The sequence below is a fragment of the Camellia sinensis genome, chromosome 7 (genome assembly GCF_055761805.1).
Source record: "Camellia sinensis isolate YWXY chromosome 7, ASM5576180v1, whole genome shotgun sequence".
In the NCBI taxonomy this organism is placed as follows: domain Eukaryota; kingdom Viridiplantae; phylum Streptophyta; class Magnoliopsida; order Ericales; family Theaceae; genus Camellia; species Camellia sinensis.
Window position 1 is genome coordinate 122,406,035 of NC_138967.1, and position 144,179 is coordinate 122,550,213.

Here is a 144,179-nt window from a genome sequence, read left to right on the forward strand (position 1 = left end):
AATTGGATGAGATGATCCAAAAATTAAAAAATCCAAAACCTCAATTGGATGAGATGATCCGGAACTTCAATTGGATAAAAAATCCAAAAATTTAAAAATTCAAAACCTCTTCAATTTTATAACCGTTGGATTAGATTATCTAACCGCTCAATTGGAGCTCTCAATTGGAGGACACCAACGACTCTTTAAGTATAACTTTTGTATGCATAATACATTCATTTGTAGGGCCTTTTTTTATTTTAAAAAAAAATGCTATGCCTTCCATTTATTTGACACGTAACCAGTAATACGACTTGAATTATACAAGTGATTAAATATTATTGGATATTTAAATATTGGAAAACCTTGGTGCATATTATATGCACCCTATCACAAGTTGACATAATTTTATCATAAATTTTTTTAACATCAACCACAAAATGCACAACCTTATCCCAAATCGGTTATTGCCACAAAATTCTTTTTTTTTAGCAGTGTATTCATAAAAAATGTCACTAATTGTTAATTTTAGTAACAGTTTAAAAAATTCGTCATAGAAAAATATCATTCCTTGTCATTTTTAGTGACAGATTTAGAAAACTGTCACTGTTTGTTATCTTTTAGTGACATTTAAAAAATATTAGTAATTGTTATTTTTTAGCAAAAGATTCATAAAATCGTCACAAGGTTTTTAAAGTCCAAATATTAGAACTTTTTGGTTATGTTTGATTCACAAGATTAATAGTAAAATATTAATAATCCTATCAAATTAGTGTGGTATTCACTATCCAATTGGATTAACAGGATAAATTATCCATTAAATTAATAATCTCACACTACCCCATTACTAATAATCCTATAAATTTGTTAGATTAATTATCCATTGGATTAATAATCCTAAACCAAAATGTTAAAACAAACATAGGATAATTGGGCCCACAGATTAATAATCCAAATCTCATGATGTAATCCATCCAATCAAACATGTCCTTTGATCTATACAAACACTTATGATATTTAATTAATAGTGCACAGATTCTTATAACTGGACCCGTGAGTAATTAACAAAAAATGGTTTATGAAAGGTGTGCCATTGTGTAAAAGGATAGTGTTCGGTGCTCCGAACCTGCAAATAATATTTTCTTTGATAAAGTTTGCGACTATGGGCCCAGTAGCATTCTTCAAAGGGATTGCCTCAACCCGTTTTGGGCTCACCTCCGTAGCCGTAAGGATTCATTTATACCCTTTGGATGGTGAAGAGATAGGCCTTATAAGGTCAAAAGCTCAAGTCTGAAATGGCCACGGTGTTTGGATGCTGCTCCGATCTACGATCTGCGCGTGGATCAAGTTTCCATGTTTCTGGCAATCTTATCTCAAAGCCACATGAAGACAAAATATTCCCGAGGGCGTGATGCGAAACATGGCCAAAGAAGTGAAAACATGCATGTCCGAGAAATTCAAAATTTCCCATATATGCAAAGGGAAAAATGTAAGAAGGGTTAGCTTGAGCCCACTAATTAATTGGGCTCAATCGAAGCCTAATCGAAAAGCCCGAAAATTGGTGAGCTTTGAGAAATTATTGCTAAATGGGTCAAGTGAATTCTATTGAACGAGCCCACAAGAAAATCAACAAATTGGGCCGAGGAGGATACATTTCAAGCATATGTCTCTAAGAAAATCCAACAAGTCCATTCGAGGAAGTCCAAATCATACGAGTGTCCGAGGAGGTTAACTAGTGCTTTCAGAAGAGATGAAACCCTTGGAGAAGATTCATTCTTCGAGGTATTTGCTTAGTCTTGAAAGGGTTCGGAACCACAAACCTAGAAATCTATTTGAGCTCGGACTTGAAAGGGTTCAGATCCACGAACCTAAAAATCCGAAATGCTTGGCTTCAAAGGGATTCGGACGCAATCTAGAAGTTGCTCAATTAATGAGTCCTAGAACACTTGCACAGAAAATAGTTTACCTTCCATGATATTAAATGGCCCATGCAGTATGTCACTAATTGAGGCTAAGTCAGCTTAACTCACAAGTTTGCAAGAAAGAAAAGTAAGAATACAAAGAGAGCTTGAGAAAATGCATTTCTATTCACTCAAGAGAATTTGTACAACTCTTGGATTGTGAATTGTAGTAAATGAACCCCTCTCCTATTTATAGGCAACTTAGACCTTCTCTAGAATATTTTTCATGGAAACTTTCCTTATTCCTACAAGAGGGTTCTATAATTCTCTATACAAATATCTACCTTGTTCTAGAATTATGTACAAGAGGACTCTATTACCTCCTCAAAATTTTCAGGAGCTTTTACAAGTTTCTAATGCTTTCATCCTTCCCATCTTCATTTAAATGCTCTAAAACCAAATCTAGATCCTTTTAGGTACATTATAGAATTATGTATCATATTCTCACATTCACTGCTAAAAATTAGACTTTTAGTGACTTTTAAAAAACGCCGCTAATTTTTTTTGTGATGTTTAGTACCCAACACCACAGATGCAGCCGTCGTGTAGCTTTACGACGCGTTAAAATTGTCGCTATATTAGTATAATGTGACATCATATTAACTGTCGCTAAATGTACTGCATAACAGTAAAATAACGTCACATCATATTTAACGACGTTTTAAAAACATCGTGATAGCTCTTTTTTGTTTTATAAATATAACCATTACACTACTATAGTGGCGTTTGAAAAAAACAAAGAAAAAATAGGAATAATATGGATAAAAGTTTGCTACTATTTCAATATATTGAGTAAATTTAGGCAAGCATTATATAATTATTCTAAACCAAAATAACAAACTCAACAAGACAAGCGAAAAAATATAGTTTGAACAGAAGTTCCACATCAATTTTCTACAATCTTGGTTAGCACAATAATAAGCAAATAAAAATTTAACAATAAGAATGATGAAATGCTTGGGAGTTCACAAAGAAAATATCATCCAACAGGCCCAACTTCACAAAGGCAATATCTTGCTTGGGAGTTCTATGAGCGCTCCTCCACAGCTGATAATAAAGAAACAAAGAAAAAAGTCAACAGGTAGTTACATTCTGCATCATTGGCATTAATAAACAGAAAACTGGAAAATAAATTCTTCATCAATCAAAAGAGAAACAATACAAACATGCCAAAATGAGAGTTGTATTCATTGCTTCTTACCTTTCCACCCAAAACGAGCAGAGCAGATTCTTGCTTAGCCTACTAATGCAATCAATTAAACCACTTCTGCACCATATTAACTGTAAAAGAACATATAATAATAAAAGTGAAGGTAAGACGACAGCATAAGCAAAAGCTGTTTTCCATCAGTGGTATATTCCAATAACATCCAAAATCCCAAAACATACTTTCATAAGAAAGTCGATAAGAAATTTTTTTACCAATCCCAACAAAAAGCTCCTCCAAATCAAGAGAATAAATATGCAAATATGTCAAGATGCTTGGAAAAGAAAAATAGAAGAAACTATACACACGAGAGAGAGAGAGAGAGAGAGAGAGAGAGAGAGAGAGAGAGAATGACAGTGGAAGGACCTAAGTATCCATCCAAAGTCATTAATTAATATCCAAAAACAAATCTCTCTGTGGAACTACTTATTGAGAGCTCATTTTTTCAAACGCGACCCAAACAAAAACTTCAAAAGCATGATATCATCATGAAGGCTTGAGAGCAAGGGCCAAATCACATAATGTCTTAATAGATTTAGAAAAGAAATTAAAAACTAGCGATGTAGTTAGTTCTTCTTGTTCTTCTTCTTCTCTTTCTTTGAAAGGTAAACCTACATTTAATAAGAACAAGTATTTTAATTAATAAGGTCTTGTGTTGTCAAAAAGGCTTTGATAAAATGATTGCTCACCTCTTGGGATGAAAATGTATGAAATTGTTGTTGATGTGGCATTGGCTGGGATGACTACTAAGGCCTCGTTTGGGAACAGGCTAATTTAGTAACTTTTTGGCTATTTGGCTAAAAAGGTAGGTAAAAAAAACTTGTATGTTTGGGATGACTTTTTGGCTAATTACGAAAAGATGTGCAAAAAGTAGAGAGAAAAGAGAATCTTTGACTTTTTGGTATGGGTTATTGGCTTTTTGGCTAATTTAGTAACTTTTTGGCTAATTGGCTAAAATAGCCTCTTGCCAAACGAGGCCTAAGTGATAAGTGGCATACATTCATAAGATTGTTGTTTGTGGTTGTGCTTTCACTACTATTATTAAAGAAGCTGCCATAGATTATTAGGTATGCTCTCTTCTTGGGGGAATGAAGAAGATCAGCAAGATTGTTGCAAATGGAGAGGAGTCCGTTGCAAATGGAGAGGAGTCCATTGCAACAACCACAGAGGTAAGATTAGTCCCTCATTGCTTAAATTGCAGCATTTAAAGTATTTAGATTTTATCTCTCTTATTTCAAATTAAAGATTTTAAAGAAAAGTTCGAGCAAATTCAAAGAAAGCAATTGGGGGTGAGCAAGACAAAAAGGATAAAGAGGCAGAAGCTGTTTTAACCTGCTATCAGCTTTATGAAAGATGGAATATCAATTCAGAATACCATTAACAACTTGGAAAAACAAATTATCCAAATAAAATATTTGCCAATTACAGGCCTAAATTTGGATTTAATTACTCGACACATCAGAACAAGGAAACAAAGTGAATATATATGAGAATCTTAAAATTCTGGTATCCTTTGCTATAACCACACATTATGCTTTTAATTATCCAAACTCAAATGTATATATTTGTGTTCATCTATATACATTTGATTCTACTGACCCTCTACCATCCACAGGAATAAAAGTAGAAACCAGAAAAAGAACTCAACCAAAGCAAGATACAACAAATTATGCACCGTTGCATGATTACTTCAAACAAAAATCTATTGCCAGCCAAGTGGTTCATTTTTACTGACAGTGTGTTTCATCAGTCATCAATTAGTTCACTCTTGCATTTTGAATTCATTGCTTTCCAATTACTCCTATCATTCCACATTATTATTTATAACAGATATGGAATGTCGCTTTCTTATTCCAAGTGTATTCTACACGATGAAAGGACCCCATCTCTAGTAACAAAGAATGTGTAGAATACTAAAATCCTATTTTGAAAAGACCAAAAAAAAAAAAAACACAATATAGTACCTGATCTTGCAAAACATGGTATTATGATCAAAGTTCACAAATAATAATTCAAATGGAAATGGCAACAAAACATAGTATTATGAACAAAGTTCACAATTAAGAACTTCTATGTGTACGTACAGCTAAACCATTTTAATACCTGTCATACAAACGAGCTGCAGCTTCTTGAGATCGAGCAGTCCCCAAGTGAATTTGTTTCTTGTCAACTTTTATGGCTGCCTGCCATTTCATATTCTTAAATTAGACACCTCTCATCAAACATGGTTCTTGGTTCTCAAAATGCTTTCTCCGATGTCGCTTTCTGCGTTTGACCTCTGGTACTGCAAAAAAAAAAAACAAGCATTAGTTTAAAGGTTAAAAGGCATTGCTGACACAAGAAACCAGGTCCGCCCAGGAGAGGGATATATATGAGGATTGGCAATAGATAAATTTTGAGTTCAGTAACAAAATTTTGTAAAATGTGTATATAAAAGGAAAAACCTGGATATTGTTGATTATGCTGCTCTTTTGATGAGCTAGAACCAGATGCATTTGATGACCCAGGACTTACTTTGAAATGGTTTTCTGGGAAGCAAAAGCAGTACGTACAATATGAATACAAAGCTTGAAGTACAGGATAAAACATGTAAACAATCTCTAACTATCTATTTAGATAAAATCAATAAATAAAAAGTAATCAATTTGTGCTACTAATTTTATATCTCAAATGAACAGAGTATATACACTTATCAGCATGACATCAAAATATTGAAAAGCACAATATAATGGTTTAGAAATTTTGAATTCATCTCTCTCTCTCTCTCTCTCTCTCTCTCTCTCTCTCTCACATCCAGTTTCACCACTTGAGGTTTCTATTTAGAACACCCTCCACAAATTCGATTCTCTCAAGGATTCCTTGAAGATTATCTACACAATAATTGGCCAATTAAAAATCTGAATGGCATATAACAAAATTTGTGCGCGCGTGCGCGTGCGTGAGAGAGAGAGAGAAATTTTATACAAATTTGCAAAAGGAGCAAGAACTTACCCCCAATTGTACAATACATGGGGTGACATTTATGCATGTTCTTGGATCCACCATGCAATCAATAAAACTTGTCATAGTCAGATTTTTGAAAAGAATAATAATAATAATAATAATAATAATAATAATAATAATAATAATAATAATAATAATAATGGAAAGAAGAAGCCAAAAAATAAAAATAAAAATATTCTTTAAGGTGCATATACAAGCCATTGGGCCATAAAGGTTCATCCATGTTAGAAGAGATAAAAGAAATAGGAATACCTCCAATGTGGTCAATAAGAGAAACAGGGGTACCTATAGGGTTCATCTAAGATGCACCTTCGAACAAACCTTGAAATAGAACACTATTTCATTAATGTAACACTATTTCAACCTTGAAACATGGGTACCTCCAATGTAACACTATTTCTTTTCCTACACATAATGTAACACTATTTCATTAACCACTGTAAGTAAACCTTAAAATCAGGCCATCATATTAGATCGTGGAGGATGGTGGAATTTACAAGTGCTCCCAAACTTGCATTGCCCAGTTCTCAAATAATATGCCCACCAATTTCATTCAGCTCAGAAAGCAGAGATGCAGGGGAGAATTCCTTTCCACTGACTGAAATAGGAAGCCCGGAAACCATCCCAATTTGTACATATCTACATGGGGGGAGGGGAAGAAGTAAATGCATAAATCAAGATTTGACTAAATTAAAGGAATTGAAATGCACATCAAACAAGCAAACTTACTCAGGTTGGTTGGGTGCATCTTCTGGCTCAATAGTCATCATGTACATATCCTTGTTTGGCTCCTTTGTTGGATCTTCCAGGATGTCTCCCTTCATTGCCACACCACGACCTGCACACACATGTAAGAGAGAGAGAGAGAGAGAGAGAGAGAGAGAGAGAGAGAGAGAGAGAAATTAATTTATGAAGAGTTACAACAATATGTAGGATCTTAAATTCATCTTCTAAGGGAACAATTCTAAAAAGCTCAAATTAACTAGTCCCAGAAGTTTGACTGGGAAACGCATAGTCGACATCAAGCACTTGTATTACAGAACCCAACCAAGCAGGTGAAAATTAAGAATTTAATTCCAGATTATAAAAGACGCCGTTGATCATACTGACACATCAATTTGAATACCTTTTTATATTTTTAATTTAAAATAAGACTAGATAGACTCCAATTTGTTTCCCTTCATTTACAATTCCAAATGAAGCCGTTTTAAAGGTTATAAACTGCACACTATTGACAATAGAAAATTAAGAGATTCATAGTGACAATCAAGAAGCATAAAGCCACAATCAGTCTTAGCACATGTCCTTATAAAGCAACTTGCAGACTTTACTCCAAATAATCACGAGTCACAAAACTATGTGCCTAAATGCAAGATAAACTGTAACTGAGTACAACAAAAATAAAAAATGAGAAGTTTCAATCTGTAGCATCCATCAAATTATAGGAAAACTACCAAACATTTTTTTTTTTTAGTTTCAATCTTTCAAAATGAGAAGTTGCAAAAAGGTCAATTTATAGTATCAGCTAAATCATAATAATGAGAAGGTCAACTTCCAAGACTACTAGTACCGACCAATATCTAATTGCCATTTTTGTTGGATAGCAAAAGAACAACTTTTGTCTATTGCAGTCGAGTCGAGTGCAAGTGTTTCTCGTAACATGATGTCTTTACATATATCATATGTTCCACTTAGTTATATATATATATATATATATATATAAAATACAGTGTAATGCCTTACTCTAATTTGCTTGTGTCACTAAAAAAAGGTCTAGTAAAATGCCAAGGGGACATTAATGGGATTAACTATACAGAGTAATGAAACCCATCTCCTTCAGGTAATGCCTCTCTGTTCACCAAATAATATTAGGGCTGGAAACAAAGTACAAAATATGCAGATCAATTTAACTATGTGGCAACAGTCACTATAGCAGCCATCAAAATATGTTCTCAATTGGCCCGGTACAAACACAATCTTCTGGAAATTGTAATGGAAGTTGGAGAAGCATACCAAATCGACAACATTGCCAACACATTCTCCCTTCGCAGTAACATCCCCAATGTTTTCACCTTTGGCAAAGGCTTTGTATATTGGAGTGCGAGTTGAGGTTGATGTGACAGCACCAACATTCTGCAAGTGAAACAATATGAAAGTAAAGCAATAAAGCTAATTCATTACATAGATTACCCGGAATTTATAAAATGGGAAGAAAATGAGAGACAGAGAAGGGTTGAACCTTGGCCACATTGGTAGCACAAGCTAAAGACCAAAAAAGGTGTGGCACAGCTGTAGTTGCCAACTCTACCCCAGCACCCAACTCCATTAGAAGATCACCTGCAAAACGAAGTTGAAGGGAGTCATGATTTTGAGCAAAGATTACTTGTTAGAAATCAGAACTAAGTCAAGTGAAAATCAACCACAAGAATAACTATGATCTATATCTCTTCATCATTGAGCTTCTACTCACTGTTTCCAACGATCCACATCCAACGCCAATTGCTTGAGCCCTACTCAATGTAGCAAATCCATATCAGAAAACCCTAACCTTGAGCCCTAGACCGATTTAGATCATATGGATTCGAACTATCTGGAAGATATACGCTCCTGAAAACGCTAACTTAAGCCCTAGATCCATTTAGATCATAGGGATTCGAACAATCTGGAAGATATACGCTCAAATCAAGAGCAGAACAAGATTTTTCAGATCAAACAACCGAAGAAATGATGGAGATCGAAGGTCTGATTTCTTAAAGATCCAAGACTCGATTTCTCTCTCTTCCTGAAGCCACGCATCTGTTTGATCAGAGTAGAAAATTTTTTGTTTTTATTTTTAAAAGAAATAACAAATAATTTAATAATCTTATTTCAGCAATGGTAGGTATCATAAAAATTTTGTCATGAAAATAATCATAAAAGTTTTGTGACCTTTGAATTACACTTAGAATAAAGCACCACACACTAATCAAGATAATCCAAAGATCATAAATTTTTCATGATTATTTTCGTAACAAAATTTTCATGATCCCTAATTTTTCTCATCTTATTTTAACGGCACAGTGTTAACTCACTTTTTTCTTACAACTGGCCCACAAACAAGATGGTTTAGTTTACTTTTTTTGGAATTTGAAAAATCGAGGCAGATTTCTACAACGTTTTTGAAAAACGCTGTAGAAAAAACGTCGCTATACTCTGTTTTTCTTGTAGTGATTCTCTTCTCTCAATTCTTTCATGAGCTTTCGGAATATTTCATTAGCATCTATTCTTTGAGATTTTCTCTTGATAAGTGATTTTATCTAAGTAATTTGGAGAGACATGAGTTTACAAAATTATTTTAAAAGGATCCATCTAGTTGTCTAATTTTATTTTATTTTTTTGAAATATGAATTAAATTGAATACAATTGTTTTGACAATTTACTTTGTCTAAATAAATTCAAACCAAAACACAAATCAAGTGTCAAAATAACAACTATGACTGACTTGATTTTGGTTAGTCCGATTTCATTTAGACTGTTTGACATGGATATGTAGGGCAACTCATTCCATTGGGTGTAGTCACAAAATCAAATAATTTCCAAATCAAATTTCAAAATTAAGAATTACGATTGACTTCGATTCCGACATAGATAGGGTAGGGTAGTGTTATTGTTAGTCATTTGTGTCGCTTACACACATCCCCAATCCATTGGGTCCCTAAGATTTTTTTTAATCTTTTTTTCCCAATCTTCCTGGGTTGTAAATGTTAGTAATGGGCGCCCATGTGGCATGACCATTAAATTTGATTTTGAATCCTTATCCAAATAGGTTTTGATTTTGAAATCAAACCTATTTAGGATAACCACTCTTGAAACAGACGTTATCAGTTTGAACTGATATAGATAGATATAATATATATTAGATATTATCTGTATCTTAACTGATATGGATAGATATTATAATATATTAAATATTTGTTATATGGTTATGGGTAATCTAAGAGAAAAACAACGTTGAGTCTGTTTCAACCCATACACTGACTCTCTCCCAAAAACACAACGATCAAGTCTTTGACACTGTGGTTAGTGTGGGTGATATTCAATCTGTGATATCACTCCACTGCTGGGTTGGTTCATCAAGAAGTTTCCTGGAAGCACGTGATTTATCCAAGAAGGTTCTATCATCAAGAAGGTATGATCTGATCATTTTAATCCGCTGCATATTCTGTGTTTTTTGTTTTGATTTACATTGGTATCAGAGCCAATAATGGATATTTTCGTGCTTTCTTTTATCATGTGTATATTTATAAAAGATGTGGAGATCCAAAATATTTTATTTTTATGATCATTAATGTCATTTTTAAGAGCATAAATGATTTTATTTTGGAAAAAGGAGTCCGGCAGTACAAAAATCGGAACAGTCAGCACACTGGAAGGCGGCGCGTGGCTTTCACGCGCCACCACGCCGAAGACACGCGCGCCCACGCGCTTCCACGCGCCTACACGCGCCGGATGCCATGCTGACGCGCCTGCACGCGCTATCACGCGCGCGTCGGCGGTGCTGTCCACGCACGCGCGCCGTCCGCGCCCGCACGCGCGCCGCGTGCTGGAGCCGCGCGCCGAGCCGAGGCTGAGCCGCGCGCCGAGCCGAGGCTGAGCCGCGCGCCGAGCCGATCCTTGAGCCGGCTTGCGCTGAGCGGCGCCGAGCCGAGCCGAGCCGTTTTTCCGCGCTGGCTTGGCTCTAAGGCTCTGTTTGTTTGTTTTTTAATTCTGAATTGCGTTAATTGGCCATAATTTATTCGTTATAGCTTTGTTTTAAGCATAGTTGGTACCCTTAGACTCAGAATTAATTTTTCTATATTATGTAAAATTTTGAAAATTTTACAAAAATATGTAATATTTTTCCTGTGTTAATAATGCATTTTTTTTGCTTTAAAATGCATCTGGTGTTGCATGATTAATTTTCTGGGGTTGAAATTTTTATTGTGGACTTCTGAAATGTTTTAATATCTACTGGTAATATTGTCTCATTTTATCAGTTTCTGGATTTTTTATTTCTAATTTTATGTGTATTTATTAGTCATTTAAAATTCCAGAATATTTCAGAAAAATTTCAGAATATTTCAGAACAATGTACATTTTAATTATGGCATAATCTGAATATTGTTTCTGTTTACTAGTTTCTGGATTTTTTATTTCTAATTTTATGTGTGTTTAATTAGTTATTTAAAATTCCAGAAAATACCAGAAAATTCCAGAAAATTTCAGGATGATGTACTTTCTGTTATGGCATAATTTAAATATTGAATACAGCATATTTTTTTTTTGGGTTTGTAATATGTTGTAATTAGAAGAGCATGATTATTTATTTATTTATTAGAATTCCATTATTAAATAAATATAGCATGAGTTATTTGTAGATTTACATTAAAATGCTATTGTATGGAATTTATCATGCTTTGTATATGCCATAGTCAGTGGGAGGTTATTCGGTTGAGAGAAATCTTTGTAGATTAACTCCCGAAAACCAATATTTTGCGCATAAATTAAACTAAATTTTGGATAATTGTCACTTGTGGCGCAAGAGATGATTACGAGCATAGCGAATTTTCGATCTTGCGACTTGTGTAATATTGTCACTATTTAATTTAGATTTTTGCGGCAAAATTATATTATGCTAATCAAATTAATCCCAATGCGAATTTCTCTCTAAATTGATTTAGCTTATGGAAGTTAATTTGGTTGACCTAGACTTAGTAGAGATGTTCAAATGTGAACAAACTAATCCCATTCTTTAGATGAGAAAAAGTCTTGGAGACTTTAGGTCAAACCTTAATTGAGCCAAAGTAAGGAAACATGACTCAAAGTCGCCGTGTTTTTGTTGCCTTGTTTGGCACAATAAAAACTAATGTGTGCGCTATAGTTAGCGGCACGCTACATAGTTTTGGTTGGCGAGTTTTGGAGTTATGAAATTAGTAAGCCCTCAATAGATCTGTATATGATCTTGACTAATGAGCTGCGCGGATTGACTTTGTAATTTGACTTGTAAATAATGTTACATCATTGGATGAAGTAACATTCAAGAGTCACGTCATCCAAGAAATGCGAGCTTAAATAAATTAGTCATTAAGTGTAAGACGAGTAGCCAGTACGAGCAGTGTTTTGCTCTCTACCCAATTATTGGGAGTGGATTGAGCGAAATTTCATGCACTATAATAGTGTGCGTTGAAATATCACGTGAAGTTAAAAGATTAGCGCTTAGAAGCTGCAAAATCTATTAACACTGAGTGAAAAGATTAGCGCTTAGTGGCTGCAAAATCTATTAGCATTGCCAACTTGTCTAAGTGTGGACACTTACTGTTTCCACACTTGAGTGTGAAACATGGATGAGGTGCTTCTTTGTGTGATTCCTTTACTAGGCTAACGTTTTGAATAACATTTACCACTAAGCGCAAACGTTGCAGCATAGTAATGAAAAGGTTAAGGCAGACAAGGTTGTTATGACTCTAAGAATTTAACGCATCGCTTGTAAGAGCATTGTGTTGAATTAGACTCTTTAGCCTAATTCGCGCTTAAGTTACTTCAGGAGCTATCATAGTTGATAGCTTATTCTCTCCTTCTTGTGGATAGTAGAATTAATTGCAAGTAACTATGAAGCGAGAAATAGAGATGGCAACAGGAGTATCGTCATCTTTCAACTAGATGTATTAAAGTGTATGGAGAATAAAATTGACTTGAAGGTGCAGGGGATTAGCACTTACTAGTTAAATTTGCGACTTAGGCGCAGTTGATATCTCCATGACATCCTTTTTATGATCTAGTGAATATGACTTAGTCGTGAGTCATTACCTAGTTGGGCCTAAACCTTTAAAACTTGTCTTCGAGAACTCACACATTAAGATGATTGGAATTAGTTTATGACATTGGTCATGAACCAGTGGCTTATTATACTTAATCACATTAATGAGATGATGACACGATGGTTTGAGTAGGCCTTCTCGGGCCCACTCGCTTATGACATCCTGCTCTCATGTGAATGTGTAACTTTGTTCGCAATGGGTGCGCACAAGTAAGTAGGAAAGCCGCAGAAGGTCATTTGTTTTGGCGCATTTAGTCCACTATGATATTTTGTGACTAGATATGTGTGAGGGTACAATAGCTAAGCCTCAATCTCGACACATTTATAGATTACGATACGCATCTGAGTCAAGACTATTTGATCTCCCATAAGTCAAAAGTTTTGAGATGATTTTTGACATTGCACATATGAGGTCGAGATCAATTAGATAAGAGTTTTTTGTGCTTTTAGTTTTGACCAAGGTGGCGAGTATCTATTTGAGTTATTTTTTCAGAAAAACTCTGTGAAGAGAGATGGATGCTTAGAACATTGATTATTCCTAGTACTCAACAACACACTGGTGTAGTAGAGATAAGGAATTAAATATTGTTAATGTTAGGTAGATAATGGCGCAAAATGTTTCCCAATTGGGAATTGCACTAGTTTGTTGCCTATATCCCTAACTAAGTGCCCTCCATATCAGATTTTACACTCCATTTTTGAGTAATGGGTTAGCAGAGAGCCATCTATGGGCGATCCATTAAGCAGCTTATCTTTATTCTACTTCTCATAAGATTGCGAAGTTAAGACCTAGGGTTCTATAGCGCATTATTGTATGCTGTCTTGTAAACACAAAGGGTCGTGTGGCGCATTATTGTATGCGGTCATGCAAACCCTCCGGGTCATGTGCATATAGGTAAGCAGCTTTGTGGTAGTGTAACTAAGTCACATAAAGTTTTATTAGTAAAGGTGACGTGAATAGAGTTTTCGGAACTCTATAAGATGGAGAATTCCAAGCATAGCGCTCTATGTAGCCTAGTTGAGAATGGAAAGAAATTTCCAATATCCTAGGGACAGTGGGAGCGATGTGTCTACTAATGGATTACTCCATTAGAGCAGAATACTCTACATTCTTAGTTGCGTGGTAGCAAATGTGAAAATTTTCCACGTCATCACTGGGTGATTGAGAGGGAAACATTCATGATTGCTCCGCAAGATGATAAAGAGCCTAGGATAATGCCAAAGGCTCTAGTCCCCTGTTTTTAGAAAGTGGATCAATGTTGCGCAGTTTAAGACAAAGTCTTTGAGGATTAACCATTTTTATAATTTGGTTGACTTTCCATTATGACGCAAAACTGTTATAAAGTTATGCGTAATTTGGATAGTCATTGTTGAGGCATAAGGCTCGCTAGATACCGAATGGTCGCATCATTGAGGAAAGTGTTGACCATGAGAAGACTTCCTCCTGGGGAGTGAGGTTATTTTGACTTAGGCTATGATTGACATAAGTTCGGAACATTGATTTGTGGACATTGTGACCCGTTTTTTCATTAGAGAATTGGATAAGTAGATCCGTAAGAATTTACCTTCTGCTTTTATGGTGAAAAGTTAGGAGCGCAAAAAGGTTGCTGGTTCCAATAAATCTTTTACAGCCTAAAACAGTTATCCAAACAGTGGTTCTTAGATTTCGTCAAGCCATGATAGGGCAACGATGATCGATGAAGACCACTGAGGCATGATCAATGGTCCAAAAGAAGTTTTTTCTTACTTAGTCATTATGAGCCAGGAATTTATAAGGTAGTCGCCATCTAGGGTGGGCAGTCCTCTATTTTAGATATGATGGACATGGGTGATGTAATTTATATGCTCGGATGTACGATCCTTAGGGATTGTTTTAGGAAAATTCTCGGTTTGTCTTCGATGACTTACATAGAGAATATCCTAGAATGATTCTAGATGCAAAATTGCAAATCCATTGACTTACCTATCGGTAAAAGCCAGAGCCTTAGCTATTGAGTGAATCCTCGGATTGTCTTTGGGAGGACCTATATTCCTTGATTTTCTTTGTAATGGGAGCCTAAAGTACGCTATGTGGGCGTATTCGGCATGATAAGTGTTATCTTTGGTAAATGGTCAACTGAGTTGTTTAGACATTGACCTTGCTCATTAGACTGTGGATAAAATGCTATATTAGAAGCATTTTAATTTGCTCCTTGTAAAATTCAATGCGCTAGTTGGGCGCATCTGCGCTAGTTGGGCGCATTAAGAATAAACGCAAATTGGTCACCAAAAATATCTTTAGAGAGGTTATTGCGCAAGAGGTAGTGATCTTAAATCATTTCATGTGAGGCGCACATGGTGGATTCCGTTGTGTATACTTATCGCAAGAGGTGCTGATAAGGCTTATGTTTGAAATCCATAATTGCGCAAGCTGTGGTCAATTTTTTTTTAAAATCGATCACTTATTTTGAGATGATGGGATGTTGACACTATTATGGTTTGTGTCATAATGATTAGCAAATGATGATGTCAGCAGGCAAGATTGGCTCACTCACACGAGCAATCGCCCTTGGCGCTTGGGAGCGAGCAAGGATGAGACTGGTGGTTTATTTTTATTTGGAGCCAAGAGAGGCTTAAATCATCCACTATGTATGTCGCCTTGGTTATAACCAAGATGAGGTCGTGTTAAGGACCAAACATGGATGTTAGTACCCACTTTCCATGTTGTGCCTGTTATGATTAGCCAGATGCGAGATCTCATTTGGCGCCTAGAAGGCGAGCAAATAGAGAATTCGGGTTAGACGCTAGAAAGCGACTAGACTAATATCTGTACGGTGTATCGAGTATGACGTCACTCTTTATGGAAGAGTTACTCCACCGTAGCATGTATTCATACTATATGTGCTTGGCGACCGAGTAATGAGGTGAGAGAATGGATCCCTGCTTCCTCACCGTGTGAGTCTTACGTGTCATTATTGATATGACTTTCATTTATGTACCCTTTTGTGACTTTTGACTATGTCATAAGGTAAGGGGTTGATGTTCTGCTACTTTGGTATGTTGCCTGCGGTCATGCATGATTCGGCCTTAAGGGACATCACTGGGAAAGCGGTCAATTCTAAACTAAATGGCATGAGTGCAAAGGGAAGATCATCTAGTATTACACCACTGTTGTATATTCACTGCCGGCAACTCATATCGCTCTGTATGAGAGACGAATTGAGTGTGAATATATTGCAAGAATTGAGAGGGTCAAACATGCTCTTTTTGAGGGATTAGAGATGTTTTTTGGACCGGTGTAATTAGATGGGTCTGGGGTATATGAGACACTATTTCTTTTCTTTTTTGGGTTGATGTCTCTATGCTGGCTCATTTTGAGTTTCTAGTATAGAGCTCCCACATGCAGGTGTTCTCAGCGGTCGCACGGTGCATTGGCTAGTATGAGATTGTTCGTTTTTGGGGAGATTGAGATAGAGATGTGGCAGTGTCATGCCAACTCATGTGCGAGTGGGAGATGTTAGTAATGGGCGCCCATGTGGCATGACCATTAAATTTGATTTTGAATCCTTATCCAAATAGGTTTTGATTTTGAAATCAAACCTATTTAGGATAACCACTCTTGAAACAGACGTTATCAGTTTGAACTGATATAGATAGATATAATATATATTAGATATTATCTGTATCTTAACTGATATGGATAGATATTATAATATATTAAATATTTGTTATATGGTTATGGGTAATCTAAGAGAAAAACAACGTTGAGTCTGTTTCAACCCATACACTGACTCTCTCCCAAAAACACAACGATCAAGTCTTTGACACTGTGGTTAGTGTGGGTGATATTCAATCTGTGATATCACTCCACTGCTGGGTTGGTTCATCAAGAAGTTTTCTGGAAGCACGTGATTTATGCAAGAAGGTTCTATCATCAAGAAGGTATGATCTGATCATTTTAATCCGCTGCATATTCTGTGTTTTTTGTTTTGATTTACAGTAAATTCAGTTGATGTATTTGCTATGATCATCTAGACAATCATTTCCCTTGAGAATGACACAATTTTATCCACTTGAGACTAGTGCAAACATAAGATTTATTGTTATGGGGAGCAGGCGTTAGAATTTGAATATCATCGACTATAAAAAGGAAAAAAATTATTGTGTTGTCTTAAACATGCTGTAAAAATTAATTGACTGGTAACTAAAAAGCTACGGTTTGTCTTCGTTAGAACGGGGTGTGGGGTGTGTGCTGTCAATGCCACCGTTTCATTGCTTGTTAAAAAAAAAAAAAAAAAAAATTTGAAATGAAACAAAATGCATGCAATTATGCTTCATTGGGTGTGTCCTGAGCCTATTTTAATGATTCGAATTGTTCATATTTGAACAAGGAGTGAAACGGTGACGATGCTGATGCTGTCGCACCCTGCATCTGTTAGAACGTTGGACAAGTTTTGATGCCAATGTTGGATTTTTTATATCCTTTCAACTATATTTAATTTATGGCTAAATTTTTCTTAGAACAACCTGAGTTTTTCACTCTAAGCCTTTATTGAGGATGGTCTTTCTTCCAGATTGGGATCCAACAAGGTATCTATTAATTTATTCACCACTAACAATTACATAATTTATGTATTTATTTTTGTAGGTGAAAATTAATAAGATCTTGTGATGATAAATGCATGGTAAAAAAAAAAAAAAAAAATCATCTTTATTGAAGGTAAGATCCGTGCAGATCAATACAATATACAGAAACCGATCAGGGAACTAGATATAGAACACTCACACTCATGGTAATGCCACAAATTTTGCAAAACCAACATATACATTCACACAAAACAAATACAAATACAAATCTGCTGCAGAGTTTATCACCATTTGGACAAAAATACTAAAAATGAAAAAAGAAAAATAGAAAACTTAGCTATTAGTTGATGCGATTACATTGTTTCCTGATTTCACCTGATTTGCCAGTAAGGACACCAATCTGACCCATCTTCACCATAGACTCTCCAAAGTCTTTCATGAAAGTAGATCCCTTTGAGGCTGCCTGAAGTTGGATATAAGCTTTTGTAGTGCTGTCAGTGAGAAGAGCTGCGTCGGATTGGAATAGTCCTCTTCTTTTACCCACAAGAGTGTAGTAATTTGGCTCAAATTTGTGCGTACTTCTCGGGGAGAGATTAACAAATGTAGTTGTATCTGTTGGTTTGCATTTACTCTTCAAATGAGCTATGTAGTTCTGGTCCATTGTTGGGTCCGTGTCGCCTTTGCCAGTGAAATTGTATAAGCGATTTACAAAGCTAGGACAGTGAGAAATTCCTATGGTGTGCCCTCCTGTGAGAGAAACAAAAGTGAATAAGTTTAGATTTTGGGGTGATTCTTACAAAATTTGCTATTTCATTTCGTCACTCAATGTTAACTGTTAGCAGCTTCTGCCGATCAAAAAAAAAAAAACTGTTAGCAGCTTCTTCTTCTTTTCTTTTATTAATGTTTGATACTAGAAGTCATCATCACAATTGTATTTTCTTCTAGCATAAGAAATTCTATGAACTCAAAAAAAAAAAAAAAAAAAAAAAAAAAATTATCTAATAAAGTGCACAAAATTTGAATTTCTGGTGCAGATTTAAACTTTATATAGGGTGAGCCACACATTCATATCAAATTTGATCCACGTTTGGAATTCAGTTTTATTCACTATATGTAACATTTTCCTATCGAAAAATTTCTCAGTGCACATAATCTGATCATGAAAGCGGATTGTGATCGAAATTTGTGCACATAAAAGAGTTGTTCTTGTGTGGATCAAGTTCTAAAAATACCTGATAAAACTGCAAGGTCTTTAACACTTAAACCCTTTGAGGCGAATGATTGTTTTAGTTGAGTAATGTTAAAAGCAGGAGATGGTAGATTATTTAAGGCGTCTGTAGCAATTGATATTCTTCCATCTCTTCGTCCTGTGGGGACTAACCAAGAGGGTCCATTGATCTGCAGAAAAAAATGAAATAAATTCATGTAGTAGTGAACCATTTGGCAGTTGATTCAAATGCTTTACGTCCCCAAAAAATTGTTTGTCCTCATGTCTTATCACTTATGACCACACGAACCAATTTTCTTTATTAAAAATTAACTGAAAATCAATTTGTGTGACTGTGACAAGGAGAAAAAAAACATTTTGAGGACTAGATTCATTGTTAGTAGTTTAAGAAAGGACATTTTGTTACCACAGAAACTGCATCTTGAGCTACAAGCGCTAAAATATCTGCACAGGAAACGATTCCAGGACACTTCTTCTCTAGTGCAGTTTTCACAGCATCGATAACTTGGAATCCTCTTAGGCTTAGGTTGGGGAATGCATCTTTCTCAGCTTGGTTTTTCTTGGTAGAGTTCAACAACACAGAACCCTCACATCCCTACAAAATAGAAGTAATTGTTATATCCAAGATCCTTAAATTGTCCATCAACAAAATTGCATTTATAACTGGATAATAATTGTTATGTTTTGTCCATCCTTGACTATATTAAACCATACGACCTTTTAGTAGCAGCATTACTCATGAAGATTGCTAAGTTGGTGGAGGATATTCTATTATGCTAGAATGTAAATAATGATAAAACATATCAAAACTTGTCTAAATTCATGCATGTAATTTTTTTTTTAAAATCGTTTATAATTGAACTGGTAAATATTGCTTAAATTAAAACATAGATGGATATTGCAATTATGACATAAGAAGGAATGAAATTGCCATTCTATCAAAACCATAGATTTCATAATAATTTTAGTCATGAAACTTTTAGTAGAAGTTACAAACACCTCTCCTTCTACCTCATAAGTGGTAAATAGAAACTGTACTAAATATTCTAATACAGATTTATAAAATAAAAAAAGGATATAAACAGCTCCATAAGCTGCACCAAACAGCCCCAACATGAATGGATAAAGGAAAAAGAGAGAAGAAACTGTTTTGTCACGTGCACAGAAAAATACATGGAATAGAGACAAGTTCATTGTGGAGAAAAACAAAAAGGAAAAAAAAAGAAAGAAAGAAGAGGCATGAAGTACATGCCCTAACAAAACAATCATGGAAATGCATTCTCAACAAAGGAGCTGCAAGAGTTGGTGCCCGAGAAATAAATTTTTTTGTTATCTCTTTGACAATATGCTCAGCCGAGGGGCATGATGTTTTGTAGAAGCCAAGTTTCAAGCCTTGTGCATTAGCATCTAAGACAGAAAAAGCAAGCATCAAGTGAAGAAAGAAAGGTATGAGAAGCTTTGTGTTAGCCATTGCCTTTCAGAGAGAGAAGAAACTTGGGTTATGTGGTTTGAAACGCTAGGAAACACATCTCTGGATTTTAAAGGTAAGCTGAGGCCTCGGAATTTTCCATAAAAGAGCTGTCATACGGTTCATTATTTTGAATTGTCATATCCACACATCACAAGAAAGAATCTAATTACGTAGATTAATTTAACAGTCATGCTAGGTATCATGAAAAACCTTTCATGAAAATAATCATGAAAGGTTTGTGATCTTTGGATTACACTTAGAATGAAGCACCACACACTAATCAAGGTAATCCAATGATCATAATTCTTTCATGATCATTTTCATGAAAAAAATTTCATGATTCCTAACTTTTCTCTTAATTTAATAGTGTGGAAAAAAAGAGGGTAGGTTGATTTCTAATCATATTTGCTGAAGCTTTCAATGTGCATGGTTTTATTTATTTGTTTTTTTAATTTTATTTTTAACTTTACAGACTGGATTGCAAAAAATAAAGCTTCAACTAAATAGACCATTTTGTTAGAATAATCCTACATAACAAGTGGCAATTAATACCATTCAAGTTGCTCTTAAGATCATACTGAGTATAGATGTGACTCTTTTTGTTTTGTTTTTTTTTTTTTTTTTCTTTTTTTGGTCTCCTGTAATTTAGTTTTCTTTTTTTTAAATGTATTTTGCTTTGAATTGACTCTTCTATGACAGTAGCTAAGATAGGACAGAAATAGAGAAAAGAAAACTGTATCAATCATCGACCTGCATTGAGAGTTTGTGATATTTTTCATCTTTTTAGTTGTAAAAAGTACCACTCATGATTCATATGATATTTTTCATCTTTTTCCTCACTCATGACTCATATGATATTATCACGTGGGTAACGTAAAAGGTAAGCCTTTGAGAGGGAGATTTTATAATATGGTTTTGGGTCGTGGTTGTAGCCAGGCAGGGATCGGACCAGGCGTGTGTTGGTCAAGCTAGGTTGGACCGTTCTCGAGGAGGTTTGCTCAGATGAAGTCTAAACCCGATCTGGCCGAGATGATACTCTGCTAGCCCGGTTTCCATTGGTCGCTTGTTTAGCACGACGAGTAAAGTTCTCCGCGGATTCGCTCAACCGAGCACGAGCTCGGCCATAGCGGAGGGCTACTGAGCTCGGTCGTAATAGAGCTCGGCGAGGGGCATCGTTTGTCTCGTAAAGTAGTGCGGTCGCAAGAGGCAGGGTTAGTGCCACCGGGCAGCCTGTTCGCGCCCACGCCGTTTGGTGGTTTGATTAGGTGGTGTTTAGCTGAATTTGCGCTGACACGTGGGGGAACGTGATAGGAGAGCAGGTCTACATGTCATCGGGTGAATGGATGCAGAGGTGAGCGCAGAAAGTATATAAACATGACTACGTCCCCCATGCTTGGATGGATCATCAATTGGTGAGAGAAACTCTAGCATTCAGTCTGCTTTTCTCTTTCTCTCTCTCTCTCTCTCTCTCTCTGAGTGTGTGCTAACTTGATCGTCGGAGGGGTTTTTTGGCAACATACCGCCGGGTAGCTCACCGTTGTTGTGTTCGCAGGTTAACCGGATCGAGGCGGAGCTTGGACACGAGGAGTACGGGCGGTATCAAATATCTAGTACTCCCCGTACAATTGGCGTCGTCTGTGGGAATTTGACAGACAAAACCTTGTCCTCCAAGCTTCTCCGGTCATCTTTTATGGCGAACCACGACGACATTCTATTATTCGCCATCGACGGCATCACGCCATAGTCCGTTCGGTGCAGAGATGGCCTGTCCGCCATTCCGACGATGGCTGATTTGGAGACCTCCACATAAGGACTTTCCAAGGATGCCCGAGACAAGCGTGCAAGGAGTTTTGGGCGCTCTATCATTCCAAAAGAGCGTCGCCGACGGTGAGATTCACACACTCAACACTTGGAAAACAAGCTGAGAGACCAAGATACCATCATCAAGAAAATGGCAACGGAGATGGAGGCCATGAAACGCCAGATGAAAGGAAAGGACATCGCTGGAGTGGGAAATCACAGTGAGCACGCCCATTCCCGCCGTTCCGGCAATCTTAATAGACGTCGCACCCATTTACTCTCCGTCACGAGAAGCTTTAGAGCTGGAGACTACGTCGCGACGGCGACGATATCTCGCACGCAGGACAGCAGGTACCACCCTTCACGCCCGACGACGACATTGAGATATTCTAGCTCCGACCGTTCGAAAGACTTGAGGGATGTGTTGGAGGAACGCACCCGCCGGCAGGAGGCGCGAAGGGTGCCTGTACTGCAGCGGCTGGTCCCTAAAGGGCAAGCCAGTGAAAAGGTCACCATGCCACAACCACGCTTGGCGGCACGCGCGCCACCAGGCAGAGAGCTAGCAAGGCTGAGCGCCACCCATTTTTCCGTAAAGATCGAGAACACACCACTCCCCCTCGGGTTCCATCAACCAAAGTTCACACTCTATGATAGAAATACTGATCCATATATGCATGTAAGCCACTTCCGACAGGTTATGGCTGGGCACAAGCGAAACGATGAGCTCACGTGCCTTGTTATTCCATCGACTTTGGGCAAGTTGGGCCTAAAATAGTTCGAGAGACTGTCGAAAGAGAGCATCGAGAGGTGGCAACAGCTGGCAGAGGCATTTGTTACCAGATTTAAGACAAACGCCAAAACACCCAAGGAAATTGACCATCTCTTGAGAGTAAATGTGTATTGATCCACATTTCCTGATTTCCTTATTCAAAAAGAAGGATTAAAAATGTGTATTGATCTTAAACTCAGACACAAAGCTACTAAAGATAAGCATAAGGCTAAATATGAATTAGGTAATTTTTGTGAACAATGTAGTTTACCTCTTGTTGCACCTTCCCGTAGGAAAACACATAAAAAACATAGTAAATCCCATTACAAATATTCAAACAAGTATAAAAAGAATTATTCACCTTTGAAATCAAATGATAAATTTTATACTAAACCTAAAAAGAAATATTACAAGAAATCACATCCAAAAGCTAAATCTAATAAAGATATTACTTGTTACAACTGTGGTAAAAAATGTCATTATTCTAATAAATGTAAAGAAAAACAGAAATTAAAAGATAAAGTTAATCAACTTCAAATTAATGATGAATCAAAAAACCAATTATTTGCAATCTTTCAATTAAATCAATCTGTTAGCAATTCATCTCCTGATAATTCTAATACTTCATCTAATTACAATTCACCTAGTGAAAATTCTGATAATAATATAGAATTAGGATGTAATGATATTTGTTGTAAACCTGTTAAACAAATTACTGTTCTTACTAAACAAATCAAGAAGAAACTGCTCTTATTGAATTAATTAGTAGACTTGAAGATTCTGAATTAAAAAAGAAATATACTGATAAATTAAAATCTTTGTTAATCAATACTAATCTAAAACCTAAGTTTGATAAGCCTATTGTTAGTCTATCTAAAACCTTAGAAAGATTTAAAAATAAACACAAAGAAGTTACCTTACAAGATTTACAACAAAAAATTAATCAGATTAAACAAACCATTAAAGATCAACAAAATAAAGATCAACATTTAGAAGATGAAATTATTACATTAAAACTTAATAAAAATTTAAATAATTTCAAAACCAATAATGTTTCTCCTAATGAATCTGAACATGAGTCTGATGAACCTACTAACCCTGCTAATCTTTTATTTGATAATCGATCACATCAATCTCAATCTCATAATCATGAAGATAATAGATTAAATCTCCTTAATAAAATCCATATTCAAAAATGGTATTCTAAAATTAAAATAGTTATTAATAATTTTGAATTAGATATTATCGCTTTAATTGATACTGGTGCCGATCTTAATTGTATTCAAGAAGGATTACTCCCTACTAAATATTATGAAAAATGTCGTGAAAAATTAACTTCTGCTAATAGTAGTAAAATGCATATTAAATATAAAATACCTAAAGTTCATATATGTAAAAATAATGTTTGCTTTAAAACTTCCTTTGTTTTGGTTAAAAATATGACTGATAAAGTTATTTTAGAAACACCATTTATATTTTTACTATACCCATTTACCACCTCTAGTGAAGGAATAATTACTCATGTTTTAGGGCAATATGTTACTTTTAAATTCTTATCTCCTCTTGAAATATTAGAATTAAATCAATTAAAAGATTGTTCTATTTCTCAAACGATTAATCGATTAACTCGTCATTTAAGATATCTTAAAGAAGAAATTAATTACAACAAAATTGATCAACAGTTAACTAATCCAGTTATTATTTCTCAAATTAATGAATTCAAATTAAAATTAGAAACTACCATTTGTTCTACTACTTACCTACTGCATTTTGGCATAGGAAAAAACATGTAGTCACATTACCATATATTAAGAATTTTCATGAAAGTCAAATTCCTACTAAATCCAGACGTATTCAAATGAATCATGAATTACTTGAAATGTGTAAAAAAGAAATCAATGAACTATTAAAAAATCGAATAATTAGTCCAAGTAAATCACCTTGGTCATGTCCTGCTTTTTATGTAAATAAAAATGCTGAATTAGAACGAGGTGTCCCTCACTTTGTCATCAATTATAAACCATTAAATAAAGTTTTAGAACTATTCCTAATAAAAAAGATTTGATTAAAAGACTTAGTCAAGTTGTTATTTTTAGTAAATTTGATTTAAAAAGTGGTTTTTGGCAAATACAAATTCATCCTCAAGATAGATATAAAACTGCTTTTACTACACCTTTTGGTAACTATGAATGAAATGTCATGCCATTTGGGTTAAAAAATGCTCCTAGTAAATTTCAAAATATAATGAATGATATTTTCAATTCATTTAGTCATTTTCCCATAGTTTATATAGATGATATTCTTATTTTTTCAAAATCAATCAGTGAACACTGGAAACATCTTACTGCATTCTTTTATACCATTAAGAGTCATGGTCTAGTCATTTCTGCTCCTAAGATTAGATTGTTTCAAACCAAAGTCAGATTTTTAGGTTATGGTATTCAGTAGAATACTATTTTACCTATTAGTCGTTCCATTGAATTTGCGTCTAAATTCCCTGATGAAATCTTAGATAAAACTCAGCTACAACGTTTTTTAGGATCGCTGAATTATATTGCTGAATTTTACAAAGACCTTAGAAAAACTTGTCAACCCCTGTTTGATCGGTTAAAAAACAATTCTCCTCCTTGGTCTTCTACTCATACTACTATTGTTAAACAGGTTAAACAATATGTCAAGTCTCTTCTTTGTCTTGGTATTCCTACTGAAAATTCATTCAAAATTATTCAAACTAATGCCTCTTATATCGGTTATGGTGGCATCCTTCTCCAGCAAATTACTCCTCAGTCATCTGAACAAATTGTTCGTTATCATTCTGGTGTCTGGAATAAAACATAAAAGAATTATAGTACTATTAAAAAAGAAATTTTATCTACTGTTTTATGTATCAGTAAATTTCAAGATGATATTTTAAATCAACAATTTTTACTTCGTGTTGATTGCAAATCTGCTAAATACGTTTTAGAAAAAGATGTTCAAAATCTTGCTAGTAAGCAAAATTTTGCCCGTTGGCAATCTATTTTAAGTATTTTCGATTTTACTATTGAATATATACCTGGTTGTCAAAATTTCATTCCTGATTTCCTTACCCGGGAATTTTTACAGGGGGGATATGGATGGCCACTCCATTTATTACTTACCATAAAACCCAAATTATCCATTACCGTGATCTGATTCACCAAACTGCTTATCGCATTGCCTGGTCAAAATTAGCCAAAAAAACTACTAAACGTGCTCAATACATTCAGTACCACCAAATTCAAGCTCGTCGCTATTTACTTGCTGATTGTTACAACTGTTTGGATTTTCATCAAACTTATTTAGATCTCCTTAGTGGTTGCTAATTTTTATTGCTAACCTTCATTTCTTTTCAAACAGATGTCTCGCCCAAGGCCCCCTTCTAAAGCCTTGGTCCCAACTAGTCAACCTTTTATTTGTCCTTTGGAGTTAGTCACCCAATACCATCCTATTGAAATGATTAACCATTACCAAGGTCTTGGTAATATTTCTCGACCCAGTTTCACATCTGCTTTGGCCACTGATTCTTTTGCTTCATCCAGCCAAGATGTTACTCCATACCCTCTTAATCTTATTAAAACTGCTCGATCTGATTATGTTGACTTAACAACTACTAATCTCTTTTTCAAAGAACCTAGTCACCCAAAGAGTCAATCCGTTAATGATCTGGTTAAAACCTATTTCCCTCCTGGATAGCATTTTGTTCCTCTCCATCCAGAGAAAACAATCACCTTCTATAAAGACATCCTGCTCAACCATCAGTCAATTGTGATTAAACCCATTTATGATCGTACTTACACTAGTAAAGTGGTTTACCATTCACTTTATATTTACAATTTTGTTTCCTTAGTTGAATGGGGTTCTCCTTATCAACTTCGAGATTTACCTAATCACTCCCTTCAATATAATTATTATGATTATATTGATGCCTGGTTCAAAGTCCTCCTATATCAAAATGAAATATTTAGTCACTCCTGGTTTCTTTAATTTGATCAAAAGTTTAAGTCAGAATTACCTGCTTGGTTTCTGAGATGGTGGACCCATTATGGTGCCATTCCAGATATCTTCCCATCAGTAATTTTGGATCAAGTCAATTACTTCTCCACTGTTTTCTCATTCACTCCACAGCAAAGAGAATTCCCTCAATTGCTTATTTTTATATCCAAATATAAAATCCCTTGGATATTCAAATGGCAATATGGTATTTTTGGTAAAGTGATTCAGCGGCTACATAAGGTTAAATGGTGGGATAACTTCAAGATTCAACGAATTGTTGAAATTGTTCAAACTGAGTTCCCGATTAACATTCATGCTCTACACCTGCCATGGTTAAAGCTCAACAGATCCCAACTACTCCAGTCACTCAAGGAAGCCAACTTCCTCCAGCCAATCTTGGAAGCCCATCATCCAGTTCTTCCAAGCCCAAGTCATCCAAATCAAAGATTAAATCCAAGTCAGCAAAGCCCAGTTCTGACCGGCCCAAGTCAATAGATAAATCCAAATCAAAGATTAAGCCCAAGTCCAAATCATTCAAAGATGAGCTCCTCCAAATGGCTCGTCTACTCATGGCCCAAGCCAAGTCAGACTCGGATAACTGCAGTTCAGAAGATGGTTCAGACAGTTCAAGCTCTTCTGAAGGTTCAACTACTCAAAATCCATATGGACCCGAGTTCCAAGATGCTCAGGACCCATATGCTTAATTCAGTCATTGGATTCTATATAGCTATAATTATCAGCTTCAATCAATGCTCGTCTTTTGAGAAAAGCTGCTGGTATATATATCTATATTGATTCCCTCAGTCACATGCCTTAAAGTAGTGAATACTAAAAAAGTCAACTTTACTGTTCACTATTCATCAAAAAGTCAACATTACTATTCATCATTCATCATGATTCATCCCACCGACAAATTCAGCACAGTAAAAGTTTTAGTCACTCACCAAAAGCAGCAGACAACTCCCATGTGCTTCTGATGCTCCTTTCAAGTCAAGACTATTCACTCACAAGGCTCATAGTATTCACTCACAAGGCTAACAGTGGTTTATTTTGATTATAAAAGGGCCTCTTCAGTCAAGAATAAGGCAGAGTTAGAAAAAATTGAGAGCATTCCTTCCTCAAGAGAAAAACCTATCTTTGTAATTTTCTTTTCAAGTTCATTTTCAAGTTATGTATTTTGAAGAATTGTTTATTTCACTCCATTAAACAATTGTAAGTTTTATTATTAATGTTTATTTAAACTGTTTTCTTTTAGTATTATATTTCAGGTTTAGTTTAGCTTATTTTTAGTATTATTAGTGCTGTTTCCTTCTTCATGTTCTTTATATTTTTGTTTCCATCCCCTTTTGGTATCAGAGCCATTTATGTTGCTATCTCTTGCTTATTGCTTTGCTACTTCTATTGAGTCAACTCTATTTTCTGTCTGTTAATCTGTTTCCAATCATTTTAATTTGTCAAAATTATATCTGTGTTTTCCACTTTGTTACTAGCCACCCAATCTTCGTCCCTGTCCTTGGTTAGTCCTTTGGTTAGACAGTATAGGATGGATTTTAGGGGTCCTCCGAAATAGGTATGTGTGAAAGCCTAGTATGTGAAAACATGATAAATTTAGACAATGTATTAAGATTCCTGTAAAACAGTTTAATTAAAGAAAAATGAGTTGATTATTTAGAAGTAACTCTTCAGTCAGTTTTAGGTTAACAACTTTGCCCTCAATACCTAATCAAGGATTAGTAATTAATGAAGAAGAATTAGAAATACAAAATGCTAAACTGGATTTAAGTTGGAATATACCAAAATTATCAATTAAAGAGATTTATAAAACTACGTTTTTACAATCTGCTTTTAATGTTAATCTACATGTTAAAACATTAGAACAAGTTTATGCTTTAGAAAAGCCTAGAGAAACCTATCACTTATTTGATGCTAACACTATTAAACGTCATTTAAAAACTGGTCACAATTTTATTAATTTAGGATTAATTCAAGTTGGAATCAAACCATTAACTCCACAAGGTAAAAATACTTATGTTTTATTATGTTTAAGAGATGCTCGTTTTCTTGATTATAATGACAGTTTAATGGGTATGGTGGAAACTGATCTTCATAAAGGACCTATTCATTTTAAATGTTTTCCTGATTTCACACTCAGTCTTAGAGACCCACACATATTAGATGCATTAACTTAAAATATTCAATTAAATGGTTCATTTACTAATATGAAAGAAAAAACTCATAATATTGCTTCAATTTACCGTGTCCATTATAAATATATTAAAACCAATTTAAATGTTCAAGCTTTACATAAAAGTCCTAAGGACAAAACATTACTGATTCAAACTAGTAACAATGATACTAATATAAATATCCCTCAAATGATAGAATGGAAAGATATTACTCTCCCTGATCAATGGATTGAGGTCAATGAAAATTACAAACATAATCAACAACAATCCACTAGTCAAGATATCCAAGATATTCAACAATTTACTGACGGTTGAGTCCGTATTAAATTTAATCGTAGTCAATCTTCTAGACATAGTACTTCTAGTATACCTATTGATCTTGAAACTGAAGATGAAATATTTAATACTCCTTTATTCCAAAAAAATAGTCAAATTAATCTTGGTCAACCCTTCCATAGTAAATTAAAAGGCATTGATAACTCTACTACCTCTCAAATTAGTAAACCTGTTTATTCTACTCATACACATTTCCATGAAGAAGATACTGAATCAAATAATTCTCCTACTCAAACTGATTTCGAAGTAATACCTCCAATCAATCCTCAATTAATGACAATTAGTAAATCTTTTGCTCCTAATCTTGATAAATTACATGTCGAATTAAATCTAAAGAAAATAGGACTAAAAGACATGCTTATCGTGCTAAATATGATTCTACTCAACAATCTAAACTTACTAGAAAATGGTATGATTTTATGATTGAATATAGTATGGAAATTCCTTTCTTTGAATATTTAGACAACTATTACAAAATGGTTAATACAATCACAAAACATAAATGGAAAACTTCTCCAAATACTTCTGTTAGCTCTAGTCATCCTCCTTTATCTAATATTATTATTGAACATCAAGGATCTGAAGTCCCAGCCTCTCCTTTTAAGTTGCCTGGCACTGACCCTGAAATTAAAAAAGTTATTGAACAAAATAATTATACTAATCAATGTTTGACCTTGTTCGTCGACCTTGGAGTTCTCTGCCGAGCTAATCATGCTCGCCGAGAACCAAGTCGCTGAGCTAACCTTGCTCGCCGACCTTGGAGTTCCTTGCCGAGTTGATCTTGCTCGCCAAGAAGCAAGTCGCCGAGCTGACCTAGCTTATCGACCTTGGAGTAAATTGCCGAGCTGATCTTGCTCGCCAAGAAGCAACTCGCTAAGCAGACCTTGCTCGCCGACCTTGGAGTTCCTTGTCGAACTAATCTTGCTCAACAAGAAGCAAGTCGCGGCGCGGACCTTACTTGCCGACATTGGAGTTCCTTGCCAAGCTGATCATGCTGGCCAAGAAACAAGCCGCCGAGCTGACTTTGCTCACCACCTTGGAGTTCCTTGCCGAACTGATCTTGTTTGCCGAGAATTAAGTCGCTGAGATGACCTTGTTCGCTGGCCTTAGAGTTCTTTATCGAGTTGATCTTGCTCGTTAAGAAGCAACTCGCCGAGTTAACCTTGCTCGTCGACCTTAGAGTTCCTTGCTGAGCTGATTTTGCTCGACAAGAAGCAAGTAACGGAGCAGACCTTTCTCGTTGACCTTGGAGTTCCTTGCCGAGCTAATCTTGCTCGCCAAGAAGCAAGCCGCCGAGCAGACCTTGCTTGCCAACCATGGAGTTCCTTGTCGAGCTGATCTTGCTCGCCAAGAAGCAAGTCGCCGAACTGATCTTGCTCGCCAAGAAACAAGTCGCCGAGCGGACCTTGCTCAACAACCTTGGAGTTCCTTGCGCTCGCCAAGAAGCAAGTCGCCGAGCTGACCTTGCTCGCCGACCTTGGACTTCCTTGTCGAGCTGATCTTGCTTGCCAAGAAGCAAGGCTCCGAGCTGACCTTGCTCGCTGACCTTGGACTTCCTTGCTGAACTGATCTTGCTCGACAAGATGTAAGTCGCAGAGTGGACCCTGCTCGTCGACCATAGAGTTCCTTGCCGAGCTGATCTTGCTCACCAAGAAGCAAATCGTCGAGTGGACCTTGCTCGCCGACCTTGGAGTTCTTTGCCGAGCTGATCATGCTCGCCAAGAACCAACTCGCCGAGCTGACCTTGTTCGCCGACCTTGAAGTTCCTTGTCGAGCTAATCTTGCTCGACAAGAAGCAAGTCGCGGCCCAGATCTTGCTCGCTGACCTTGGAGTTCCTTGCCAAGAAGATCTTGCTCTTCAAGAAACAAGTCGCCGAGCTGACTTTGCTCACCGACCTTGGAGTTCCTTACCAAGCTGATCTTGTTCGCCAAGAATTAAGTCGCCGAGCTGGCCTTGCTCGCCGACATTGGAGTTCTTTACCGAGCTAATCTTGCTCGCCAAGAAGCAACTCGCCGAGCTGAGCTTGCTCGCCGACCTTAGAGTTTCTTACCGAGTTGATCTTGCTCGACAAGAAGCAAGTCGCGAAGCTGACCTTTCTCCCTGATCTTGGAGTTCCTTGCCAAGCTGATCTTGCTTGCCAAGAAACAAGTCGCCGAGCGAACCTTGCTTGCCGACTTTGAAGTTGCTTGCCGAGCTGATCTTGCTCGCCAAGAAGCAAGTCGCTGAGCTGATTTTGCTCGCCAAAAAGCAAGTCACCGAACAGACCTTGCTTGCCGACCTTGGAGTTCTTTGCCGAACTGATCTTGCTCGCCAAGAAGCAAGTCGCCGAGCTGATCTTGCTCGCCGACCTTGGAGTTCCTTGTCGAGTTGATCTTGCTCGCCAAGAAGCAAGTCGCCGAGTTGACGTTGCTCGGCGACCTTGGAGTTCCTAGTTGAGCTGTTTTTTCTTGCCAAGAAACAAGTCGCAAAGCGGACCTTGCTCGCCGACCTTAAAGTGCTTTGCCGAGCTGATTTGGTTCGCCATGATGCAAGTTGTCGAGCTGACCTTGCTTGCCAACTTTGGGGTTCCTGGCCGAGCTGATTTTGCTTACCAAGATGCAAGTTGCCGAATTGACTTTCCTCGCTAACTTTGAAGGTCCTTGCCAAGTTGATTTTTCTTGTCAAGGAAGTTGCTGAGCTGATTTTACTCACCATGAAGCAAGTTGTCGAGTTGACTTTGTTTGTCAACTTTGAAATTTTTAAACCGAACAAAACGAACCATTGAGCAAAAAGTCTAGCCCGGCCTTGTAACATAATTCCAGTCTCGCAAATGCAGACGAAATTAAGGGACAATTGAGAGGGAGATTTTATAATCTGGCTTTGGGGCCGTGGTAATGATTGGGCTAACTTAGACCAAACGTTTTTGGGCCGAGCTGGGTTGGGTCAATCCAGAGGCCAGTGTGCTCAGTCGAAGCCCTGGCCCGATTTGCTCGGGGTAATATCGGACCACCAGCTCGGTTCACATTATTTGCTCATTGAGTTAGACAGGTTAGACCCTCCGCAGATCAGTCCAACCGAGCAAGAGCTCGGTCGTAGCGGAGGACGGCTAAGCCACAGTGGGATTCTTTGACAAAGCCGGTAATTAGCGCGGTCGTGGTGTGACGGTTTGGCGCCATGCAAGGCGTAGCTCGGTTCGGAGCATTGCATATCTCAAGGAGTAACGCGGTTGTAAGAAGATGAGGCGGCGCCGTGCTGTCCGTTCGTGCCAACGACGCTTAACGATTTTGTTAGGTGGTGTTTAGTTGTATTTGCGCTCACACGTGGAAAAATGGGATGTGGGAGCAAGTTCACGCGTCAAAAGGTGAATGGACGCAGAGGCACGCGTAGCAAGTATATAAATGTGGTTGCGCCTCCATGCCGAGGCATGGAACATCTTCTGATGAGAGAAACTCTAACACATTGTCTTCTCTCTCTGCTCTCTCTCTCTCTCTCTCTCTCTCTCTCTCTGAGTGTGTGCTGACTTGACCGTTAAAAGGGTTTTCTGGCAACGCACCGCCGGATAGCTCACCTTCTTTGTGTTCGCAGGTCGATCAGAGAAAGGCGCAACTTGGAGGCGAGGAGTGTGGATGATAACGGATATTTGGCTCCCGTACAGCCTTGTACTTTGTACCTCATCGATCTACATTGTAGTTGAGGTGGTAATGAGGTAAAAAGTACCACTTAAGTTCAGATTGTGACTATAGTAGAGTAATTGATGAAAAATATAAAAGATGTTAATGGGAAGTGTTTGAATAAAAATTCAGTTTTAACTCAAGGGAGGAACTAATACAAGCCCAAATTTAAATATAGAGAAATGAGAAAGAAGCAACCGTATGTTCATATGTCAAATAGAAATTGAACAATATTGAAGTGTTGGGATGAGTTGAAGTGTTGGGATGAGTTGACAATTGACTCATGTACTGTACCATGACCACACATGTGTTAGTTTAAGGGAATCCTTATTTCTTAATCCTAATTTAATCAACTTGATTTAAAACCCAACGTACTTTGAACGTATATTCTCTCATGCCATCAATGCACTTAAACCACATCTAACTCCAACCCCTAAGTTAATATTATAAAGGGTTTTGTTAGCAAGTGTCCTTAGGACACTTGTCATGGATGTATTAAAGCATCTCAACTACTTCCATTACTATAGAAGATAGAAAATAGAAAAATATATAAATGTGTCTCACTAGAGGCTAAATTATCATTTTTTCCGATTCTTTCCTTTTCAACATTACGGAATAATCTAAATAAGTATATTTTTTGACTTTTTATTAAATATGAGTTGGATTTGAAGTGATGTGTTAGAGATGTGATGTGACTAAAATAAGATGATGTGACTTAAATAGGATAATAACTTTTTAACTTTTTTAGATCATGCCAAACAAGGCCTACAAACTTTTCAAATAGAGTTTATTTATTTTTTAAATAATTTTTTATTATAAATTAAATGCATTTATTTTTAAATGAAGTTTTGAGGGTTTTTTTTATTTAAAAAATGCCCTTTATTTTTATAACAAATATAAAAAATCATATGCCCTTTATTTTTTTTAGATTCATTTTCCTTTCTTTTTTTTAAAAAAACTTTTAGATTCATTTTCCTTTATTTTATTTTATTTTTAAAATTACTTTTCTTTATTTTTAGATTTATTTTTTATACCATATAATTTAATTATGATTGAAAATAGAGGACATTTAAATTTTAAAAAAAATGAAATTTTGTTTAAAAATAAATGTATTTAGTTTTATGATAAAAAAAATATTTAAAAAATAAATTAACTACATTTGAAAAGTACAAAATGTTGAAATAGAGAGAATTGGAGAAAAGGGTATTTTAGTCTCTAGAAAGACACATTTATAGCTTTTTCTATCTTCTATAATAGTGGAAATAATTGAGATGATTTAATACATCCCGAAGGCCACTTGTTAGCAAAACTCTTTTCTCAAGTTTAAATTTAAATTTGATCGTCATGTATATATGGACTCGTGGGATTTATCATTGGTCTCGTTCGACTTCAAATCATTCATTTTGTATGTATATTATCTATAAAAAAAATTAAATTAATATGATAATTATAATATTTACGTTTTATTGCATTTATTTCCAAAAAAATTAAACAAGTGTATTTTTGTATTTACATTCTAATTAATGAAATGTCATGCTAATTTGTTTTTGGGGCAAAAGCCATAAAATGAAAAGATTACTATTATAGAATTAAACTTAATTTTTTTCGTGAACAATTTATGTGGAGGTTCCTACAAAATGAAACAATTCGGATAATTGAAATATGATTTGTGATAGGCCCTATAAAATTGAAAATAACGGTTAAAGAAGCCCAACCCAAATAAAGGTCCCAATAATATGTACGAAATGTCAAAATATTTACAATTTCAATACAATTTACACATATTGTAAATCAATTTGACATATTTTTATATACATTTTGCACATTTTTTAATATTGGCTGATTATTTAACATTTTTCATTAATAATAGGACAAAAGGTTGATTGTTCAACCGACAAAGTATGTATTTTTTTTTTTTTAAAAAAAAAGAAAAGAAAAAGAAAGGCAGAGACATGCACAATAAAATGGTGCATGCGATTTTATAAATAAAAAAAATGTTTCAAGTATTAATATTTTGATAGTCCCAAGTGGGAATCAAATAAAAACAGATTAACCTGCTACAGCCAATTAAGCAAAGAAATTAAAAATTCAAAACGCAGAGAACAAGGTATAACCTTGACAATAATACGATGAACCTCCACTTTATCCACGTGATAATCGTCTAGTTCGATGTAAACAGAACTTATTTAATTACATGAATCATGAGTGATAATTTTCATCCAACTTTATTAAATTTTATATAGTAGCAAGAACTTGTAATTGCGTCAAGGATCACTCCATCTCCAACTCATTTCATAGTATGCTACTTCTATCTTTCTTTAGTATTTCATCATGAGATAAAATATCTGTTGGACAATCTTCACTGTAATTAATTAATTCTGTTTGTGTACTTAATATACGGGGAGGAAATAATTCTCCTCGTATAATCCTGTTGACCAAGTCCACGCTCCTCTGTACGACGTCGCTTTGTCACCTGAAAACACAAACGTGAGCTAGCCGGCGGGTGTGTGCCGGAAACCTCTCCGATGCCTAAGTCAGAAAACTTGACAAATAGACAAAGTTCTAAGTTCTCAGAAAGATTGTGTTCAATTATCCCCTCCAAGGTGATGCTTGTGAGCTTTTATAAGTTTCATATGGCATAATCCTAGTAGGACTTGTATTTCTCCATGCAGAGTCCTCCTAGGATTCATTCTCCTAAGGATAATGCTTATCCTTTTACACCCTTCCCCACTGCTTAAACCAAGTGGGATGGTTTTCTTTATGGCCGAACTTCCATTTGACCGAAGTAAAATTGGCTATACCGAGCCACAGAGGGCCGAACTATCCTTAGCTCGGTCTTCCCCCCTAACTCCTTACTTCGGCTGTTCTGTTCACCCTTGACGTACTTAGATCAAACTTCCAAGTAACAAGTTCTGACCGTCCTAACCATTGTAAGTCACGACCGGACTAACTCCGAAACCGGCCTTCTCAGAACATACTGTGACCGGACTAACTCTGAGACCGGCCTAACCGTAAGTTGCCTAAAGACCGGAGTAGTTTTACTCTTCCTTGGGCCGAAGTAAATATTTCTTCTTGAGCCGGAGTAATTTCACCTCCTTGGGCCGAAGTAACTTTATCTTCCCAAGGCCGGAGTAACTTTGCCCTTCTGGGCCGGAGTATCTATTGCGGCCTTCTTACTTAGTCCTTCGCGTTTTGGGCCTCAATGCCCAACTCGCGGCTCGGCCCAATTTTTCCCAAAAATTACCCTCTCAATTGCCCCTTAATTCCATCTGCTTAGCATGATTGGGATTACCAGTTCATCAGCCGAGCTGCCGTCGTTTTAAGCTATTCCAGCCGAGCTAAAAACCCTCGAATTTTTCAGCCGAGCTAATTTTACTCCGGGCCCTGGTTTGTCCGGTCCAAAACGTCTCTTCAATCATAGTGTCTGTAACGCTTCCCATTCCCGTGACACGTGGCAGGCTCTGATTGGCTAAGGACGGCTGTCACGCCGTCTTCGTGCTTTGTGATCTTGAAACAGTTCCCGCCCAAATTTTGGGCTCTCTAACAAAAGTAATCCCTGAGGCTAGGGTATTTTCACTTTTACCATTCCTTCATCCTCTCTCTCTGCTTTTTTGCTGCTCGAGTTCTTCTTTCTACTGCAACAGATTTTCAACTTTAGTCCCTTCCTTAACCTGGTAAGCAAATTCTCTTTCCTTCCTGTTCTGTTTTGCTTTCGTATCTGCATAGCTTTGTTTTGTATGTTTTTTGCAAACATTTTTCTTCATTTGTCTGCTTTGCTTTCGTACTTTTATGAAGAAACCAGCATAACCCATGAGTATATGTCATATACCCTAGAGAAAACTCGATTTTGATCCAGAATCACATCCCAACCGAACTAGGATACTGTTTGTGTTATGTATGTAGATAGATTCAGAAAATAACCGAACTAGAACTTGTAGGAATATCAGTAGTTTCTTCTGAACCACTCTAGCCGAGATAAAATCACCGAACAAGCTTGCACATACCGAACTAGGTACTTCGGTCTATAACCGAGCTAAGCTTTCGGGGCCAAGCCGGTTTTCTTCGTTCTTAAACCGAACTCGGAAAGCCGCCCCTAGAGGCTTAACCGAAGTAACTCTATTCACACTACAACCGATTTAGGCCTTGGGGCTAAACCAGCTTTCTTAGTTTTTTTAGACCGAACTCGGAAAGCTGCCCCTAGACGATAAACCGGTCTAATCTGCTCAACACCGAGCTAACAAACCTTCTGATGAACCGAGGTAGAACCAGCCCACTAAGCCGAAGTAGGATTTGTATATCTTGCTTATAATTTGTAGCGCGGTCCAACGATCTGTGCTTAACCCCTTTGTTTTCTACCTTGCAGACTTAGGTTGCCCAGGCATTCCTGCTTGTGCTCAACCGAGCTACTGAGCCTAGTTTTTGTACCGAAATAATTTATTCATAAATTATACGACAAATGGGTAAGTATAGATATTTAGTCGAAACCCCTGGTGGCATGGCCGAATTTAGGCAAGATTACCAGATTCCCAATGACGTCCAACTGGTGTTGGCCAAGAAAGATGCTACTCCCTGGGACAATGAAGGCTTCGTCCCTTTTACCCTTCAATCCATAATAGAAACCGGACTACGGTTTCCTGTCCAACCGCTAATCTGTGAATTTCTTAGACAGACTAGGTTGTGCCCCACCCAACTGTCCACCAATACATATCGTATTATAATGGGAATAGCCGCATTAAACCACCAAACCGGACTAAATCTTGGCCTAGCCGAAATATTCCATCAGTATTCCATCGGCTCAAAGAATGCTGGGTGGGTCTATTACCTTAGAATTCGCCGCCGCCGAGAGAAGATAATTAAACACACTCCGGACAAAGATCTTAACGATGATGATTTCTTTTGGGTCTCTGGGAACTTTGAGGATTTTCAAGCCCAAATTCCTGGCCGACCTATAAATTGGAAAATGGGAGAGCCTGGTAATTTAACTTCGGTCTTCTTCTCTGCATTTTATTTCGGTTCTTCAGTCCATTGACCGAACTAACACTTCTCTTTCTTGCAGATTTTGCCCACCTCCGTTCTCTATATAGTTATCCCAACCTTGCAATTTTGCGAGCCGCACTACGGTGCCAAGAGAGGAGTTGGGCTAAGCTTCTGAATTTCGAACCGACCTACCGGTACAGCGGTCGACGGAAAGCAAAGGTAACCGATTTTCTTCTCGAGGAAGACCCAGAACCGGACCCAACTTTGCCCGAGATAAGACTTGTCCCACTAACAGCTGAAGAAGAAATGGCAAAGAAAAGCAGAGTTAGGGCCCTCCTGACCGCAACAACCAGGGCCGAAGTAACACCAACTACTGAGGTGCAGCCCGCCGTCGTGGCCCTTCCTTCACAACGGCCTTCTTCATCTCGCCCTTCAAAACGCGCCCGATCTATGTCAACCGAACAGCAACTTGTTGATGAAGTCGAATCCGTCCCCCAAAGTCCTCATCCTGCCCCCCAACTAGAGCAAACTGACCGAGCTCGATCTCCGAAGTGGGCTCCGCCGTTGATCTTCAACGACCGAAACATTAAAGCCACTGACTCGGTCGTGGCTGAAAAAGACCACCAACTGGCCTTTAACCTGGCCAAAAGTGTGTGCCTCCCCAAGGACATGGAGCACCACTTGAAGCAGCTGAACACCGAAATGAAATCAATTCGGTCTGCTTCCAAGTCCATGATCTTGGTAAGTAGCTCTGTCTGTTTTTTCTATCTAAATTTTTCCAACTTTTACTTCGGCTGAGATGAGATTTTTGTTTTGCCAGGCCTTGCAAAAGAACAATGTCACTTATAGGAAAGTCCAAGAACTCCGCAAAACCACAAGGCAGGCGATGGCGGAAGCCGAAGCAAAGGCGGCCGAACTACTACAAGCCGAAAAGAAAATGGCCGAGCTAGAAGCGGAGAACGGCCGTCTTGCCGATCTAGTTAATTCGGCGGAAGCGGAGAAGCAGAAGGCTGCCATCGTTATGAAGGACAAGTATTTGCGGGAGTTGTTGAAGCTTGAGAAGAGAAAGGACGCCGAAATAAGCGAACTGAAAAAGAACATGGAGGCGGTCGAAAAGGAAGGGTACAAGCGGGGTTACAAGGAGGCGGAAGATGCCTACGTCAAACAATGCGACGCCGCCAAGGAGCTCTTCTTCAAGTGCGGCTGGAGGGGGGCTGTGGAGAAGCTCGGTCATGATGAGCAGACCGAGGTCTTCGACCCTCCAGCCTACTTTATACCGAAGTCCCTGGCGGCGTATGCAGACGCCTTGCAGCAGGAGTTTCTGGAGGACTCAGACACTGATGACTCCTCTGCTCCTGAGGACCTTCCGGTCGATAATGTGGACCAGCCAGTTCGGTCGGAGCCCGCTGTGGAAGACTTGACAGTTGATCTTCCCAGGGAAACCGTGATTCCAGCCGAAGTGGCTTTCCCGATTGTGAATGAGCTCCCTTCGGAAACCGGTCTGCGAGTTGATGGTGACGCTGAGTTTGACGCCGAGATAAATGAACTTTTCTCTTAATTTTTTCTTCTCTTTGTAACCGAAGTATGCCCATGTAATGACTTCTTGTTGAATGAAAATTATACGCAACTCTTATTCCGGTTTTGATGTGTATGCCTGTATTTTGTAATGTCTTCTAATACTCCAAGTGTTATTTCGGTTTTTGGTTGGTTAAACTATACTTACCAGCCAACCACTCCTTAGCCGACATAATTACTTCGGCTGAGGAGTACTAAGTGTTGGTTTAATCCAGCCAACCACTCTTCAGCCTTACACTTACTTCGGCTGAAGAGTAACAAGAGTTGGTTTATTCCAGCCAACCACTCTTCAGCCATACACTTACTTCGGCTGAAGAGTAACAAGAGTTGGTTTATTCCAGCCAACCACTCCTTAGTCATGCACTTACTTCGGCTAAGGAGTACAAAGTGTTGGTTTATTCCAGTCAACCACTCCTTAGTCATGCACTTACTTCGGCTAAGGAGTACAAAGTGTTGGTTTATTCCAGCCAACCATTCTTCAGCCATACACTTACTTCGGCTGAAGAGTAACAAGAGTTGGTTTATTCCAGCCAACCACTCTTCAGCCTTGCACTTACTTCGGCTGAAGAGTATCAAGAGTTGGTTTATTCCAGCCAACCACTCTTCAGCCTTGCACTTACTTCGGCTGAAGAGTAACGAGGGTTGGTTTATTCCGGCCAACTATTGAAGTTAGTTTTTCCAGCTAACTTCTAGTATTTGGTTATTCCGACCAAATGTCCTGCAGCCTGGATCCTTATCCTGGGCTTATGAAGGGTGTTGGTTTAATCCAGCCAACCTCTAAGTTAGTTTTTCCGGCTAACTTAGAATGGAATGCTTGCAATATACTTAAGTCTTGAAAGCTAACTTTTACAAAGAGTAATCTGTGCTAAAAAGAATCTCATTTTATTGAAGGAAGAGAAAATTACATAATGTTTGAAAAAGAAAAGCTAAAAGTAAAATATCTTGAGATTGGCCGTATTCCATGGCCTAGGGATTGCCTTGCCATCCTTGTCTTCTAGGTGGTATGCCCCTTTGCCGGCTAACCCAACCACCTTATAAGGACCTTCCCAATTTGGGCCTAACTTGCCGTCTCCTGGGACCAAGGTGTTTCCCGTTACTTTGCGCAGTACCCAATCGCCAATTTTGAATTGTCTTGGATGAACTTTTTTGCTGTATTTTCTGATTAACTCTCGTTGGTATGAGGCGATGTGGACCAACGCTCTTTCTCTTCTTTCTTCTGCAAGGTTGAGTTCTAAGGCTATGGCTTCTCCATTTAAGTCTGGATCAAAATTTTCGCTTCGAATTGTGGGGAGGCCAACTTCTAGTGGGATCACTACTTCCATGCCATAGGCTAAGGAAAATGGTGTTTCTCCAGTTGATCGCCGAGGTGTGGTGCGGTAAGCCCATAAGACGTGAGGAAGTTCATCCGCCCACTTGCCTTTTGCTTTCTCTAGCCTTTTCTTTAGTCCATCCAAGACGACTTTATTTGATGCTTCAGCCTGCCCATTTGCTTGAGGATAAGCCGGTGTGGAATTGTAGAACTCTATCTTGTATTCTTCACAAAAGCTTCTGAAGATTCTGCCGTCGAACTGAGTTCCATTGTCTGAGATCAGTGCTTTTGGTATGCCAAACCGAGTGATAATATTTTGCCAAACAAACTTCTTCACATCTTTTTCTTTGATTGACGCCAATGCTTCTGCTTCCACCCACTTTGTGAAGTAGTCTGTTGCTGCGAGAAAGAATTTTCTGCCGCCGGGCGCTGTTGGAAGAGGTCCTACTATGTCCAAGCCCCACATTGCGAAAGGCCATGGGCTAGTTAAGGGTAGGAGTTCTCTTGCTGGTTGATGTATTTGGTGCGCGAATTTCTGGCATTTTTCACACTTCTTCACGTATTTCTCTGAGTCTGCTTGCATATATGGCCACCAATATCCTTGTGAAATAGCCCTGTAAGCGAGCGACCTTCCCCCTTGATGACTTCCACATACCCCTTCATGTATTTCGAACAGGAATGCTTCTACTTTGCTGGGATGAACGCACTTGAGGTAAGGCCCAGAGAACGATTTCTTATATAATGCCAAAGATGGAGATAGCCAAAACCGCTGCGACTTTGCCCTTATTCTGTTGGCTTCTTTTTTCTCTTCTGGTAAGATGCCGTCTTTTAGGAACAGGATGATGGGATCCATCCAAGAAGGGCCTAATTCTGCGCAATACACTTCTTCTGCTTCGGGGTCTTCTATGCTTGGTTTTGGTAAGAAGTCGACGAGTAATGGATGAGGGATTGATGTATCTGCCATTGAGGCAAGGCCTGCTAGCTCGTCCGCTCGGCTGTTTTCCTCCCTGCCAATTTGTTCTATCCTTACCACATCAAACTTTTTGATCTCCGTTCTGACTAGCTCTTGGTACTTGGCCATTCTGTCGTCCTTTGCTTCGTATTCGCCAGAAATTTGGTTTACCACCAGCAGAGAGTCACTGTACACCATTAGTTCGGTTGCTTTCATGAAGTGTGCCGATTTGAGTCCTGCGAGAAGCGCCTCATACTTCGCTTCATTGTTGGATGCTGGGAAGCCAAGGTTGATTGTTTGCTCTATAACCAGGCCGTCTGGAGAGATGAGGACTATGCCAAGCCCTGCACCATGTCGGTTGGATGCTCCATCCACAAAGAGCTTCCACATCTCTCCAACGAATAGTTTCCAGCAGGTGGAAGGGTCAGACGATGCCGTGGGGTCAAGGATGGTGTTTTCCTCAAAGTCCATATTGGCTGTCTGCCCTTCGTCCTCTGTTTGAACTGCTGGTGAGCCTTTGTTTGTCTCTTCCTTGTTGTCCTTAGTATGGTCTGCCTTTGTGCTTGATGGACTACCTTCCACTAGGGGTTGCGCTATTCCGGCGTCAACTTCCGTCCCTGGTTCGGTTGATGGACTACCTTCCACTAGGGGTTGCGCTATTCCGGCGTCAACTTCCGTCCCTAGTTCGGTTGAGTCAGTCAGGTCGACTGGGCAGATATGATGACTTCCAGGAGTAAATTCTGCGACGAAGTCTGCCAAAGATTGGGCTTTTATTGCGGTCTTGGGTTGGAACTTGATGTCGAATTGTCCCAACTCCACTGCCCACTTCAAAATTCGCCCACTAAAGTTCGCCCTTTCAAACAGAGCTTTTAGTGGAAAGGTTGTGAGGACGACTATGGTGTGGGCGTGAAAGTAGTGCGCCAATTTTCTGGACGCCATCATTAATGCTAGTGCTAGTTTCTCCAAGGGCAAGTACCTTGTTTCGGCTCCCAATAATGTCTTGCTGACATAAAAGATGGGCAGGTGTTGTATTCCTTCTGTACGAACCAACACTGCGCTAACTGCGTGCTGAGAAACTGCCAGGTACAAAAAGAGTTCTTCACCAGGAACTGGAGTAACAAGTAGTGGTGGGGAAGACATGTACTCCTTCAAGCTTTCCAGAGCTCGGTCGCATTCTTCATCCCACTCAAACTTGGCCTTTAAAGCTTGGAAGAACGGTCGTAGTCTGTCCGACGATCTGCTTATGAATCGGTTGAGTGCGGCCGCCATTCCAGTGAGATGCTGCACTTCTTTGACTGAGTTTGGTCTCTCCAGCTCTTGGATTGCTTTGATCTGAGAGGGGTCTGCTTCTATACCTCGGTTGGTCACTAGGAAGCCCAATAATTTGCCAGATCCCACTCCGAATGCGCATTTGGACGCGTTGAGGCGCAACTTGTGTTTCTTCAGGATCTGGAACATCTCGCCCAAATCTTTCAGATGGTCATTCTTATCCTTGCTTTTGACCACCATGTCGTCGATGTAAGCCTCCATTGTTCTGCCTAACAATGGTTCAAACATCTTGGTGACCATCCTTTGGAATGTCGCCCCTGCGTTCTTTAGGCCAAAGGGCATGACCTTGTAGCAATATAACCCCCTTGGTGTTGTGAAGGACGTGACCTCCTGGTCTGGTTCATGCATGGCGATCTGGTGGTAGCCTCTGTATGCATCCAGGAAGCTGAGACGGTTATGCCCTGCCGTTAGGTCCACCAGTTGATCTATCCTTGGTAGAGGGAAGCTATCTTTTGGGCACGCCTTGTTGACCGTTTTGTAGTCGACGCAGACACGCCATTTACCATTCTTTTTTGGCACTACGACGGTGTTGGAGATCCATCTTGGGTAGTGCACTTCCCTTATCGCTCCTGCCTCCAGCAGGTTGCCTACCTCTTCTGCCACTATTTCGGCGTGGTGGAGTGCCGATCTGCGTGTGCGTTGAATGACTGGTCTGGCAGATGGGTGGACATTGAGTTGGTGACTGATGAAGTTTGGATCAATGCCTGGCATGTCGTAAGGTGTCCAGGCAAACACTTCGATATTAGAGGTCAAGAATTCCAAGACCTCTAATCTCTCAGCGCTGGACAATGATGAGCCAAGCAAGAAGAACTTATCCGGGTTCTTCTCATCTATTTTTACCTCCACCAAGTCTTCCACCGCTTTCTGATCAGCCTCTTTGCCGACGTCAGCGAATAGTTCATTACTTTCTGGCTCTTCCACCGAATGAACGTATCCTTTGGCAGCTCGGCTTCCATTCGCTGTGGCGAAGCACTGTTTTGACATGATCTGATCGCCATAGACTTCTTCAATTATACCGGCGTCATTGGGGAACCGCATTACCTGATGGTATGATGACGCTACCGAACGCATGGCATGCAGCCATGTTCTGCCCAGGATGATGTTGTAGGTGGAGGGGACCTTCAATACCCAGAACTCCACCTGTTTTGTTACACTTCCTGCTCTGACTGGAAGGATTATTTTGCCGACGGGCCACTCTGGCATGGAGTTGAATCCAATCAGGGGAGAAACTGCAGGTGCCAAGTCTTTGTCTTGCAGTTTCAGTTGCTTGAATGTGTCGTAATACGTGATCTCACATGAACTACCCTGGTCAATCAGAATTCGCTTGACGTCAAAATCCTTGACTCGGAGAGTGACAACCAGGGCATCATTATGGGGGCAGTAAATTCGTTCCAAGTCCTTATCCGAAAAGGACATTACGTTTGTTGCCTCTGTCCTCCCCTTCTTGATGGTAGGTTGGGCACTTAATACTTCCCTAAAGTGCTCAGCCTTCTTGATTGAACCTCTGAGCTCGCATACGCGCTCAGGTTCAAAAACTCCATGAATTACATTGATAATGCCTTGGGGTGGTGCATCGATTGGCATTCTATTGGGATGGTCATTATGATCTTGGGGGGCCGGTTGCGCTCCTCCTTCAATGTATTCGTCCAAGTGGCCTGCTGCCACCAATTCTTCCAAGTGCTGTCTCAGTGGCATGCAATTCTCAGTTCGGTGTCCCTTTTCTTTGTGGAAGGTGCATCGTGATCTGTCATCGTAATTTTTCTGACCTTCCCCTAGCTTGGCTGGCCACTTGACAAAAGGCTTGTCTTTGATTTCGCTCAAAATTCGATATATTGGTTTTTTGAACACCGTGGTTATGGCAGTGCGGATTCTCAACCATCTTTTGTCTGGGTCTTCTCCGTTATCTCGTCTGCCACGCCCGTTTTTGTTACTTCGGTCGACCGTGTTGACCTTGGCAGGGGTTTTCTTTTCTGGTGCTGCGGTCGTACTTGATTTTGCTTTAGCACGCGCGCCATCCTCTTCTACCCTGATGTGCTGATGCACTCTTTCCATCAGGGCCTCCATGGTGAGGGGTGGCGTCATGGTGATCGAGTCCCTTAGTCGGTTCCCTACTGGTAGGCCTCTTTTATATTGCGCAATGGCTAGATTGGTGGGGCAGTCTCCAATCTGGTTGAATGTCTCCCAGTAGCGACTGTTGTAAGATCTGAGGGTCTCTTTTTCACCCATGTCGATGGAGAGTAACTAGTCTATCTCCACCGGTGTCTTAGTATTTGTCCGAAACCTTGTTACGAACGCTTCTGCCAATTGGGCCCAGGAGGCTATGCTGCCCTCTGGGAGCTTTTCGAACCAAGTCAAGCCTAGGTCGCCCAGACTTGATGGGAAAAGTATGCACATTAAGGCCTCGTTTCGCCTGTACACGGCCATGACTTGGCGAAAGTGGCTCAGGTGTGAATACGGGTCCGTCTTCCCTTCATATGTATTGAACTTCGGCTGAAGGAAGCCTGATGGTAGGGGCGCGTTTTCGATCGCTGGGACAAACGGCGAGGTCTGTAGTCTTGCCAATGCCTTGTCCGTTGGTTCGTAGGCCAGTCGCGGTATTGGCATTCCAACCTCGACGCTTCCGTGCGTCCGAGGAGCCAACCGTTGTAAGGCCGAAACTCGGTGTGGATCCCTTGCCCTGGCATCTTCCTTGCATCGTGCTTTTTCTTCTAGCACGGTTCGTAAGTCGGATGACCTGGGTAGCTCGGTTTGTCTGGATCTGGTTTGGTGTGAATGTGAAGGCCAATACGTGCTTCCTTCAGTGTATGATCTTTCGGATCTCGTCCTCTCAGACCTGGAGTGACGAGTCCTTGAAGATAAGGAGTGAGTGTCGCCTGTCCTGAGGCTTCTGCTCTCTCCTTGGGAGGGTGTAGTATTCCTACTACGACTCTCTGAGTGGCGAGGGGGCGTCTTGTGCTTGCGCCCCTCTCCTGTCGCCACATCTTTGGTCTTCATCTGGCGTTTCAAGGCCTCCATGTCCGCCGCCATCCTCCGAATCAGTTCATCCTGTTCCTTTACGCGATCTTCCAGGGCTTGAGGATCAATCCTCCTCCTTTTCCTGTCGGGACTTTGAGAGTGACGAGGGCTGCCATTCCGCCTTCCCCTGCCACTCCTCCTGGAATTATGTTGTTGGGGCTCCAGATCTGCCATAGGAGGGACAGAGGGTAATCCTTCGCGCCTTGCGCCCCCCTCTGGAGTTAGTCCGTCGACGGCGGACTGCGGCAAGTCTTCAATGTGTGCCATTGAATGAGAAAAGGAGAAGCTTAGTCAAGAGGTTTTTGTTCTTGTCTGTTCTTCCCACAGACGGCGCCAATTGTACGAGGAGGAAATAATTCTCCTCGTATAATCCTGTTGACCAAGTCCACGCTCCTCTGTACGACGTCGCTTTGTCACCTGAAAACACAAACGTGAGCTAGCCGGCGGGTGTGTGCCGGAAACCTCTCCGATGCCTAAGTCAGAAAACTTGACAAATAGACAAAGTTCTAAGTTCTCAGAAAGATTGTATTCAATTACCCCCTCCAAGGTGATGCTTGTGAGCTTTTATAAGTTTCATATGGCACAATCCTAGTAGGACTTGTATTTCTCCATGCAGAGTCCTCCTAGGATTCATTCTCCTAAGGATAATGCTTATCCTTTTACACCCTTCCCCACTGCTTAAACCAAGTGTGATGGTTTTCTTTATGGCCGAACTTTCATTTGACCGAAGTAAAATTGGCTATACCGAGCCACAGAGGGCCGAACTATCCTTAGCTCGGTCTTCCCCCCTAACTCCTTACTTCGGCTGTTCTGTTCACCCTTGACGTACTTAGATCAAACTTCCAAGTAACAAGTTCTGACCGTCCTAACCATTGTAAGTCGCGACCGGACTAACTCCGAAACCGGCCTTCTCAGAACATACTGTGACCGGACTAACTCTGAGACCGGCCTAACCATAAGTTGCCTAAAGACCGGAGTAGTTTTACTCTTCCTTGGGCCGAAGTAAATATTTCTTCTTGAGCCGGAGTAATTTCACCTCCTTGGGCCGAAGTAACTTTATCTTCCCAAGGCCGGAGTAACTTTGCCCTTCTGGGCCGGAGTATCTATTGCGGCCTTCTTACTTAGTCCTTCGCGTTTTGGGCCTCAATGCCTAACTCGCGGCTCGGCCCAATTTTTCCCAAAAATTACCCTCTCACTTAACAAGAAACAGAATATACAAGAAATAAAGAAAATGAGAGAAAATTATTTGATTACAAAAATCAAACTAGAAATCAAATCAAATAAAAAAAAATAGATTTTATTTCGTTACAAAATTAAAATTAAAATCTGATTTGAAAAATAAATAAAACAGAATAATAAATTAAACAACTTACTTGATTAATTTCTTCGAATAATAATCTGATCAAATCCAGTGTTTGACATTGTGTCCTTAAGACAGATTCATCCTCTCTACGGTGCTTTCAGAATATGGACGTCTATCTTCCCGGATGAAATGATCAACTACAAATAAATGCAGCACTACAATTTATTTGTTCAACAAACGCACTAAGTGTTTATACTCTTTCTCACAAAAAATTAAATGCAGCAAAATGAAAAATAAATTTGCAGAGGAGAAGTACGAAATTTCTGAATGTAAAACATCAAATGAGGGCTGCCTATTTATAAATGTAGTGGTGGCTATTAATTTTAAATTAAACAGGTGCTAACCTGTTTTGAACAGGTATGAAACCTGTTTGGTTTTGAATTAAACAGATTTAAATCTGTTGGGTTAAAAATTCAAACAGATGAAAACGGAAGGGACCTGTTTGGGTGTAGAGAAAAATCGGAATAGATTAATTCCAGAATTAATTTGAATTCTGGACAGTTGGACAGATTTTATTTAAAAAAATAAAATTAAATCCAAATGTTTCTGGCCCAAAAAGATTGATATTGGCTGAACAAGCCCAACCCAACCTCACACCACGCACCCGTGCCGACCGATCAGACGGACAGCGGTGGCGGCGCGCACGCGTGTGTGGTGATTTTTGGATCCAATGGTTTTAACCCATAACCTCTCATTTCTACAAACTTGGGGTGCCCCTTGGGGCCCTTCCCAAGTTATAATTCCAAACTATATAAACCCATTCAAAATTTCTCACCAAATCTATGTGGGACAAGCCATTTACACAAACCTTAAGAAATTTCCACCAAAACTCCATTTCCATGGAGTGCACTTTGGCTTCCATTTCCCATTCCCTCGATAATGGTTTTGAGCAACCAAATATACCACGTGAATCACAACGCGGCATAGAACGCGTTACCATTTTAACCCATGAAAATCGATGCACGGGTCCCACCTAAATATTATACCAAACTTAGCAGAAAATTTTGGTTTTACCCAGATTTTCTAACCATTTCTAACAATCCCCCACATGAATGGAATTTGATGACAACGGAAATGCAACAATATGTAGACTTTATTGAAAGAGTATAAGTCGAAAATATCTTACATCAGGATAGGTAGCTTTCGGCCTTGAGCCTTCCCTAGTGATAACCTATCGGACTTACTGGCTAACCAATGGAGGCGATGCCTTGAATTGTTCAGCCGTTTGTGTAAGCCAAGACAATAGATTTCACACAAAATATTTTCTAACACATCGTGTTTGTCACTATTGTGCTCATTTTGGCCTTGAACGCTCCTGATTTTCATAAGTGTTTCTAGAGAATTTAACCTCTTCATTCTCATAGAACCGACCCAAATTCGACACTCATATAGGTGATTCTTATTGTAAGCATCTCTTTATACTTGTCTTGATTTTTATATCTAAATCAAGATATAAGTAATCATTAAAAACAAAGCTTATCCTTATACCCCTACAGACAACATATGTTGCAGATATCACTCTCACCATAGGAATGGGTAGAGAATTTTAATCCCTTAGTGATTTCTGGCGAGCTATACATAACTTAGTTGTCCTTTTGAACTTAGTTCTTGAGATCTCCAGTCATATAAGTAGGGTTACCATTATGATGACTTTTATGTAATAAGCTTTAATCCAATCCCCTTTGATGAACTATACACTAGCTCTTTTGTCAAACCTTTTGTTAACGGATCCGCAATATTCTCTTTAGATTTTATATAATCTATTGAGATTATTCCATTTGACAACAATTGCCTTACGATATTATGTCGACGACGAATATGTCATGACTTACCGTTATACATGTGATTTTGTGCCCTGCCTATTGCAGATTGACTATCACAATGAATGCAAATAGCTGGCACAGGTTTAGGCCACATTGGAATGTCTTCTAAGAAGTGATGAAGCCATTCTGCTTCTTCTCCGGCTTTCTCTAAAGCAATGAACTCGGATTCCATTGTGGATAGTACGATGCATGTTTGTTTCGTGGATTTTCAAGAAACCGCAGCGCCTCCCAGAGTAAAGACATATCCACTTGTAGATTTTGAATCTTTAGTATCTGATATCCAATTTGCATCATAATAACCTTCGAGTACTGCTGGATATCAAGTAAAATTTAAACCATGATCACGGGTGAATCTTAGATATCTAAGAACCCGAATGATCGCCTTCCAATGGTCTTCTCCAGGGTTACTAGTGTACCTACTCAATTTACTGATAGCATAAGCTATATCAGGACGAGTACAATTCATTAGGTACATTAGACTTCCAATGATTTGTGAGTATTTTAATTGAGACACTGCATCACCTTTATTTTTTGATAAATAAAGATTGATGTCTACTGGTGTTCTAGCTACATTCAAATCATCATTTATAAATTTATCAAGAATTTTCTTAATATAATGAGATTGAAATAATGCATATCCGTCAGATGTTTTAGTAATTTTCATTCCTAATATAACATCTGCGACCCCCATATCTTTCATATGAAATCTTTTGTTAAGCATTTGCTTAGTTGATTTGATCATGTTTTGACTACTTCCAATGATAAGCATGTCATCCACATAAAGACAAACTATGACATATCCTTGGTCAGTGTTTTTAACATAGACGCATTTGTCACATTCGTTTATCTTAAACCCATTAGTAAGCATTGCATGATCAAATTTTTCATGCCATTGCTTAGGTGTTTGTTTTAATCCATAAAGAGACTTTACAAGCCGACAAACTTTCTTTTCTTGCCCTGGCACTACAAACCCTTCGGGTTGATCCATATAGAGCTCTTCATTTAGATCACCGTTTAAGAAAGCTGTTTTAACACCCATTTGATGTATTTCTAAATTAAACAATGCTGCTATAGCAATAAGCATACGAATGGATGTTATTCTTGTCACAGGAGAATATGTGTCAAAATAATCCAGACCTTCCTTTTGTCTGTAACCTTTAACTACAAGTCTTGCTTTATACTTATCAATTGAACCATCTGCTTTCATTTTTCTCTTGAATATCCATTTATATCCAAGAGGTTTAGAACCTGGTGGAAGATCCACCAATTTCTAAGTATGATTTTGCATAATGGATTCAATTTTATTATTAACAGCCTCTTTCCATAAAGGTGATTTAGGACCTGTCATTACTGCCTTAAAGCTTTGAGGTTCATTTTCTAACAGGTATGTTAGAAAATTTGAACCAAAGGATTTTGATGTTCTCGCTCTCTTACTTCTTCTTGGTTCATCATCCGTTAAATCCTGTTGGTCGAGACCATTAATAGTCTCTTGTGTTTGATTGTCATTAATCTCTTGACTTTGTGTACATTTATAATTTTTTTTCTGTGAACTTAATTCCTATCCTTTCTTGTAAGGAAAGACATGTTCAAAAAACACAACATTCCTTGACTCGATAATAGTGTTCACATTTATATCAGATATTTCTGATTTATAAGTCAGAAACCGATATGCATTACTATTCTGAGCATAACCAATAAATACACAATCTTCTGTTCTTGGTCCAATCTTAGTCTTTTTAGGAACAAGAACTTCAACTTTTGCCAAATACCCCCACACTTTTAAGTATTTGTAGGAAGGCGGTCGACCTTTCCATAATTCATAAAGAGTGCTGTTAGTTTTCTTGTGGGGTATTCTATTAAGAACATAATTAGCAGACAATATTGCTTCCCCCCACAAGTTCTATGGTAAGCCTGAACTTAGTAACATGGCATTCATCATTTCTTTTAGGGTTCTATTCTTTCTTTCAGCAATTCCATTTTGTTGAGGAGAATAGGGTGCTGTAGTTTGGTGAATAATGTCATGCTGTGCACAAAATTCATTTAATGGTGCATCATATTCACTACCCCTATCACTTCTAACAATTTTAATGGTTTTACCAAGTTGAATTTCAACTTCTATTTTATAGAGTTTAAATATTTCTAAAGCTCCATCTTTACTTCTAAGTAAATAAACATAACAATATCTTGTGCAATCATCGATAAATGTTATGAAATACTTTTTACCTTCTCTAGTTTGAACAAATTTAAGATCACATACATCTGTATGAATTAATTCTAGAGGTTCGGTTTTCCTTTCAACCAATTTAAATGGAGCCTTAGTTAGTTTCGCTTCTACACAAACTCCACATTTATGATTAGGATTAATTTCAAACTTTGGTATATAATCCAAACCAATTAATCTACACAAAGCATCATAATTTACATGTCCTAGTCTACCATGCCATAAATTCGACTCAAGAATATAAGCAAAAGATATGTTATTCTCATTACTAGCAACTTTTGGTACAACTGTCATTACATTTAGTTTGAAGAGACCATCACTCATGTATCCTTTACCAACATACATGCCACTCTTTGTTAATACAAATTTATCAGACTCAAAGACAAGCCTAAAACCATTTTTACTTAACAAAGAACCATAAACTAAATTCTTCCGGATGTCAGGTACATGCAGTACGTTGTTGAGGGTCAGTTTTTCCCCTGATGTCATCTTCAAGATCACCTTTCCTTGTCCAGCCACAGTAGAAGTAAAAGAATTTCCCATGAAAAGTTGTTCACCATTTGCAGCCTCATTGTAGGTAGTGAACATCTTCTTGTCCGCACATATGTGACGAGTTGCACCAGTGTCAACCCACCACTCTTTGGGATTTCCAACCAAGTTAGCCTCAAACACCACAGCAGAGAGGTTGATGTCATTCACCTCGTTAGAGATGTAATCTAGTTCAGTTACATTGGCCTGATTGGTAGTCTTCTTACTTGTACTTCCACGATCCTTCTTAGGGCGGCGGCAATCAGAAGCTCGATGTCTAGTCTTGCCACAATTATAGCATTTCCCTTTGAACTTCTTGTTGCCATTATTGTCTCCTTGTTTAGGACCATCTCTAGTAAACTTCCTCTTTTTGTTATGTGGTTTATGAACTTGTTCAACCACGTTAGCCTTGGACTCAATGGGATTTTTTCCATTCCTCTTTTCAACCTTACGGTTATCTTCCTCAATTCTCAGTCTTACAATAAGTTCATCCATGGTCATCTCTTTGCGTTTATGTTTTAAATAATTCTTGAAATCTTTCCAACCCGGTGGTAACTTTTCCACTAAAGCAGCGACTTGGAAAGACTTGCTAAGCGACATACCTTCTGAATGAATATCATGCAAAATTATTTAAAAATTTTGAACTTGAGAAATTACCATTTGGGAGTCCACCATAACGAAGCCCAAAAATTTACCGACAACAAATTTCTTCGTGCCGGCATCCTTTGTCTTGTATTTCTTCTCCAAAGAATCCCATAATTCTTTTGCTGACTTTAGAAGACTGTAAACACTATATAGCATGTTGTCAAGGCCATTAAGGATGTAGTTTCTGCACAGGAAATCTGAATGCTTCCAAGCATCTACAGCGGCAACAACTGATCACTTTCACCATCTTTAAGTGCTGGAGCCTCTTCATGGAGAAACCGGGCCAAATTAAGAGTTGTAAGATAGAACATCATCTTCTGCTGCCATCTCTCAAACTCAGTACCGTTAAATTTTTCTGATTTTTCTCCATGATTGATTGGTACTTGAACATGGTTCTGGATAGGGACCGGTGTTGGTGTAACAACAGGAGTACCACTTCCAGTTGCAGTTTTAGTTGTAGTAGCCATAATCTCTGATTACAAAAATCAGAAAGAATTAAAACACAAATTAATTTTCTAGTTACCAAAACCAGAAAATAAATGATAGCACAAAATAATTTTATTTTCCTTATTACTAAAACTAGAAAAATAAAATACCACAATAATTTTCTGTAACACAAATTAATATTCTGCAATTGTTAATGACACCAGTATATTACTACTAGTTGTCAAAGAAAATAGACAGTATATTACTACTATCTGTCAAATAGCATAAATCACTATTTGTTTTTCCAACCAAAATATGTCTTTATGAAATCACAAAAAATTAAATACAATGAAGATACCAAAATAATCTATCTTAAGATTGTTGGACAATCTTCACTGTAATTAATTAATTCTATTTGTGTACTTAACAAAAAACAGAATATACAAGAAATAAAGGAAATGAGAGAAAATTGTTTGATTACAAAAATCAAACTATGAATAAAATTAAATAAATAAAAACAAATTTTATTTTGTTACAAAAATAAAATTAAAATATGATTTAAAAAACAAATAAAACAGAATAATAAATAAAACAACTTACTTGATTAATTTCTTCGAATAATAATCTGATCAAGTCCAGTGTTTGACACTGTATCCTTAAGACAGATTTGTCCTCTTCACGATACTTTCAGAATATGGACGTCTATCTCCCAAGATGAAATGATCAACTACAAATAAATGCAGCACTACAATTTATTTGTTCAACGAACACACTAAGTGTTTACACTCTTTCTCACAAAAAATTAAATGCAACAAAATGAAAAATAAATTTGCAGAGGAGAAGTATGAAATTTCTGATTGTACAACATCAAATGAGGGCTGGCTATTTATAGATGTAGTGGTGGCTATTAATTTTGAATTAAACATATGCTAACCTTTTTTGAACAGGTATGAAACCTGTTTGGTTTTGAATTAAACAGATTTAAATCTGCTGGGTTAAAAATTGAAACAGATAAAAACGGAAGGGACCTGTTTGGATGTAGAGAAAAATTGGAACAGATTAATTTCGGAATTAATTTGAATTCTGGACAGTTGGACATATTTTATTTTAAAAAATAGAATTAAATCAAAATGTTTCTGGCCCAAAAAGATTAGTATTGGGCCGAACAAGCCCAACCCAACCTCACACCACGCACCCGGGCCAACCTACCGACCGACCGGCGGCGGCAGTGGCGCGCACGTGTGTGGTGATTTTTGGATCCAATGGCTCTAGTCCATAACCTCTCCCTTCTACAAATTTAGGGTGCCTCTTGGGGCCCTCCTCAAGTTATAATTCCAAGCTATATAATCCCATTCAAAACTTCCCACCAAATCTATGTGGGTGTAACAACCCACACCACTTATTAGTGCCAATCTATGATTAAGCATGTTAACTGACTAATTGACTGAAATTCTGAACTGATTGATTATTAGTTTAAATGCATTTTTATTTGTTGACCGTTAAATGATCTGTTCATGTTTTATGTTTTAAACTGCAAATTGAAGGCCTTATCGGAGACCGAATATGAAATTGATTAGTGTTTTATGCTGATTAGAATTTATGTGATTTTATGGCATGTTTAATTGAAATTTGATTTGGAATGATTAAATTAGATTAAATAATGTTGTATTGCATTAGTTGGACTTATTTACCAAAATGCCATGTTAGTGGGCCATCTCATAAAAACATTTGAGGCTTAATTCATAACTTTTCCTTATCCATTCCTTAACCCAAAACCGACTAGAGAGAGTGAGAGAGAGGAAGAGCTTGATTTCATCTTGTTTTGCTTGGAAATTTAGAGAAATTGAAGGAGTCTTGCATATTTGAGCTTCTACACTTGTAATTCAAGGTCTAAGGTAGGAGAACCATCTTCTTGAGCTTGCATTTGAGTTATATCTTGCAGGATTCATAGAAGTTTAGTGAGTTGAGTCTAGAATTGGCTTAAATTGTTGTATTGAGGCTTAAATCATGCATGCATGTGCATATCTTGAAGTTTAGAGTTGTTTTCATGGAAATTATTGCATGCATGTTCATATTTTTTGTCTTGATTCATGAACTCACCATGTTTTGAAGCTAAACATTGCATTTGATCTTGTTTTGTAGCATTGGTGTTCCTAGGAACCCATGCATGTGTTGAATTTGTGTTCAATTGAACTACCTTTGGGCTTTGATTTCTCAAATTGATCTTCAAAACATGTTATACTCTGAGTTTACAAGTGTTTTCTAGAAAATTAGCCCAAAAGGATCGATTTTGGTGCATTTAAAGTTGATTTTGAGCTTGGAGGTTCAATCTGGAAATTCCAGAATTTGGACCCACGCTCGAGCGTACGCTTTGTGTTCATGCAGTCCGCTCGAGTGAGGAAAGTGACGCTCGAGCGTGAAATGCGTGTATCTAGTATATTGCATGAGTTTACAGTTCACTCGAGCGAGGGAATGCACGCTCGAGCGAGGACTTGTGTTTCACGCTCGAGCGAGGTCGAGCGCCCGTCGAGCGTGAATTTCATGCATCCAGTACTTTTGCAGTCCGCTCGAGTGAGGAAAGTTACGCTCGAGCGAAGCTCTTTTGTCTACATGTCCGTTCGAGTGTAGAAAGCCACGCTCGAGCGAGACCTTGTTTTCTGAAAATTTTGAAAAGTGTTTAAAAATGCATCTTTGCATCCTCATTCCATCCTAGACATTCCTAGGCCTAGTTTAAGGCATCTTAATGAGAATAATGCTATAGAACCACGCCGAGTCAAGATAGGGACTAAGTTATTATTTCTCAAACGTGCAACTTAGTGTGTGTTCATCCTGTAACTGTGTAGGGTTGGCATCCGAGGCAGCTCACTAGCCTATCTGTAGCCCAAAACTCTGTGAGTAACAATGTTGTAAAGATATGTTCAATTGAGATTATTTTCTGAACGAATGGCTGTACTGCTTTCCGAAATGATATTTCTTACTGAATGAATGCTTGTCCTAATTGCGAACTGTATTCGTGGCATCCATAACAATTTACTGTTACTGTACTGTACTGCTACTGTCACAAAGATCTCTGTCGGTTTCCATGTTTAGAACCACTACTATTTACTGATATGATGGCCATCAACTGACTGCTCGGTCTGTTAAGACCTACTGTACTGTTTGCTATTGGATGTACCACTTATGACTGCTATGATCAAATAACTGATATACTGTTCAAATGACTATTTTAAATACTGAAAGGACATTCATTCTTAATCCCTTTACGTATATGTTATTCACTGGGTTTTAGCTCACTGTTTATATATATATATATGTAGGTGTCCAGGCACCGGATCGGAGTTAGGGGCGTGGGGTTTAAACTCCCTTTTTATCAAGCCAACCAACATGCCTTACTACGAGGTTGCAAGCGCTGCCAAGGTAAGGCTGCTTCGGGGTGTTTTAGATTTCCCATTTTCTGTCTCTATTTTGTATAGACTGTTACTGTACTGTTATGGTAGAGATTTGGTCCCTAACCTGAATGCTTGTAAATGATTGTATGTGATGTATGTGCATACTGTCTTTTATTTTATGAATGTGTTTATGTATGAAAAGTCTTTTTGCATGCAGACTGTCACAGCTCATTGGACATCTTTGATTACTGTTTTGGCTTCCGTCAGCCCCTGTACTCTGTATTATTGTTATTACTATTAAGCAGGCCTTTGGTAATCACGGATCACTGGCCGGTTACGGTGCTAAGCCCATAGGACCGAGTTTGGGTCGTGACAGAGTGGTATCAGAGCGATACTAAACCACGAGTTATACCGCACATACGTGTCCAAATAAGCTATAGGATGTCCTAGAAAAGTGAATAGGGCATTGCATGAGCATTGATAAGTGTGTGTGGCCTTAACATGAATATACGTGCTAATGTGTTAATATGTTAAGTATGCAACTGTCTATGTTTATAATTGCCATAATTGTCTATAGTGAAATGGAGAATGCAAGAACTACTGTTGAAACTAAATCATCTGAGGCCAGAATGGCAAGGCTAGAAAGAACAGTTGAAATGTTGATGGAGGCCTTGAGGCTACAACAACAGAACCAACAGCCCCCACCTCTTCTAGTTCAACCGGAACAAAATGTTAATGATGATATAATAGCTCTGACATAGAAGTTTAGCAAGATAAAACCGCCATCCTTCCATGGAGGCCTTGAACCCTTAAAGGCCGAAGCATGGGTCCTAGAGACTGAGAAATTGTTTGAAGTCTTTTCGTGTTTTAAAGCACACAAAGTGCTACTGGCTACCTTTACCTTACAAGAAGAGGCTAGAAGGTGGTGGATGTTTGTCCGTGACACCGACACTGTTATGACTTGGGCTCAGTTTAAGGTAGCTTTCTTTGAGAAATACTTTCCACAGTGTGTCAAGGACCGAAAGGTGACTGAATTTGAACAACTGAAACAAGGCACCATGTCGGTAGCAGAGTATGAGTCAAAGTTTACTGAACTCGCCAGATATGCACCGCATATGGTTGACACTGACTACAACAAGGCCAGGAAGTTTGAAGGCGGCCTTAATGTACAAATTCTTGACAGAATCAATGTTTTGAAACTGCTTAAGTATGTGGATGTTCTTGACCGAGCAATAATGGCTGAGTCGAACATCGAGGTACTGAAACAGACTGAAACACCAGGAATTGAGTGGCGTGGTAAGAGGCGAGGCTTCAAGTTTAAGAAAGACAGAAATAATTCATCGAACAAAAAGCAGAGTATAGGGTCAACAACCAGTTCTAATCAAGGAAACCGTTCTATACCGCCCTACTCCGAATGTGGTAAGAATCATAAGGGGGTTTGTTATAAAATCTCTGGTGCTTGTTATAGGTGTGGCAAGGTAGGCCACATGGTGAAAGATTGCCCTTCCATATCTCAAGGCAATAGTAAAGCTGCACCAAGCGCAGCAGCATCACCTGCCCCACCGAAACCCAACCCCAAAGTTACCGGAAAGAGCCTATGAGGCAAGGCCGAGTGTTCGCACTTGTACCGGGAGACGTACAGAATACTAAGACCGTTGTGTCAGGTATACTCTCAATTTGTGCTCAAAATGCGTATGTTTTGATTGATTCGGGGTCTACACATTCATATGTATCGTATGTTTTTTCACGAAAATTGAATAGACCATTAGAACCCATGAACTATCTGTTAGCTGTATCTTCACCTGTTGGAGGATCCATGACTTGTGCTTATATGTACCCTGCATGTGAAATTATTGTTGAAGATGCGCATTTGTATATTGATTTACTGCCATTGAATATTGATCACTTTGATGTGATATTGGGAATGGACTGGTTAACAAAATATCATGCTACCATAGACTGTGTAACAAAACAAGTTGTTTTCCGTCCACCCGGACTGCTTGAATTTATGTTTAACGGAGTTGGAGTAGTACCTCCCCTGTATCTGATTTCATCCATGAAAGCTTTCAAACTGATTAGGAATGGGTGTAAAGGGTATCTATGTTCTGTATTGACTGTACCTACTGATGATAAAACTAATGTGAACAGTATTCCTATAGTCGGAGAATTCCCAGATGTTTTCCAAGATGATCTGCCAGGGGATTTGATTGATAGGGAGATTGAGTTCACCATTGATGTGATTCCGGGTACACAGCCTGTATCTAAAGCTCCGTACAGAATGACATCTACCGAATTGAAAGAGTTGAAAGTTCAGCTGCAAGAACTGTTAGATAAGAAGTTCATCAGGCCCAGTACTTCACCGTGAGGCGCGCCAGTCTTATTTGTGAAAACGAAAGACGGCTCACTGAGACTCTGCATTGACTACCGTGAACTGAACAAGGTAACAGTGAAAAATAAATATCCATTGCCTCGCATTGATGATTTATTTGACCAGTTACAGGGTGCCCAAGTGTTCTCTAAAATTGATCTTAGATCTGGATATCACCAGTTGAAAGTCAAGACAGGGGACATCGAAAAGACTGCCTTTCGAACGAGGTACGGACATTATAAATTTCTTGTTATACCTTTCGGAGTTACCTATGCACCTTCTGCATTTATGAACCTTATGAACAGAATTTTCAAACTATACCTTGATGAATTTATAGTTATTTTCATAGATGACATTTTGATTTATTCCAAAAGCACGGAAGAACATGAACGTCATTTGAACATTGCCTTACAGACCCTAAGAGAACAGAAACTTTATGCAAAACTAACTAAATGTGAATTTTGGCTAGACAGTGTGATGCTTTTGGGACATGTGATCAGTAAAGATGGTATTACAGTTGACCCACAGAAAATTGAAGTAGTAGTGAACTGGCCTAGACCGACAAATGTTACCGAAGTCCGAAGTTTTCTAGGCTTAGCCGGGTATTACAGAAGGTTTGTCAAAGATTTCTCCAAAATTGCCCTACCACTGACACAGTTGACTCAGAAGGGGATATCATTTGACTGGACCGATCAGAGGGAATCAGCTTTTCAAGAATTGAAAACTCGACTAGTGACTGCACCGATTCTCACCTTACCCTCAGGTATGGATGGTTATATTGTATATAGTGATGCTTCTTATAAGGGTTTGGGATATGTTTTAATGCAGAATGGTAAAGTTATTGCATATGCTTCCCAACAACTGAGACCGCATGAAAAGAACTACCCGACCCATGATTTAGAACTTGCTGCAGTAGTGTTTGCACTGAAAATTTGGCGTCACTGCCTTTATGGGGCAACATGTGAGGTGTATACAGACCACAAGAGTTTGAAATACTTCTTCACACAGAAAGAACTGAACATGAGGCAGTGGAGATGGTTAGAACTGATAAAAGACTATGACCTGCAAATTTTGTACCATCCAGGAAAAGCTAACACCATTGCTGATGCACTGAGTTAGAAATCAATCAAAAATTTAGCCTGTTTACTCACCGGGCAGAAAGAATTGCTATGTGACCTTGAAAGACTTGAAGTTGAGATCGTTTTGCGTGAGCAAGGTGGAACCTTAGCTGCTATTTCTGCTTAACCGGCACTTATGGAAGAGATTAAAGAGAAATAGCAACATGATGACTTCTTGAAGAAGATCATCGATGAACAAGAATCTAGACCGAGGCTGGGCATCAAATTTGAAAACAATGTACTGAAATTTCATGGAAGATTATGCGTACTGAATGATTCTAAACTGAGAAGAAGAATTCTGCAAGAGGGCCACAATTCAAAGTTGTCTATCTATCCAGGGAACACGAAAATGTGCAAAGATTTGAAAATGAATTTCTGGTGGCCGAGAATGAAGAAAGAGATTGCTAACTTTGTGTCGAAATGTCTTCATTGCCACCAAGTTAAAGCCGAACATCAACTACCCGCAGGCTTACTGCAACCCTTACCGATACCGGAGTGGAAATGAGAACATACCACTATGGATTTCATTGTTGGTTTACCTCGTTCCAGTAAAGGTATGGATTCAATTTGGGTTATTGTTGATAGACTGACTAAATCTGTTCATTTCCTACCTGTCAAAACAATTTATAATGCGGACAAATTGGCTGTAATCAATATTGATTAGATTGTTAGATTTCATGGAGTGCATGTGTCCATTGTTTCTGATAGGGACTCGAAGTTTATATCGAGATTTTGGCAAAGTTTGCAGACAACATTGGGTACTGAACTGAGACTGAGTAGTGCATACCATCCTCAGACAGATGGCCAGTCAGAAAGAACCATCCACACACTGGAGGATTTACTAAGAATATGTGTCCTTGATTTTCAGGGAAAATTGGGAAAGCCACTTACCGTTGGCTGAATTCGCCTACAACAACAGCTTTCATTCAAGCATTGGTATGGCGCCTTTCAAAGCTTTATATGGCAGAAAATGTCGATCTCCTATCTGCTGGGCAGAAGTTGGAGATGAGCCTTTGCTTGGGCCCGAGATTGTACAAGAAACTACTAAAAAGGTGAAACTGATTCAACAGAGACTGAAAACCTCACAAAGCCGACAGAAAAATTATGCGGATGTCTGAAGGCGAGACAAGGAATATGAAGTAGGTGATCATGTTTTTGTTAAATTGACACCGATGAAAGGCCAAACTCGTTTTGGAGTCAAGGGTAAGCTAGCGTCGAGATATGTCGGACCGTATGAGATTATTGAAAAAATTAATCCGGTGGCGTATCAAGTAGCGCTTCCTCCTAAAATGGAGCATATGTATAACGTGTTCCATATTTCAATGTTGAGGGATTACCTCCGGGATCCTTTCCATGTGATTGAGCCTACCTATGTAGTGCTAAATGATGACTAAACTTACGAAGAACGACCTATTCAGATTGTGAACAGATGGATCAAGAAGTTAAGGAATAAAGAGATTTCGTTAGTGAAAGTTGACTGGCAAAACCATGGTGGCGCGTATGCCACTTGGGAAAGGGAAGACGATATGACCAAGAGATATCCTAAACTATTCCCACTGAATCCTGTTTTCTTCCAGAATGAAGGCAACTCGAGTTTGGAGGACCAAACTCTTTACAAGGAGGGGAGACTGTGACAACCATCACCACATATTAGTGCTAATCTATGATTAAGCATGTTAACTAACTGATTGACTGAAATTCTGAACTGATTGATTTAGTCTATTAGTTTAAATGCATTTTTATCTGTTGACCGTTAAATGATCTGTTCATATTTTATGTTTTAAACTGCAAATTGAAGGCCTTATCGGTGGCCGAATCTGAAATTGATTAGTGTTTTATGCTAATTAGAATTTATGTGATTTTATGGCATGTTTAATTGAAATTTGATTTGGAATGATTAAATTAGATTAAATAATGTTGTATTGCATTAGTTGGACTTATTTACCAAAATGCCATGTTAGTGGGCCATCTCATAAAAACATTTGAGGCTTAATTCATATCTTTTCCTCATCCATTCCTTAACCCAAAACCGACTAGAGAGAGTGAGAGAGAGGAAGAGCTTGATTTCATCTTGTTTTGCTTGGAAATTTAGAGAAATTGAAGGAGTCTTGCATATTTGGGCTTCTATACTTGTAATTCAAGGTCTAAGGTGGGAGAATCATCTTCTTGAGCTTGCATTTGAGTTATATCTTGCATGATTCATAGAAGTTTAGTGAGTTGAGTCTAGAATTGGCTTAAATTGTTGTATTGAGGCTTAAATCATGCATGCATGTGCATATCTTGAAGTTAAGAGTTGTTTTCATGGAAATTATTGCATGCATGTTCATATTTTTGGTCTTGATCCATGAACTCACCATGTTTTGAAGTTAAACATTGCATTTGATCTTGTTTTGTAGCATTGGTGTTCTTAGGAACCCATGCATGTGTTGAATTTGCATTGTTCTTCATGTTCATGAAAACTTCTTTGAATTTGTGTTCAATTGAACTACCTTTGGGCTTTGGTTTCTCAAATTGATCTTCACAACATGTTATACTATGTGTTTACAAGTGTTTTCCAGAAAATTAGCCCAAAAGGATTGATTTTGGTACATTTAAAGTTGATTTTGAGCTTGGAGGTTCAATCTGGAAATTCCAGAATTTGGACCCACGCTCGAGCGAGAAACTTCACGCTTGAGCGTACGCTTTGTGTTCATGCAGTCTGCTCGAGCGAGAAAAGTGACGCTCGAGCGTGAAATGCGTGTATCTAATACATTGCATGAGTTTACAGTCCGCTCGAGCGAGGGAATGCACGCTCGAGCGAGGGTCGAGCGCCCTTCGAGCGTGAATTTCATGCATCTAGTACTTTTGCAGTCCGCTCGAGCAAGGAAAGTTACGCTCGAGCAAAGCTCTTTTGTCTGCATGTCCGCTCGAGCGTAGAAAGCCACGCTCAAGCGAGACCCTATTTTTTAAAAATTTTGAAAAGTGTTTAAAAGTGCATCTTTGCATCCTCATTCCATCATAGGCGTTCCTAGGCCTAGTTTAAGGTATCTTAATGAGGATAATGCTATAGAACCACGCCGAGTCAAGATAAGGACGGAGTTATTATTTTCCAAACGTGCAACTTAGTGTGTGTTCATCCTGTAACTGTGTAGGTTTGGTATCCGAGGACACTCACTAGCCTATCTGTAGCCTAGAACTCTGTAAGTAACAATGTTGTAAAGATATGTTCAATTGAGATTATTTTCTGAACGAATGACTGTACTGCTTTCCGAAATGATATTTCTTACTGAATGAATGCTTGTCCTAATTGCGAACTATATTCGTGGCATCCATAGCAATTTACTGTTACTGTACTGTACTGCTACTGTCACAAAGATCTCTGTCGGTTTCCATGTTTAGAACCACTACTATTTACTGATATGATGGCCATCAACTGACTGCTCGGTCTGCTAAGACCTACTGTACTGTTTGCTATTGGATGTACCACTTATGACTGCTATGATCAAATAACTGATATACTGTTCAAATGACTATTTTAAATACTGAAAGGACATTCATTCTTAATCCCTTTACGCATATGTTATTCACTGGGTTTTAGCTCACTGTTTATATATATATGTAGGTGTCCAGGCACTAGATCGGAGCTAGGGGCGTGGGGTTTAAACTCTCTTTTTGTCAAGCCAACCAACGTGCCTCACTGCGAGGTTCTAAGCGCTGCCAAGCTAAGGTTGCTTCGGGGTGTTTTAGATTTCCCCTTTTCTGTCTCTGTTTTGTATAGAATGTATAGACTGTTACTGTACTATTATGGTAGGGATTTGGTCCATAACCTGAATGCCTGTAAATGTGTAACAACCATCACTCTACTCTAGTCATGCTTGCATATATTACATGATCTTGTCTTGATATGTTGCATTTTTGCCAGACCTTGATTTGTTCGCTTAAGTGTTTCTCGCATGCTTTGTACCTTGCTTGGTGTGAGTCTAGCCGAGATCGTCTTCAGTTTAGAATTAACTTGGAACCACTTTGTTTGACCTCCACCTTCGCCCTGGCATGTTAGTCAAGATGTCATTATCTAGGCCGAGGTGTTCATCACCAAGGCCGAGATGTGTATTATCTAGGCCGAGATGTTACCTTTGCACCTAAGTGATCTTGTCCTAGAGTGGTATGACCTAGACCGAGGTGTGGCACATCTAGGCCAAGGTGTGGCACAGCTTAGTCAAGTGTTGTCCTTCCTAGCCGAGATCATTGTTCCCTTGCTTGCCGATGCCTTGTTATTGGCCGAGATCATTACCTGCCGGAGTGCCTATGCCATCTTGCTTGTAGAACACACTTTGTCATGGTCTTGTCTTTTCACTCAGTCACTTTTTGAGGAGAACCAACCAACCGTTGCCACGTACCCCTGCAGAGGGTTAAGTCAGTTGGCAGAGCTAAAAACTTGTCATTTTTGTATCATATCTTGTCTTTTAGAGAGAGAAGCTCTAGGGAGAAGAGGAAGAAGTTCTTGAGGGAGAAATAGATTTCCAAGCTTGATCCTTAGAATTCAAATCGTTTGATTTGTACTTCGAGGTTAGAATCTTGATCTACTCTTGTTGTTCTCATCATTCATCTAGCTGCATTGCATTGATCGAATCTGTTCTGCATGCCATGCATTGATCGAATCTGTTCTGCATGCCATGCATTGATTTAAAATTCCATGATTGTAGTTGATAACACATTACAATGGCAAGTACTAGATATTAGGTATGCTTCATTTAGTTTGTTCTTGTACTCACAAGTAAGCAACAAGTTCTCACTACTACATGAACACCCACACATACCAATATATCTTAGTAGTTTTCTATTTCATTTGTATAGCACCATTTTTGTGTCCCTATCAAAGCCCAAAAAGAAAACTGTGCAGACGAGGGTAGATTTCAAATTACTTAACAAAAAATTATGATAAACATTAGAAATTCAAAATCATAATGTTACACAAAAAATATAAGCACAAAAAATATAGACCAAGCACACTTGCCAAATAGATAATTAATTGCAAACATCCAACTAATCTCATACATTGTCACTTTGAGATCATGAGACCATCTACATATGTGTGTGTAACATCTTACCATGCTTATAAAGGTCAGCTGATTTGTCCACAAAACTAAATCATGACTGGACAAAAACAAAAAAATTGTACCTGAGATAAGAGCAACAGAGATCGATCTGGTTCGAGAATGATATCGATTTTGGATCTGCGATTTGATGAAGAACAGATCGAGTTTGAGTTCAAGTTCGATGAAGAGACTGATCAAAGCTCTCCAGCGACAGATCAATGAAGAGCAACACCTGCAATTGAGCGAGCGAGAGAGAGAGAGAGTGTGTGTGTGTCTTTGATCTAGTTCGATGAATATCAGTCGAGGGCTTTGGAAGAGAGAGAAAGAGAGGGAGAGAGACCGAGCTATGGAAGATATAGAGAGAAAGTGAGAGATGGAAAGTGAGAGACGGAAAGTGGACGGTGTCAAATGTATACACCCAATACGACGCCGTTCAATTGAGCTCTAAGACAACGTTTTGGAAACGTTGTGTTTCATCCATCTATAATGGCGTTTCCTAAAACGCCATAAAAGAAACGTTGCGGTAGCCCATTTTACAGTTTTGCGTGTTGGAAATTTCCATAAACAAATCATAGACTAGGTGTCTAGGTTAGGTGTATTCAAAGTGTCCAAGTGACTGAAAATGTTATGAGGCAATGAAATGCGTGCTTTGATCCAATCTCAGGCAAAATTGTACGAGTATGTTGCATTAGTCTAGGATGCATTAGTTCAAAATTAAGATGCATTTTGCCATCAAGTTTTTTGCATGTTATGTCCAAGTCCAGTGAGAGTCCAAAAGCCAACTTATGACACTTGGTTTTTGAGAGCTAGGAATCTCTTAGAGTTAAAACACCTAAAGTTGAAGATCTCATACCAATTTTTTTTTTCCATGTTTGTAGTTAGGAGCTAAAAATGGAACCTAAAACATTAATTATAAAAAAATGCCATATTTTGGGGAAATCACTATTTTTAGCCAATTCTAAGAATTTCGGATTTTGTTTTTGATACATAGAGTTAACTTGCTATATAAAATATAATTTTTTAATATTTTCATTGAATTCAAATAGGGGGGTATTTTGTTATTTACATGTAATAGCTTAATTAAATGGGAAGGCAAATGATGTGAAGTGTAAGCATTGTCTACATATAAACAAAGAAAAATCTTATGTTGATGACCTGGATTTTTAAAACACCTACACATTATATGAACTTAGATCATTCTTATTGCATTGGTGCATACTTCATACCAGTAAAAAAAAATGTAAAACCTCTATATTTCCAACTGAATTAAATTGAAGGGCACAATTCCCGACCATTTGAACTAAAGAACATATATATAAACACACATATGCACATGTCTAATTCAATAATAATGCCAATCTATGACAGTCTGTTGTTAAATGAACCAGCATATTATATCTTCCATATGCTTTTAAACTTGTTAACATTTTGAAAACTTCAAATTACTTTTTTCCAGCACAAGTGTCATCTCAAAGCTCTTCAAGGAAAGAAACTAGAAGCAATATTATGATGAGGACGACAGTATGTCATATTCTAATGGTCATCAATTACTTTTTTTTGTTGTCGTCCATCAATATTAGAATAACATTACTCAATGCATTGATCTAAAAACTGATTTGTCCACTCATTCTTAGAATTCTTATGTAAATTAACTCTTCTATACATTTATGGATCAGTTTAAGAGATAATTGGTAAAAATCAAAAGGACCTCAATTCTAATGCATGCTTTATTATGTGTCAACAATGCAAGATTACAGGTAGTTCAAGCACGCGCAGGTTTTTGTATGTTAATCTGCATTACTAATCTTTCTAAGGAAGCAAGGTATAATTGTTCAGAACTAAGTGCAATACATAGAACTTACCCACAGCGCTCAGCGCAGCTTTTAGATATGATTGTTGACTGAGCACCACTATCAACGAACGCCTGAAAGGAAGTGAAGCAAAAAGTCTACAATCAATCAAAGCAACAGGGAAGAGGATTTTAAAATACAAAGTAACAAGCTACACTACTCAACATCACCGACTCAAACTTCTAAACTTGAAATATAAAATGAATGATGCTATAGTAAATGAGTTTCTCGCTACATTTTATTTGTTTATTAATTTTTACCACTACACAAAATCGAGTTCCTGAAAAACCAGGAGCGAGAGGATGAAGAACAGAATGGATTTGAAGAAGAACAGAATGGATTTGATGAAGAACAGAATGAATTTTTACCAGATCGATTTTGGATTTTGGATCTGCGATTTGATGAAGAACAGATCGATTTGATGAAGAACAGAATGGATCGATTTGATGAAGAACAGATCGAGTTTGAGTTCGATGAAGAACAGCTAGAGCAAAGCCCTTGAGTGACAGAGATCGATGAAGAATAGCTAGAGAGTTCGATTGCGAGCGACAGAGATCGAAGAAGCGCAAACCATCGAGGGTTTTGGATCTGCAATCGAGCAAATCGAGGGTTGAGAATGAGAAATTGAGTGAGCAAGCGAGAGAGAGTGAGAGCTTCAAATCGAGGGTTTTGGAAGAGAGGGAAACTGAGTTGTGGTAGACTGAGAAAGAGAGACTGAATTCAAAGAGACGGAGTTTTGACGGTGAATACATTGACCCAATACGGCACCGTTTCACTAAGGTCAGACACAACATTTTTTGAAAACGTTGTGTTTCGTGAATTTATAGTGGCGTTTTCCTAAACGCCACAAAAAAAACGTTGCTATACACCATTTTTCCTGTAGTGACTGTTACTACGACTTCAATTATACATGTAATTAAATATTATTGGATATTTAAATATTAGAAAACCTTGGTGCATATTATATGCACGCTATTACAAGTTGACATAATTTTATCATAAATTTTTTCAACATCAATCACAAAATGCGTAACTTTGTCACAAATCGGTTATTACCACAAAATTTTGTTTTTTTAGCAGTGTATTTATAAAAAAATGTCACTAATTGTTAATTTTAGTGATAGCTTAAAAAATTCGTCATAGAAAAATATCACTGCTTGTCATTTTTAGTGACAGATTTAGAAAACTGTCACTGTTTGTCATCTTTTAGTGACATTTAAGAAATATCAATAATTGTTAATTTTTAGCAAAAGATTCATAAAATCGTCACAAGTTTTTTAAAGTCCAATTATTCAGACTTTATGATCTATACAAACACTTATGAGATTTAATTAATAGTGCACAGATTCTTATAACTGGATATGTGAGTAATTAACAGAAAATAGTTTATGAAATGTGTGCCATCGTTTGAAAGGATAGTGTTCGGTGCTTCGAACCTGCAAATAATATTTTCTTTGATAAAGTTTGCGGCTGTGGGCCTAGTAGCATTCTTCAAAGGGATTGCCTCAACCCATTTTGGGCTCAACTTCGTAGCTGCGAGGATTCATTTATACCCTTTGGATGGTGAAGAGATAGGCCCTATAAGGTCAAAAGCTCAGGTCTGAAATGGCCACGGTGTTCGGATGCTGTGCAGATCTACGACCGGCGTGTGGATCAAGTTTCCATGTTCTGGCAATCTTATTAAAAAATTATGATAAGTCATTAATCTTATCCCAAAGCCACATGAAGACAAAATGTTCTCGAGGGCGTGATGTGAAGCATGGCCAAAGAAGTGAAAATATACATGTTCGAGAAATTCAAAATATCCCATATATGCAAGGGAAAAAATGTAAGAGGGGTTAGCTTGAGCCTATTAATTAATTGGGCCCAATCGAAGCCTAATCGAAAAGTCCAAAAATTGGTGAGCTTGGAGAAATTATTGGCAAATGGGTCAAGTGAATTATATTGAACGGGCCCACAAGAAAATCAACAAATTGGGCCGAGAAGGATACATTTCAAGCATATGTCTTTAAAGAAAACCCAACAAGCTCATTCGAGGAAGTCCAGATCATACGAGTGTCTGAGGAGATTAACTGTTACTTTCAAAAGAGATGAAACCCTTAGAGAAGATCCATTCTCCGAGGTATTTACTTAGTCTTGAAAGGGTTCGGAACCATGAACCTAGAGATCTATTTGAGCTCGGACTTGAAAGGGTTTAGATCCACAAACCCAAAAATCCGAAGCGCTTGGCTTCGAACGGATTCAGGCGTAATCTAGAAGCTGCTCAATTAATGAGTCCCAGAACACTTGCACAGAAAATAGTTTACCTTCCATGATATTAAGGGTTAGTTTGGGATGTCCTAAAAAAGTGCACTTTTTGACTTATTGGTGGGTTTGGGTTGAGTTTGGGTTGGGTTTGATGTGATGTGTTAGAGAGGTGATATGATTTAAATAAGATGATGTGACTTAAATAAGATAGTGACTTTTTGACTTTTTAGCTTATTTAATACATGCCAAACTAGCCCTAAATGGCCCATGCAGTATGCCACGAATTGAGGCTAAGTTAGCTTAACTCACAAGTTTGCAAGAAAGAAAAGTAAGAATACAAAGAGAGCTTGAGAAAATGCGTTTGTATTCACTCAAGAGAATTTGTACAACTCTTGGATTGTGGATTGTAGTAAATGAACTCCTCTCCTATTTATAGACAACTTAGACATTCTCTAGAATATTTTTCATGCAAGCTTTCCTTATCCCTACAAGAGGGTTCTACAATTCTCTATAGAAATATTTTATACAAGTATCTACCTCATTCTAGAATTATGTACAAGAAGACTCTATTACCTTCTCAAAATTTTCAGGAGGTTTTAGAAGTTACTAGTGCTTTCATCCTTCCCGTCTTCATTTAAATGCTCTAAACCCAAATCTAGATCCTTCTAGCTACATTATAGAATTATGTATCATATTCTCATATTCTCTCAATTCTTCTAGGAGCTTCCGGAATATTCTATTAGCCTCTATTCTTTGAGACTTTCTCTTGATAAGTGATTTTATCTAGGTAATTTGGCGAGACGTGAGTCTACAAAATTATTTTAAAGGGATCCATCTAGTTGTCTAATTTTTTTTTTAATATGAATTAAATTGAATACAATTGTTTTGACAATTTACTTTATCTAAATAAATTCAAACCAAAGCAAAAACCAAGTGTCAAAACAACAACTATAACTGACTTGATTTTGGTTAGTCCGATTTCATTTAGACTGGTTGACATGGATATGTAGGGCAACTCATTCCATTGGGTGTAGTCGCAAAAACAAATAATTTCCAAATCAAATTTCAAAATAAGAATTACGATTGACTTCGATTGCGATATAGATAGGACAGGGTAGTGTTATTGTTAGTCATTTGTGTCGCTTACACACATCCCCAATCCATCGGGTCCCTAAGATTTTTTTTTAATCTTTTTTTCCCAATCTTCCTGGGTTGTAAATTCAGTTGATGGATTGAAGTTGCTATGATCATCCAGACAATCATTTCCCTTGAGAATAACACAATTTTATTGACTTGACACTAGTGCAAACATAAGATTTATTGTTATGGGTAGCAGGCGTCAGAATTTGAATATCATCGACCGCAAAAAGGAAAACATTTATTTGTGGTCTTAAACATGCTGTAAACGTTAATTGACTGGTTATTAAAAAGTTACGGTTTGTCTTTGTTAGAACGGGGTGTGGTGTGTGTGCTGTCACTGCACGCTGCTAAGACAATCCACCGTTTCATTACTCGTTAAAAATAAAAAATAAAAAAATAAAAAAATAAAAATAAAAAAAATTAAAACGAAATAAGAATGCATGCAATTATGCTTCATTGGGTGTGTCCTGAGCCTATTTTAATGATTCAAATGGTTCATATTTTAACAAGGAGTGAAACGGTGACGTTGCTGTCGCGCCCCGCATCCGTTAGAACGTTAGACAAGTTTTGATGCCAATGTTGAATTTTTCATATGCTCTCAACTATATTTAATTTATGGCTAAATTTTTCTTAGAACAACCTGATCTTGTGATGATAAATGCATGGTAAAAAAAACCAATCATCATTATTAGAGGTAAGATCCGTGCAGATCAATACAATATGAATACAGAAACATATCCCGGAACTAGATACAGAACACTCACACTCATGGTACTGCCACAAATTTTGCAAAACCAACATATACATTCACACAAAACAAATACAAATACAAATCTGCTGCAGAGTTTATCACCATTTGGACAAAAATACTAAAAATGAAAAAAGAAAAATAGAAAACTTAGCTATTAGTTGATGCGATTACATTGTTTCCTGATTTCACCTGATTTGCCAGTAAGGACACCAATCTGACCCATCTTCACCATAGACTCTCCAAAGTCTTTCATGAAAGTAGATCCCTTTGAGGCTGCCTGAAGTTGGATATAAGCTTTTGTAGTGCTGTCAGTGAGAAGAGCTGCGTCGGATTGGAATAGTCCTCTTCTTTTACCCACAAGAGTGTAGTAATTTGGCTTGAATGTGTGCGTACTTCTCGGGGAGAGATCAACAAATGTAGTTGTATCTGTTGGTTTGCATTTACTCTTCAAATGAGCTATGTAGTTCTGGTCCATTGTTGGGTCCGTGTCGCCTTTGCCAGTGAAATTGTATAAGCGATTTACAAAGCTAGGACAGTGAGAAATTCCTATGGTGTGCCCTCCTGTGAGAGAAACAAAAGTGAATAAGTTTAGATTTTGGGGTGATTATAATAAAATTTGCTATTTCTTTTCGTCACTCAATGTTAAACTGTTCGCAGCTTCTTCTTCTTTTCGTTTTTTAATGTTTGATACAAGAAGTCATCGTCAAAATTGTATTTTCTTCAAAAAAATCTAATAAAGTGCACAAAATTTGAATTTCCGGTGCAGATTTAAACTTTATATAGTGTGAGCCACACATTCATATTAAATTTGATCCACATTTGGAATTCTGTTTTTCTCACAATATGTAACATTTTCCTATCGAAAATTTCTCAGCGCACATAATCTGATCATGAAAGTGGATTGTGATCGAAATTTATGCACATAAAAGAGTTGTTCTTGTAGTGGATCAAGTTCTAAAAATACCTGATAAAACTGCAAGGTCTTTAACACTTAAACCCTTTGAGGCGAATGATTGTTTTAGTTGAGTAATGTTAAAAGCAGGAGATGGTAGATTATTAAAGGCGTCTGTAGCAATTGATATTCTTCCATCTCTTCGTCCTGTGGGGACTAACCAAGAGGGTCCATTGATCTGGAGAAAAAAATGAAATAAATTCATGTAGTAGTGAACCATTTGGCAGTTGATTCAAATGCTTTACGTCCCCAAAAAATTGTTTGTCCTCATATCTTATCACTCATGACCACACGAACCAATTTTCTTTATTAAAAATTTACTGAAAATCAATTTGTGTGACTGTGACAAGGAGAAAAAAACATTTTGAGGACAGATAATCTCTTGGCTTGATTCATAGTTAGTAGTTTAACAAAGGACATTTTGTTACCACAGAAACTGCATCTCGAGCTACAAGTGCTAAAATGTCTGCACAGGAAATGATTCCAGGACACTTCTTCTCTAGTGCAGTTTTCACAGCATCGATAACTTGGAATCCTCTTAGGCTTAGGTTGGGGAATGCGTCTTTCTCAGCTTGGTTTTTCTTGGTAGAGTTCAACAACACAGAACCCTCGCATCCCTACAAAATAGAACTAAATGTTATATCCAAGATCCCTACATTGTCCATCAACAAAATTGCATTCATAACTGGATAGTAATTGTTATTTTTCACCCATCCTTGAAAGTATTAAACCATACAACCTTTTAGTAGCAGCATTACTCATCAAGATTGCTAAGTTGGTGGAGGATATTCTATTATGCTAGAGTGTAAATAATGATAAAACATATCAAAACTTGTTTAAATTCATGCGTGTAAATTTTTTTTTAAAAATCTTTTATAATTCAAGTGGTAAATATTGCTTAAATTAAAATATAGATGGATATTGCAATTATGACATAAGAAAGGATTGAAATAATCATTCTATCAAAACCATAGATCTCTTAATAATTTTAGTCATGAAACTTTTATTAAGGATCTATTTAGTGCAATTTCTAATAAGTTAAAAAAATTTATAATCAAAAAGTAGAAGTTACAAACACTTCTTCTTCTGCCTCATAAGCAGTAAATGGAAGCTGTTCTAAATACTCTAGCACATATTTATAAAATAAAAAAAGGTTATCGGCAACTCCATAAGTTGCACCAAACAGTCCCAACATGTACAAAAAGAGAGAAGAAATTTCTTTGTCACGTGCACAGAAAAATACATGGAATAGAGACAAGTTCATTGTTTAAAAAAAAAAAAAAATAAGGCATGAAGTACATACCCTAACAAAACAATCATGGAAATGCATTCTCAACAAAGGAGCTGCAAGAGTTGGTGCCCGAGAAATAAATTTTTTTGTTATCTCTTTGACGATATGCTCAGCTGAGGGGCATGATGTTTTGTAGAAGCCAAGTTTCAAGCCTTGTGCATTAGCAAGATCTAAGACAGAAAAAGCAAGCATCAAGTGAAGAAAGAAAGCTATGAGAAGCTTTGTGTTAGCCATTGTCTTTCAGAGAGAGAACAAACTTGGGTTATGTGGTTTGAAATGCTAGGAAACCCATCTCTGGATTTTAAAGGTAAGCTGAGGCCTTTGAATTTTGGAAAATGAGTGGGAGTACTAATTAGTGCCACCACTAATGATGTGGCACCGTATTGTTGTGTCTGTTTTTTTCTTTTTTCTAAATGGATGCCACATCATTAGTATTGCTTTAGAGCACCACTTTTAATGGTCTCTATCATTGCTCTTGAATTTTCCATAAAAGAGCTGTCATATGGTTCATTGTCATATCCACACATCACAAGAAAGAATCTAATTATGTAGATTAATTTAATAGTGTGGAAAAACAAGAGGGTGGGTTGATTTCTAATCATATTATACTGAAGCTTGCAACGTGCATGGTTTTATTTATTTATTTATAACTTTACAGAGTAGATTGCAAAAAATAAAGCTTCAACCGCCATGCATTATGATGCAAAAGGCATTATGTAAATAGACCATTTTGTTAGCATAATCCTACATAACAAGTGCCAATTAATACCATTCAAGTTGCTCTTAAAATCATCATTGGCTTTGAAATGGCAATGAGTATGGATGTGACTCTTTATGTTTTTTTTTGTTTTTTTGTTTTTTTTTAAATGTATTTTGCTTGGAATTGACTCTTCCAAGAGAGTAGCTGAGATAGGACAGAAATAGAGATCATCGATCTACATTGAGAGTCGAAAAAAACTAGAGTAGTTGAGGTGGTAATGGGGTAAAAAGTACCACTTAAGTTTAGATTGTGACTATAGCAAAGTAATTGATGAAAAATATAAAAGATGTTAATAGCAAGTGTTTGAATGAAAATTCAGTTTTAACTCGAGGGAGTAACTAAAACAAGCCCAAATTTGAATGTTTAGAGAAATGAGAAAGAAGCAACCATATGTTCATACATCAAATAAAAATTAAACAATATTGAAGTGTTGGGATGAGTTGACAATTGACATCTGTACCATGACCAAACATGTGTTAGTTTAAAGGAATCTTTATTTCTTTGTCCTAATTTTATCGACTTGATAGCCCAACGTTTTTTGAACATATATACTCTCATGGTCATGAATGCACTTTAATTAACCACATCTAACTACAACCCCCACGTTAATATTATAATGGGTTTTGTTAAAGTGTCCTTAGGGCACTTGTTACGGATGCATTAAAGTATTTCAACCACCTCCATTATTATAGAAGATAGAAAAATATATTAACGGTGATACTACATACACTAATTAATTAGTACAGTAATCGGTGCATATAACATTATTCATATATTAATGTGTTTCACTACTAGAGACTAAAGTATCATGTTGTCTAATTCTCAATATTTCAGCATTATAAACTTTTCAAATAGAGTTTATTTATTTTTTAAATATTTTTTATCAAAAATTAATTGCATTTATTTTTCAATGAAATTTTGAGGGGTTTTTTTTTTTTTTTTAATTTTTAAATGCCCTTTATTTTATAACAAATATAAAAAAATTGTATGCCCCTTATTTTTTTAAGAATCATTTTCCTTTTTTTTTTAATTTTTAAAATCACTTTTCTTTATTTTTTATTTTTAGATTTTTTTTACACCATATAATTTAATTATGATTGAAAATAGAGGACATTTAAATTTAAAATAATAAATATGAAATTTCATTTAAAAATATGGAGATTTACCAATAAATCCTATAAGTTATACTTGTAGACCAATTAGTCCCATTTTTTTTTTCTTTCTAATGATCTGTTTGGTCCTTTCGTTTTGTAAATGACATATTTGCCATTTTTTGGACGTTTAACGTATGTGTTGCCTGTGGATTGGTTTGTTTTGGGAAGCATGCGATTGCCACACAGAAGTTATGTACATTAGGGGTGTAGTGTACATATGTTATGCTTGGGTTGGGTTAGGCATGTGGCAAACTGTGGGTGCCACATAATGGGGGAGCGCACTAAAGGTTTTTTGTGTTTGTTGCCTTAGTGGTGCAGATGTGACGTGGCACACAACCCACTCGAAACCATTCACGTACCACACCCTGAAACCCACACCCATGACCCGAACCCCTTTTTTAAGGGGAGGTTTTCAAATTTGTGCGAAGCCCTAAATTACAGATTTGGAAAAAAATTTGAAATGCGATTATGTGCGTGATTTGGGGGGGATGATAGGAATGTACTGAAGCTAAGAGATTATTACTACGACACATTGTAACATTTTGTTGATTTGATCGTCACACTTCAGGCGAGAGGGGAGGACGGGAGTGAATCGAAATCGTCTTAGTTTTAGTGTTCAACCCTGTCGACTGAATTAATGGTGGGTAAAGGTATGTGACAAGACAGTTGTTTTTTTTCCCCATGTTGTTAGACTTATTTATTTTGATGATTTATTTATTTATGTTTTAATTTATTTGAAAGAGAAAAATAGAATTAAAATTTATTTTGTCCCATTATTTCTCACATAAACATTTATCCTAAATGTTGTTAGAATGTATTTAATATTTGACTAAATCAGGAGTTCAAACAGCCCAAAACAGAGGTTCAAACAGCCCAAAACAGAGGTTCAAACAGTCCAGCGCAGCAGCAGTTCAAAAGGTTCAAGTGGAAGGTATTCAAATTTGTAATGATAGAGTGGAAGATATTCAAATTAGTAATGATGGAGTACAACGGCTATAAATTCAAATGAATACAACGGCTATAAACAGGTATAAGTTTCATTATATATACCAAAGCCTCTAATGTAAACAAGTTACAAAAAATCAAAAAATATTCTTTCATCTATAATCACTTACATCTATTTTCTGAAAAATTCTCTGAGGAGTGTTCTTCAATTTTTGTTTACATCCTCTTTCAGAAATTATACACTGAGACGTATAGTTTTAAGCCCATCTTTCCTGTGTGAAGTTTACAGAAAAATCAGAGCTTCATTTTTATATCTATCTTTGAGAGATAATTCTTGTAGCTTTCTGTGAAAGCAAAAATACATTCTTTTCAACCTTGTAAGAGTATAGTACACTCAATGTTCTTGACTTAGAAAGTCTGTGTAAAATCTATAGAGGATTGTTCCATTTGTAAAGAGGTTGCTAGCACCCCCGTGAAGCTAGAGCATAGTAGAAAATCTCAAGTGAAGCTTGAGGAGTGGACGTAGGCCGAGTTGAAGCCGAATCACTATAAATTTATTTGCCTATCTCTCCCTTATCTCTTTATTTTATTTAAATTGCTGTAGCTATATTTCACATTTTCACTGAGCTAAAATCATTAATCGACATAGTTTTTAGAACACTTGTTTTAATTATTTTTATTTCATTAACTATATTTATCTATTGTGCTAGTCATAATTTTTATTAGGGTATTATTAATTTTTAATTGTAAAAACCTAATTCACCCCCCCTCTTAGGTTATTTTTTGGGTAACAATTGGCATCAGAGCCTAGATTCTTGTTTTAGATTTAACCATCTAGGAGTTTCGATCCATGGCAACCTTAGCTGAAGGACAAGCCACAAATAGGCCACCATTGTTTGACGGAAACAACTATAGTCATTGGAAGGATAAGATGACCCTATACGTACAAGCCACTGATTATGCCATGTGGATTATTGTCACTAAAGGTCTAAAAATTCCTACCAAATTAGTAGCCAATATTAGTGTACCTAAAACTGAAGATGAATGTGATGAGAGAGATCGTAAATTATTGCAAGCCAATACAAAAGCCAAACTCACCATTGTTTGTGGATTAGACTCCAAGGAGTATAATAGAATTTCAAGTTGTGATTCGGCAAAAGAAATTTGGGACAAACTTGAGGTAACGTATGAAGGTACAAACCAAGTGAAGGAATCTCGTATTGATATGTTTGTTCATAGTTATGAACTGTTTAAAATGAACTCTGATGAATTTATTTCAAGTATGTTTACTAGATTTACTGAAATTGTAAACTCTTTGAAATCTCTTGGCAAAACTTATACTAACAGTGAGTTGGTAAGAAAAATTCTTAGGTGTTTACCAAAGAATTGGGAAGCAAAGGTCACAGCCATTATAGAAGCCAAAAATCTCTCCACACTTGGATTGGATGAGCTTATGGGTTCCCTTATAACTTATGAGATCACCATGAAAGGACACGAGGATGTTGAAAACAAAAAGAAAGTGGAATTGCATTCAAAGTCTTATCAAATGAAGAAGAACATGAAAACTCCAGTGAGGATGAAAGCTATGCCATGTTTAGTAGAAATCTCAAAAAACACTTCAAGAAAAACAATTATGGAGGAAGAAGACCTTTCAAGAAAGAGTACAACAAAGATAACAAGAAAGAGCCTATAATTTGCTATGAGTGCAAAAATCCTGGATATATGAAGATGGATTGTCCAAAATTGAAAAATCATGAAAAAGACTACAAAAGAAACAAAAAGGCCATGGTAGCAGCTTGGGGAGAAAGTGAAGATGAAAGCTCAAGTGATGAAATTGAAAATGAAATAGCCAACTTATGTCTCATGGCTCTTGAAGATGAAGACTCTACTCAAGATAAGGTAACTACTTTTTATGAAAAACTTGAAAGTGCATTCCATGAACTACAAGATGAATTTAGAAAAGTTTGTACCAAAAATAATGTGTTGAAGAAATCTGTTGCATCTTTATTTATTAATGTAAAAGAATTAAAGAAAGAAATTTTTTTTTGAAAAATGATTTTGAGACCATCTCTAATGAGAAAACTGCTTTACAAAACAATGCTGGCGATTTAACAAAAACGCTTGAAAATTTTGTAAAAGGTAGAGATAATCTTAACATGCTTCTTGGAAATCAAATATGTGTTTTCGATAAGGCGGGCATTGGATATGACCCTATTAAAAAGCAAAAGAATCTCTATACAATTTTTGAAAAAGCACATCTCATGACTCACTCTCATATTACTTGTCATTATTGTAGAAAGAAAGACCATTATATATTCTTTTGTCCATTCAAAAATAATATAAACATGGGAATTAAAAATATTTGGATTGTTAAGGGATCTAACAAAATTAACCAATAAGGACCCAAGAAACTATAGGTACCAAAAACCAACACTTGATTGTCATCTTGTAGGTTTGTTTTAAGTCCAAAGCTAAAGAAGAGAATTGATACCTTGATAGTGGATGTTCCAGACACATGACCGGAGATAAATCATTCTTTACTAAACTATTATCGAAAGATGGAGGATTTCTCCTAACCCTTCTATTGAAAATGTTTTACTTGTTGATGGACTTAAGCATAACCTACTTAGTATTAGTCAATTATGTGATAAGGGTAATTGAGTAATTTTTGATAAATCACATTGCACAATTGAAAGCACAAATGATCGTAAAGCTTTATTCGTTGGTAATCACCAAGATGAACAATAGAGGTAATGTATAGATGAAGCTTCCAAAGAGGTAAATGGAGGTACAACTCCTAACACACCTTTAAGTTTAAAGTTTTATATTTTTTAAGGTGTGATTTGTGTACAATAGATTGTGTCTAACCATTGCTTTCATTTAACCTAATTGTACTAAGTTTGCTAAGTCATGTTCTGCTAGTTTCTTTCAAACATTCATTGAACTCAAAAACGAGAATTATATTATTTTGATGAATGCCTATTAGAATATGAATGATTCATATATTCATTAACATTTTATATCATGTCATCCATTGATATGAAAAAGATATAAGAAGTGATAAATTTTTTTGTGAGCATACTTTTCATATCTTATATATGACTTCATACTAATATGTTGATTCTTTTTTGAGTCATATCTTTGTAGAATCAATTTTGATGTCATAGCATGTTTTTGAGATGTATACTATCTATATTTTGAATTCTACATTTGTGATCGCAAGACTATGCTCAATATGAAAATTTCATGCTTACATGCTTTACATTGGAATATTTGAATGAATTGTGAAATTCCTTGATTATGATCCATCAACAATATCTAAATGAAAAGAAATATCATACGTTTGTAGAGACATTGCATCTATCCTATTGAATATCTTTTGAATATGGATTATATTGGCATACATCTCATGAAATGCTTTTGATTGATAAATTGTTGAATTAATTGTTTATAACATTCATGTTGTGTTCCACATTAAGTAAAATGTTTTATCACACTTGAGTATGTGGATTAAATTGATGAAAATGCCTCTTGATAATGTTATGTGATTAAATGAGATTGTTACATCATTTCTTAATAAAACAAAGAACATAACGCTATTTTTTTATGCATATTATGCTACAACTTGAAAATTCTGAAAAATAGCATTCCAAACTCTTATTTGATCATTGAATTATTTTTCACCTTTTGAGTTTGTGATAAGAAATGGTTTGTGCTGTATTTTTATTGAGTAATAGTGATTGTTCTATGAATGCTATATTTACACAAAATCATATTAGAAAAGGGTAACACCAACTTAGGGGGAGAAATTATTTTGCTAACATACTTGTTAAACCCTTTTGAGATGAACTCTTCATGAAAGAAAATTGAAGATTGAAAAGCTTCTAACTCATGAACCAAAGGTATGCCTTCTACACTCTCTTAAGCTTTTGAGGTAAAAATTCTATCTTATATCCTTTGAGCTAATACTGTTATTACTTTGATATGAATATAATTGATTATGCTTCATATGATTTGTAATATATACTCTTTGATGATGCTCTTACCTAAAAATCATGCATATGCTTAAATGTGTGGTACATATTGAAATTCATGATTTTTCTTGGCATATGGATTGCTATACCTTGAACATGCTTCATTTTTTTTGGAATTACATTAGCTCCATGAGATTATATTGAGTTTAACCTATTATGAGCAATATTTGGTATTCTATATAATGTTTGAGCTATGATTGTTAAATCTTCTAGATTGCATATTAGTATCATTGGTAAATTGCATGTTGGTATCATTTTGGCATCCTATTTAATATCATTGATGAGAACATTTCAGTTATGAGCTTTTATTTATCATATCTCCTATTGATTTTGCCAAATGAAACAAGGGAAAGAATTTGAACTTGATTATTTTTTAAAATCTCTTCAGTTTCTATTCTGTTTTTTATATCAAACTTATGGGCTTACACCTTCACATGTTTTTATTTTTTTTGCCCATTATTGTCAAATGGTATGAGCTTCAATTGTATGATCATTATGTGCTATCATTTTTTTGGTATCATAGAGCTACCTTGATATGGATGATTATTTGTGCTATAATGAGACTTATATTCTTTCATCCTATATGCTGTACCATACTCCCTTCTCGTGCTTGATTTTGTTGAAAATGTCATCGGAGGAGAAAAAGAGACTTGATTGTTTTAGTATCTCTGATTATTTTGGCATCTCTATCCTTTTAGTATCTTAATTCTTACAACATGACCTTTGAGCTGATTAGTTGTTAATAATGTAAGAGGAAGATCGTTTTTCTCAAGGAAGAGTGACTTGAACTTTAGCTCCATATTTATGCTTTTGCTTGGCAACCTTGTTTGATCTATGCACTGTTATGTCTATTATAGTCTTGAGATTGGTATGCTCTTGCTAAGAAATTGAGAATTAGATCATGCTCAAATGCTTCTCATATACTCATTAACAATTTGGTCTCTCATTATTAATTTTTTGTTTGGACTTAATTTTCTTATTTTTTTCTCTGCTTTTTAATTTCATTTTTCAATACTTAAACATAAACACAACAACAAATCAAAATACAAATATTTACATAAAAAAGCTAACAAAAAAAAAACACCCTTCATTTTTTTTACGGCCACACGTCGATCAAAATAAACATAAAAAAAAAAAAACTTCATTTTTTTCGGGCCATATGCCGATCTTATGTACTCGTCTCTTCCATCGTTTTCTTCTTTTTTTTATCACCTTGGGTGACCCTTGACGCCCCTGGCCCGGTCCTTTCGTCGAGAGCGACGACTCCCCGCTGACTATTAAAAGCCAAGAATGACGTTGCCCCAAATCGGGCCATGGAGGTGATCATCCGTTTAAACTCTTTATTTTTGGCCTTCAATGTGCCTATTTTTTCTTGCGCATTCTTGTACATGTGCTGGAGCAGAGGGAGTTGGGCGTTGACCTGATGGAGCTCACTTGTCCTGTTCTACAATCGGTGAGCCAATTTTGTGACAGCCGTCACCGTCTCTATACAGGACGTCAGTGTGAAATGATTGACTTCTATATCAGATTGAGTTGCCATGATTTGCTCAATTGACATCATAGGAAGGTTAGAAAGAGGAATGACAGGAAGAGTAGGAATAGGGGTACTCGGTCCAACAGAGTTTATGGGATCGTTCAGGTCTGAAAATAGAGTGAGGGGACGGGACGAGGAAGCCATGGTTTAGAGGTGAGAGGTGTAAAAGAAATGAGTTGCAAAGAAATAGAAGAGAACAGATTGAGGTTTGGCTCCTCCGTTTAGTGTTTTTTTTGTCTCTCAATGAGGAAGAAGAAACAGACGAGGAAGTTGAAGAAGAGATAGAAGAGAATAGCGAAAAAGAAAATGGAAGAGTGTGTGATTAAGAAGAAGGCAAAAGAGAAGAAGACAAGGAGGGAGAGGTAGCCGAGGCGAGCGACAATCGAGGAGAGCTGCTTTTGTCGACCAATGAAGCAAAAGCCAGGCCGCATGGCAACCGCGTTTTGCGGAAAAAAAAAAAAGAGACGCAGGAGAGTTGTATGTGTATGCATATATGTATATATATTATATATATATATATATATGTGTGTGTGTGTTTTGATTATCTATTTTTTGATTCTATTTATCCCTATCATTTTCCTCATCCTCCTCCTCCCGATTCTGACCCATGATTTCCTTTTGATAATGTCACAGGGGGAGAAAACTTATGATGTTATGTATTATGGTATTATTTTCAAACTAATCTGATGTTATATATTTGTAGTTTGATATCTCAGTCTCATATCATGTCTCTAATTAAAGCTTATTTATTACACATGTGCTAACCTATGTATTTAGAAATGAATTCAGGGAGCATGACTTGAGGGGGAGCTTTTCTTACTCCCAAATCAAATCAAAACATCATTGTATGCTATCATAAAAAAGGGGGAGATTATTAGACTTATTTATTTTGATGATTTATTTATTTATGTTTTAATTTATTTGAAAGAGAAAAATAGAATCAAAATTTATTTTGTCCCATTATTATTCACCTAAACCTTTATCCTAAATGTTGTTAGAATATATTTAATATTTGATTAAATCAGGAGTTCAAACAGCCCAAAACAGAGGTTCAAACAGCCCAGTACAACAGCAGTTCAAAAGGTTCAAGTGGAAGATATTCAAATTTGTAATGATAGAGTGGAAGATATTCAAATTAGTAATGATGGAGTACAACGGCTATAAACGACTATAAATTCAAATGAATACAATGGTTATAAATGGTTATAAACGGTTATAAGTTTCATTATATATACCAAAACCTCTAATGTAAACAAGTTACAAAAAATCATAAAATATTCTTTGATCTATAATCACTCACATCTATTCTCTGAAAAATTCTCTAAGGAGTATTCTTCAATTTTTGTTTGCATTCTCTTTTAGAAATTATACACTGAGACGTATAGTTTTAAGTCCATCTTTCTTGTGTGAGGTTTACAGGAAAATCAGAGCTTCATTTTTATATCTATCTTTGAGAGATAATTCTTGTAGCTTTCTGTGAAAGCAAAAACACATTCTTTTCAACTTTGTAAGAGTGTACCACACTCAGTGTTCTTGACTTTGAAAGTCTATATAAAATCCATGGAGGATTGCTCCATTTGTAAAGAGGTTGCTAGCACCCTTGTGAAGCTAGAGCATAGTGGAAAATCTCAAGTGAAGCTTGAGGAGTGGACGTAGGCCGAGTTGAAGCTGAACCACTATAAATTTGTTTGCCTATCTTTCCCTTATCTCTTTATTTTATTTAAATTATTGTAGCTATATTTCACATTTTCACTATACTAAAATCATTAACTGACATAGTTTTTAGAACACTTGTTTTAATTATTTTTATTTCATTAATTATATTTATCTATTGTGCTAGTCATAATTTTTATTAGGGTATTATTAATTTTTAATTGTAAAAACCTAATTCACCCCCTCTCTTCGGTTGTCTTTTGTGTAACACATGTATTAGATGGATATGTGGTAACCCATTTGCGTAGATTATGTGTTGTCATTTGTTGTTGCAGTTTAGGGTCACGTTAGTGGAGTGTGTGTGATGTCAGTTGCTGCTAATGTTTGGGGTCTCATGTTATGACGTTGTGGGTGTTTGGGAAGTTGCTATTTTAGCAGCCAATTTTAGTTTTTAGCTATTTTAGTAGGCTAAAATTGTTGTGTTTGGGAGGATAATTAGAGTTTTTTGTAGTTGGATGTTTGTGAAAGAAAAAGTGAAATGATTATGGGTTTGATGTGACATTTTGTTTTATTGGCTACTTTAGCCTATTTTGTCTTTTTGTAGATTTTAGTCCAAAAAGCTAAAAAATAGTCTTTGCCAAACACCCCTTTTATTTGTTGCTATAGGGTTTAGATGTGTATGTGTTTTTAGTTGGTTTTCATGTTTGGGGTCCCATTTATTTACTTTATTTTTTGGTAGGTAGTGTGGATTTCTGTAATGTATATTGATTGTTGTGAATGGTTTGGGTTAAATGTTGTTGGGTTGTGTGGGTGAGGTCAGTTGTGAGGTGGTAATGGGTTGGGGTAGTGATTTGGATTTGTTTGAGTTGAAGTATGTGTGTTGTGTGTACGGGTTATAAAATGGAATGGTTTTTGTTTTTTGTGTGAACTTTGTATGTGGGGGGTGGGGTAGTGTGGCACAGTTGTTTTTTTTTTCTTGTATTAAGTGGATATGTGGGGACCCATTTGCATTAATTATGTGTTGTCATTTGTTGTCGCAGTTTGGGGTCATATTTTTGGAGTGTGTGTGACGTCAGTTGCTGCTGATGTTTGGGGTCCAATGTTATGACTTTATTTGTTGATGTTGGGTTTAGATGTGTATGTGTTTTTAGTTGGTTTTCATGTTTGGGGTCCCATTTATTTACTTTATTTGTTAGTAGGTAGTGTGAATTTTTGTAATGTATGTTGATTGTTGTGAATAGTTTGGGTTAAATGGTGTTAGGTTGTGTGAGTGAGGTCAAGTGTGAGGTGGTAATGGGTTGGGGGTAGTGATCTGGATTTGTTTGATTTGAAGTGTGTGTGTTGTGTGTAGGGGTTATAAAGTGGAATGATTTTTGTTTTTTGTGTGAACTTTATATGTGGGGGGTGGGGTAGTGTGACACGTTGGTAGTTAGTGTTACGGTAGAGATGTAGACACTGTACGCACACAGAACTGAGTTTGGTGTGTGGGGTTTACGGGTGGAAATGTGTTATAATTTTGTTTCGTTGTGCCCTGATAATGAACATGCAGAGCATGGACTCACACGAAGATGAAGTTGTTGTTTGGTGACGGTACACGTTTTATTTGCGATTTATGGGGTTTGTGGGTGGTGTTATGAAGACGTGTGCATAGCGTAATTTTTTTGGGTGGTGGCATGTTGAATAATTTGGGGGAGAAACACAGTGTGTGTTTTTGTCTCTGTTTGTGTGGAATGTGTTGATGTGGGTGGGTGGTACATGATGTATGTGTGTCATGTAACGCTGTATGTGTGTTTTGTAATGTTGAAAATTGCAATGAGGCTAAAAATGTTTTTTTTTTTTTTTTTTTTTTTTTCAGGGTCTCCTGAGGTAATGAGTCCATGGACGCGTTCATGTGAAAGAAAGCTAGCTGAGCAGGGTATTGGTTCGAAGTCAAACAAACTTGGGGTGAAAATGCAATGTCGTATACTTTTCAAACAAGCTAAAGTTGTCACACAAGGGGTTGGCCGTAATGTGGGAAAGGCGGCTGCCGGTGTGCAACGTCAGCCTCAAACGAGGCTAAACTTTCGGTCAAATATAGCTGGGATAGTTAAGCTTGTCAACTTGGCAAGTTTGAGGGAGGCACATTTACGGCAATTGAAAAGGACGCCGTTTTGGATCATGGTTGAGGCAATTCATGTAAATAACTTAAATCGTAACGACTTTAGAAAGTGTGACGACCTTATTTTTAAAATTATAAACGCATATAATCCCTGAGAAAATGTGTTCAACATTGGAGGGTCAAGCGTGAAGCTTTGGAGCTGTGACATAAGGCTACTATTTGGATTACAATGCGAGAAAAGGCAAATTGATCTGTCACCCGGGCAGAGGCTAGTGTCAGATTTTGTGCAACGTAGGGCACTTGGCATTTCGTGAGTAACGTCGAAATTGGTGAAGACTTTGTTCTTAGAGAAAGCTAGTGGCCACACAAGACAAGATGCGGAAGACACGATGAAGCTTTTAGCCTTGTACATGTATGGGAAGCTATTTTTTTCCAACATGGGGGAAACAATAAGCTGGGCGTTTGTTTGCTACCTCAACGACCTGACTACAGTTAGAATGTGTGATTGGACTGGCGTGATACTAACAACATTGATGGGATCAGTAAAAGAGTTCCATCGCATGCCTGGCAGGGTGACTGGCTACGTGGTTGTATTACTGATATGATTTGAATGGAAAATTTTGTTATGTTGTTGAGTTTTGTTTTGTTTTGTTTTTTTTTTTTTTTTTTTTGTGGTTAATGTGTTGTTAAATTTTTTCACATGGTTGGAATATCGTATGCAATATGTGTTGTTTGTCACGCAGTTCTGGCTTTGTGAACATTCAGACATAGTGCAGCCAAAAAATGAGAACATGTTTCCCAGGTTTTTGAAGTGGGACATTGGGGAATTGCTTAGTAGTTATCAAGGGGTGGATTTATCCAGGCCTGTCAGTTTTCAGGTATGTTATTATTTGTGCTCAGTTGTGATAACCCTGTCCCCTATTATGCTAATTGGCCCTTAATACGAATATGATTATATGTTTGATATGATTTTGTGTGCTATTATGTGAAAATATATGGTTTTGAATTTCTATCTGTTCACCGTTGGAATATCTGTTTGATTATCTACTTTGAAAATTAAATTGAAGGCCTTATCGGCCACAGAACCCGAAATTGACTACGTCATTGTGATTAGCATAATTTTTAGAGCGTACGGTAAAATTTGATTGAAAATTGATTCAGATAAAAATAATTAGATTCAGAATGATTGATTAAGTGTACAAATACTTTATATTAAAATATTGTGTTGAGTAGGGGTTTATAGTGGGCCACTTTCACTCAAATTCTCTCTTTAATTCTCTTTTGGCTGAGAAGAACTCTAAGAAGGGGGAGAGGGTCGGCTATAGGAGAGAAAGGGGAGAATTGTGCAATTTTAGTTCAAGACTTGAACCTCTTGAAGATTAAACTCAAGATTTTGCTATAGATTGGGAGAATTAAGCCTCCAGGTGAGTAATTTATGGATCCTAGTTTGTAATCTTGTGAATTCAAGCTTGAATAATGGTCAAGAGCATGGATTAAATTGATTATGAGGAAATTGAGTTGATTTTGTTGTATTTGAAGCCAATAGATGCATGCATGTAGGAAATTACTATGAATTTTCATATTTGAACACAATGTGTATAGTCTATATGGAATCTTGTTTGAAATCCATGTATTTGATCATCTCTTCACCAATTAAGTTGATATGAATGAATATTTCTCACATACAAGAGTAGATCATGGAGGTATGAGCTTTGCATGTTTGAATTTGATGCGTTTGTGATGAGTTTGGGTTAATTTGAGGCATGCATGTAAGTAATTCAAGAAATCGAGCTTCATTGTGTTGTAATTTGGTGTTGGTATCATGTTAGTATTTGTATATGTGAAATTGGAGCCATGGCATGCAAGAAATGTTAGTTAGAGTGTTGAATTCGAGCTCAAGAACCATTCTGGAAAACCAAGAATTTTTTATGTCCGCTCGAGTGGGGGAACCGCCGCTCGAGCGGGGATTTCGAGCTCCCAATATTTTCTTGCATGCATGGTGTCTGCTCGAGCGGGGAGCTATGTAGGATGAACTTCCGCTCGAGCGTCTGAGTTCACACTCGAGCGTAATAATGAAGCAACCAACACTTTTGCAGACCTAATGGGTCTGCTCGAGCAGGGAATCCCACGCTTGAGCGGGGACCCTGTTTTCTAAAATTTTAAAAGTGTATTCTGTGTTTCGTTTTCCGTTCTCTTTCACTTGCAAGCACTCTTAGGCATGCATTAAGCATTGTAATTGAGTTAAAGAGATAAGAATGAGGCCTAAAGAGGAATATGTGAATTAAAGAATGGATTGAATCGTTTGTGACCCATATGTGCCATATGATATGTAGGGTCAAGCTCCAGAGCAAATCCATAAGTCGATCACTGTGAGTAATATCTTAATAGAGATATTTGAAATATGTTGTTGTCCAATTGCTTACTTCTATGTAAGTTTTATAAGTTCATTGATTCGATTAGTGGACAATGTTTGCTATACTAAATGAATGGGCCAAAGGCCATTTTGACACAAATGAATGGGCCAAAGGCCGTTTTGATAAGAATGAATGATTGGGCCGAAGGCCGATTGACATGAATGATTGGGCCGAAGGCCTATTGACATAAATGATTGGGCCAAAGGCCGTTTTGACACAAATGGATGGGCCAAAGGCCGTTTTGAAAAGAATGAATGATTGGGCCAAAGGCCGATTGACATAAATGATTGGGCCAAAGGCCGTTTTGACACAAATGAATGGACCAAAGGCCGTTTTAACAAGAATGAATGATTGAGCCGAAGGTCGATTGACATGAATGATTGGACCGAAGCGCGATTGACATAAATGATTGGGCCAAAGGCCGTTTTGACACAAATGAAAGTTTGACATGCATGAATAGGCCAGAGGCCAGTTTGACATGCATGAATGGACCAGAGGCTAGTTTGACATGCATGAATGGGCCAGAGGCTAGCTTGACATGAATGAATGGGCCAGAGGCCAGTTTGACATGCATAAATGGGCTAGAGGCCAGTTTGACATGAATGAAAGTTGAATGGGCCAAAGGCCAGTTTGACAAATAGAAGATAAATGGGCCAAAGGCCAGTACGTTTGGAACCACAGTCACTTGACTTAAATTGTGTATATATATATGTTAAATAGAAATATGAATTGGGCCCAAGGCCGTTTGAAGCATGTTGCTCTATATACCGTTTGAATAACTCTTTCATTTGATATTGTTCAATAGGCTATCGCTCACGCTCATTCATGTGTTTGTAGGTGAGCTAAGAGAAGTCCAAATCCAGCCCCAGTAAAGTCTGTATGGAACAACTAAGGTTTTGAAGAGTCAACCCTTGCGTCTCACGTACGAGACACGTCTTCGCCCTTCTGCCATTCTATGTTATTTTGTTATGTTGGCGAGGACTTTGGTGTACGTCTGTATATAGCTTTGTTTTGGCTGACTTAGATTTGAATGGTCCTGTCTGTATAGGACTTTATGTTACTATACTTTCTGTTGTGAGTTATTAACATATGTATGTATGGAATGTTATGATGTGCATATAAGCACGACTCTATGGACAAAGTTTTAAATTGCTTCTGTTTGACCCCCGTTAACTCTGTTAAAATACGTCTGGTTTGGTTTGAGGCCGTAAGTAATCTTAAGATTACTGGCCGGTTATGTCCTTAACCCACGAGGACGGGTTCGGGTCATGACATCAGTAGTGTGTTATGTGTGCAGTGGATGTTTGTTATTAGTGAAAATAGAAATGTGACATGTAATTTTTGGTTTGATTTGCATAGGTGAAGATTGACAGGTTGAGATCTTTCGAGTATGAACGAGAGGTGCTGAGATTGGACATTGAAGTGGTTAGGGGAGACGTGACTGATGTTGTTGACGGGATTCTGGAAGAGGTAGGTGGTAGTGATAGTTTTGTTGAAGAGGGGAACCGGGAAAATAAAACGGGTGATCGTGTTGTCTCTGGTGTGAAGGATAAAATTGAAAACACGGAAGAGCATGGTGATAACGGTGGGGAAAATGTTCATCGTCCGTGTAATGGTGTGGGTGATGTTCCCAAAAATGTAGTGCGTGGCCCCATTGAAGGGGGAAAGTGTGGCGTTGTGGATGGTGTCATTATTGAAGAAGAACGCAATACAATATCAGCACTGGAAAATGATAACAAAATAAAAGACCGTAAGATTGCAATGCTTGAAGTTGAAGCATCTAGGTTGAAGAAAGAAAATGAGATACAAGCTGTTCATATAGTTGATGGGTTTGGGTGTGTTTTGAAAATGAAGGACACAGCGGTTGAGAAGTTGAAGAAGGAGAACATGGAATTGCGTAAACAAATTGCGGTTCCTGAAGACCAATTGGCAGATCGTGATGTTCATGATGTGACACAAGCGTTTCGTACGGTAGAAGTTGATTGTAAAGTTTGGGGGGATGGTGCAGGTAGTAGCGAGATTGGAGGTGAAGGATTAAGCGATGTGACATCATTACGTGCAGTTGGAATGTGTGTAAATAGTTGTGGGGAAAGTGATTTGAACTTGGGAACGGATGATATGATAGTGCAGGTGCATGGGCTATGCGATTTGAACATGTATGATTCAAAAACAGAAGTGGTACCCCAAGTGTTGCAGGCTCCTCTAGGTTTTGGTATGTAGAAGTCTTATGTGCGTAACATGAAGAATAAACTGAGAAAAGAGTGGAAGATGACTGAGTTCGAGTACCCATTATTAGCTGGCCATGGGATAAGAATGGGCTCGGTTGTAAACAATGTTGGAGGAGAAGACATAGGTGTTGTTGGAGATGATATTATTGATGTGGACGAAGTTGTTTTACATGGAAATAAGTGGTCCGGATTTGGTATAAACAACCGTTTGGGTGCTTAGAAAATGATGAAAGTTGAAGAGAAGGCGAAGATCACAATTGCTTATAAGTGTCACGAAGATGGGTTTGTACTTTATTACATTGTCATTTATGTAAGCATGGGCGGACTAATGTGTGTCAACTGTGTTGTTGTGTAGGGCCGTCATGTGGGGGGATAGTACAAATGGAGTGTCCGTGTATTTCATCGATGTGAAGGCCCTTGTTAGGCAAAGTTCTATCTATGGCAATGTAAGTTTTTTTTTTTTTTTGGTTTTTTTTTGTTTTTTGTTTTTTTATATATTAAATTTTAGATGGTTTCGTTTTGCATATGCGTACATGTTTAAAAATAGTGGCTGTTGGTTACTGTATGTTATATGTTTTGAATACGGTCAAATTGTTTTTAGTGCATGTTAGGTTATTGATGCTTATACAGAGTTGCTTAAAACTGAATAACATATAATGTATGCAAATGATGAGACTGCGAACAAGTCCTACTTTTTTAGTAGCATTTGCCTGGTAAGTTTAGGGTGGACGAATGTTGTTTGTTTAATTTGTGTATGGTTTTATTATGATGTGGCTGGCATATGCATGGCAGGACATGGTGAAAATAACGACATCCGTGCGATGGAGAAGTATGTTACAAGGAATGTCATAGAGGGAAGCACATGCAAATACATTTATTTCCTCATCTGTCATGACGCACATTGGACGCTTTTCGTTTATGATACTGATGATGGTTGTTGAAAGCATTTTAACCCGATGAGGCAATGTTCAGTGCAGACAGACGTGCATTACAGTGAAGCTCTAATTCTGGTAAAAATAAGTACATGTTTTGATGATAAGGTATTGCATGGAGTGGTTGAATAATGATTGGTTTTTGTTTTCTTGATGGTTTCGGTTTCTGGTTTTGTAATATGTATGGTAGAAGGAACGGGTGTCCAATGTGATGAAAAAGACCTTATGTGCGTTTGGAATGGAGGAGGTAGGAAGTGAAGTAGATTTTAGTCAGCCCCTAGAAGTTGTCGCACAGTGCCCGCAGCAGAAATCAGACACGTAAGTGCCAAATGTTTTAGTTGTTGTTGGAATCCGGATTTTGTATAATGTTAATTGCGCAAGCATATGTCTTATTGCATGTAATGCCTTCGTACGCAAGCTTGATTGTGGGGTGATTGTCTGTGCTATAATGCGGCAGTACGTGCACCAGTGTGACGTGAGCCAATCTTTGCAAGGCACTAATTGCAGCGTTTTACGTGCAAACATGGTTAAGGGTTTTGTTAATGATCCAGTGCGTGGAATTAAGAACTGTAATTGAAGTTTTTGTGTTATGGCCGAATGTTGCTTACAAAAAATGATGAACACTATGCCGTAGTTCTTTTTGTTTCGAATTCGAAGGTTGTTTATTTTCGTTTAGGTTTTTGGGTTATTATTGTTGCATCCAGTTATACGTAACAATAAATGTCGAACTATTTTTTGGGCATTATGTACGCACTTTTTGGTATTGTGTAGTTGTCGATGTGTAACAATTACAACTTCATGAAAATGGAATAAGCAATTTTGGACGGAAAAATGTTGTTTGAGTTTGTTGCAGTTGTTTAATGAGTATGTTGTATATATGTATTCACTACAAGAAATTGTACTTTTGGCGACAACATCAATTTTTCGTAGCAAAAAGTATATTTTTAGCGACACAGTGATCAATTTCGTTGGGAAAAGTAGACCTTTACCAACGCAATTTACCATCGTCGCTAAAAAAGCATAACATTGACTAGGCGCCAAAAATATTGGTTGGCGCCAAAATTTCATAAATTTTTGCTACGAGTCTTATTTTTTAGCAACGCAATAAGCGTCGCTATTAATGTGCTTACTTTTGGCGACAACAAGTTGGCATGGGCAAAGAGTTAAACATTTAGCGACGATAATACTATTCGTCGGTAAAAGTTTTGGTAGTGAAATGAGGTGATTTAGTTATTTGTATTTTTATAATAACTTTTAAAAAAGTTTTAAATATTTTAGTTATTGAATTGTAAAATTAAAGTGATCATCAAATTAGATTACAAAATGAACCCATCAAGTCCAAATACACTCTTAAGTTAAGATGGCTAATTTGAGATAATTTAAACTTTTCCAAAGAATGTTAGATTATCAATTTCAATATGTTTGATTTTATTTTCAGAAACTTGTTTCAGATTTTTTTTTTCCTGAAAAACGAAAAAAAAAATTGGTGAAAAAATAAAAAAAAAAATACTTATTATTTTTGTATAATTTTATCTTTTAGAAGATCATAAATAATTTTAAAAATTTTTAAAATATATTTTGAATTTTATAGTTTTCAAATTAGTTTTAATTTAAAAAAAAAAACTAAAAATTGTTTTTATTTTTAATTTTTTTGGTGATCTGCCTCTAAAGGCGGTGAAAAGTTACCTCTTAAAATTTATTCTTTTCTTCTAGGATAGGTAAACTCCTTGTCACTCTCAAAATTTCCTCTATTATTTTTAACAATGCATAATTTATGATAAAATAAAATAATAAATAAATAAAAACAACCACACAAAAAAAAAAACGCCAATGACCAAAAATATATTTAAATATATTTAGGCCTCGCTTGCAAAACATGCTATTTTAATAATTTTTTGACCTTTTAGTTAAAATATGAGGTAAAAAAAATTAGTAGATTTAGGATGACTTTTGACTTTTTACAAAAAGATATAGAAAAAAAAAATCTTTGACCTTTTAATATATACTTTTAATTTTTTAAATAATTTTTTGACTTTTAAACTAAAACAGCCAAATGCCAAACGACACCTTATATTGTTTTTTAATCAAAATATATGCCAACTGTGGCTTCTTAATTGGGTTCTAAAAGGAAGTTAGAAAGCTATGAATTGGATAACCTAGAAGAGAGGGAGAAGAGAGAGGGTTCGAAGGGAAGAGTGGTTCAGCGGCGCTAGATTTCGAAGGGGAACGATCGACGGTTCGGCGGCAACAATGCTTGACGGTTCGAGACTGGTTCGACGGCTCGACGGTTCGGCGGCTACATTTCTTTGCTTCTACGTGGTGTAGTGATTTCTATCCTCTTCTCCTTGCAACCTGTTCTACTCTGCTTTACTGAAGTGAGTACGAAATTTTAGAATTTGCTCCCCAGCCCCTAGTAAACATATTGTCCCATTCATTGCCCTCTGTCTCTGCTACTACATTTCTCATTAACAAAGAAACAAATATATGGGTTCTTTAATACTGTTTGATTGGGTATTTCTCATTAACCCCTAGTAAACATATTGTTTCTTTCTATTTTTGTGCGTAATGGGTTGTTCTTCTTTTGGTATATGGGTTCTTTAATACTGTTTGATTGGGTATTTATGGACAAATCATTGGCGCTGTTTGTTTTCCAAGAAATTTATAAAAAGAAAAAAATAAATTCTATGATTGGAACCCCCGTTGGATCCAGGATTACAAGAAAATCTTCCCAAATCAGAAGTTCCAACAATATATACCTATATATATATATATATATTATTTGCATATTTTCTTCCCATTGTTTTATATTTACCTCTGTTTTCCTAGCAACCAATAGTGCTATCATCAAAATTATTCAATTTATTTCTCTTGTGATATTGTCTTAATATGCAAGGCATCTTCCCTTGGGAGAAAATGGCAAATGCATACTCCAGTCTCATTTTATGTTTGATTTGTGATATGACTCTTCTTATCACAATATACATATCCCATTCAATAGAATTGATGCATTCTTTTTGCTGCCTTTATTTTTTTTATTGATTATTGAAACAAAAAGTGCCATAGATTATTTGCATTCCTTTGAATTTTGCAAAGACAAGATTAACATGATGCGTGCCTAAGAAAAGAGTCATCATTGCCTTGGTATAGGAGTTGTTGGTCTTCAGGCAGCAGTTAGGGAGCTTGAAGTCTACACGGGCATTATCCTTTTAAATCTATCTCTTCGTATGCTTCATATTAAGAAGCAACCATGGTATGAAGACCTCTAATCAGATCATTAGGGTTTAAATAATTGCACTTCTTGTCCGGAATACTGCACTTGGCAAATTTTTTTATAAATCTGTTGCCACACCAGAGTCAGTGAGGAGTATTCTTTGTCAGGTATTCCTATATGACACCATGGATATATAATATATAGTCACACCATTGTTTGGTAATAATGCTTATAATGTCTAGGGCTGCGGATGGAAGAAGCATAGAGAATGTTATGATTGAATATGGAAATTATGACTGACATGGATCCATGTGAGTAGCTATCAACATTATGGTGTAAAAATTCCCCAAAATTCTGAAGCTTAAGAATATGGTTATGCTATGTTATACTATATTGCATAATTTGTGCACAACTATCACTAGCATTATGCTTGATGTGATAGATCCATTCCTCTGAAGGTGCACAAATGGTGATCTAATTTAGTGAGAGTTTAATTTACTAATTGGGGCCATAGGTGGACATACTTTGAGACAAGGTACAAGATATGCATACAATGGCTGGCATCTGCGTGAGGCACTGGGATGCAATGCTATTGCATCGTATGGTTTTACTAAGCAAGCTACTAGCTTTGTAAGTGGACTTGTTCCACTGGCATAGATAGATTATGCTTTTGAGAGATGTTAAATTCAAGTGTTATTTAACGTGTATCCTAGCTCAGAAATAGAGGGATGAATCTGAAAGTAACCCTCTCATGCTCTCAGTATCTTTGATGGTACTTTGATCTCCACTTGATTTGCAAACATGCTGGTTGGTTGTGCTATCTATCTGTCACCACAATGACCTGTCTCAGCAAGATCTACCTAACCTTGTTAAACTTCTTCACTTTGTTCTTGCCATCAAACAATTTATGTATCTTTCACTTACGTTGGAATATAGGAGGATTAGTACTTAGTACGTAATAGTGGATTTGGTGAAGTATTTTATTTTTTGGTGATAGTTGAGAATCGGAAATTTGGGAAGTAGAAGGTTGTTTAGAATGATAGTGGGGTGTAATAGAATAGAGAGAAATTGAAGACTTTGGATGAAAGAAGGAATATTCTTTCATTAATAGTTGGTACACTTCTCTCCAATTACAAAGCTAGCACCTTATTATAATCTATGAAGCATGGGTACTTCAACAAAATGTTGCACTAGTACTGGATACTTACCTAGTGCTGGTACTTTGTATGGTACTTCTGCATACGTATCTAGGTGCATGGAATATGTACCAATCTTTTTCTTCTTAATTTTTATTGTACCTTAGAAGTATTTGATATATACCTAAGTTGTACCTCAACTAGAATAATGTTTTGTTCAATGTAGAGGTGAAGTTAGTTTCATTGGACATTTTCTTTGGGCTTAGCATGATTTTGAAATTAAGTTTTGGTTTATAAGTAATTTAATATAATGACATTTCATTTTAGTTTATACATTTTTTTTAAACATTAATTGTGAATTGTAGGTTGGACCTTAAAAATTTAGGTCACCTTTGTTCTGTTATTTTGTGCTTCGTGATGCTACAATTTCATAGCCTATCACTATAAAGGAACTTTGTTGTAACATTAAAAATTGTCGCGTAATGGATTGCTTGATTTACATTTCATGGCATTGTTTTTCAAATATCATAGCATTGGTTCACATTTCATTTCATTTAATTATATGCCATATCTATAGTTGCAAAGGTGTCTAAAAAAATGTTCTTCTTGTTGCTTTATGATTGGGTTTACCTATATCTTCTTGGTAATACTTATCTGCTGCTTCATGATGGACAGGGTTACTTGATGCTCTTTGGTCATTTTGATGTTCAATGGTTTGGCTTTGAAGTCTGGTGGTGACTGGAACTTTTTTCGTCATATGGTGTCAGTGAAGTGGATTATCCTATAGTTTTCAATACTTTTTGTATACATTCCTCTTTGATGTTGCTACTACTATGCCTATTAGTTTATTACCTACTCCTACAGGTTGTGTAGGAGATTATACTATAATTTTTGGTTGGGTAGTTATGGTAGGTAATGGTGATATGGCTGTAATACTTTTTGTTACTGTAAAACTGTTGTTGGCAAAGAAGTTGGATTTACAACTAGTATTCTATCCAGGTGCTAGAGCTATAACAAGAGAATTTTGTAGAAAATTATTGTCATGTGTAGTATATATATGCTAGCGATTTTTGCATTTTTAGCGATATAATCAATTGTCGGTATAATAAGTCTTGTAAAAAATATAAATGATTTTCAATTATTTTTTCTGATGTAAATTTGTTATTGTCAAAAAGTAAAGCTTTCTCGACAAACAACTCGTCGGGAAATGTGTTGCTAAAAGTTTACTTTTGCCCACTCATATGGTGTTGCCAAAAGTATATTTTTTGCCAAAAGTAAAGCTTTAGCGACAAACAAATCGTCGGCAAATGGCAATATTTACCGACGTAAATGTGTCGCCAAAAGTTTACTTTTGCCGATGCATATTGTCTTGCTAAAAGTATATTTTTTGCCCATGCAAATTTGTGTCACGAAAAGTGCCATACAATCATCATATTTGAATGACTTTTACCAACGCAAGGTAAATTACCGACGATGGATGAAGGCTTTTATTGACGACTATGTTCGTTGCTAAAGGCATTACTTTTATCAACGCAATGATAATTTCGTCGACAAAAACTTTTACCGACCCACTTTTGCCTACGGGTTGCCAACATAGCTTTGTGCGTCGGCAAAACTCTTTGCCAACGAATTTTCCCTTTTAGCAACATATTTTGTTGCGTTGCGAAAAATGCAATTTCTTGTAGTGATTTCCTTATGACAATAATTTACTTAAAAACAAATAGGAAATTTGTGGAACATGACGTCAAGTGAATTTTGGATGGATCTTGGTGCATGTACTAGTGACACGGGTGTGATGGTGTCATAAGTGACAATACATTCGATAATACAGTGTTAGATGTGGTAATGTGTGTTACGAGTTGTATTGAAGGAGTGAGTGTGCAAAACATTTCGAAAGTTGCGCCAATAAATCTATGTAACAGTTTACACAGATTTGTTTGGACAAAATTTAGAAACTTGTTAATATAAAAAGACGTGGTAATGGTGTAATCAGATTGAAGGGAAACATGCAAAGCCACAATTGTTCAAATGGAAATTAAAATTGATCTGTATGAGGTATGTAATCATCATACATGTCTGAATGGGTGTGTTTGGTACACTCCCTTATTTGTGCAAAAAAAAATTGAAAGTTGCAAATAAATGTTCGGAAACTTTATGGCTGCCTTGAATGCTAGATTGGTTCCTTGCACATCTTCCTATTATGGTTCCCCATATGTTCGCACAGACCACACCGAATTTGTTGAATTTGTTGCCCCCTGAAAAGCATCCGTTTCTTTTTGGGCCTGCCCCGTGATCTTTTGACAATCGGTGGTTGAATGACAAAATCATCCACGTTAAACGGTGATTTCTCAACGATTGGAATAGGGATAATGTTGTGTGCATATGAACTTCGGTACTCTGCTACATGGTAATATGCATCAACGAAATTACAAAAGGTATTTTCCACTATTACGAATTGCAACAACTGCGTGAGTGCATAGGAAACCTTTGATTTGCCACTGGAAACATGAGCATATATGCCTCCCAGCATCAACCATCATTGATGGGACAGAGTGAACCTCATATACGTCATCGTTTGATTGGCTTACAAGCCACAATCAGCCTTTATTATATGCTTTAGCCAAACGGGCTTCCATCTTCGGGCATACAACACCATGCCATACTTCTACCTTACGCCGACGTTTGGCCATTTGCCGCATAATCTGAGTCCAGATACTGTCTACCATTTGAGTTATTGGAAGGTGTCGTACATTTCATATCCATAAGTTAAATGACTCCATTGCGTTGGAACTCATTTCGCTGTAACGTGCACCGTTAGTGGATAAAAAATGAAAAACGTTTAAAAACAATGAACAACGTGAAACGTACACACATATTGTGGTAAAAAGCAATTTGCATATGCTATAGGCATGAATAAAAATGGTTCACAAAAATTTATCAGAAATAAGCGTTCGCCCAATATACAGGGGGAAAATCCTTTAAAAATGTCGGGGCGACGTTACGTTCAGATTTCATGAACTCCCCTAAACTATGGTTGAATACAGCGACAGTTTGAGCATATGCAAATGCTCGGAATTTAGCCAACAACCCATCTCGGTATGAACTATTCATGTATTGCATTTTATCTTACAAGTTCCGTTGCAATTGTTATAAGCAGAATGCATGATGGGCGGTGGGAAATACAATGGGTATTGATTCTAGCAATCCAATATGTCGGTCTGAGATGAACATAAGTGTTCTATGTCCATTCACCACATTCGCGAGGTGTCCCAAAAATCAAGACCAATTGGTGGTGATCTCCGAATCAACGATCGCGATAGTTAAAGGAAACAACCCTGTTTTTTTTTTCTCCCCCCCCTCCCCCCCCAATTAAGAACAAAACAAGCAATGTTGATTAAAACATTTTAACAAATTTAATGGGAGAGCACATAATCGGGTGCCATAAACACACATCCCTTACAAAAGTCGCAACACAAACAAACCCATAGCAACCCTCCTCACACCCCAAATGTAGGGAAACACACCAAAGAGTGGATACAAAATTAAATAATGAAAAATCATAGTGTGTGACAACATACCTTGGTTACCATCTTTTGCAGTGGCGGCTAACAAGTTCCCTTCGAATTTCCCTTTTAGAAACATGCCATCCAAGAAAAGTAAGGGTCTACAATGGTTGAACCCATCAATACATGCTTTGAATGATATGAAATACCTCATGAAACGATTGTTTTGCTCGTCGTAGTCAATGTTGATATAACTTCTCAGGTTATTCTCTATAACTACATTACTATACCACCGTAATTGGTCAAACAAAATTGAATGTGTACCGAACATTTTCCCGCGAGCTTTTTCAACACCTAACCATGCGACCCGATAACTGACCTCTAAATCGTAATCTTTCTTCAAATCGTAGACAATATCGGTAGGCCGTGTCAGTGATTTGTCACGTACCCTCTCGGATATAACATCACACACTAAATCAGACCCAACATGCGGATTAGTGGGTGTCCGCACAACGACACCACAAATGTGCTTGCTATTCCATTTACGAATGTAAAAAAATCCATTGCCATTTAAGACACGTGCGTGTATAGACCACATGCATCCTTTGGTTTCACTTATCATGCATACCGCTGTAATCTGAACAGAATCATTCTTTACATATTTGAACCAAAATCCACACTCAACAGTTCGGAACTCAACAGCTCCCCCCCCCTCAAAACTTTGCCCAACATGTTGAATCCCATTAGCCCACGAAGCAGAAAAAAAAACCTTTTCTACATGACAAATTTGGCTAATAAATCTTGTTCATCATCCACGTCCGTCTCGTCAAATGCCCCATACGTTTGACATGGGACAGTCCGTGCATTGTGAGGCGGGCTGTCAATGTTATCGGCATCTTCGACGTCTCACAACTGAATGATGACGTCAACACAATGTAGGCGAAAAGACCGCGCAAGTGAGACCATGTTCTCCATGTCAACATTGTTCTTCAACGTGAACTTATTGTAACTTAGCATTTTGAAAAACAAACACACATTCTCGGATATCAACCTAAAAAAATTGCCACACATATGATTCACCAGATCATGGTAACGAAACGAGGCTTGCAAATTGACGGTGACATTTGTATTACCGTAACAACAAACCAACATGACATGCGTGTCCATTCCCTGTATACATTTAACATAACATCAATAATAGAACCCATACCAGACGCTGTCACACACCTCCCCCGACTTCCCTAACCCTGAACTCAACCAGTGGCACAAATCCCTTACCAATAAAATACAAGCAACCCACCCATTTAGGCCACCCCTCCTACCGACAAACGAACTCTCCAGTTCATCGACTAGAACACTTATTGCTGGCAAATCGTAACACATTTCACACCCACCCAACCACTTCGAAAACGAAAACGATGATACCCTGGCATGGATACAAAGAACCCCATCACAAAAACTGAGACTACCAACAAAACAAAACAACTTTGCATTATTATAAGAAAAAAAAATGCATACCTGCATAACGGTGAATTGGACGATCGGAAAATGCTACCCTTGCTGCGACGTCACACAGACGGCGCACCAAAACCCCCCTCTCTTCCAAAAAAAAAAAAAAAACCGAAAACCCTAACAGTCAAATTGTGGAAATGTGTATCACCATATCATTGAACATACCAAAAGTGAATGTGATCCCACCAAAAATAACCCAATGAAATAAGAAAGGGCATAATTGTCCAAAGCTGACTACCAAACTTGGAAAAATAGGATCAAATAGATCTAAACCTCTCTACCAGTAGGACTTATCCGATCAACATTTCAAAAGTGGGACTAATTGGTATAGTTGTTTTTGAGATGAGATTTATTGATAAATATTCCTTAAAAATAAATGCATTTAGTTTTAAGATAAAAAATATTTAAAAAATAAATAAACTACATTTGAAAAGTACAAAATGTTGAAATAGAGAGAATTGGAGAAAAGAGATATTTTAGTCTGTAGAAAGATGCATTTATAGCTCTTCCTATCTTCTATGATAGTGGAAATAGTTGAGATGATTTAATGCATCCTCAAAGGCACTTGTTAACAAAATCATTTTCTCAAGTTTAAATTTGAATTTGATCGTCATGTATATATGGACTCGTGGGATCCATCATTGGTCTCATTCGAATTCAAATCGTTCATTTTTGTATGTATATTATTTATATAAAATTAGATTTATATGATAATTGTAATATTTTCATTCTATTGCATTTGTTTCTAAAAAAATTGAACGACATGTGTATTTTTGTATTTACATTCTAATTAATCAAATGTCATGCTAATTTGGTTTTGAGGCAAACGCCATAAAATGAAAAGATTTCTATTATCAAATTAAACTTAATTTTTTTCATGAACGATTTACGTGGAGGTCTCTACAAAATAAAACAATTCAGATTATTGAAATGTGATCTGTGATAGGCTCTATAAATTTGAAAATAACGATTAAGTACAAATTTGAAATTCAGAGAAGTCCAACCCAAATAAAGGCTCTCAATAGTATGTACGAAATGTCAAAATATTTACAATTTCAATACGTTTTACACATTGTAAACCAATTTTACATATTTTTATATACATTTTGCACATTTTTTTAATATTGGCCGATTATTTTTAACATTTTTCATTAATAATAGGGCAAAAGGTTGATTGTTCAACCGACAAAGTATGTTTTTTTAAAAAAAGAAAGGCAGAGACATGCACAATAAAATGGTGCATAGGATTTTATAAATAAAAAAAAAATGTTTCGAGTATTAGTATTTTGATAGTCCCAAGTGGGAATCAAATAAAAACAGATTAACCTGCTCCAGCCAATTAAGCAAAGAAATTAAAAATTCAAAATGCAGAGAACAAGGTATAACCATGACAATAATACGATGAACCTCCACTTTATCCACGTGATAATCGTCTAGTTCGATGTAAACAGAACTTATTTAATTACATGAATCATGAGTGATAATTTTCATCCAACTTTATTAAATTTTATATAGTAGCAAGAACTTGTAATTGCGTCAAGGATCACCCCATCTCCAACTCATTTCATAGTATGCTACTTCTATATTTCTTCAGTATTTCATCATGCAATGAAATATCATCATTAGTTCCTCTTGTTAAAACCATCATTAATATTAAAGAGTTAAAAAAAGTTACTCAAAAATTGTTTGATTGCATCCATTCTGAGTGTGAATCACATTACACATACTCCATTTTTTGGGCTCTCTGACTTTTTCCTTTGAGTACACAAATATGTTTCTTATAAATTTTTCTTATCTTTAGATAATTGGGTCTGTGTTAATAAATACAAGTAAGAAAATATCATAAAAATCTATTTATAAATAACATTTTAATTTTAAAAAATATATATATATATATATATCTATGCATGAAGAAATAATTTAATCCCTATATCTGTTGGAGAAAATTGGTTTTAAACCATTAATAATTTGAGCTTTCATTAATGTAGGACCCACACATTATTTTAGGTGGGTCAACGTAACAATTTTATTTCTTGTTATGTGGTAAACAAGAGTATGGCCTTATTTGGTAGGGCTTATTTCCAGCTTATTTCAGTTTTTAGCTTAATTTTAGCTATTTTGATGTGTTTTGTTCAGCTTAATAATATAGCTTATAGCTTTTTATAAGTCAAAAATCAACTTATTCTTTGAGTGGGGGAGGGAAAGCTTAATTTATAAGTCAAAAATCAACTTATGTTCACAGCTATAAGCTATAAGCTGTTATGTTATAAGTTATAATCACTTTCCTACAACTCTACCAAACATGGCCTATGTTGTATGGTTGTTAAAACCATTAAGCATCTCCAACGGTAATAGGCATTTTACCTATTTAAATATTACTATAAAGTATATATTTTATTTTGCCTATCGACTGTTTTATGTTTTTACTCCAACCATGCTCTTTATTTTAGCTATTTATCCAAATATTATTAATTTTATAGAATGCCACGTCAACAACAAAGATGGAGGGAAATGATCCTAGTGATTGAATACATTTTGCCTAGCATTGAAGGCTAGCTACATGTAGCTAGTGAATATGAGTTGAGGCAAAATGCCTAATCATATGCCTAGTGCATTGGAATTGAAAAAAGTGAATCACACTAGGCATTTTAACTAACAAGTATTATATGCCTAGTGCATTGGAGATGCTCTAATGAGTGAATGAGAAATTGACTCATGAATATAAACTTTGTAAGGAGGGGAATTATTGACCGAGGTCGGCTCAATCCAAAACACATACATGGGGGTGTGGGTTGGGTTGGGTTGGGTTGGGTTGGCACTTATAATTTTTAGAGAAATTAGTATTGGAAATATATATATATATATATAACTGAATTTCAATTTTTTCAAATCTTGATCTAACGGTCGCCTACCTTGACAAAACAATCACATAAGTGACTGTTGCTTGCTACGGTTTGTGAAGTATGTAATGGCAATGCAATCTCTCATTCGAATACCGTTTTATTTTTCTTTTCTTTTTTTTGTCTTCTTGTGGCAGTGGTCAAAATTATCTTCATCTTCATTATTATTATTATTATTATTATTATTATTATTATTATTTTTTTTTTTTTTTTTTTTTTTTTTTTTTTGTTGAGAGGGTACTTACCACATATTTGGTTCGCAGTACACATAGATTGTAGTGCTATTTCTGTGTGTAGGTGATTGTTGTATCATGAAGACAGGACGTCTGTAAATCTCAAGCACCAGTTGAGAGGGCGAATTTCCGTCTTAAAGACACAGTGTCCAAACACTGGCCTCAATCACACATCTGTTATTTATTTTGTTTTTGGTTTACAATACTGTAAGTATTTTCTGTTACTTGGTTTTTATTTATTGAATATTGAATCTCGTTTTTGATATTTAATTAAATAAATTAATATACCAGGAGTATTTTTCGACAATAACAATATCATATGTTGTTTTTGGAGCTACTAGAAGTTTAAAATATTAACAAGATAGCACCCCTAAAATGTAATGAGGTTGGTCCATGCCATTAGAACAATTCTATGGTCTCTTCAAATTAGACATGTTTAGTAAAATAGCTATTAGTTTTATTTTTTATTAACTCTAACAGGTTCTCTAAATGTTAAATTAATTTAGCTTCCTCAATTATATGCATGCCAGATTTATGGTAGTAGTTTTGGCTTTTAATATTTTGATGGACACTTGCATTGGGAAGGGCAGCTGGCATTGGTTCGCATTATTGGAGATTTTATTTATTACGAGTATTTTTTTTTTTTTGGCGGGGTTTATTACACTTGTTATTCTTAAATTATTGTTAAATTGTCTATTTAATTCTTAAATTGTCGATTGAACCTATTTAGTTCTTAAAGTATATAAATTAAAATCTATTTAATTCTTAAACTATCGATTGAATATATTAAGTCCCTAAAATATTTAATTCAAATATATTTAATCTATGAAAGTATTATAAAAATAAAATATATGCTCGTAAATATTATAAATTAATAAAAGGCCTTTCCTAATTAAGATTTTATTACAGAAAAATCTTAATTTTTTTTCTTTAAAAAGTGTTTCATTTCATTGTGTATTTAAATTAGTATTATAGTCTGATTTTTCAGTCTTACCAGTAAAATTATATGAGTATTAGATATACTGAAAAAGTAGAATTATAAATAATTTAAATAATAACACTTCGCTACAAATAAACAAAATAATACATTAATTAAGTTATAAAATAGAGCTTAGCGAAAAACTAAAAAACAATCAATTATAAATTATAAATAAAATCTGAAATATAATACTAGATAAATGCAACTGTGTACATGTAGTCATTTTAATAGAAGATAAGGAAGAAAATTTTATAAATAATTACACTTGCATTTATAAAGAAAATTGATCATAATAACTGACACCCACTTTTCAAAGACAATATAAATTTAAAATTTTTTTGAAATAAAATTTTTACTAGCTAAAGTCTTTTACTAATTTATAGTAGGGTAAATTAATAAATCATTAAGTCAATTAATATTTTTAATGATGTTAAAAATATGTTTCAATTAATAATTTAAGTAATTTTATTATTGTATAGGAAGGTAATTATGAATTTTATTTTTTCAGTTAATTCTGTTAAATAAAAAATTGTAATAAAGGAGTATTTATAATTTTTCAAACCATAAGGGCTAATTTGTATTTTAAGCAAATCTCAGAAGGTGTATTTATAATTTACCCTTTATAATACTTAAGGACTTATGTTTTATTTTTATAATTCTTTCAAGAATTAAATAGGTTTGAATTCAATATTTTAGAAATTTAATAGATTCAATCGATAGTTTAAGGACTAAATAGACATTGATTTGTATACTTAAGGATTAAGTAGACTCAATCGATAGTTCAGGGATTAAGTAGATAATTTGACGATAGTTTAAGAGTAGAAAGTGTAATAAATTCTTTTTTTGTTGATAACATTATCACTGTTAATTGAGGATCTAACATTGTGGTGGTGGAAACTATTTGGTTAGACTAATGTGAGATCAGAGATGTATGACTAATTTTGATTAAGCTAAAATCCATTTGGCTCAATATTGATCTTATGACCAGCCATAGAAGGAGGGAGAGAGAGCAAGAATGAAACCGGTGTGGTGCTAGCCGAGGCTCTTCCGTCGCTTTAGTAAATTCACTTGAAATAGAATAAAACTAAAGAGAGGAAATGAGAGGATAATCACAATTTAGAGTGTTACTTATTTTGTGTCTATATAGTCTTAAAGTTTTATAAAATCTCAATCTAATATAGGCCACTTATATAGTGAGCCCCATGTACTAATACAACAATGATTGAGATCTCTAAATTTAGAGATTTTTATGACACTCAAAATTATCTGTACCATTCATGCGGAAGAGATAAAAAAAAAATAAATAAAAATAAATACACGAGTCGCCTAGATCATTTTGGGAGTTATCAGAATCCCCAAAATTGAAACTCACTCATTTTCCGTACTAATATAGACCATTTAGCTGTAGTGGGCCCACGTAATATGTCACCATATATGATTGGGCTGAATTAGAAGACTCTCCTAATCTAATTAATTATATATCTATTAAATCTCATTTGTACTTTTTATTAATTGACGAGGCTAAGTACGTACACTGTTTGTTCTAAACATGTAACGACAAAACTTAATTTGTTGGAGAGACAAAAAGCTGAAGGCCCTTTTTAATCAGCCAGAGTAATAATGACAGATTTATAATTTTATAAAATTAATTATTAGATTAATTGTCCAGATAAGATTGTGTAGAATTATTAATACTACCTTATTCGGTATTAAAATCCCAATTAGGGAGTCAAACCCGCCTCAAGACTCCATGCAATGGACAGACTGAGCAGAGATTTTTTAATACGCTGCGTAAGCACCAAAAAGCCCACATGTACATTACACCCATGAAGGCCTTTACAGCTTCCCACATGTACCAACTCATACATGTTGCCAAAAAACTATCAACTCTATTTCTATACCTACTGTCACCCAATCTATATCCTCCAATTGATTGATTGATGAATTAAAAATCTTCTATCTTAAATTGTTCAAAATCCCAAAAGAAATAAAAGAAATTGAAACTCTCAAAATGGAACCATATTGTTGGTGTTATTGGCTTCTCTTAAGTTTATATCTCGTTCAGATCTGTGGATATTATGGGTATTGTTTTGATAATTCAAATTATTTATTTTGTAAGATTATTTATATATATCACTCTTTGAAAAAAATTAAATCAATTCAATAATAACAATATTTTCACTTTATCCCGTCTAAGTGTTTGTATCATCAAAATAAAACTCATAGTAAAGTCATACGACCTAAATAATTTGTCAAAATTAAATTGGAGCATGAAAAAAGTAAAATATTTTTTAAACAAGTTAAAAGCCGACATCTTTTTGGCCAAAAGAGTCTTAATATTCAATCAATCCTTTCCCTTAGGAGTGTAAATAGCTCGATTCGGTCGGCATTAAAGAAGAATTTAGCATTGAATCAAACTTTTTAATTTTGTTAGTTGAGAAATCAAAATAGACCGCATGATACGATTTGATTTTATCGGTTTTGTGTAAGGAAAAGGATTCTCATGAGATTTTAAAATGTTTTATAACATTTTGTAAAATCTCACATTGAAAGTAAATGAAAAATGGTGAAAGTTGTTTAATAAATACCTTCCTCCCTAATTTTTATGAGCAATGATATGCTTAGGAAAACTTTTTGGGAAGATAGTCATGAAAATTCTCTATTATTGAATTAGTTTGTGATGTTTTATTATATGTTATCCAATCACATCTACTAAGTAACCACCTATCAATCATAGAGCACTATAAGACAAAACTAAATTTATACTATTTGCAAATTAAGATTTCAAAATTAAAATATAATTATGTTAAGATAAATCTCTTTTCTCGTTTTGTTACCTACCACATTAGATTATTTCTAAAAACTTCACCAAACTTTTCCTCATATTTATTTATTTATTTTTCATGAAACCCATCTAATTTTTATTACGAAAGTAATATGAGTTACTTATGTTATGATATTCAAAGAATTAAAATAAATATTTAACTGTAATATTTCGATCAGTTCGATTTACATCGATATAAATGTTGGAGAAAAATGGTTGAATGAGAAATTGCCTCATAAATGTGTATATAACTCACACATTTAAGGCTTATTAGTTTTACAAAATTGATTGGGCAGTTTTGCTAGCATTAGTTGCCAGCCTTGATGGCTAGATGCTCCTCCCCTCTCCCCCATGGTATATAAAAAGAGGCCCTATTCCTTGGAAAAAATATATAGAATTTTTTCTTAACATCCATACCCTGTCAGTCTACTTCTCTTATAATTTTCTTTCTGAGAGAGAGTGTTGCCGTTGTCAGTTCGCTAAGTTAATCAAAAGGTACTTCTGTTGTAACTGGTAAAAACCGTCGTATCCTAGGAAGTAGATGCCGGCGTACCTCCAGCACCCAACGGTGAGGCGACGAATCTATTTTAAGGAGACTGTGGTATCACACAGGCTTCGATTTGCTTCATTTAACCATTTTATATTTTATCTGTATTTTATTCAGCATGTTATATTTTCTGGGATTGGAGGTTTGTTTTGTTCATCTCATAATTTTGCGATATGCAATATGAAATTATGTAATATGAGTAGTTTTTCCCAACAAGCTTAAAATAGATTCGACGTTTATCATATAATTAGATTAATAGATTCATAGGTGTGTGTAATAATTTTGCATGTAATATGCCACTGTTATCAATAGGGAAGAAGAGTTCCATTGGTGCAACGTTAACTCACTGTATTTTTTAATTAATTTATTAATTTATGGTGTATCGGTTCATGCCTTGTTTTTCTAGATTTACATGCTTCTAGTTTACAATATAAATTACATGTTCATTCGGGTTTAATTTTTAGTGTAATTTACATTTCTAGCATGTGTATTAGGTAGTAAATTTTCATGTAACTTGTACCTATTAATCTTTAATTTAGGTGTGGAGTTGTAAAGTTTATAACTTGCCTATATTTAAATTCATGTTAATTTCTCTAGAATTATTTGCATGTTAATCATGTCATTTGCAATTCTTGCCTAGTAATGTGATTTAAGTATTTAGGAATTATAAAATGTTTGTAACTTGCCTCAATTAATTACATATTTAGTGTACCATAAGTTCATATGTAACCTTTACCAATTGAAAATATGGTTTAATTATATTTAATTTAGGTCTGTAACTTATATAGTAAATTACATGTTTATTATGTAATTAATTTTTTACAGTTTTTTTTTAGTTTAAATTCTAGATGTGTAACTTAAGGGTTGGTTTTAATCTTTACTTACAGTTATTTATTAATTTGTTTGCTAGTAGCCTCTCCTTCAATCACTACTTTGCCAAAAGCAAAGAAAAGCTGAGGGGGGTTTTGTTGTATTTTGCTGCTAACTCTTTATTACAGGAATACCTATGGAAATGGGAAAAAGGATTAATTTGGACTAAATATTTGAAGCAATTGTTTGCTTGAGTGTACATTTGTGGTTATTCACCAATATGTAAAGCACGTTTTATTTGCTTATAATTATTGTAGCAATTTTATTGTAATTGCTTGTACAGTTTGGAACTTGGTGTGTTTAACCTAGTTCATCCCTTGGAAAATTTAATTCTTAAAGTTGTTTCCCATGGACTAGGAGTCAACATGCTCTTGAAAGTTTTGTCTAAGGTTAACTGGGTTTTAAGTGGGACCGGTGTGACCCCTCCAGTCTTCCTGGAAACTTTCCTGACCATGTTCGATTCTAGGTTGCGTGGTGAGACTAGTTTTGAATTAAATTTCCAATTGTGGGATTTTCTAGTGTTAAGTTTGATTTCTGGAAGTACAGAATAGTGAAAATTCTGCTGCAATTTTTCAGAAATGGCAACTGTCTCTGATGCTGCTACTGCTGCTGCTAATGTTGGTGGGGATCCGAACCCCGAGGCGACTGGCTTGCCAACCCCTGCTGTGACCTCTGTGGTCAATCCTCCTGTTGTTACTCCGGCTGTTCCGGGAGGACCGCTCAATCATCACGAGTGTCCGGAGAAGTTCACGGGAGTGAATTTCAAGAGATGGCAGCAGAAGATGCTGTTTTATTTGACTATTCTAAGCCTTGTGAGGTTTCTGAGTGAAGATGTACCAGCCGTAGAGGAGAATGAGCAAGATAAACAAAATCTCATGGCTCTGGACGCTTGGAAACAAGCAGACTTCTTTTGCCGGAATTACATTCTGAACGGCTTGGCGGATCCGCTTTTCAACGTGTTCTATGCCAAGAAATCGGCTAAGGAGTTGTGGGATGCCTTGGACAAAAAGTACAAGACCGAAGATGCTGGGGTAAAGAAATTTATCGTCGGCCGGTTCTTGGACTTCAAGATGGTGGACTCCAAAACTGTCATGAGTTAAGTCCAAAAGTTCCAAGTGATTCTGCACAAGATACATGCAGAAGGGATGGTCCTAAGTGAGTCATTCCAGGCAGCTGCTTTGATTGAGAAGTTGCCTAACGGCTGGAAAGACTTCAAGAACTACTTGAAGCACAAACGAAAGGAGATAACAGTCGAATAGCTCGTTGTCAGGCTCCGGATTAAAGAGGACAACAGGAAGAAAGGAGGGAGTACCTCTACTGTCAAAGCCAACATGGTTGAGCATGGCGAGTCCTCGGAGGCGAGGAAAAAACCACCGACAAGAAAAAGCTCAAAGTTGGGGGCTAGAGGAAGAAACTCCAAAAGGCCAGCCTACAAGCCAAAGGAGCCTAATTTTAGGTTCGATGGCAAATGCTTCAACTGTGGAAGTGACGGGCATCGGGTAGTTGATTGTCTGAAGAAGAAGCCCTAGAGAAAAAACCCTCCGCAACACAAAAACCGGGCACATATGGCTGAAATGAAGGAATTGTCACACGATGTGGACGACATGCATTTGTCAGCCGTCGTGTCAGAAGTGAACATGGTGCGGTCAAACCCGAGGGAGTGGTGGGTGGACACTGGGGCCACTCGCCATATTTGTGCAGAGAAGAGAATGTTCACAACTTTCGAACCGGTTTCAAACGGGGAGAAGTTGTTTATGGGAAACTCTGCAACCTCAGCTGTTGAGGGTAAAGGCAAGGTGATCCTGAAGATGACTTCAGGAAAAGAACTGACTTTGAACGATGTCCTTTATGTGCCGGACATTCGTAAGAACCTTGTCTCGGGGTCTCTCCTAAGAAAGCATGGCTTCCGCATGGTGTTTGAATCAGACAAGGTCGTGTTGACTAAGGGCGGGGTCTATGTGGGGAAGGGATATATGTCAGGTGGTATGTTTAAATTGAATGTAATGACACTTATCCCTAAGATAAATAAGAAAGCTTCTTCTTTTGCTTATATGCTTGAGTCCCCTAATTTATGGCATGGTAGATTGGGTCATGTAAATTTTAACTCTTTACGTAGATTAATCAAGTTAGATCACATACCATCTTTCAAGATTAATCCACAACACAAGTGTGAAACTTGTGTAGAAGCAAAATTGACAAGGTCTTCTTTTCATTCTATTGAAAGAAGTATCCAGCCTTTGGGTTTAGTGCATAGTGATGTGTGTGACTTGAAAGTTATACAATCACGTGGTGGCAACAAGTACTTCATCACTTTTATTGATGATTGCACTAAATACTGTATTTGCTTAAAAGCAAAGACGAGGCTATTAATAAATTTATTCTTTTAAGAATGAAGTTGAGAATCAATTAAGACGGAAAATCAAGGCATTGAGAAGATCGTGGTGGTGAGTATGAATCCCCGTTTGCCGAGACTTGTGCTCAATTTGGGATTATTCACCAAACCACAGCGCCTTATTCGCCTCAGTCAAATGGTGTTACTGAACGGAAGAATAGGACGCTGAATGAGATGATGAATGCAATGTTGATAAGTTCTGGGTTGCCATAGAACTTATGGGGGGGAAGCAATTCTCTCCGTGAATTATATTCTTAATAGAATACCACGGAAGAAAGTGGACAAGACTCCATATGAGTTGTGGAAATGTCACAAGCCTTCATATAAATATCTACGAATGTGGGGGTGTCTTGCAAAAGTGGCGGTACCTACACCCAAGCGGGTTAGGATAGGTCCGAAAACCGTGGACTGTATATTCATTGGTTATGCACAAGATAGTAGTGCATATAGATTTCTTGTGCACAAGTCTGATATTTCAGATATACACAAGAATACTATCATGGAATCTAGAAGTATATCTTTCTTTGAAGATGTATTTCCGTATCGTCCCCAAGACAGGGTTCCGAGTTCCATGAAAGAAATAGTAGATGATCATGATGACGATCACATAAATGATCACATGGATGATCAAACAGCTGATCAAATAACTGATCAAGTAGATAATCAAGCTGATAAAGTAGATGAGCCAAGAAGGAGTAAAAGGGCTAGAACCACAAAGTCCTTTGGTCCAGACTTCTTGACTTATATGTTAGAGGGAGAACCTCGAACGTTCCATGAAGCTGTGACTTCACCTGAAAGTCCTTTATGGAAAGAAGCAATTAAGAGTGAGATTGACTCCATCTTACAGAACCATACTTGGGAGTTAGTTGATCTACCCCCAGGCAGTAAGGCCTTGGGGAGTAAGTGGATCTTTCGAAGAAAGATGAAAGCGGATGGGTCAATTGACAAATATAAAGCTTGGCTAGTTATCAAAGGATACAGACAGCAAGAAGGCCTGGATTACTTTGATACGTATTCACCTGTGACAAGGATTACATCTATTCGCATGGTGATTGCAATAGCAGCTTTACGTGGTTTAGAAATACATCAGATGGATGTAAAGACAACTTTCTTAAATGGAGATTTAGATGAAGAAATCTACTTGGAGCAACCTGAGGGGTTTTCAGCTCTAGGACAAAGTAAGAAAGTCTGTAAGCTGGTCAAGTCATTGTATGGTTTGAAGCAAGCTCCCAAACAATGGCATGAGAAGTTTGACAATGCTATGTTGTCAAATGGGTTTCGAATCAATAAGTGTGATAAGTGCGTATATGTTAAAGACACTGACAAAGGTTATGTCATTTTGTATCTATACGTTGATGACATACTCATTATTGGTAGCAATGATGAAATGATTAAAGCTACCAAAAGATTGTCAAACTCTGAGTTTGACATGAAGAATATGGGCCTTGCAGATGTCATTATGGGTGTTAAGATCACCAGAACATCTTGTGGTATTGTACTTTCTCAAGCTCATTATGTTAATAAGATACTTGAGAAATTTGGAAAGTCAGATACAAGTACGTTTAAGACACCGGTAGACTTAAGTCTATATTTGACCAAGAATAATGGTGAGAGTGTCTCTCAACTAGAATATTCTCGGGTCATTGGGAGTTTGATGTATCTGATGAGTTGTACAAGGCCAGATATTGCCTACGCTGTTAGTAGGCTGAGTAGATACACGAGTAATCCTAATGCTACTCATTGGAAGGGCATTATGCTGGTGTTGGGGTATATCTGTTACACCCTGGATTATGGGCTACATTATACCAGATACCTAACGGTACTAGAAGGGTATAGTGACGCAAATTGGATATCTGATATAAAAGATTCCAAATCCACTAGTGGTTATGTGTTTACCCTCGGAGGGGCAGCCGTGTCTTGGAAATCTGCCAAGCAAACGTGTATCTCGAGATCAATGATGGAATCTGAGTTTGTTGCTTTAGATAAAACAACTAAAGAAGCTGAATGGCTTCGCCAGTTTGTTGAGGATATTCCACGTTGGCCGAAACCTATGCCAGCTATCAGTATTCATCGCGATAGCCAATCAGCGATTGGTCGGGCATAGAGTAATATGTATAATGGAAAGTCTAGACATATCCGTCGTAGACATAATTTTATACGACAACTACTCTCAAATGGTGTTGTCTCTCTAGACTATGTCAAGTCTAAAGACAACATTGTGGATCCGCTAACCAAAGGGTTAACTCGAGAGTTAGTAGAAAAGTCGTCAAGAGGAATGGGGTTAAGTTCTTTAGTAAAGGTTATCGGAACGGAAAACCCAACCTAGTTGACTGGAGATCCCAAGATCTAGGTTCAAAGAGACAACCTAACTTCGTGTAATGGGTGAGTCACCGAAGAGGTAAATCCTCTTGCCCATTCCTTTATACAGTGATGCCCTATGGGGGTGGAAGGTTAAGCTAATGCTTTTAATGGCCTTAGTGTTGTGGTATAATGAAATACCGTATCTAGGTCACCTATGTGAGTGCGAAGTGGGGCCGCTTCTTCAAGAATTGCCAAGGCCGAATTCTTTAAAAAACACTCACAGAACCAGGCTAGTGTTCCAGGGCCATATCGGACACACCAGTGAAAACAAGAACAATGGTTGGACTAACTCCTGTGAGAGGTCTATTGTCTCGGTTTACATAAACGGCAGAACAGTTCAAGACATCACGTTCACTGGTCAGCCAGTAAATCCGATAGGCTTTCACTACGAAAGGTTCAAGGCCAACAGCTACCTTTTCTGATGCAGGGTTAGTCTGTGTGCTCTCTCTCTTTCCGAGTCTTTGTTGATAAACATTGAGCGTTTGCTGTATTCGGTCAATTTTTATTCAAGTGGGAATTGTTGGAGAAAAATGGTTGAATGAGAAATTACCTCATAAATGTGTATATAACTCACACATTTAAGGCTCATTAGTTTTACAAAATTGATTGGGCAGTTTTGCTGGCATTAGTTGCCAGCCTTGATAGCTAGAGGCTCCTCCCTTCTCCCCCATGGTGTATAAAAGGAGGCCCTATTCCTTGGAAAAAATATATAGAATTTTTTCTTGGCATCCATACCCTGTTAGTCTATTTCTCCTATAATTTTCTTTCTGAGAGAGAGTGCTGCCGTTGTCAGTTCGCTAAGCTAATCAGAAGGTGCTTCTGTTGTAGCTGGTAAAAATCGTCGTATCCTAGGAAGTAGACACCGGCGTACCTCCAGCACCCAACGGTGAGGCGGCGAATCTATTTTAAGGAGACTGTGGTATCACACAGGCTTCGGTTTGCTTCCTTTAACCATTTTATATTTTATCTGTATTTTATTCAGCATGTTATATTTTCTGGGATTGGAGGTTTGTTTTGTTCATCTCATAATTTTGCGATATGTAATGTGAAATTATGTAATATGAGTAGTTTTTCCCAACAATAAAATTATTCAAAACTCAAACACAATTAAAAACAAAATAAAGACTACAATTTCGGTCTATCTTGAACATTAGGTTCAGTTACTTCAATTTTCCTTACACCTCTGCATGGTGTATTTTTTTTTTTTGGAACATGTAGACACCCCATTTTTGACCGACTTTAAGACTCAGACGTCACCGATTGAGCACCTGGTGATGTTGCATATCGTGCTCGTTCAGAGGTTTCAGAGTCTTGGCTGCGAGCCTTGCCTCCAGACTTCCGGACTTTTTCATGCTTTGCCTCGGTTTGCGAACCAGGCTCTGTTTTCTCTTTTTTTTTTCTCTTCCTGAATGGAGGGAGAGGTCTCGTAGATCATCTCTCAGTGGCCGTAGGCTACGTTTCGTGGTCGTAGGCCATTTTGCCCGTTTGGAGTCCGGTTTCCGGTTTTTCGGAGCCGTTGGCCGTGTGCCTTGGTTCGGGACCGCTTAACCACCTCCGTTTGCTCCAGTTCTTGGCATGCATCCTATTTGCTCCCTTTTGAGGGACACTGTGGCTCGAAAAACCAACTTCGTGGTCGAACACCACTTCCGGTGCCTAACAGTCAGTTTTCGGGGCCTCGGGCTGCGCGTTTCGGCCCCCGAACCTTCATTTTACATCGGTTTGAGTTCATTTTTGGCAGAGACCTCTGTTTCATTGTTAGGAAGGTCGTAGAAGGGTGGGAGGCTAGTAATTGTTTTGACAACCAGTTTTATTCCTCCATCGCCCTCCGTCGCCCGTTTTTCCCACTTCAAAGCCAATGTTGACCACCCTAAGTTCACTTTTTCTTGCCCCAAACCACATACTTATGTTATAGACACCTGGGAGGCCACCAATATCATATGGCCGGCCATTAATTGTGTGTGCCCTTTTTGAACCCCTCCTAAAAGTGGCCTTTTCTCTCTCCTGGTTCACTTTCTCCAATTTTTGACTACATGGTTATGTTGTGCACACATGGGAGGCCCTCTTTTTGGCATGGCCGGCCATCAATCATGATTGACCCTTTTGACCCTTGGCCGGCCGGCCATGGAGAGAGCCGGCCGGCCACCTGCAACTTGGATAATCGGCCGACCATGATCCTCTCTCCAGGTACATTACAAATATGCATTTTATTTCCCCCTAGATTGTGTATCCGGGGGGGCCAACTTTTGGGGGGAAACTTGAATTCATTTCCCCTATTTTTCTCCCATCTTTTGCCTATATAACAGCAGCTCCAGCTCCCATCTAAGGGTTACAAAAAATTGTTTTAGGCTCTTGCATTACATCTCTCTCCCTCTCTACTCCAAGCACCAAAATTCTTCAAATCCTACACCATTTTACACTACACCTCATAGCACAAGGCCTCCATGCTCCACACCAGCAGCTTGAGGCTGTTTTTCAGAGCTAAGGAGCCACCAAACTCAAGCCAAGTGTTGTCAAAGACTTAGGCTACAAGGGTAAGTCTCATTCTCCCTCTTTCTTGCCTATTTTTGCTCAATATATTAGCCATACTTGCTTGCATATTTGGGCTCCGACCCTAACTTAAAATGACATTATTTTGAGGTCTTTTTCATGTTTGTTTAAGGGCCTCTCCCTGTTTGAGGCTTCCTTTTTGCACTTTCTTCTTTACCTCTCTTGTATGCCTCTTTCTTGCATAGTATTTTAGGCCTATTTTTAAACTATTTTGAGCTCGGCTATGAACTGAAAAGTGGCCTATTTTGATCCCTTATTCAATATTGTTGAAGGGCTCTTCACTGTTTGAGGCTTCCATCTGTCACTTGCCTCTTTATCTCTCTTTTGGCCATATTTTTGCATGTTTTGTCAGCCCATTGTGCTTATATTTTTGGGCTCTGGTCCGAACTGTAAATAGCCTTATTTTGACCCCCTCTTCATGTTTGATCAAGGATTTTTTGCTGTTTGAGGCTCCCTTTTTGCTCTTTGTGTTTAAACCCCTTTTTAGGCCTCATTTTGCATAGTATTTTAAGCTTGCATGTGCACTGTTTTGGGTTTGGTCACTAACTGTAAAATATCATGGTTTGGGCCCCTCTTCAACTTTGTTGAAGGGCCCTACTATGTTTGAGGCCAGCAACCACTACTTGCTTCTTTGTCTCCCTTTTGGCCCATTTCTTGCACATTGTTTTAGGCCTGTTTGTGTTTAGATCCGTGGCTTGTTGTAAACTGTAAAGTGATTCATTTTGAGCCCCTCTTCAACTTTGTTGAAGGGCTCTTGGTCATTCAGGGCCAGAAGCTGTTACTTGCTTCATTACCTCTCTTACGGGGCCATTTTTGCATGCTAGCTTAGTCCTTTTTGTGTTCATTGTTTGGCCTTTCTTAAAACTGTAAATATGCTTGTTTTGGGACTGCCTTGAATCTGTCTTCATGCTTCATGATCAAATAGTGCATGTTTTATATAGCTATAGGTCATTGAGCATGCCTAGTTTTGTGTTTCGGGGCCATTCCATGCATCGGGTGCCATGTTTCCATGTTTCGGGATCATTTTGCATCATATTTTGCTACTGAAATTTGTATGCTAGTATGCCATATTCCATGCCTTGCCATGTCTTGTTAGAGTGACATTTTGTGCCTTAGGTTCGGTCCTCGGTTTGCGTGCACGTGTGCACGCATCTCGAGTGTCTCATTTTCATCTAATGGGCTCCTATGTGAGTGTGGCTGAGGTCCACTCATGTTGGTGTAAGTCCATTATGGTGTATGTCATTTCATTTCATAGCATTGCGTATGCTAGGTTATATGTTAGCACATTGTGTATGCCATGTTATCTCGTGCATCATGTATGCCATTTCATAGCATTGTGTATGTTAGGTTGTATCTTAGTTGCATTTCATGCATATCATGCATATTGCATTGTGTTTGGGATAGGAGTTAGCCCGAGCACGGGAAACGAGGGGCGTTTCGTACTCCGAGTGACGGAACGTGTCTCAATTCCCAGTCACCGACACTCCGGATTATCCATGATGGAGTCTAGGCCCTGTTGTGTTTATGTGTGCATTCATTTCATATTGAGTCGTGCAATTCGACTCCTCGGCCATTATGCATCGATATGCGTGATTGGTGGCACGAGGATCGATGCATGCATACAATTGTAAAAATACATTGCCATGCCCTTTTCCTGCTCTCTGTTGCAGCAAATCAAGAATCAATGGCCTTTCAAAAGCCTTGCATAGCATTCCGGCATCAATCGCAAACAGAGGCTAATTGGGGCATCGCAGTGGATTTCCGTGCCAAGCAACCTGAGCATACATCATTCATCATCCGGAGCGGAGTCGAGGCAGTCCCTAGCTTGCATGCTAGTTTACAGCTTTCTTAGTTAAATTTGTAAATTAATTAGGATTTTGTAATTAGTTGGACTGTAATATTCATTTGGGACTGTATTATTCTTTCAGACCCTCTGCGCGAGGGCACAACTGTAATAAGTGTGCGTGTGTGTGATGTATGTCTTCCAACCCCACGCCTTTCTCCCTTTTATTTACCCGCTTATGATGGTTAGATTAGGGCATGTTTCAATTAGCATACAGTATGATAGCATGTTTACATTCATTTATCTGTTTTGCATGCACCAGGCTCGGCGCATCATACTAACTGCATTGTATTTTCAATTCCAAATTGAATACATGTTAGCTGTAGCATTTCATATGCCATGTCTAGAATAGCCGAGCCTGCTATAGTTGCATTTTGCATGTGTTGCATTAGGCATTTCTGTATAATTAGGATCATGCATGGATTTCTAATCAGCTTCTGTTTTGGCTTGGAGTACTCGGTAAGTTTTACGCTTTAGCATCCTTGCATGCGTGTGAGTGACTGCCATGACAGCATGCTTACCAGGAGGCTAATTGCTTATGTGATATAACTGCCTGAATGCCTGTGGGTGAAGGTTGGGTTATTTGGATTGGAACAATTCATCAAATGTGTGTTTTAAGCCCACTAGATAGTGGCAAAATCATGTTTTCTAAGCCCACCTGAGGGTGGCAAATCCACGTCTTAGCCTACTTGTGAGTAGCACCATCAAACCATTTTCAAACAAACAAACATGAAATGTTTTGTTCCAATTCAGGCGATCCAATCTATACTTGTATGCTGTGCGCATCACATAGTAAATTTAGGCTAATAACCGGAATAAGAACGCATAAAGTTTTCAAAACTAGATATCATGGTTAGTAGAGGCCGATCTTTGATCGGGCGAGCGGGGGTGCTCACAAAGTGACCTTCCCCAATCGTACCCAAGTTCCCGAGCCGAGGCAACTTTGGTGATGACGGACACGTGGCCTTAGGCAAATGAGTCAGGGTTTCCTAAATTTTTCCAAAATAAAATATTTAGGTGGCGACTCTGTATCTGGCAAAGCAGTCCATGTTTGGCACTTCTTTCAAAATCTGTTTTCTCAAAACGATTTGCCGGATTTAGACTCTTTGGTTCAAATTTAGAACCATGACAATTTGAGAGTCCTGAACTGTAGTGAGCCCAATATCGAACGGAACGGGGGGACTCGTTCCTTCCTGGGGCGTTCGGAGACGTCTACAGAACACTTATCAATAAATCTCATATACAAAGTTCAAAATTCATCTAATTTCAAAACAAAATTCTTACACCAATTATTCTTATATATTTTTAATTGTTATCAAAAACTCTTTTTTTTATATATATAACTTTAAAAATGCTGTTACATCCAACGACTTCCGTCAGACTCACCTAAAACTCGCTGGAATATTCAACATCACTGGGAAGTTACCGAAGCATCACCGGAAGTTTGCCGAACTATTTTGAGCATCGTCGGAAGTTCATCGGAATGTTCTGAATGTCACTGGAAAATGCCAAGAACATCATCGGAGACTCACCGAAATACTCAAAATATTGCCCGAAAAAGAAGAAGAAGAATAAATTGAAAAATTATAGTTAAAAAACATAATAACAACAAACAACAATGGGAAAAAGTATATATTATTTTTCAATTATTGTAGGGTTTAAGCAAATAATTTGTAATATTGATCAAACTGAAAAGTAACAGTTTCAAAGCATTATTCTATTAAGCTGGAAAACATGTTATGAAACTGTAAAATTTTACAGTTCTAAAAAATGTTATGAAATTGTAAAATTTTGTAGTTTTGAAGTATGATTCATTTCAGCACCAGAAAAACTGAAACTGTAAAATTTTATAATTTTCACTGCCTGTAATTAAAACTTAAAAACAACTTATTTAGAACTTAAAATTTTTCTCCATTAAAATAGAAAAATAGGCATGTGTAACAGAGAAAATGTAGAAAAATTGAAAAATCGAAGGAAAGAATAGAAATAGAAAAAATATTGTATTCCGGCAACTATTTTTTGTTTAGATCTAGTCGGATCTTTTGTAGATTTACTCAGATCTGATACATCAAATTTGAATAGTTTTACTCATCTTCTTCGTCGTCAGTGATGATGAAGTAATAAGTTGATGTCGGTGGTTGGTGGTTGCCGGTGAACCCTAATCAATGGTGGTCGTCAGTTACTGGCGACTATATATTAGAAAGAGAAAGAGAATAAGGAAGGTGTGATCACCGGTCGTTGACAAAGAGAAGGAGAGAAAATTGTTTAAAAAAAAAAAGAGAGAGAGAGAGGAAAATGTAAAGAATGAGAGAAAACGCAGAGAGAGAGGAAAATATGTAGGACTTTTGGCCCTGTTTGTTTTCAGAGGTAGAATAGAAATGATTGATAGTGAGGGAATTAAGTAAAATTTTGTTTGTTTTAATGATAGTTGTTAGTGTAGAGATTGTTAAATTATTTTTATATCAAATAAATATATAGTAAAATAAATAAAAAAAATACAAAAAACATTCAACATTAATGTATTAAAAAAAATGCCCAACATGTAAAAAATTTTAAAAAAATAAAAATAAAATAAAATAAAAAAATTTAGAAAAAAATAAAACAAATAAAATAATGATTTTTACTTAACAAAAAATACAAAAAATTAAACATTAATGTTCAAAAAAAAAATGCCCAACATGTAAAAAATAAAATAAAAATAAAAAATTTAGTCTGCCGGACTATTTTTCTAATATCAAGTCCGGGAGGCCCATCCGAATCCCCTTGAGGAGGCTCATCCTAATCCAGAGCTCACTATCAATCCTCTCCTCATTTTTCAAAACAAACACAATATTAGTGGGTCACATCTCACTACCAATCCCAATCCCCCCTCTAACTCTCCAAACAAACAGAAACTTTAGGTCTACTTAAAAAAATTATTGAATTAAATAATATACACATTTTTAATAAGACCTATGAGTAATTTTTCATTTTTTCCTCCCTCCTACCACCAATTTCAACCCAAGTTTCATGACGTGATGAATCAATAGGTTCTCTGAGCCACGTCCAAATGCTCGCGCAAAGAATTTAGAAATATTAACTTTGTTTAGTTTCAGTTTTTTAAATTTATTTTTTTTTAAATTGAGTTATTTATTTTTTGTATTCTTTTATTTTTAATAAATATTTTTAAAAGTTTAAACAAATTTTCTTTACTTTTTTAGATGGACCTTACTTAAATGTATCTAAATAGTAAAATATTTTAAAAGTTTAATAAACACACAAAATATAAAAAATGTATTGAATTTTTATTTTTTTTATTTTTTTTGTATTTTTGGTATTTATTAAATTTTTTAAGGATTTTTTTCACAAATATTATATTTTTTAAGTGTATTTATGCTAGGTGTGTCCAAAAATTTTAAAAAAAAAAATTACTTAAAATATTTTAAAAAATTCATTGAAAACAAAAAAATACGAAAAATAAAAAAGTAGAATTTTTTGAAAAGTGTTTTCTATAAACCAAAACCAAACAAGCTGATTATTATTTACTTTTTTAAATTATTATTGAGTCCTATCAATTTTTATTTTAAAAAATTAATTTTTATTTTTATAAAACATTTTTAATAATTTTAAATCTCTATAATGATGAATTTACTCCAATTTTACCATTTTAATTTAATATAAAAAAATTCGTAATTAATTTTAATTTAATTAAGATTATAATTTTAATTGTATAATTTATGAAAGGTATGTTAAATTAGAACATAAACAACAACTGCATTGAAAAAATTATGACAAGAACCTTCTAGAAGCTATTTGGGCAAGATTGTTTGCATGGTTCAGCAGATTATAAAAATGAATATTTTATAAAATTAAATGTTAAAATAGAGAGGGTAATGGTGGTGGTGCACATACAAAAAATGCTAGATAAAATAGAAAAGATAACTTTTTGGTTATAATTTAGATCAAAATTTGTTAAACATGATGTGGATGCTCTTATGGACCGGATTTATTTATCTAAAAGGCATATTCTATTTGCAGTGATTAAATTTATCATTATAAAAAAAAATTAAAAATAGAATTCAACTAGTTACACTTTTTATATCATAATTCAATACAAACTAACACATAAATTAAAACTCACAAACAAAAGTCAAAAAATGTCTCAATCATTTATCACTTTAATAAATTTATCAGTATCATTATCATTGTCAATAGCAAATGATCATTTCATAAACACTAAACACATTTAAAAAAATTAAAATCTTCTCATTATCAAAATAAGGGGACAATTAAGTAAAAAAAAAAATTACTCAGGACTTATGAATAAATAAGTCTAGTCAATAGAACTTGTTGGTAATTATCCCAAAAAATAAAGGGTAAATTAAATTAATATTTCTTGGGAATCAAAAAAAAAAATTCGAGTCTTATAAGTTTGACATAATTACGTTAGTTTGCCTTAAAATTTTAATTTACAAAATACTTAATCCTATTTTTATCATTAATTCACTAGTATTAATGAAAAAAAAAATGATTGAAATATATGTTATACCATGTTTATATATGCATACATACCATCTGTATTAGTTTCAGTTACTTTGATCATACTAAAAAAAATGATATAATTATATCAAACTCGTGAAAGTTATTGTATTGTTTTTTAAATCTCAAAAGTGGTCAAAATAATTTGTCCAAAATAAATTTGTTTTATAGTTTTTTTTTTGGGGGAGGGGGTTGCTAAAAAATAGTTTCATTAGATCATTTAGAAAGTGGTACAATACATATGTGAAAAAGGCTATTAGTATTTTCTTTCGTCAATTTGGCCAAGAGTTAGGTTTCTTTCTAGTCCGTATATACTGTTAGATTTATGGGGCCCACCACGAGTTCCGTTTCGAGAATCCGAACTGTTCAATATGTTGAACACATCGAATACTATATGCCTGCAAAACATCACATTGATCGGATATCGATAGTTATCTCATCGGATCATATTTCTATCAACCGTTTATTTTTTCACCGTCTGTAGACACCCAATTTTTGACCGATCTTAAGACTCAGACGTCATCGATTGAGCGCTCGGTGATTGCGCATGTTGTGCTCGTTCTGAAGTTTCGGCTGAGGTCCTTACCCCCGAACCTCGAGACCCTTTTATGCTTTATTTCGGTTTGCGGACCAGGTCTTTCTTTCTCTTCCCGGAGGGAGGGAGAGGTCTTATAGACCGTCTCTCAGTGGTCGTAGGCTATTTTTCGTGGTCGCAAGCCACTATTCCCGTTTGGAGACCAGTTTCCGATTTTCGGAGCCGTCGGCTGCGCGCCTCGGTTCGGGACCGCTTAACATTCTCCATTTGGCACGGTTTTTGGCCCATACCTTGTTTCCTCTGTCTAGAGGGACACTGTGGCCCGAGAGACCACCTTTGTGGTCGCACGCCACTTTTGGTGCTCAACAGCCAGTTTTCGGGGCACCCGGCTTTTTGTTTTGCCCCCCGAACTCTCGTTTTGCATCCGTGTTGGTTCATTTTTGGCATGAACCTTGTTTTCCTTGTTTGGGAGGTGGTACAAGGGTGAGAGACCACCTTTTGTTCTTGGAGACCACTTTCTCCCTGCCAGCCGGTTTTCTTGTCGGGAAGCTGATTTTCTTGGTCTTTAGGCCACATTTTCTGGTCTCCCACCATACCACTAGCTTGTTTTCAAAGTGGAGACCACCAAATGGAGCCACCGACCAATTTTTGTGTGCGAGACCACTTGCCCTGGTCGGCCGACCAGGGGAAATGGTTGGCCGACCACCTTAACTAGTCGGCCAGATTCCTCCAGTTTTGTCTGTCTGAGTGCATGCCAGCTGTGCCAGCTGGAAGGCACAGACCGGATCCTCCATACATGTGTATGAAGGATTTGCACCCTTGCTCTAACTTCTTGAGGAAACTTGAACCTTTGCTCCTCTATAAGAGAGGGCCTCCCTCTCCTTATAATAAGTTCCAAAAAATTTGTTTAAGGCAAAATATATATCCCTCTCTATATCTCTACATTTTGGGTTCAAAAAGTGCATTGTTCTTAGCCTATTGCACCACACCTCATAGCCACACACCTCCACCATTGATCTAAGGTTCTTAGAGGATATTTTCAGAGGTTAAAGAGTTGGTTTTGGGCTGGAGAAGTTGCTGGTTTTGTTGAGCTTCAAGGGTAATCACTTTTTCCTCTTTTAAGCATTATTTTGATCCTTCTCTTAGCCTCATTTGCATGCTTATTTGAGCTTTGTTGTCAACTGAAAAAAGGTTCATATTTAAGTTTTTTTCATGTTTGTTTAAGGCTCTTTTGGTGTTGGGGGTCATCTACCCTCTTGCATGCTCTATTTAGCCTTGTTTTGTGCCATGCCATAAGGCATTCGAGCTAGTTTTTGCTTGGCCTTCCTACCACTGAAATCCAGTGGATTTTCAGTGGTGAGAATGTGGCTTTGAGGGCCTAGATCAGAGAGGGGTGACCCTCTCTCTTGTTGTCTTGTTTACTAGTATTTTTGGCCTACCAAAGGAGCATATGTTTATACCATTTGGAGGCCTAGTTCAGGCATTTTTTGGTGACTTTTAGGAACTTTCTAAACTCTGTCTAGGGCTGGTTTGGTCCCCTTTTGCTTGCTTCTTGCATGTGTAGAGTAATCCCTTTCGTGGCTTATCAAAGGAGCATGTCATTCTTGCATGTATTGGTCATGTTTCAGTGGATTTTTTGTCATTCTTTGGCATATCATAGCTCTGTCTCTGGCTGGTTTAGTGGCCTCTTGAATGCTTCACATGCTTGTAGTGTAAACCATGCTCACTAGCTTACATTGCATGTTGTTTTGGCCATTGATTCTAGCATATTTTGGCCATGCTCTAAATTGATTTTGTTCATATTTTGGGCTGCCTCAGCTCTTTTTTTAAGCCTCTTGGTCAAATGATGCTTTCCATGCATGGTTGTAATGCAATACCCTTACCTAGCCTTGAGTTTTGAACCCCCTTGCATGCTTAACTTGAGGTGTTCCTATGATTTGGCATCATTGAGCATAATATTTCAGAGCGTATAAGGTTGCTATATTCCCATGTTTATCACTCTTTAAATGCGTTTGAGAGTTGTGCTTGTATGCCTCATTTATGGACCATTGCATGAGCTTCATTTTTGTACCTTTCAAACCATCATATTAGTCCATTTTGCCACTGTTTTGGGCCTACATAGGGACTGTTTGGGGTTGGTTTGGTCATTTGAGCATCACTTTGCATACCTCTAGTGTAATGTGCTTCACTAGTTTCGGTATTTGAGCCTCCTAATATGCATTGTGTGAGTTGTTTGCATGATTCGGGACCATGTCGCATGTTATTTTAGAGCTGGAACTCGTGCCATTGTATGCCATATTTCATCCTTTCAATGCTTTTGTAGAGTTGTATCTCGTACCTTAGGCTTTGATCCCTTGCATTGTGCATGCTTGTGTGTGTGTCATTGCCTTGTTTTCATCATGTTTGGCCACTGATTTGGGTGCGGCTAAGGTCCATCCATCTTGGTTTAAGTCCATCTTGCATTGTGTATGCCATATAGTCCATGTTATCGCATGTTCGATCATTGCATTGCGTATGCCTCGTTCATAACATTGAGTATGTTAGTGCATTGTGTATGCATGCCATATAATCCACGTGCATTGAGTATGCCCTTGATTAGTCCATAACATTGTGTATGCTAGTTGCATGCTTGCATGTCATCCTTTGCATGTTTGCATCATTTAGTCGCATTACATTTAGGATTGCATACTAGAGTTACATTTGTACATGCCATGCCATTCTACTTGTTGCATTGTGTTTGGAATAGGAGTTAGTCTAAACGCGGGAAACGAGGAACGTTTCATACTCCAAGTGACGAAACGTGTCTCGACTCTCAGTCGCCGACACTCTTGACCATCCACGATGGAGTTGTTGGTTTTAGTTGCTTATATGTGCATTCATGTCCCATTGAGTCGTGCAATTCGACTCCTCGTCCATCATGCATCGGGATACGTGATTGGTGGTCCGAGGATCGAGGACTACACTCCCTAGAGCTTATGCAATGATGGGAGAATGGTCGGGCACACATATGTTGAAAATATCTTGCTTTCTCTCTCTCTTGCCTTTGTTGCAAAAAAAGCAGAAACTAGAACAATGAACTAGTCGGCCAACCAGGTTTTCTGGCAGGCCGACCACCTTTTCTGGTCTTCACCACTAAGGGCGGTCGGCAGGTGGTCTCCCTTGCCCATAGCTCGTCGGCAGCCTTCCCACAGCTTCTCTGGGTGGAGTTTCATCTCTTTGGAGCCTCGTGCAACTTTCTGAAATCAATTGCAAACAAAGGCGAGTCGAGGCATCGCGATGGATTTCCCGACAAGGCGACTCGAGCATGCATGCATCCTTCATCATTCAAAGCAGAGCTGAGGCAGCCCATTTTACATAGTTTGCATGCTAGTTTAGTTAATTTGTTAATTAGCTAGTGTTGTGTAATAATTAGTTAATTCGATTTTGTATTATTTATTCGGACTCTCCAAGAGAGGGCAATGTTGTAATAAGTGTGCGTGTGTGTGATGTATGTTTTCCAACCCCATGTCTTTCTCTCTTTCATTTACCAGCTTATAATGGTTAGTTTTAGGACGCGTTTCAATTAGCATCCTTATGCTCGTATGTTTGCATCCATTCATCTGTTTTGCATGCACCGGGCTCGGCACATCTGTAGACGTCCCCGAATGTCCCGGAGGATGAGTCCCGTTTTGTTCGTTTGGCCTCACTACAGTTCAAGACTCAAAGTCACGGTCTTGTATCTAATCTCGCAGAGTGCAATACAAGACCGATGAATCATCAAAGAGTCCAAATCCGGCAAATCGTTTTTGAAAACAGATTTTTTGAAAGAAGTGTCATACATGGACTGCTTTTCCAGATACAGAGTTGCCACCTAAATATTTTATTTTGGAAAATTTAGGAAACCCTGACTCGTTTGCCTAAGGCCACGTGTCCGTCATCACCAAAGTTGCCTCGGCTCGGGAACTTGGGTACGATTGGGGAAGGTCACTTCGTGAGCACCCCCACTCGCCCGATCAAAGATCGGCATCTACTAACCATGATATCTAGTTTTGAAAACATTATGCGTTCTTATTCCGGTTATTAGCCTAGATTTACTATGTGATGCGCACAGTATACAAATATAGACCAGATCGCCTGAATTGGAACAAAATATCTCATGTTTGTTTATTTGAAAATGGTTTGATGGTGTTACTCGTAAGTAGGCTAAGACGTGGATTTGCCACCCTCGGGTGGGCTTAGAAAATAAGATAATTTGCCACTCTCAAGTGGGCTTTAAAACTCACAATCGATGAATTGTTCCAATCCAAATAACCCAACCTTCACCCACAGGCATTCAGGCAGGTATATCACATAAGCAAATAGCCTCATGGTAAGCATGCTATCATGGCAGTCACTCACACACATGCAAGGATGTTAAAGCATAAACACTTACCGAGTACTCCGAGCCAAAGAAAGAAGCTAATTAGAAATCATGCATGAATCCTAACTATTCTGAAATGCCTAATGCAACACATGCAAAAATACAACTAAGATAGGCTCGGTTATTCTAAGATGGCATATGAAATGCAACAATTGATACACGTATTCAACTTGGAATTGAAATATGATGCAGTTAGTATGATGCACCGAGCCCGGTGTATGCAAAACAGATAAATGAATGCAAATATAAGTATGTTAATTGAAACATGCCCTAAACCAACCATCATAAGCTGGTAAATAAAAGGGAGAAAGACGTGGAGTTAGAAGACATACATCACACACATGCACACTTATTACAATTGTGCCCTCGCTCGGAGGGTCCGAATAAATAATACAGTCCAAATAATAATTACAGTCCGAATAAGTACGAAACCCTAATTAATTAATAGTTTAACTAGGAAAGCAAGTAAATTAGCATGCAAGCTATGGACCGCCTCGTCTCTGTTCTGAATGATGAAAGATGCATGCTTGAGTTGCTTGGCGCGGAAATCCATTGTGATGTCCCGATTCGCCTCTGTTTACACTTAATCCCGGAATGTTGTGCGAAGCTCCAGAAGGCTGTTGATTTCTGATTTGCTGCAACAGAGAGCAAGAAAGGACCATGTCAAAGTATTTTCATATATGTATGCATGACTACTCTTCAGGGAGTGTAGTCCTCGATCCTCGTGCCACCAATCACGCATCTCGATGCATGATGGCCGAGGAGTTGAATTGCATTACTCGATGTGAAATGAATGCACATATAAACACAACAAGACCTAAACTACATCATGGGTAATCTGGAGTGTCGGCGATCGGGAATTGAGACACGTTCCGTCACTCGGAGTATGTAACGTCTCTCGTTTCCTGTGTTTGGACTAAACCCTACTCCAAACACAATGCAATATGCATGGCATACACAATGCGACTAACATGCAACCTAGCATACGCAATACTATAAACTACAATGGCATACACAATGCACATACGAAGGCTATCATGCACACATGAAGACTATTAATGATATGATCAAAGCATACACAATGCAATGGCCAAACATGCAACAATCATGAACTAAATGGCATGCTCAATGGAAGATGGACTTACACCAATATGAGTGGACCTCACACACTCAAATCAGTAGCCATTGATGAAAATGAGACAACCTAAACATGTGCAAACATATACGATGCAAGGAACCGATCTTAAGGCATCAAATGCCACTCTATCAAAGCATGGCAAGGGATGAAAGATGGCATACAAACATGCAACTTCCAGCTCTGAAATAATATGCTCAATGGTTTCGAAACATGCAAATATGGCACACAATGCAAGCTAGGAGGGGCCGGGTACCAAAACTAGTGAAGTGCGTTACACTAGAGGTACCCAAAGCAATGCACCAAAGGCAAAACCAACCTCAAACAGACCCTAGGCAGGTCTGAAACAGTGGAAAATTGGCCTAAAATGATGGCTCAACAAGCATGAAAATGAAGCTCATTCAATGGTCGGTAAACAAGGCATTCAAGCCCGACTCTCAAGCACACTTAAAGAGATGAAAACATGGCAATATGGCATTCATATAGGCTCTGAAATGTGATGTAAAATGGCCTCAAAACATGAACACACCTCAGCACATGCATGCAATGGACCTCAAATCTCAAAGTTAAGCATGGGTATTGAACTACAAGCATGGAAAACAAATATCATTCAATCATGAGACCCAAAAATAGAGTTAGGGAAGTCCAAAATAAGCACAATATCAGTTTATGACATGGCCAAAAAGTGCTAAAATCAAGGGCCCACAAAGCATGCAAAGAAAGCTAGTAAACCATGAGTTGTTCTACAACTATATGAAGCATATGAAAACTCATTAAACCAGCTAAAAATAGATGTATTCCATGCCAAAATATATCCAAATAACCACTGAAACTCAGTCAATGCATGCAAAAATGATGAGCTCCTTTGGAAGGCCATGCAAGGGGTTACTCTACACCTATATGATGGACACATAAAAGGTCAAAACCACTTTTGGAAATAAGTTATGACAACCTTAAAACTCACCAAATAGGCCTTGGAATTGGTCTAGGAAGCATGCAATGAAAGGTCCCTTTGAAAGGCCTTGAATAGGATTGCTCTACACATGCATCATAGACATAAAATATGGCAAAATGGGCTCCGGATAGAGCTAATGCAGACCATAAAACTCACAAAATAAGTCCTGGAATATGACTTCACAACATGCAAAATGGAGCTCCTTTAGAAGGCCAACAATGCTAGTAAAGAGAACAAGGGGTGAGAGGGTTACCCCTCTCTGATTTTGAAGCTCAAAAACACATCTAATCCACTGAAAATCCACTAGATTTCAATGGCTAAAAGGCCAAACCAAGGCCAATGCAAATGCTCAAATGCAAGGCTCAAAACATGAGGAAATGAAGCATGAAAGGGGGAAGATGACCCCAAACAGAAAAGAGTCCTTAAACAAACATGTTTAGAAGATCAAAACAAGACTTTTTATGGTTTATGGAAAATCTCGAAAATGCTCACAAGTAGGGCTAAGATATGATGCAAAATAAACCTACAAAGAGGGGTAAAGCATACAAGGAGGTAGATGGCCTCAAACAGAAAAGTGTCCTTAATCAAACTTCAAGAGGAGCTCAAAAGAAGACACTTTTTAGTTTATGAAAAAGTCCAGAAATGCTTGCAAATAAGGCTAATCAAAGGAGCAAAATAGTGCAAAAAATGGATAAATGAAGACTTACCCTTGTAGCACAGCAATGCAGCAACTTATGGACCAAGAATGTGAGCTCTCAACCTCTACAAATGACCTCCAAGGTGCTAGAGTGGATGGTGGAGGTGGTAGACTATGAGGTGTAGTGTAAAATGGCCAAGAATATTAGGGTTTGGAGACTTGAAGTATAGAGATAGAGGGAGTTGTATGTATGCTCCAGCCAAAACTTTCTAACCCTTGCAAATGGCGGGGGAGTGTTGGTTTTATAGAGGAGAAGAGCCAAGGCTTCTTGAAGAAGCCTTAAGAGGGGTTCAAAGCTTCTCAAAGAAGCTTAACCAAAAGGGTCAAGCTTCCTCAAGAAGCTTGACAAAAGAGTCAAGATTCTTTAAGAAGCTAAGCAAGGGGGTCAAAACTAACTAAAAAGGATCAAAAAGATGGTCAAAGTCTCGGATAGTGGGTCAAATGCTTCACAGTTGGCACAATTGTGTTGCACTTAAGAAGAGCAAAAAGCAGAAAGTGGGCCAACTAGCTAAGGTAGCCGGCCGGCCACTCCCCCGTGTCGGCCGACCAGGGGTCAAAAGGTTCAAGGCGAAATGCTGGTCGGCCACCCCGGATAGGTGGCCTCCCAGATGAGTGTAACATAGCTGTATGGTGGAAAACCGGAAAATGTGACCTAAGATAGAGAAAAATAAGCTTTTTAGCAAGGTTCAAAAGGGTCAAGAAGAATTACTGGTCGGCTTACCCATATTGGTGGCCTCCCAGATGAGCACAACACAATAGTGGTATGAAAAACCAAAAATTGTGGCTCAAAAGTGAGAAAACCCAGCTTTTTGTCAGAAAAATCGGCCTTAGGAGAGAGAAAAAGAGAAAACTTGTTTCCAAGGGAAAAAGGTGGCCTCCCACCATACTACCATCTCCCTAACAATGAAAATAGGGTCCCTACCAAAAATGGACCAAGACGGATACAAAACGAGGGTTCAGGGGCCAAAACGCGCAGTCCGAGGCCCCGAAAACAGGCTGTTAGGCGCCGGAAGTGGCGTATGACCACGAAGGTGGTCTCCCGGTGTCATGACCCGAACCCGCCCCTATGGGTTAAGGACATAACCGGCCAGTAATCTAGAGATTACCTACGGCCTCAGACCAAAACAGACATAACTTGTCAGAGTAAAGGGGCCAAACGGAAGCAGTAAATAAAAACTTTGTCCATAGAGCCGTGCTTATATGCACATCAACAGACCATATTTAGTTACGTTAATAACTCACATCAAAAGTACAGTTGCACAAAATTCATTTCAGACAGGATCATCCAAATGAGTCAACCTATAACAGACTATGTACAGACATACACTAGGCCCTTGCCAACAAGACAAAACATAAGTACACAAGGGCTGACTCTCCCAAAACTCATGTTGTCCTTAGCAGACTTCACTGGGGCTGGGTTTGTGCTTCTCTTGGCTCACCTACAAACACATGAATGAGCGTGAGCGATAGCCCAGTGAATAATATCAAGTATGACAGTTACATAACAATATGTAGAACAACATGCTCCAAATGGCCTTGGGCCCAATTCATACTTCTAATTAGCAAATACATACGACTATACGAAATGCAAATCAAGTAACTGTAGTTCCACATTCTGGCCTTTGGCCCATTTGGGTTCCCATTCATGGCAAAACGGCCTTCGGGCCATTCGCTTATGTCAAAACAGCCTTTGGCCCACTCGTTCATGTCAAACCGGCCTTCGGCCTACTCATTCATGTCGAAACGGCCTTCGGCCCACTCACATGTGTCAAAACGACCTTTGGTCCATTCATTTACATCAGGACGACCTTTGGTCCATTCATTTATATCAGGACGACCTTTGGTCCATTCGTTCACATCAAAACGACCCTCGGTCCATTCATTTATATCAAAACGACCTTTAGTCCATTCATTCACATCAAAACGACCTTCGGTCCATTCATTTATATCAAAACGACCTTTGGTCCATTCATTCACATCAAAACGACCTCCGGTCCATTCATTTATATCAAAACGACCTTTAGTCCATTCATTCATTCCTGTCAGACTTTTGTCCACAATCCCAATTAACATCTCATAAAGTTTATAAGGGAATAACAATTGGACATTGACAAGCTTTCGAATATTGATATTACTCACAGTGATCGGCTTGTGGATTTGCCCTGGAGTTTGACCCTACACATTTCATGAACACAACAGGGTCATTAACAGTTCAATCCGTTCTTTAATTCACATATTCCTCTTTAGGCTTTATTATTATCTCATTAACTCATTTACAATGCTTAACATATGCCTAAGAGTGCTTGCGAGTGAAAGAGAACGGAAAACAGAACACAAAATGCAAAAACAGGATTTCAGAAAATAGGGTCCCCGCTCGAGCGTCATTTTACCCGCTCGAGCGGACTCTCAAGGCCTGCAAAAGTACTGGTTGCATGAAAAATACGCTTGAGCGTTAAATAGGGCGCTCAAGCGGAAGGCCTGACAAAATAGCTCCCGCGCTCGAGCGTCAACTTCCCCGCTCGAGCGGGAACCATGTCTGCAAAAACTGCTGGGAGCTCGATTTCTCCGCTCGAGCGTCACTTCACCCGCTCGAGCGGACATCGAAAATCTGGGTTTTCCAGATCGAGTTCTTGAGCTTCATCTTGACATTCAAATGCTCTAAATGCATGGTTTCGGTCCAAACTTCACATAATCATATACTAACATGGTACAAACATAGAATTACAACATATTGAAGCTCAATTCCATAATTTATCTACATGCATGTCCCAAAATATGTCAGACTCAGTCATTAACATAACCAGTTCATGCATTCAAACTCATGTCTTCTCAATTTATACATGCATGTGATGGATTAGCCACATTCTCAACTTAGATAACACAAATGGTGATCAAAACATGAGTTTCCTTTTAACATTTCACATGGGTTATACACATTTGTGCTTAAACATGCAAATTTCAAGGTATTTCTTACATGCATGCACATATTAAGCCTCAATTCAACAAACACAACTCAACTTCATCACAATCTTGTTCTTGATCACCAAGATAGCTTGGACATGCACAAAATTACAATTATAATCCAAGAATCACTCACCTAGGAGCTTGATTCTCACAATCTATGATCAAATCTTGACTTAGGCTTCCAATCTCCAAGTTTCAAGACCAAAGTTGCACAATCCCTCTTTCTCCCTCCCTATAGTCGGCTCTCCCTCTCAAATTGAGTTCAAGAATCAGCCAAAATAAGCTAAGGGAGAGAAATAAGGTGTAGTGCTCAAATATGGCAAGTCCCACTAAGTCAATATAATATTAGTAAATAATTGAGCACCAATTTACCAATTTAATCAACTTAATCTGGTCCGAATCAATTTTTCAATTAAATTTCATCGTAGGCTCTAAAAATTATGCCAATCACAATGGCGTAATCAATTTTGGGTTCTGTGGCCGATAAGGCCCTCGATTAAATTTCCAAAGTTGATTAGTCAAACAGATATTCCTACGGTGAACAGATAAAACTTCAAAATCACATATATTCACATAATGGCACATAAAATCATGATAAACACATAATCCTACTCAATTTAAGGACCAATTAGCATACTACGGAACAGGGGTATCACAGTCTTCCCCCCTTTAGGAAGTTTGGTCCTCCAAACTTAGTTTACCTTCGTCGGGAAACAAATGTGGATAGCGTAGACGCATTTCCTCATCTTTTTCCCATGTAGCATCTGTCCCATAGTGTTCCTTCCATTCCACTTTCACCATTGGAATGGATTTGTTTCTCAATTCTTTCACTTGTTTGTCAACAATTCTTTCCGGCCATTCAGCATATTGCATATTTTCATCAATAGCAACCCGGTGATAATCAATCACATGCAGCGGGTCTCGGAGGTAACCCCTCAACATTGACACGTGAAACACATTGTGGATTTGCTCAAATCCCGGTGGCAAAGCGACCCTGTAGGCAACTGGACCATGCCTTTCCAAAATCTAGAACGGCCCAATGTAGCGGGGCGACAACTTGCCCTTTTTCCCAAACCTGACTTGGCCTTTCATTGGAGAAACACGGATGAACACATGGTCGCCGACCTCATACTCAAGAGGTCTTCTCCGGACGTCTGCATAACTCTTCTGTCGGTCTTGAGCTGTTTTGAGCCTTTGCCGAATAGTTTTGATCTTTTCAGAGGTGTCTTGTACAATTTCAGGCCCAAGCAAAGCTCTGTCCCCGACCTCCGTCCAACAAATAGGTGATCTACACCTCCTACCATACAAAGCCTCGTATGGTGCCATACCGATGCTGGAGTGGAAGCTGTTATTATAAACAAACTCTGCAAGCGGCAAATAGTCTTCCCAACTCCCCTGAAAATCCAAAGCACACATGCGAAGCATATCTTCCAAAGTTTGTATCGTTCGTTCTGACTGGCCATCTGTCTGTGGGTGGAATGCAGTACTGAACCTTAGTTCTGTTCCCATAGCTTCCTGCAAACTTTTCCACAATCTAGACACAAATTTCGGATCCCTATCTGACACAATGGACACCGGAACTCCGTGTAAACGGATAATTTCATCAACATAAATAGCAGCCAACCTGTAAGCAGTAAATGTAGTTTTGACAGGCAGAAAATGTGTAGATTTAGTCAGTCTATCAACCACAACCCAAACAGAATCCATACCTCGGGAAGTCCGAGGTAGGCCAACAATGAAATCCATAGTCACATGTTCCCACTTCCACTCAGGAATAGGGAGAGGTTGGAGTAGACCGCCTGGTTTCTGATGTTCAGCCTTAACTTGCTGACACTGAAGGCACTTGGACACATATTCTGTAATCTCTTTCTTCATTTTTGGCCACCAATAGGTTTGTTTCAAATCCCGATACATTTTATTGTTACCCGGATGCACAGCAAATATGGATCTGTGGGCTTCATCTAAAACCCTCTTCCTTAGCTCAAGAATATCAGGAACGCATATTCTTTTCCGGAATTTCAACACTTCATTCTCAATGCTAAACTCTGCTTTTGGACTTGTCTCAAATTCATCAATTACTTTTCTGAGGAACTCATCCTCTTTCTGTTTCTGTTTGATTTCATCAACAATTGCTAGTTCGGCTGTAATAGCGGCTATCAATCCGTCTTGTTCACATACCACCACTTCAATTTCAGACTTTTCAAAGTCTTGCAAAATCTCCCTTTGTTCAGTAAGCAAACAAGCCATACTCCTTGTTGATTTTCTGCTCAAGGCATCAGCCACTGTATTAGCTTTCCCGGGATGGTACTGAATCTCTAGGTCGTAGTCTTTTATCAGTTCCAGCCATCTTCTCTGACGCATATTCAACTCTTTCTGCGTGAAGAAGTATTTCAGGCTCTTATGATCCGTGTAGACTTCACACTTTGCCCCATACAAGTAATGCCGCCAGATTTTCAAAGCAAAAACAACTGCGGCCAATTCTAGGTCATGTGTTGGATAATTCTTCTCATGTGGCCTCAACTGTCGGGAGGCGTAAGCAATAACCCTTCCATTCTGCATTAACACACAACCCAAACCCTTATAAGATGCATCACTGAAAATCATAAAATTTTCCGTACCTGAAGGTAGTGTCAAAATTGGTGCAGTGGTCAATCTTGTCTTCAATTCATGAAAGGCTGATTCTCTTTCACTATTCCACTCAAATGGTTGTCCCTTACGTGTCAATTGGGTAAGAGGTACAGCTAATTTCGAAAAGTCCTTTACAAACCTCCTGTAGTACCCAGCCAAGCCCATGAAACTGCGAACTTCTGTCACATTAGTTGGTGTAGGCCAATTCACAATTGCTTCTATTTTCTGCGGGTCCACTGAAATTCCTTCCTTGTTGATCACATGCCCTAAGAAAACAACCTCGTCCAACCAAAACTCACATTTCTTTAGTTTAGCAAATAGTTTTCTTTCCCGAACTATTTGTAAAACAGTCCTCAAATGATGTTCATGTTCAAGTCTATCTTTAGAGTATATCAAAATATCATCGATGAAGACTACAACAAACTCATCAAGGTAGGTTTTAAAAATTCTATTCATTAGGTCCATAAATGCTGCCGGAGCATTAGTCACTCCAAATGGCATAACAAAAAACTCAAAATGACCATACCTCGTTCTGAATGCGGTTTTCTCAACATCCTCTGCTTTAACCTTCAGCTGATGATACCCGGATCTCAAATCAATCTTAGAAAACACCTGTGATCCCTGCAACTGGTCAAATAAGTCATCAATACGGGGTAGGGGGTATTTGTTCTTCACTGTTACCTTATTCAAGTCCCGATAATCGATGCACAGGCGCAAAGTACCATCTTTCTTCTTTACAAACAACACTGGTGCACCCCAAGGTGAAGTGCTAGGCCGGATAAACCCTTTATCAAGAAGGTCCTGCAACTGTTCCTTCAGTTCTTTCATTTCGGCGGTAGCCATTCTGTAGGGAGTTTTAGAAATAGGTTGGGTGCTTGGCACAGTTTCAATGGTAAACTCGATCTCCCTGTCTACCAATTCCCCTGGTAATTCATTCGGAAACACATCTAAAAATTCTCTAACAATAGGAATATTATTCAATTCAACATTCTCAGATTGTTCAGATAACACATAGCACAAATAACCCTGGCACCCTTTCCTAATCAGTTTACATGCTTTCATTGCGGATATCAAATACGGTGGAGGCACTACCCCATTACCCACAAACACAATCTCTTTCTGTTCTGGGGGTTTAAACACAACCCTCTTTGTCACACAATCTATAGTAGCACAATATTTGGTCAACCAATCCATGCCCAAAATTACATCGAAGTGTCTAAAGTTTAAGGGCAACAAATCTACGTATAGGGTAGCATCCTCGATATGCATGTCACAAAACCGATATATATAATCACACAACACAGAATCCCCCGATAGAGCAGACACACACAACAAACATGGCAAAAGCTCTAGGGGTTTATTCAGTCTAGATACAAACGTGTATGTCACAAATGAGTGCGTTGATCCTGAATCAATTAATATAAAGGCATCCTGATTACATATTGAAATAGTACCTGAAACAACGGCATTGGCATTCCGTGTATCGCCCGGAACAAGTGCAAAAACTCTCCCTTGTCTCACTGTATCCCCAGTAATAGCAGATCTCAAAGTATTTCCTGGCTTTGGAGCTGATGCAGTTGAACTAGCTGCGAGTTTCCCGCTGTTCTGATTACATTCTCGGGCTATGTGCCCTTGCTTTCCACATTTAAAACAGGCTCCCGATGCACGGTAACAGACTCCACGGTGCCTTTTGCTACAAATGTTGCACATGGGAGCTGTGTCTCGGGAAGAACTTGAAGTAGTTGAGGAGCCCGTGTTTTGCTTTTTCAGAAATTTCTTCTTCGAAAAGAAGCCTTGTCTTTTGTTGCCTTTCTATTCGGTTGTTAGCTTAGCTTGTCTAGCTATGTTAGCCTCTGATATGATGGGCCGATCGAGCACCCCGATGTAGGTCTCCAACTTCAGGACATTCACTTTCTCTAGGATGTCACTTCGGAACCTTCAAAATGCCTTGCCTTCTTATAATCCGTATCAATTACGTGTGGTGCGAACCTGGCCAACTCAGTAAATTTGGCCTCATACTCAGCTACAGTCATGCTGTCTTGCTTGAGTTCCATGAACTCTGCCACTTTCCTATCCCGGACACACTGAGGGAAGTACTTGTCATAGAAGATTTCCAAAAATTTTGCCCAATCAACATCTCTGTAGTTTTCCCTCATCAACATCCACCACCTTCTCGCTTCATCTTCTAGCATAAAGGTGGCTAGAAGCACTTTCTGTGTATCCGAGCACGGAAACACCTCAAACAGTTTTTCGATCCCAAGAACCTAAGCCTCAGCTTTCAAAGGATCCAATCCACCATGGAACTGTGGTGGTTTCATTTTCTTGAATTCCTTGGTGAGAGCTATTATCCGGTCATCATTTTGATTATCTGGCATAGGTGGTGCCGGAGGTGGAGGTGGCGGGTGTGGTTGCTGCCACTGTTGTTGCCACTCCTGTTGCTGTCTCAAAGCTTCTGTCATTTCTTGGATCAGTCTTTCCATTCTGTCCAGTCTGGCAGTAGAGGATTCCTCTAACTCAACACCTCTGGTTCTCACCATCTGATTAAACTTGCATTATATTTCATACAAAAGGTACACAAGTATGCATACTCTAAGAAGCACATATTTCCAGATAATTTGCAATGCAAGTAGTTCACAACTTACACATATAATTAATCCTAACAAAACATTTAAGCATATAATCAATGCTTCCAAACTCGTATTTATCACGTGAATGCATCCTAGATCTTATCTAGACGCTTATTGCTCTTTTTGGACAAATGTGTGAGTTATTAACTCGTGCTCTGATACCACTCTGTCATGACCCGAACCCGCCCCTATGGGTTAAGGACATAACCGGCCAGCAATCTAGAGATTACCTACGGCCTCAGACCAAAACAGACATAACTTGTCAGAGTAAAGGGGCCAAACGGAAGCAGTAAATAAAAACTTTGTCCATAGAGCCGTGCTTATATGCACATCAACAGACCATATTCAGTTATGTTAATAACTCACATCAAAAGTACAGTTGCACAAAATTCATTTCAGACAGGATCATCCAAACGAGTCAACCTATAACAGACTATGTACAGACATACACTAGGCCCTTGCCAACAAGACAAAACATAAGTACACAATAAAAGGGCAAGGATGGTCTCATGTGTGAGGCACAGGGCTGACTCTCCCAAAACTCATGTTGTCCCTAGCAGACTTCATTGGGGCTGGGTTTGTGCTTCTCTTGGCTCACCTACAAACACATGAATGAGCGTGAGCGATAGCCTAGTGAATAATATCAAGTATGACAGTTACATAACAATATGTAGAACAACATGCTCCAAACGGCCTTGGGCCCAATTCATACTTCTAATTAGCAAATACATACGACTATACGAAATGCAAATCAAGTAACTGTAGTTCCACATTCTGGCCTTTGGCCCATTTGGGTTCCCATTCATGGCAAAACGGCCTTCGGCCCATTCGCTCATGTCAAAACAGCCTTTGGCCCACTCGTTCATGTCAAACCGGCCTTCGGCCTACTCATTCATGTCGAAACGGCCTTCGGCCCACTCACATGTGTCAAAACGACCTTTGGTCCATTCATTTACATCAGCACGACCTTTGGTCCATTCATTTATATCAGGACGACCTTTGGTCCATTTGTTCACATCAAAACAACCCTCGGTCCATTCATTTATATCAAAACGACCTTTAGTCCATTCATTCACATCAAAACGACCTTCGGTCCATTCATTTATATCAAAACGACCTTTGGTCCATTCATTCACATCAAAACGACCTCCGGTCCATTCATTTATATCAAAACGACCTTTAGTCCATTCATTCATTCCTGTCAGACTTTTGTCCACAATCCCAATTAACATCTCATAAAGTTTATAAGGGAATAACAATTGGACATTGACAAGCTTTCGAATATTGATATTACTCACAGTGACCGGCTTGTGGATTTGCCCTGGAGCTTGACCCTACACATTTCATGAACACAACAGGGTCATTAACAGTTCAATCCGTTCTTTAATTCACATATTCCTCTTTAGGCTTTATTATTATCTCATTAACTCATTTACAATGCTTAACATATGCCTAAGAGTGCTTGCGAGTGAAAGAGAACGGAAAACAGAACACAAAATGCAAAAACAGGATTTCAGAAAATAGGGTCCCCGCTCGAGCGTCATTTTACCCGCTCGAGCGGACCCTCAAGGCCTGCAAAAGTACTGGTTGCATGAAAAATATGCTCGAGCGTTAAATAGGGCGCTCAAGCGGAAGGCCTGACAAAATAGCTCTCGCGCTCGAGCGTCAACTTCCTCGCTCGAGCGGGAACCATGTCTGCAAAAACTGCTGGGAGCTCGATTTCTCCGCTCGAGCGTCACTTCACCCGCTCGAGCGGACATCGAAAATCTGGGTTTTCCAAATCGAGTTCTTGAGCTTCATCTTGACATTCAAAGGCTCTAAATGCATGGTTTCGGTCCAAACTTCACATAATCATATACTAACATGGTACAAACATAGAATTACAACATATTGAAGCTCAATTCCATAATTTATCTACATGCATGTCCCAAAATATGTTAGACTCAATCATTAACATAACCAGTTCATGCATTCAAACTCATGTCTTCTCAATTTATACATGCATGTGATGGATTAGCCACATTCTCAACTTAGATAACACAAATGGTGATCAAAACATGAGTTTCCTTTTAACATTTCACATGGGTTATACACATTTGTGCTTAAACATGCAAATTTCAAGGTATTTCTTACATGCATGCACATATTAAGCCTCAATTCAACAAACACAACTCAACTTCATCACAATCTTGTTCTTGATCACCAAGATAGCTTGGACATGCACAAAATTACAATTATAATCCAAGAATCACTCACCTAGGAGCTTGATTCTCACAATCTATGATCAAATCTTGACTTAGGCTTCCAATCTCCAAGTTTCAAGACCAAAGTTGCACAATCCCTCTTTCTCCCTCCCTATAGTCGGCTCTCCCTCTCAAATTGAGTTCAAGAATCAGCCAAAATAAGCTAAGGGAGAGAAATAAGGTGTAGTGCTCAAATATGGCAAGTCCCACTAAGTCAATATAATATTAGTAAATAATTGAGCACCAATTTACCAATTTAATCAACTTAATCTGGTCCGAATCAATTTTTCAATTAAATTTCATCGTAGGCTCTAAAAATTATGCCAATCACAATGGCGTAATCAATTTTGGGTTCTGTGGCCGATAAGGCCCTCGATTAAATTTCCAAAGTTGATTAGTCAAACAGATATTCCTACGGTGAACAGATAAAACTTCAAAATCACATATATTCACATAATGGCACATAAAATCATGATAAACACATAATCCTACTCAATTTAAGGACCAATTAGCATACTACGGAACAGGGGTATCACACCCGGGCCATAGTGTCCCTCTAAATGGAGGAAGCAAGGTGTGTGCCAAAAACCGGAGCAAACGGAGGTAGTTAAGCGGTCCCGAACTGAGGCACACGGCTGACGGCTCGGAAAACCAAAACTGGGCTCCAATCAAGAAAAATGGCCTACGACCACGAAACGTAGCCTATGGCCACTGAGAGATGATCTACGAGACCTCTCCCTCCCTTTGGAAAGAGAAAATAGAGAAAACAGGACCTGGTTCACAAACCGAGGCAAAGCACAAAAGAGTCCCGAAGTCCGGAGGCAAGGCTCGCGGCCGAGACTCCGCAACATCAAAACAAGCACAATATGCAACATCATCGAGCGCTCAATCGGTGACGTCTGAGTCTTAAGGTCGGTCAAAAATGGGGTGTCTACAGCATCATATTAACTGCATCGTATTTCAATTTCGAGTTGAATACATGTTACCCATAGCATCTCATATGCCATCTTAGAATAGCCGAGCCTATCTTAGTTGTATTCTTGCATGTGTTGCATTAGGCATCTCAGCATAGTTAGGATTTATGCATGTTTTCTGATTAGCTCTTTTCTTTGGCTTGGAATACTCGGTAAGTATTTATGTTTTAGCATCCTTGCATGCGTGTGAGTGACTGCCATGATAGCATGCTTACCATGAGGTTATGTGCTTATGTGATATAACTGCTTGAATGCCTGTGGGTGAAGGTTGGGTTGCTTGAATTAGAATAATTCGTTGAAACCCGTGTTTTAGCCTACTTGCGAGTAGCAAACTTCAATCCATTTTCAAAACAAACAGATATGCGATGCTTTGTTCCAACTTAGGCAATCTAGTCTATACTTGTATGCTGTGCGCATCACATAGTAATTCTAGATTAACAACCGGAATAAGAGCACATGTGTTTTCAAAAACAAGATATCCTGTTTAGTAGTGGCTGATCTTTGATCGGGCGAGCGGGGGTGCTCATGAAATGACCTTACCCAATCGTATCCAAGTTCCCGAGCCGAGACAACTTTGGTGATGACAGACACGTGGCCTTAGGCATGAGTCAAGGTTTCCTAAATTCCCCCAAAATAAAATATTTAGGTGGCGACTCTGTATCTGGCAAAATAGTCCATGTTTGGCACTTCTTTCAAAAAATTAGTTTTTCAAAACGATTTGTCGGATTTAGACTCTTTGGTGATTTATCGATCTTGCATTGCACTTTGCGAGATTAGATTCAGAACCGTGACATCGAGTCCGAACTGTAGTGAGCCCAATGAACAAAACGGGATTTTCCCGGGACGTTCGGGGACGTCTACACCGTCCGTTTTTTTTAGATTATTTTTAATATATAAAATTGATTTGATCACATAACTATCGATACCCGATCAACATAATGTTTTAAAGACATATAGTACTTGACGAATTCTACACATTGCACGGTTCAGATAATCGAAACGGAACCTGTGATGGGCTCCCATAAGCCCAACAGTACCCTTCAGTCCGTGATCAGGCTAGAGGGAAACCAGCCCCATTGGCCAATAACTTTTTGGAAAATATCAGTCCTCTACAAATTTTGAAAAATAATTGCGTATTAATGATAATTTTTGTAAGTATTAAAACATTAGATTATAAATTTCTTCAGAGTGTATAAATACTTTAAAAGCACCATTGATACGTAATTTACTCCTAACTTTTATCAATATCTACTATTTATTTTAGATAATTTGACAAAGAAATTTTAAATTTCTTAAATAAAAAAAATAAATTGTAAACTTTCACAATTATTCTTGACAAGATTTTGTATTATAAAATTATTGCATAATAGTCTCAAAATTATTACTATAAAATACATCATTTTAAAAGTATGTGATCAAATAATTATTAATCCATTAATCTCCCATTCAATTTTGTAATTATTATTTTTTTGATTCATTGCTAAAAATAATCCTTTTCTACCATTGCAATTACTAGTAAAAAAACAAGTATAATTTTACAAATAAATGGACTGGTGGATATAGATTTGTCTTTTTGTCTACCAATTTTCTATTTTGTTGGGACACATATAAGAAAAAGTTAATTTTTGATTAAAAAAATCAAAAAATTACTAAATTATTTGTCATTAGTTAAAAAATTCGAACTTTACATTTGCATTTTCACTCAAAAAAAAAAAAAACAAAAACAAAAACAAAATAAAACAAAACAAAATATCCAAACTACAATGCTGAATACACTTTAAAACAATTTTTTTTGTTTTGTTTTGTTTTTTTTTTAAAGCAATAGAACCATCACTATTACTTATTCAAAATTGAAGCACGAGCTATCCAATGGGACCATTCGCTCATCTAGGACACCAAGAAAATGAAAACTCATGCTGCTTAGCCATTGATGGAAGATCCCTCATGACCGAACTAAATTCCCATGGAGATTTAGGAAAATTAACACAATCCCACATTGCAATATGAAAAAACAATCACATTTAACACTATATCAAACTAGCACAAAAATTATTTTATTAAAAATTGTTTAGTTAGAAAAATATCCGCAGCCCTGAATATGCCCGCACTTTGGGAATTCTTCAAGCTCTAGAATTACAGAGGAGATAAAATAAAAGATAAAAAAACCCTAATGTTGTGTTTGGTTTGGAGATTTGAAGAGAGATTTGGAAAGAAAAATGGAAAAAATGGGTGAAATGTGAATAAAGCATGTCTATATTTTATTTAGTTTCACACACCTTTTCCCTTTCTATTTCCAAATCTCTTCTCAAATTCCTTAACTAAACACAGCATAAATTGATTAATAATTCTAGATGCGAACATATAAATTCCTATACATCAACTACAAAAAAATGAATCCCTCTCAAATTATGGCCCTTGCTGGAACCTTCTATTCAAAAGGAATCTTCAATCTCGGGAGCAATATTCTGAAATCTAGACTGTTGATCAAATCAGAAAAGTGACAGGGTCATGGGTTATCAGTTTAAACGTCGGATGAATCGGAAT

General features: G+C 37.4%; 2 protein-coding genes across 39 annotated transcripts; both read right to left on the reverse strand.

Annotated features, from left to right (window-relative positions):
• Positions 1–2,787: 2,787 nt before the first annotated feature.
• On the reverse strand, positions 2,788–9,006 carry LOC114297628 (protein root UVB sensitive 6). Of its 36 annotated transcripts, none has more exons than XM_082879230.1 (11): positions 8,621–9,006; positions 8,390–8,487; positions 8,164–8,283; positions 6,880–6,968; positions 6,648–6,789; positions 6,403–6,555; positions 6,139–6,178; positions 5,592–5,675; positions 5,251–5,425; positions 3,142–3,221; positions 2,788–2,987 (listed from the first exon to the last, which is right to left on the reverse strand). In XM_082879230.1, the coding sequence occupies exons 1-5, from the start codon at positions 8,637–8,639 to the stop codon at positions 6,678–6,680; spliced, it is 438 nt and encodes a 145-aa protein (XP_082735356.1). In that variant the 5' UTR covers positions 8,640–9,006; the 3' UTR covers positions 2,788–2,987; positions 3,142–3,221; positions 5,251–5,425; positions 5,592–5,675; positions 6,139–6,178; positions 6,403–6,555; positions 6,648–6,677. The 36 variants fall into 36 exon arrangements, with proteins under 36 accessions (XP_082735356.1, XP_082735361.1, XP_082735346.1 ...); XM_082879235.1 differs by having other exon boundaries at positions 3,142–3,758; XM_082879220.1 differs by having other exon boundaries at positions 5,251–5,431.
• An 8,646-nt stretch (positions 9,007–17,652) lies between these two features.
• LOC114299094 (peroxidase 27) lies at positions 17,653–73,680 on the reverse strand. Of its 3 annotated transcripts, none has more exons than XM_082879248.1 (4): positions 73,363–73,656; positions 19,186–19,374; positions 18,784–18,949; positions 17,653–18,298 (listed from the first exon to the last, which is right to left on the reverse strand). In XM_082879248.1, exons 1-4 carry the CDS (start codon positions 73,582–73,584, stop codon positions 17,892–17,894), a joined length of 984 nt encoding a protein of 327 aa, XP_082735374.1. In that variant the 5' UTR covers positions 73,585–73,656; the 3' UTR covers positions 17,653–17,891. The 3 variants fall into 3 exon arrangements, with proteins under 3 accessions (XP_082735374.1, XP_028099577.2, XP_028097884.2); XM_028243776.2 differs by lacking the exon at positions 73,363–73,656 and adding an exon at positions 20,032–20,392; XM_028242083.2 differs by lacking the exons at positions 17,653–18,298; positions 18,784–18,949; positions 19,186–19,374 and adding exons at positions 71,003–71,668; positions 72,072–72,237; positions 72,488–72,676 and having other exon boundaries at positions 73,363–73,680.
• Positions 73,681–144,179: the final 70,499 nt, after the last annotated feature.

Excerpts from the sequence above, each read along its gene's own strand:
- LOC114299094 (XM_082879248.1), bottom strand. The coding sequence starts at position 73,584 with ATGGCTAACACAAAGCTTCTCATAGCTTTCTTTCTTCACTTGATGCTT. Across the intron at positions 18,950-19,185 it reads CTCAAGATGCAGTTTCTGTG|ATCAATGGACCCTCTTGGTT; the intron begins GTAACAAAATGT and ends TTTTTTCTGCAG. Across the intron at positions 18,299-18,783 it reads AGACCTTGCAGTTTTATCAG|GAGGGCACACCATAGGAATT; the intron begins GTATTTTTAGAA and ends TTTCTCTCACAG.
- LOC114297628 (XM_082879222.1), bottom strand. Across the intron at positions 8,284-8,389 it reads GTGCTACCAATGTGGCCAAG|AATGTTGGTGCTGTCACATC; the intron begins GTTCAACCCTTC and ends TTTCACTTGCAG. Across the intron at positions 6,969-8,163 it reads TTGGCAATGTTGTCGATTTG|GGAGACATCCTGGAAGATCC; the intron begins GTATGCTTCTCC and ends GTGGCAATGAAG.